Raw genomic sequence first — 144,179 nt, 5'->3', positions numbered from 1 at the left:
CTCGCATTAAGAACCTAACTGCCTAAATCTATTTTTACAGCTAAACCTTTAAACTAAAAAATGTAATATTATAGATCTAGTGCACAGAGAATTTCACAAGGATTCCAAAAGTCCTCATTTACTATTTTAAAATTTTTCTACAAATTACTCCGAAATTTCAAAGTGGAGCATTCAAATCTGTAAAAACCAGAGAAAAAGGGATTGAAATCTTGCATCGGGGTCCCTGCGGAAAACACAAATTAAACACGAACAAATGGATCCTTTTCAGCACTGTTCACTGGAGTCACTAGTTCTTCACATAACCCCCTGGACAACCTTCTATTTGCTCGCACGGTCCTTCTTCTTTCTTCTTCGTCGCACAGCGCAGAGGACCGACGGATCGGCCAGCTCCGGCGCGGTGGTGCTTCGTCGGTGGCTGCATGCGTGATGGCGAAGGCGAGGCGTGGCTGACATGGCAGTGGACTGACCCACGGGTGACCAAGGAAGGGCCGGTCTGGCCAGCGACTGCCTACGGCAGCCCGAGCACTGGAACAGCGGCGTGGCGGTGACGGCGCTGCGGGAAAACGAGAGGGCCGGCGCGGCAAGGGTTATGGCGGCGCGTGCGTGCCGTGCCATGCCTGGGCACCGCATCGGAGGAGGAGAGGGAGCCACGCCTAGAGCAGCAGCGGCAGCATGAGCTTCGCTCAGCGTCAATGGCGGCCATGGCCATGGCGCCCACGACAGTAGAGCGGAGGAGGGTGAGGGCGTGCGCGAGGGGGCGCCAGAGAGAGCTAGAGGGAGCTCGGGCGCTCGGCTTTCACTACAGGAGGGCACCGAGGATGCGATAGGGCAGACCACGCGGCAAGCGGCGCGCTGCAATGGCGGGTGCGCTCTGTGCATGACGGCCACGCCCTGGACACGCGCCGCCCATTAGGGCATTTTACCGAGCACGTGGCGGGCAGCAGTGTAGGCAAGGTGGGGAGCCGATTTGGGCCGTTTGCAGGCCAAATTTGGACATGGGCCCAAAAGCAAAGTTGCATCCCACATAATGCTCTACAATTTCTATTTAAGGTGCACTGCCATAAGGGCTATGGATTAACGATTAACTGTGCTCCAAAGTGATAGTGTCAGCGCATTGATAGCGATGAACAAAAGTCCAAAATTGATGGTCAAAACGAAGTCCAACGAGTGCCATCTTTTTATATGCTCTTCTCCATAATATAACCTTCAACTTTTATTTTTGTACCAACTCAAGTTGCTTAGCAAAATTTGGAGAACGCGGGATGTCAATGTCGATGTCAGTGAATTCCGGACTACAAACACTGTCGGGTTGATTTCAGCTTTTCTATTAGACTTTGCGCCTTGTTTTGATCAATTTTGAAACCGAATCATGACTTGGTCTTTTAACAAAGTTTGTTATAATCAAACTTTTATTCAACTTTCATTTTTGGTCAAACCTTATATCTGGTCTAGAAGTCAACTTTATTTCTCGGTCAACGCAAAGCCCTTTTTGCTATAGAATCTAGGGTTTCCATGATTTTCGGATATTTTCTCCATCTTTGCTCAACATGAACCCTTCATAACTTTTGTTGTAGAGTTCAATTAGAGTTGTTGGAGTAAGGTTGCAAGGTTTGGTTGACGTCATAGGTTTCCATCTACTTGATAAAGTAATTCATGCAAAGATATGACTTATCATTTCATATGACTTTTTTATTCCAAACTTCATGAAACTTTTCCATGGGTCTAGATGGATGCATGGGGATGTAATGTACATGGAATAAGAATGTTTAACATTACTCTTGCATAATCTTAACAAGGGTCCATATGTAAGTAAATGTGCGTGGCCCAAGTTTAAGTTGGAGCTCCATCATGTAGATTTGATCTTGACACCTTCATTACCACTCGACATGTCATGTTTGAGCTCAACTCCAATGCTTAACTGGTGACAAACACCTAGGGTGTTACAGCCCTCCCCCCTTAAAGGAATCTCATCCCGAGATTCGGTGCGAAAGACTTTTAAGGGAAGAGAAACATGTCATCCAGTTTCCAACATCAGTGATAGCATTAGGCTACTTAACTTCAGAGTATCAGAGGGACCAAGTTGCTCACGACACTTTCTAATACTTGCTCTTTGTTGTAAGTTATTATCTGAAGAATTTCCTTCTTTGACGTCCATAAAGCATTGTTACATTGGAAGGAATCCAAGATAGCATTGTCCTTCGTACTTCATCCTCGATGTACGAAGAGTGATACAAGCGTAGACTAAATACTTGTAACATCTACTTCCCTAGTGGATATAGCATAGACCTATGGACTTTGCACTAGATCATAGTCGGTCGATGGATATTCCTTGCAACGGTGCTATATTTGTTCCCAAGGTTTGAAAAGCAGTTCTCTACTAAAGTGGCTTGAGCACAACTTCTCGTAAAGGATGTGATCATAGACGGGGTAAACATCCTTTGAGGGCATGAGAAGCTAGTTACCCAATATCCAAACTGGTTGTAGCAGTGCACTCACTCATATGTCAACTGATGGAAAGCTACATAATGTTCCATGTGTGCAGTGCTCTTTCTCTGATAACAATACTGTATTACCTGAGTCAGTTGAGTGAGCGGTGAATGTGATAGCTGACTCTGTTGACTCAGTGTTTTCAATGACCATTATTTAAGGGAATTCTCGTATCCAAATGGCAACAGTTATCTGAGTTGTATCTGAGGCAACCCCTTGGGTAAAACACATGGAAGACACCTTAGGCATGTCAGCATTGAAGAACCATTGATGCAAAAGGATGTTAGCGAGGCTTGGAGGGTAACACAAGTTGCAAGTAATCACAAAACTAGGGACTAGTTCACTACCAAGCAGGTTAAGTACAATTTGCCTTCGTGGTGCAGTTGCACAGCAAGTTGAGTTTACTTGCATCGTAGCAAAACCAGCTTTCTTAAACTATATTTGACGTTGAGGCTTCTATTCTTAGGCCAATCAATATCTCAAAAACCATAATCCAAAAATCTATGGTTTGACACCTTTCCAATTACTTTCGAATTGCAAGGGCACAATTTGACTTCTAGAACACCTGGACTGCTCACGCATTGCTGATCTAAGAGGGCAAAAGCAAGGCACATAGGGGTGCAATTAATCTTCTCAAGGGTATGGAGGGTTGTCTAACAGAAATACACCTATAAGTTGTAATTTCTTAGCATGAATTACAAACGCAACCGTCTAATGCAAAGGATGATCGCAGTCACAACAAAATTGCAGATTCTATACCCTTATGTTTTCTATTCATATCTCACAAACTACTGCTCCCATATGCACAAATTTTGGTGGGCATGTAGATCCATGGGTCTTCTAACTACTCACCAAAATTCAACTCAACCGGACACCGTTTGACCATCCAAACAATTCATCTACCAAAACTGCTCTGTTCTGAAATGGCAGCAAACCGAGCCGACAAGATATCTCTCAAATCCGATGTTTTACTCAACCAATACTCAAACCAACTTAAGAAATTGAAGGGTCCTAAGCAAGGAATGAGATCACAACGTTTGGGGTCAATCCAACTTCGTTTGAGTCACTAATTGCCGACTTGAAGATAACTAATTTTAGTGCCACAAAATCTGGACAGATTTCGTGTTCTCCCTTTTCTTTGCTTCACACGTTGAGGTGTGTGTTTTACACTCTCTAACCTTTCTCATAGCAGCAGCAGCCTTTCTCTAGCTGAAGATGGAGGCTATAGTCTTCCTGACATGTTTCTTAGGTAACAATTTCCACCGTTGATCTAGACACCAACTTGACGATGCACAAGCATTTGACTTGTGGTTATGCTTTCAGAACACAAAGCATACTCTTCATGGAGGGACTATCCTACAGAGATAAGAGAACATCTCTTATTATCCTTCTGTGCCTCATCCAACAGAATCCGGAACAATCCTTTGATAGCACCATATACATAACGATGCTAACCGAAACTAGGAACATGCTCTCTCTAGCTCTTTACTTAGCTGATATAGCATCCAGCACTATCTGTGTGATTGTCCAAGATAGACTTGACTTGACAACATAGGGCTTGGAGAAGGAAGCAATACTAGCATCGATGACCGGTTTTGTTGTTCGTTTGCTTAACATTGTTTTGTGAGCTCTTGCCTTCATAATTAGCAAAAAGTTATCACCTAGCCGGAGGTTAAGCTTCCTACTAGTAACTAATCAGTTGTCTCTCAACACTAAAAGTTCTAAATCTTCACTCTTGCCAACATAGTTGTGATTGACGCATAACAGATGGCCGCCATCGAAGTTAGTAGGCAAGGGGTCACACTAGAGATGGTTGATCTCGACCGTACGATTATCATGCACATAATAATCAAGACTTAGATAGCCAGGTCATAATCATAATGTGACGTTCGATTCTTCTGACTAACAACTTGTCTAACATTAAGTGTTGTGTGCCTTTCTGATCCAACAATGATGACATAAGTTGTTCACCAGGTGACGGACGTCAATACTGGGACAACCAAGTGGAGTCACTTGTCTACCACCTCTTGTAGTCTGTTAATGTTTATGTCGATGACCAGTTCTTCAAAGGTTATCCTTTCTATGACTTCAAAAGGAAGCTCTACTACTTTCAGTCTGATATAGGGATCTTCGATAAGATATGGAGAGATAACCAAGGAAGAGCTCGTGTGAAAATAACACATCGGTGCAGTTCTGCAATGGATCATGACTAGAAACCTCGATACTAGCGCGCACCCAGTAGCACAACCATGCGTCGGCAGCCCACAAAGAGGCCCTAGGTTCCATCGCGGCACCATAGATTGCTAATCGTGGCACCATTACTGAACATACAACCAAAGTGAAACTTCTAGTGGCACCAATTAGATTGTAAGAACAAGCATTGTGCAAAAGAGGGATAGCAAACAAGGATAGTCACAAGGTTAGGAATCAACAAGGAGGCGATCAGAAGACCAAAACACAGCGCAAAAGAACATAGCCTAATTGCCGAAGGCAACTAAGCAGGAGACTCTTGCTTAATTTCCATAAACGCCTCGTGTCCACCAAAGTGATTACCAGATAAAGATTAACATGAGATTTGGTCTTGTCGAGCAACAACATGAGATCAAGACTGATAAATATCCAAAGACTTGAAAGAGTTGGAGACAAAATACATGAGATTCGAGGGACAGAGCCATTGCACTAACTAGGGATTCAGTTGATAAAGCAATGACATGATCTGTGAGGAAAAGGTTCCAAAGCCAGGATAGATAGTGATTAGCGTTGCACCAGATCATCAGTAAAAGGAAGGAGCAATGAGATCTAATAAGGATTTTTGTAGCAGGGTCCTCCCACACAGGAGCAGGACAACCACGAAACATGCAAGCATTCAAGGGAACTAAGCTTGGGCCTAAGGTCAAGCAAAGGCATAGATAAAGTCTTCGTAGAACAACGTTCAAGGCTAGCAACCACATGTACAGGCTTACGTTCCTAAGAGAGAACTTAATTGGAGACGACAACCCTGAGATTACCAAAACTTGGACGCTGCTCTAGGATAGCGCTCTTCCACACTCATATGCTTACCGAGGACAAAAGGGTGACAACTACGGCACTACCTAGATAACGAGCATCCATGCCTACATCATGGTCTTAAACGAGCATTTCGAAACACTCAATCCAATTAGGTTAAATGGCTATTACGAAGCACAAAGCTCGTACATAACAAGCAGTCACCTACAACAACACCACTACATATATCAGGCAAAACATGGTGGTAAGGCACTGTTATCTTTTATTTCCTTTCTACTGAGTAGGCGGATATCTCTACAAAACAAGTTTTACTTACATTTAGCAATTTAGTTTTCAAAGGGGTGAAGTTTTGCTAATTAATAACTTGTCATCTATTTCCTTTGGAAGCAAACATACAAGACGAGCTAATCACACACTATCTTCAAGCATAGCTATTCAAGCAGCATGGGACATGACATTTTGTCTAGCTTCACACAGGGAAGATAGTAACATCACAAGGATCACAAGTTACTTACTATTAGAACAAGGTGAGGGAAGCATATTTATGCACAAGCACAATCATGATGCATGCTCGTCCTATTCGTCCTCACGAAATTGCCAGCCTAAGGTGGCAATCACGTTCTATGTCGGTGGCATAACACGTACTCTCTCGATATATAGCTAGTCGTCAGCTACATTCAATTTATGCATTCGTGGTTAGCATACCTACAGGCAAATTCATTGCAGCCCATCCCCACAAGAGATAAATAAGCATACAATAAAAGCAGTAAACTAAGATACTCTCCATATATACATCCCCAGATGTATATACTTCGATATCCATAGCTACTCGATAAATATACCCGCAATTAAGTACCTTCATATATACATGTGTGTGACATGTAAATATTCCAGTAACCACAACTAACTCTCCCCTAGACCGACAGTTGGACGGTCATGCTCTCACAACTCACACTTACCTAGGCGTAGAGACAATTGATCCATACATTACCATTCAAGCGAATGGCATCCATACAATAGCACGCCGTATGGACGACGAAAGTAAAAACCCCCATGTTAGTACTTAGATAGCCACCTAATAGTCCTTAACTGGGCATAAAGGAGGATGTCGCTAGCATAGTTTTGCAAATTAGTTTTGACAAATTTGCCTGTAGCTAAAGTTTTAGTTAAAATAGGCTTTTTAAAACCAAAACTTTGTTTTTTAAAACAATGTACATGACAGTATTATGCTTAATCTTGCTCTAATGCCAGCTGTAACAGAACCGTTCAATTTATACAAGATCAAGTACGGCTGTCCCCGCTAACACGTTGACACACACATACCTTCACTCGTATAAACCCGGTAGTCCGCCGAGTGTCCCGAAAGACCTCGGTAAATCAACATCACAACCAAGATCGCGTGATTAAGCAAATACACATCACATACACAGGGTTATAGCGGAAATAATATTACAACTGGGTTCACAATTAAAAGTACCAGTTTGGGTTTCAAAATCGATTAGTGAAAACAACATAGCTTTCAAAAGATTACATTAATATATGTTCCAAATACATTGCTAGCATAAGTGACATCATCCGACAAAAGCATATAGATGAGAAGTAACTATAGAATCACCGAGCCACCGGCGGTTAGCCACCATCTTCACAGGTCGAGAACTTCACCTACAACATGGTGGGATAAACCCTGAGTACGAGAAGGTACTCAGCTAGACTTACCCGTCAAAACCAGAAATAAAGGACACCAAGGGTCATGCAAGGCTTATGAGGTGGGCTAGCTGGACATAGTTGCATAAAAGAGCTTATGAATATAGTAACCAATTTAAACTTCGCATCAAGTTTATCATCATTTACCTGCCCACTAGATTTGCGCCTGTACTAGAGCACTCACTTATTAGGAGCAATCAATATTAACCATAGCAGGTATAATAAGGCTGTCATCATCATATCATCATTTCTGAACCATTATGTTATTTAGTGTATCTACTTTGGAGATAAGCCCATCAAGTTCTCACTAACCGGGAGAGACGGCGACTCGAATAGAATTACAACTCAGCTGAGGGGGTATTCCTAACTCTCACCCTAGCATAATTTGCAAGGGTAGTCGTGGGTCACCTTTGGTATAACTCAGGAACCAAATTCGTGGGTTCGATCAGCGCCAGCGCTCTCAGGGATTACCCTTCTACCAGGACGATCAGGACTTTTAAATCACCTGCCCTTAGACTCATGCCTATGGCTCCCTTCCGAGGCGTACTTTATACTTATCAACTCCCGGCCTGAGGTGAGCTACTCGGCTTCGTGGTCGGTCTTCAGACATGGCCAACTAAGAGAGAGGCATGCGTTCAACATGAATAGGAAAGGCTCCAAGATTCAGTCCTTAAGCGACACAGACGGAGTCACTGCAAACCGGCAAGCCTCCACCCGAGCTTCAATTCAAATTAAGACAGGTTCTTTTCCACGATAGCAAATATAGTCAACCGTGCCATATGTATATTCCTATATCTCGCAGGTGACTAGAAATCACCTGACTTCTACCGTGTTTAAGCAGGGCTAAGCACTACACGAACCTGAGCTACATAGGATTCAGGGTATCAATATCTGGACAAGGATTGGATAACCAATGTAGCAAGTGTTTGCATCCAACACCTAAACTTAATGCAACAATATATATATGTAACAATAATACTTTAACTGCATTTCGGAAATTAGGAGGCTTAATATGCTCCGGGGCTTGCCTGGGATCCAACACAAGTCAGTTTAGTTAGCTTGCACCGTCCTAGTGACATCTCAGGTCCTAGCACTTGCTTAGTCCTTCAATCTTCGGAATAGATCCATCAAACACTGTCTTTGGGTTTGGCTCCAACCTCACATCCTTCACGTGGTTCATCTAGCGCACCTAGATGAGATGCAAGATGCAAGTGTATGAATACATGGAAGTGCAATAGACGATGCATTGCATGCAGTAAGTAAGACAAGCACAAGGTTACATTAACATGCACAAGCACTTCGCATTGCCTACTTTAAATATTGCACAATTTATCATCCCACGATAGCAAAGAAGACGACAACACCAAGCATGACACAAGTTTCCCAAGATCTCAGGTGCTCTAACCCAGTCATCATTCAAGGCATAAGTCACACTTAACAATATACAAGCAAACACTATAATTGGAATCTGCCAATTTCTAAACATGCAAACAGCAGCTACAAGATTTAGCTATAACTAGAGTTACACAAATCCAAATGACTTGAAAGAAAACATTTTGGAAAGCTTATGAAATTATCTACATTTCATATATAACCATCACAGCATGATTCCCAAGTTAAGTAGGTCGAAATTATACCTTTACAGAAACTGGTCCACAATTGATAGAGAGCAATCAATTCTGTAACCCAACTTTAAACAGGCATAACTCACAAACAACAAAACCAAATACCACCAAATTTTAACAGAAGCTAGATATATGAATTATATACAATTTTGTTATTATCACCAAAAGCTCATTCAAATCCTAACTAGATCAAACACTAGCATCTTTCAGATCTGCTCAGAATACAATCAAAACCTGACAAAAGACTTAAAAGTCATGTAACTCCTACACTATCTGGCCTATGACCTTACAATTTGAACACAAGCAAGATCATGAAATTTTCTACAACTTTTGTATTCACTACAACCATAGCAAACATCATTTACACCACGAAAATAATTGCACAAGCAAAACTGCAATTGCAACCCAATAGCAGTGGTACAGAAAACTGATAAGAACTTCAGAGAAGCACAACTGGAGTTCTAGATCTCCAACAAACATGAACCAGAACTTTTTGAAAAGATTAGGAAGTCACCTACAACTTTCTTATTCTCATATTAAGATGATTCTACAGTTAGAAGGGTCAAGTAATCCAATAATTGCATCTCTGTCCAAAACATAGACAGAAACTGACATGCCACTTTAAACAGCTATAAATGGAGTTATACATGTCCAATAAATGTGGTTCTAGACTTTTTAGAAATATTATCAAATTATAAACAACTTGTTTGTAAACACCTAAAGCTAATTCTACTATTAAGAAGGCCCCACAATACCAACAAGGTAACCCTGTCAGAGTTTGGGCAGAAACAGCCGGTGATATTTAAGCAAGTATAACTCAAGATCTACTTAACCAAAAATCATGATATTTAGATTTTTGAAAAGGATAATAAAAGTGCTACAACTCATGTATTATCACAAAGTCATGATTCATAACCTAACTAAGCTAATTAATTTAATCTTCCAGACCTATTCAGAATAGGGGTAAGGTAATACAGGTAATTTGTTATTTTTATAGATCTTAAACTATCAAGCCTAAAATACTGAAATTTTTACCAGACATCACTAATCACATCAGTAACACTCCATAAAAATTTCACATTTATTTGAGTAAAATAACTGCAGTTATAAAAAAGACAAGACATGACTAGCATTAAGAATCTAACTGCTTAAATCTATTTTTACAGCTAAACCTTTAAACTAAAACATGTAATATTATAGATGTAGTGCAGAGAGAATTTCACAAGGATTCCAAAAAGTCCCCATTTACTATTTTACAATTTTTCTACAAATTACTACGAATTTTCAAAGTGGAGCATTCAAATCTGTAAAAACCAGAGAAAAAGGGATTGAAATCTTGCATCGGGGTCCCTGCGGAAAACACAAATTAAACACGAACAAATGGATCCTTTTCAGCACTGTTCACTGGAGTCACTAGTTCTTCACATAACCCCCTGGACAACCTTCTATTTGCTCGCACGGTCCTTCTTTCTTCTTCGTTGCACATCGCAGAGGACCGACGGATCTGCCAGCTCCGGCGCGGTGGTGCTTCATCGGCGGCTGCATGCGTGATGGCGAAGGCGAGGCGTGGCTGACATGGCAGTGGACTGACCCACGGGCGGCCAAGGAAGGGCCAGTCTGGCCAGCGACTGCCTACGGCGGCCCAAGCACTAGAACATCGACGTGGCGGTGACGGCGCTGCGGGAAAACGAGAGGGCCGACGCGGCAAGGGTTACGGCGGCGTGTGCGTGCCGTGCCATGCCTGGGCACCGCAGCGGAGGAGGAGAGGGAGCCACGCCTAGAGCAGCAGCGGTAGCGTGAGCTTCGCTCAGCGTCAATGGCGGCCATGGCCATGGTGCCCACGGCAGCAGAGCGGAGGAGGGTGAGGGCGTGCGCGATGGGGCGCCAGAGAGAGCCAGAGGGAGCTCGGGCGCTCGGCTTTCACTACAAGAGGGCACCGGGGACGCGACAGGGCAGACTACGCAGCAAGCGGCACGCTACAATGGTGGGTGCGCTCTGTCATGGCGGCGACGCCCTGGACACGCGCCGCCCATTGGGGCATTTTACCGAGCTCATGGCGGGCAGCAGTGTAGGCAAGGTGGGGAGCCGATTTGGGCCGTTTGCAGGCCAAATTTGGACATGGGCCCAAAAGTAAAGTTGCAGCCCACATAATGCTCTACAATTTCTATTTAAGGTGCACTACCATAAGGGCTATGGATTAACGATTAACTGTGCTCCAAAGTGATAGTGTCAGCGCATTGATAGCGATGAACAAAAGTCCAAAATTGATGGTCAAAACGAAGTCCAACGAGTGCCATCTTTTTATATGCTCTTCTCCATAATATAACCTTCAACTTTTATTTTTGGACCAACTCAAGTTGCTTAGCAAAATTTGGAGAACGCGGAATGTCAATGTCGATGTCAGTGAATTCCGGACTGCAAACACTGTCGGGTTGATTTCAGCTTTTCTATTAGACTTTGCGCCTTGTTTTGATCCATTTTGAAACCGAATCATGACTTGGTCTTTTAATAAAGTTTGTTATAATCAAACTTTTATTCAACTTTCATTTTTGGTCAAACCTCATATCTGGTCCAGAAGTCAACTTTATTTATCGGTCAACGCAAAGCCCTTTTTGCTATAGAATCTAGGGTTTCCATGATTTTCGGATATTTTTTCCATCTTTGCTCGACACGAACCCTTCATAACTTTTGTTGTAGAGTTCAATTAGAGTTGTTGGAGCAAGGTTTCAAGGTTTGGTTGACGTCATAGGTTTCCATCTACTTGATAAAGTAATTCACGCAAAGATATGACTTATCATTTCATGTGACTTTGATTCCAAACTTCATGAAACTTTTCCATGGGTCTAGATGGATGCATGGGGATGTAATGTACATGGAATAAGCATGTTTAACATTACTCTTGCATAATCTTAACAAGGGTCCATATGTAAGCAAATGTGTGTGGCCCAAGTTTAAGTTGGAGCTCCATCATGTAGATTTGATCTTGACACCTTCATTACCACTCGACATGTCATGTTTGAGCTCAACCCCATTGCTTAACTTGTGACAAACACCTAGGGTGTTACAAGGGTACGTCCGGTCATATCCGTAGTGCGTCCGGTCTCTCTTTAACCACGCTGATGTTGGAACTCGATCGTTGGGAACGGTCGGCAGAGGTTTAAAGCAGGGGACGTGTGGAGCACATCCAGTGACCGGACGCTTGGGGTCTGTGTTTGGTCAGCTTGACCGGTGCATCCGATCACCCCGAGGAAGTTGCAGTGAGGAGCCCAACGGCTCTATTCGTGGGTGCTATATATTTAAGCCCTATGGCTGGCTCAAGCTCACTCTCTTGGCCATTTGCATTGATATAGCAACCTTGTGACCTTAGCCAAAGCCCTCCCACTCATCTCCATCATTGATTCATCATCTTTCTGAGATTGGGAGTGAATCCAAGTGCATTGCTTGAGTGATTGCATCTAGAGGCACTTGGTGCTCATTTTTTGCTACGAGATTCGCTTGTTATTCTTGGTGGTTGCCGCCACCTAGATGGCTTGGTGCAGCGAGGATCGTCGAGCGAAGGAAGGTGCTTGTCTCCTGCTCCGATCGTGGTGATTGTGAGGGGTTCTTGACATTTCCCTGGCGGAGAGCCAAAAGGTACTCTAGTGGATTGCTCATGGCTTGTGTGATCCTCATCTTGTGTTGATTGTACGGCACCCGGCTATGGGTTTGGCATGTGATGCCAATTAGCGCGTGAACCTCCAAGTGAGTGAATCGCCACAACGGGGACTAGCTTGCCGGCAAGTAAGTGAACCTCGAAGGAAAAAATCATTGTCTTGATTGTCTCCTTGGTATTCATTGATTGATCTCTTACCAAGGTGGTATACCTCTCTACCACTCTCTTGTATTATATTATGCCTTTACTTGTGTAGAGGTTGTGGTAATTGAAACTAGTTAGTGTAGCTCTTAGTTGTAGTTCTCTTGCTAGCTTGCTCACCTAGGTGTAAATTAGTGACTTAGCCTTGTTGTGATATACTAGAGATCATAGTTTTTAGAATTGGGTAGGTGGCTTGCAACACAAGTGTAGTGCTAGCGTAAAATTTGCTTCGCCATCTTATTTACTAATCACTTACCTTAGTGTTGTTGTAGAATTTTTAATAGGCTATTCACCTCCCTCTAGCCATTAGGATCTTTCAATTGGTATTGGAGCCATGGTCACCTTGATTTGAGGCTTAACAACCTTCGGTATCAAAATGGCTTAAATCAACAACACCAAGAAGCCGCACCAATTTGATGGCACAAATTATCCTTATTGGAAGTCAAAGATGACCACTCATATCAAGTCAATCAATAGAAGAGTGTGGAAGGTGGTGGAGATCAAAATTGAGATAGCCGATCTAGAGAATCCCACCATGGGTGAAGAAGTGCTTCTCTAAAACAATGACATTGCTCTTAGTGATATTCATGATGCTATTGATGAGAGAACATTTGAACAAATCAAGAACATCGAGATGGCTCATAAAGCTTGGAAGAAGTTAAAAGAATCATTTGAGGGCACCATGGTAATAAAGGGTGCAAAGGCATATATTCTCAAGGAGAAATTTGCTAGCTTTAAGATGAAGGAAGATGAGAGTATGTCGGACATGTTTCATCGGATGGAAGTGCTTGTCAAAGATCTCAAAGCACTTGGTGAGAAGGTGGAAGACAAGGACTTCTCCTATAAGTTCTTGAGATGCTTACCCACAAGATTTGGCATGTTGGTCATCCTGCTAGTGAGGACCGGTTTGGACACAATGACACCAAACAAAATCTTGGGAGATATCATGACCGATGATGCTTATAGAGATGATGATGAGAACAAAGAAAAGAACAAAGAGAAGAAGTATGAGAAGAAGAAGAGTATGGCATTCAAAGCCGATTCATCATACAAAGGCAAGGCCAAGCAAGATACATCAAGTGAAGATGATGGCTCATGGGATGATGATGATGATGATGATGAAAAGATGGCTCCCTTTGTCAAGAGATTTGGCAAGTTCATGGTGAAGAAGGGCTACCGTGCTAGAAGGAAGAAGTCTTCATCCAAGAACAAGGAAGAGTCAAGAAGATGCTTCAAGTGTGGAAGCAAGAATCATCTTGTTGCTCAATGCCCATACAATAGCGACAATGATGATGATGACAAGAAGAGCAAGAAGAAAGACAAGAAGGAGAAGAAGGACAAGATGACCTTCAAGAAGAAGAAGAGTGGTTCATATGTGGTCACTTGGGATAGTGATGCTTTCTCAAGTGATGATGAAGATAGTGATGATGACAAGACCAACAAGAAGAAGGCTCTTACAAGCATTGCTATTAATGAGAAGCCTTCTCTCTTCGACACTCCATCATGCTTCATTGGTAAGGCCATTAAGGTATAATCCGATGATGAGTGTGATGATGAGGAACATGATAAAAATGAAAGTGATGATGATGATCATGAACCCACTAAAGATGAATTAATTGACATGTTAGATGATGCTAAGGAACATTTTGACATTAAGAGAAAGGAATGTAAAGTCTTATGAAAGGAACTAAAAGCTCTTAAGCAAGCATTTGATGAGCTCAATGCATCTCATGAGAGGCTAGAGGAAGCCCATGAAAAGCTTGGCAATGCTCACAAGAAGCTTGAAAAAGCTCATTCCTCTCTACTTAATGAGCATAATGAGAAGGAGCATGTTACAACATGTGACAAAGGCTTACTTGTGATATAATTGATGAATCATTCTATAAGCCTATCATTATTGCTCCCACTAACCCTTCTTGTAGCACATCCACTTCTAGCTCATCTAGTGGTGATGGTTTCACTTGTGATGCCTCACCAATGGTTGAGAATGAGACACTCAAGATGGAGGCAAAAGACCTCAATCACACCTTGGCTAAGGCCTATGGTGGTGAGTACCGTTTGCTTATGTGCTTAGATAGCCAAAGAGCTTATCTCTACAAAGAGGGATTGGGCTACACCCCCAAGAAAGGCAAGGCGGCCTTTGCTCCTTACAAGACTAGTTTTGTGAAGAACAATGGTCGGTTTTGCACTAGTTGCAAGCAAGTTGGTCATGTAGAGCAAAAGTGTATGAAAAAGAGGTCTCAAGCCAATGTATCCTCTATTAAGCTTGATTCCTTCTATGTGCTTACTAAGGATACAAATGGTGTGAAGGCTAAGTTCATTGGTGCACCATGGATGGGCTCAAAGAAGAAAGCCATTTGGGTGCCAAAGAGCTTGGTCACTAACCTTCAAGGACCCAAGCAAGTTTGAGTACCTAAAAATAATTGATCTTTTTTGTAGGTCAATTACAAAGCTGGAGGAAGACATTGGGTTCTTGATAGTGGGTGCACTCAACACATGACCGGTGATGCAAGAATGTTCAACTCAATCAACACCAATAACAATGATGGTTATGATAGTATCACATTCGGTGACAATGGCAAAGGCAAGGTCAAAGAGCTTGGTAAGATTACAATATCCAATGACATGAGCATTTCCAATGTGTTGCTAGTTGAGAACTTAAACTTCAATTTACTATCCGTGGCTCAATTGTGTGATCTTGGATTCAAATGCATATTTAGGTTAGATAATGTAAAGATCATAAGTGTAGATGGCTCTAACTTGATATCCAAAGACTTTAGATATGAGAATCTATACTTGGTTGATTTCAATGCTAGTGAAGCTCAATTGTCAAATGTCAACATGCTTGTTCACTAAGTCTAGTATGGGTTGGTTATGGCATAGAAGGCTTGGTTATGTTGGAATGAAACAATTGAATAGATTGGTTAAGCATGACTTGGTTAGAGGCTTGAAAGATGTTGTGTTTGAGAAGGATAAGTTTTGTAGCTCTTGTCAAGCCGGCAAACAAGTTAGAAATAGAGCACTAGTAAAGCATTTGAGTTATTGCACATGAATTTGTTTGAGCCAACACAATACACTAGCATCGGTGGAAATAAATATGACTTTATGATAGTGGATGACTATACAAGATACACTTGGGCATTCTTTTTAGTGGATAAGAGTGATGTGTTTGCAACATTCAAATCATTTGTCAAGGGCATTCACAATGAGTTTGAAACAACCATTAAGAGAGTTATAAGTGATAATGATAGTGAGTTTAAGAATACTAGAATTGAAGAGTTATATGATGAGTTTAGAATTAGACATCAATTCTTGGCCAAGTACACTCCATAATCAAATGGCCTTGTTGAGAGAAAGAATAGAACACTCATTGATATGGCAAGGTCTATGCTTAGTGAGTACAATATAAGTCAATCTTTTTGGGCTGAAGCTATCAACACAGCTTGCTATTGTAGCAACCGCTTGTATTATCACCCATTGAAAGAGAAGACACCTTATGAGCTCTTAAATGGTAGAAAGCCCAATATTGCATATTTTTGGGTCTTTGGTTGCAAATGCTATATATTAAAGAAAGGCACTAGATTGGGCAAGTTTGACAAGAAATGTGATGAAGGATTCTTACTTGAATACTCCACTACAAGCAAAGCATATAGAGTTTGGAATTTGGCAAATGATACTTTTGAAAAGTTCATGATGTTTAATTTGATGAAACCAAGGGTTCATAAGATGAGAATAAAAACTTGTAAAATGTTAGAGGCATTCAACTTTCAAATGCCATGAAGAACATGGATGTTGGTGAATTGAGGCCTAGGCAAGTGATTGATGAAGAAGATGATCAAGTGCAAGTGCTCTCTAAATAAAATGTGCAAGATGACACTAATCAAGCAAGTTCAAGTGGCTCTCATGACAGTGAACAAGATCAAGTGGCTAGTACATTATCTCAACCCAATGATCAAGCTAGTGCAAGCAATCAAGGTCCTATACTCCAACCAACTCATATTGCAAGGGATCATCTATTAGATACTATCATTGGATATATTTTTAGAGGTGTACAAACTAGATCAAGATTGGCTTTATTTTGTGAGTATTTCTCATTTGTATCATCCATTAAACCAAAGAAGATAGATGAAGCATTGAAGGATGTTGATTGGGTGAATGTTATGCATGAAGAATTGAATAACTTCACAAGAAATCAAGTATGAGAATTAGTTAAGAGACCAAAGAACCATAATGTGATTGGAACCAAATGGGTCTATAGAAACAAGCAAGATCAAGATGGGATAGTAGTAAGGAACAAAGCAAGATTAGTAGCACAAGGTTACACTCAAGTTGAAGGTCTTGACTTTGTAGAAACATATGTCTAGTTGCTAGATTGGAAGCAATTAGAATCTTGCTAGCCTATGCTTATGCCCACAACATCAAGCTCTATCAAATAGATGTCAAGAGTGTATTTCTCAATGCTACATCAATGAAGAAGTATATGTTGAGCAACCTCCTAGTTTTAAAGATGACAAGAAGTCCAACCATGTGTACAATTTGAAAAGGCATTATATGGCTTGAAGCAAGCACCTAGAGCATGGTATGAGAGGTTGAGGGACTTCCTATTCTCTAAAGGGTTCATGATAGGCAAGGTTGACATCACTCTTTTTACCAAGAATATTGGCAAAGACTTGTTTGTGTTGCACATCTACGTTGATGATATTATATTTGGATCAACCAATCAAGATTTTTATGAAGAGTTTGGAAATATGATGGCTAATGAGTTTGAAATGTCCATAATTGGAGAGTTGAGTTACTTCCTTAGTCTTCAAATCAAGCAATTAAAGAATGGTACATTTATGAGTCAAGGCAAGTACATCAAAGATATGCTCAAGAAGTTTGGCATGAACGAAGCAAAGGCCATTAGTACACCAATGGAAACAAATGACAACTTGTATAGTGATGCAAGTGGCAACATGGTGGATTAAAAGTTGTATCGGTCTATGATTGGAAGCCTACTCTACATGACTGCATCAAGGCCAGATGTCATGTTTAGTGTGTGCATGTGTGCAAGATTTCAAGCCTCACCAAGAGAAAGTCATTTGAAGGTTACAAAGAGAATATTGAGGTACTTGAAGCATACATAAAATATTGGTTTGTGGTATCCCAAAGGAGCAAAGTTTAAGCTAGTTGGTTACTCTGACTCAGATTATGCGGGATACAAGATTGAAAGGAGGAGCACCTCAGGCACATGTTAATTATTGAGAAGATCACTCATTTCGTGGTCATCAAAGAAGCAAAATAGTGTTGCATTATCAACCGCTGAAACCGAATACATATTCGTCGGTAGTTGTTGTACACAAATACTTTGAATGAAGGCTACCTTGAATGACTTTAAAATCAAGTTCAAGAAAGTGTCATTATTTTGTGACAATGAGAGTGCAATCAAGCTAACCAACAATCCGGTTCAACATACAAGAACAAAGCACATTGATGTCAGCCACTATTTCGTTAGAGATCACCAACAAAAAGGGGGCATTTGCATTGAGAGTGTGGGCACCAAAAACCAACTTGCCGATATATTCACCAAGACATTGGATGAGAAAAGGTTTTGCAAGCTAAGGAATGAGTTGAACATATTAGATTTCTCAAATTTATGTTGATGCACCCCCACTTATATGACATGCCTCTCCTTCGAGCAATCCAAGGTAAAAGTTGATTGGCATGCATACATCCTTTGCTAAGGACTTGCTTAGTGCATCTAGTCATTCCTCACATGTCTTAGGCTCATTTATAAAAATTAAATGAATTTGATGCTTGTATGGTACCACTATTGCTTCTATGCTTGATTTTATCAAGTGGTAGCATAGGACATGTTTGTAGACTTGTGAACCTAGTGTTTAATCTAGAAAATAAGCTATAAGTGTTTAACTCCACATGGTACAAGATAACCCTTGAAATGAGGTGTGAAGAAGCTTGTCCTTGGATCAAACCAAGTTAAATATCTTTGGCAAGTGTTCTAGATTGGACCAAATATGGGAAAATGATCCTTACCCCATTGATTGACATTGATAATCTTAACCTATCTAAAATTGAACCTTTGTGATCATTGATGACAAAGGGGGAGAAATTGCACAAAGATAGTGAAAAGATGATAAAGGGGGAGAACTTTAACATTGGGGAAGAGATATGAGAAAGTAAGGGGATCAATTAAAATTGAGAAAGTAAGGGGGTCAATTAAAATTTGAGCATACAAGTAGGGGGAGCAAGCTCATAAACTTGATTAATGCATTTGAATGTGCATTTCATATTTTTGCTTGCATGGCACAAGTTTTTTTTTTAAAAATAAATTCCATACTTGTGTGGTGTATGCTAGTTGTAGGTTTGAATGATGAAATAAAAAACTAGCATGCATAGGTTGAGTAACTAGATTTGTGCTTATATTTTGAAAACTAGACCCTTGCTTCTAATGTTGATCTCACGGGGTATTCTAGTTTTTGTGTATGTCTAGTTAGTAATGGTGCTAAGGATGGTATAATGGTGCACTTCGATTGGTATCATGCTTCAAAGGTCCATCTCTTATACCTTAGCACCATTTGGTAGACATTACTCTCCCACAACTCAAATCCATGCATATGTGCAAGTTTCAATCCAAACTCTTAGCACATATGTAGGGGGAGCAAATGCTATCAATGGGGGTTCATGAAGCTTGTCCATATTCTTTTACACATAGTAAATATGCTTGGTCAAGCAACATGGATTCAAATAAATTTCAATTCATATCTTTGTGAAAGGGTTGTCATCAATTACCAAAAAGGCGGAGATTGAAAGCTCTAGTTTAGTTTTGGTGAATTGATGAAACCCTAAGTGCTAACCTAGTTTGTCAAAGTGATCATGAGATAGGTAGCACATTCCAAGTAATAGAGCAAGTGGTGAAGATCATGATGATGGTGTGACCATGGTGATGATCAAGTGCTCGGCTTGGAAAAGAAAGAGAAAAACAAAAAGCTCTAGGCAAATGTAAAACTTGATAGGAACTTTTCGGTTTAGTGATCGAGACACTTAGCGAGTGTGATCATATTTAGGATCGATAGTCGTACTATTAAGAGGGGTGAAACTCGTATCAAAATGTGGTTGTCAAAGTGCCACTAGATTCTCTAGCTCATTGCATATGCATTAGATTCTAGTGAGTGCTAACACCCTTGAAAATGTTTGTGAAAATATGCAAACACACGTGCAGAAGGTGATACACTTGGTGGTTGGCACATTTGATCAAGGGTGGAAAAGTTTGAATTGAGAAGGGGCTGTCTCGAGGTGACCAGACGTGGTTCTAGCAGCGCCTAGACTCAGTAGCCGTGCCCGATCAGTGGCGTGTAGTGAAAGCCGCCCTTGGTCCTTTGACCAAATGCTAAACAGTGAAAGTGACCGGACGCATAGGGCCTACGTCCGGTCAGGCTGTGACATACGCTAACACAAGCATCAGAGCGAGGCAGTGGTGATCGGACCCACCGACACGTCCGGTCATGCGGGACCTGACGCGTTCGGTCGTGATTTTGCCTCTCTAGATGCTTACTGGAAGTGATCGGACTCCAGGCGAGGGTGCGTCCGATGATCTCTATAGTGCGTCCGGTCTCACTTTAACCGCGCTGACGTTGAAACTCGATCATTGGGATCAGTCGGCAGAGGTTTAAAGTGGGGGACGCGTGGAGCACATCCAATGACCGAACGCTTGGGGTTAGCGTCTGGTCAGCTTGACCGGTGCATCCGGTCACCCCAAGGAAGCTAAAGTGAGGAGCCCAATGGCTCTATTCATGGGGGCTATCTATTTAAGCCTCATGGCCGGCTCAAGCTCACTCTCTTGGCCATTTGCATTGACATAGCAACCTTGTGATCTTAGCCAAAGCCCTCTCACTCATCTCAATCATTGATTCATCATCTTTCTAAGATTGGGAGTGAATCCAAGTGCATTGCTTGAGTGATTGCATCTAGGGGTACTTGGTGCTCGTTTTTCGCTGTGGGATTCGCTTGTTACTCTTGGTGGTTGCCGCCACCTAGATGGCTTGGTGCAGCAAGGATCGTCGAGCGAAGGAAGGTGCTTGTCTTTGGCTCCGATCATGGTGATTGTGAGGGGTTCTTGACCTTTCTCTGGCGGAGAGCCAAAAGGTACTCTAGTGGATTGCACGTGGCTTATGTGATCCTCATCTTGTATTGGTTGTATGGCACCTGGTTGCAGGTTTGGTGTGTGATGCCAATTAGCGCGTGAACCTCCAAGTGAGTGAATCGCCACAACGAGGACTACCTTGTTGTCTGGCAAGTGAACCTTGAAGAAAAAATCATTGTGTCTTGATTGTCTCCTTGGTATTCATTAGTATTCATTGATTGATCTCTTGCCACAGCAGTATACCTCTCTACCATTCTCTTGCATTACATTATGCCTTTACTTGTGTAGAGCTTGTGGTAATTGAAACTAGTTAGTGTAGCTCTTAGTTGTTGTTCTCTTGCTAGCTTGCTCACCTAGGTGTAAATTAGTGACTTAGCCTTGTTGTGATATACTAGAGATCATAGTGTTTAGAATTGGGTAGGTGGCTTACAACACAAGTGTAGTGCTAGCGTAAAATTTGCTTTGCCATCTTATTTACTAATCACTTGTCTTAGTGTTGTTGTAGAATTTTTAATAGGCTATTCACCCCCCTCTAGCCATTAGGACCTTTTAACAGGGCATGGCTCGGTGTGAACGCACAGGCCCAGCTGCGTCTAACCTATGATTCATGTCCACTAATGAGCACGCTCAGGCGTCTGGCTCGGCTCCCATGCTTGGAACGTGGCATGTCTGGCTCGCTGGTGACTACGTCGCGTTCTGTTCTCGGCACGCTTGGTTCGGTGGTGACCGTGTCATGTTCTGGGTCAGCTTCCTCCCTGTCACTAACATCCCTACCCCAAAGAGAGGCTGCTTGTCCCCAAGCAGGAGCCCGAGGGAAACGCCGCTCGATCGCCTCCAAATCTTCCCACGAGACTAGGGAACGTGGAAGATTGGACCACTGGATAAGAACTTGGGGAACTACAGCGTTGTTAGACATACGAACGTGATGTTGCAGCACCTTCACTAGTATTTGCAAGCCATCAAGAGCTTAAGGCAATGGCGACACCATGTGGTCCACTAGAACCGCCGTCTTTAGTTGCGACACATGGAAGATGGGGTGAATTGTCGATGTATCCGACAGAAGGAGCTTGTAGGCGACGTTGACAATGCGCGACACCACCTGAAAGGGACCAAAGAACTTGAAAGCAAGTTTCTGGTTAGCATACAACGTAAATGAAGCTTGGACAAAGGGCTGTAGCTTTTGGTACACCCAATCACTGATAGAGAATTGCCTCTCCAAGCGGGACTTGTCAGCTTGAGATTTCATTCGTTTTTGTGCATGGGCAAGGTGTTGCTGGATCGATGTATTGTAACACCCTCGGTGTTATGCCCTAAACAAACTACTAGATCATGTCATGAGCATCATGTTTATGTGATAATACATATGATAGAGTGTGTAGATGAATTTCTTGTAACATAAAATGAATAATAAAAATCTTAAATGAAAATTGATCCAATAGCTCATGTGTCAAGTAGGGTTGAAAACCAATTTTTATTGAGCAAAAATATTATAGAAGAACATGTGTGCGACACCTAAATAAGGTTTGAAGTACAAACTTTGTATATGAGAATGCAACTCTTGCTGTAGAAAAATAACATTGCTGGCTAGTATTTCTAATAGCTTAGAAATAGAACTTGAAATTGAATCCAGCTCAAAACTTAGAAAATTCCTCGTCTAAAGACAGTTCGACAACACCATGTTTGAGAATTAATCCTGTGAAATTGAGTTAAGAGGTGGTGTCATGTTTTAGCTTTGGTTGGTAGCCTAATAGGCCCTCTTTAGCATAGTGAAGGCGGTTTAGTTTCAACTTCAGTAGTTTAGTTTTTATCAACGCTTTAAAATTTGTGCACGAACATAGGGCTGGTTGGCCAGGTGGGCGCGGTCACCATGCTCGAGACCTCGATGTCGCCATGCTCGGTCGCACTCACGTGGCTACATGTGGGCTGGCCGAGGCCGTCCTCGGCCTGGCCGTGGCCTTGCTATGGCCTAGCGCTGTGGGCTGCCGCGTTGCTGCCCCACCTCACCATCGCGTTACTACCACTGTTGCTGCCGCCTTATCAAGCTGTTGGGGTGCAGCCACTGACGCCTTTGGCTGCTGCCGTGCGGTGCTTCTACCGCTGTGGCACCGTGCTGCGCTGCTGTTGCTTGCCTCATCGTCGTGCGCACATGGGCTACCCCTACTGCCTTGCGCCGTCGCCTCGCCTTAATGGCGCTGTAACCGCACATGGCATGCTCCCCAACTACCTCGGCGTGCGCACACGATGCTGGGTTGTGTTGTCTCGTAGTGAGTGTGCAGGTGCTGCCTCAGTTCTAGCCTACCGCTTACCGCCAAGGCTAGGATGGCCAGAGCCTAGACCTACCCTTCTCCCTGCCACCTCTGTCGTCTAAGTCGTGCCCATGAAATCAGCCAGAGAGAGATCACCTCAATCTGATTCAACACATCCGTGGCCTCACCATTAAGCCACCTAGCTGCCCCGACCCCATCATGCCTTGACTTGAGCTCGGCCAAGCCTTCATTTGCCTGTTTCCCCACCGCCGGGCCATTAAGGCTGCGATCGGGCGGTGTGGGTGGCAACTCGCCAATGAAGCTGTGAGAGGCCGGCCCAGCTACACCATTAGCTTTGCCTCGACTCCCTCTTCGCCCTACGCTCGTCAGCCAAACAGCTACCACTACCCCGGCGCCATCGCCGCGACCGTGTCAACCGTGGTGCACCGCCGTATGGCTCGGTCGCACGCAGCTAGCCCTCCTCCGCCACCCTCTACCCCAACTATCACTTCGATCGAGTCCACGATAAGCTTTTGATGCTCACACGTTAGCTAGTTAGGCCTATAGCTACCCTAGTTCACCGAAATAGTCGTGCTGCCATCGTGGATGGTCACGCATCGCTACAGCCCTCACCAGTGAGCCTCGCCACTCCTCACCACCACTCAACATGGTAGTCTAGGTCGAAGATGGCGATCGACCCATTAGATGGGTCCGCACAGGTCCCAGGTGGTCGGCGTAGATGCCCAGTGCCGCTGCTCGCCACGCCGCCATGCACAGGGTTGCCCGGGGGTGCGCGTGGGGAAATTAGGGAAAACTCAGAGGGTTAAATGAATTCGCCAGAGAGAGAGGAAGAAATAGTGTTAGGACTTAGGTGTAATTCAGGAGAAGTCCGAGGGCTCTTTTGTAAAAGTGTCAGCATGCGCGGGCTCTCCCACTGTGGACCGTCTCACGCGTGGGCCGCGCGGTGGAATCCGTTTTTCTTTTTTCTAAGAATTTAGTAATAGCTTTCTATTTTAATTTCTGAGCTGATCTTTGGTAATTAATATAAAATCATGTAGGTGTCTAAAAATTATGAAACAAATTTTGTTAGATTCCTAAAATTATTATCTAGCTGTTCATATAGTTAGTTCATACATATCTATGTTGGAACTAAGTGCTTTTAAATCGTTTGAACGTGTTTAATATTATTAGGGTAATGATTGTAGGAATTTTTATGGTAAATTGGTTATAGCTTTCATCTTGAAATATTTACAGTAGCTTCATTGTATTATTATGTACTTACTGTAATTTTTGCAGCCCTAAGATAGCCTGTTTGTTAGGGTAACTAAATATCCGTTAAACCTTTAATATGAATAAGAGAAGAATATTGACTTATGAAATGAAGCACTTGTTAGGGTGAGCTTGACACTTGATTTGATAGGGCTGATGGTTAGCTTAATATTTTAGTCATTAGAGCTAGCTTGTTAGTATGGCATATGTGTCTCTATTTTAAGAGTTGTTGTTGCCTAAATACTAAGTTGTTGCATCATCGTCATCGCATTAACGAGTCAGCGAAGATCGCGACCACCGGCGATCACGAGTTCGAGGAGATTGTCGAGGAGTATGAGGAGGAGATTCTCATGTAGGAGGAGGTCCCGGAGCCACCACTGACTGACTCGGCTGACATTGCGCCTACCCAAGATAAGCCCCGGTGCATAACCTCTATTTTTCATATCCATCGTGTATATATATGTGTGTTGTGCATTTATGTTGTAGGAAAATTTTGTGGAAACCACATGCATATATATATATATATATATATATATATATATATATATATATATATATATATATATATATATATATATATATATATATATATATATATATATATATATGTGTGTGTGTGTGTGTGTGTGTGTGTATATATATACCCTATGAGTTCTACTAGTGCAGGTTCGAGTAGCTGCTATGCTTAGGCTGTCGGTAGTGTGAGTAACCTACCATTACCCATAATAGGTGATTATTATTACTCGCATAATAAAACAATGATAAAAAATGGAGATCGGGCAGGGATATGGTATGGATATTAGTGGGTGTAACAAGTTGTGTCCCGCGGCCACTAGGTTTAGCTTGGTTACACTATTTTTTCTGTCCGTGTCGATTGAGGACCGTCCGTTGCTGTGCTTATTATCTTGAGCACATACTTGCTTATGGGAGCGGGAAGGCTCGTTACGCTCTTGTCGTGGGTTCTGGCTCTTTTCCAGATCGACTGATTGGAGACGGAGAAAGGTGGAGGTCTAAGCACCATACTGAGACAGGGTCTCAAGTGTGGGGGCTTTGAGTCCAAGTTTGGATGGGGACCTGGACTCCTCGACAGGAGTGGAATGGGTTAGTCTTGTTTGTGCCTGGAGTACAAGCGAGGCGTGTATTTCGGGGTACCTAGCTATGATACATTGGTTCGTGAATCGTCATTTTCGTGAGACGGTACGACTTGGCTATGGTCTAGCACCATAGTAAGAACTAGAAGATAAAATGTGGTAAAATAGTTCTGATTGCTCAACTTTTACTTGAAGGTAGACAGGTGCTTACCTAGAATGGTTAGCTAATAAAGTAATCATGACTGCTAATAAAACTTGACCTTAAGGACACACTATTAGTAATGTTTTTCGCAAACAAAAGAAAACAACAAACCATATTACCTATCATATCTTTGAGAGTCGTGAAAATAATCCCACTAGTCGGGTAAGTCTTGCGAGTACATCGTGTACTCAGAGTTTATTTTACCCTGTTGTAGGTGTAGCTTGAGGAGTTAGCTCTTGTGTGAAGGATTCTTCTGGTGGACACAGATGGATCCGTGTATTGTTTCCGCTAGATGATTATTACATTTTGCTGTTTAATTATCGCACTCTAAACTCTGACATTGTAATAAATAATTTTCAAGACTCTGTGTTGTATGAAATGGACTAAGTATTGTAAGCTCATACTCATTATTGGATCCTGGATGTAAAACGTAGATTGTTTCGAGTTTTTTCTTTGGGTGTGTTCGACGGAACTACCCGTTTTAACTTATTTTTAGGGCGCTTAGTGTCTAGCACCGTAATAAGAACTGGAAGATAAAATGTGGTAAAATAGTTCTGATTGCTCAATTTTTGCTTGAAGGTAGACAGGTGCTTACCTAGAATGGTTAGCTAATAAAGTAATCATGACTGCTAATAAAACTTGACCTTAAGGACGCACTATTAGTAATGTTTTTCGCAAACAAAAGAAAACAACAAACCATATTACCTATCATATCTTTGAGAGTCGTGAAAATATTCCCACTAGTCGGGTAAGTCATGCGAGTACATCGTGTACTCAGAGTTTATTTTACCCTGTTGTAGGTGCAGCTTGAGGAGTTAGCTCTTGTGTGGAGGATTCTTCTGGTGGGCACAGATGAATCCGTGTATTGTTTCCGCTAGATGATTATTACATTTTGCTGTTTAATTATCGTACTCTAAACTCTGACATTGTAATAAATAATTTTCAAGACTCTGTGTTGTATGAAATGGACTAAGTATTGTAAGCTCATACTCATTATTGGATCCTGGATGTAAAACGTGGATTGTTTCGAGTTCTTCCTTTGGGTGTGCTCGACGGAACTGCCCGTTTTAGCTTATTTTTGGGGCGCTTAGTGTCTAGCACCGTAGTAAGAACTGGAAGATAAAATATGATAAAATAGTTCTGATTGCTCAACTTTTGCTTGAAGGTAGACAGGTGCTTACCTAGAATAGTTAGCTAATAAAGTAATCATAACTGCTAATAAAACTTGACCTTAAGGACGCACTATTAGTAATGTTTTTCGCAAACAAAAGAAAACAACAAACCATATTGCCTATCATATCCTTGAGAGTCGTGAAAATATTTTCACTAGTCGGGTAAGTTTTGCGAGTACATCGTGTACTCAGAGTTTATTTTACCCTGTTGTAGGTGCAGCTTGAGGAGTTAGCTCTTGTGTGGAGGATTCTTCTAGTGGGCACAGATGGATCCGTGTATTGTTTCCGCTAGATGATTATTACATTTTGCTGTTTAATTATCGCACTCTAAACTCTGACATTGTAATAAATAATTTTTAAGACTCTGTGTTGTATGAAATGGACTAAGTATTGTAAGTTCATACTCATTATTGGATCCTGGATGTAAAACGTGGATTGTTTCGAGTTCTTCCTTTGGGTGTGCTCGACGGAACTGCCCGTTTTAGCTCATTTTTGGGACGCTTAGTGTCTAGTGTAAAGCGAGCGTTTTCGAAAGTGTGTTATTCCATGCGGTTCTGCCACATGTATTCATCAGTGACTTTTCCTTCATCCATTCATCCAGTGACACGGACTAGACAGCATCAGAGTCGGTCATGGATGATGGCCATACAGGATGAAGAAAGGCGAGTGACCCAATGAAAGAATGCCATGAAGTGTTATACCAGTACTCGGCCAAGTAAATCCAATCGATCCATTTGGACGGAGAAGCACTGATAAAGCAACGCACGCCAGAATGTTTCGAAGCACTAATTCACCCGTTCGGTTTGCCCATCGATCTAGGAATGATAGGCAGAAGACATTTTCAGTGTAACGCCAGCTAAGCGAAAGAGCTCCTGTCGGAACTGACTTGTGAAAGCCCGATCTCGATCAGACACAATAGATGTAGGTAACCATGAAGCTGGTAAACATTGTTGAGGAATGACTTGGCCACCGTCAGTGCAGTGAAGGGGTGTGACAAGGGAATGAAATGGCTGTACTTGGAAAACCGATCAACAATCACCAAAATGCAATTCTTACCACCTGAAGAAGGCAGACCCTCAACAAAGTCCATGGAGATGCTCTACCAAGCCATGGATGGAACAGGAAGTGGCTGGAGGAGTCCTGGGTACTTGGCCCGATCAGGTTTTGCCTGCTGGCATGTTGGGCAGGTATGCACAAACTGGTGCACAGCGGCCTTGAGTCCGGTCCAGGCAATCAGGTGCTTGATGCGCTGGTAAGTGACTGGCACCCCCGAATGTCCCCTATTGGTGAGGCATGAAAAGCTTCAATGATCTTCTGCTGCAGCATTATGTTAGCACCCACCTAGAGGCGGCCTTTGTAACGCAACAGTCCCTGATGAAATGCAAAGTGAGGTTCAGAGTTTGGGGACATGGCCAATTTGGCTAACAACTCCTGACACTTGGCGTCTGAAGAATAACTGGACTTGATCTCATCAAACCATACCGGTACTAGAGCAGATATAGCAGAGAGTTCGATCTCTTGGCCGCAGCAAGAGAGGGCGTCTGCAACCCGATTGTCAGCACCAGGTTTATAGACTATGCGGTACTGGAGACCGGGGAGCTTGGTGAATACCTTTTGTTGCCAGGCGGTGTGTAGCCGTTGATCATACAGGTGTACAAGGCTCTTCTGGTTAGTAAAGATGATGACCTCGCCCAACTGTAAATAGGAGCGCCACTGTTTCAGCATAGCAGCAACTTGAGTTTCGATCTCATCTTTAAGAGCTGGTGGGTACCGATATGGCCGTACGGTGACCGGTCTGGCGCCCTCCACCAAAGGAGTCTCATGGTCACACTGTCTCTTGGGTGGCAATGATGCAGGAGGGGTGATCACCTCAGGAAGTTTAGTTAGTAGGGTACTGATTGCCAGTGGAAGTTCAGTGTTGTGTTGGGTCTCAGTTGTAGACACACTGAAAAGTTGAACCAGTAGTTGAGTGGTTTTTTTAGCATCATCAGGAGCCGATAACCCACGAAGCACCACTGTCTTGCCTCTGTATGGAATTGCCAACCAATGCTGATGCCAATCAACTTTCATAGGACTGAACAATTGCAACCAATCCATGCCAAGAATGATGTCATAATTAGTTAGAGGCAGAACTTTCAAGTCGTGTTGAAACTGATACTGATGGATAGTCCAAACTAGTCCTGGAATGAAGGCTGAACAATGCATGAATTCCCCATCGGCCACTCGAACTGACACAGTGGAGCACTGATCTATCACCAAAGAGAGCCCAGAAACTAACTGTGTGCTGATGAAAGATGATGAGCTGCCCGAGTCCAGCATGATCAGAACTGGGTGTTGCTAAAATTGCTCTGAAATTATAGTGCTTTAACTCCAGATACAACTGTACTATCAGCACACAAACAACAACAGTCTTCTTTGATTTCATGTTCAGTCTCATCTTCCGTTGTTGGACCATCTACAGTAGCATCAGTCGAAAACAACGCATAGAGCTCATCCAGCAAATGGATACCAACCTGGGCTGCACACTTATGGTCACGGCTCCACTTCTCGCCACAGTGATCGCACAGTCCCCCCTTCAGATCCGCCAATTTCTTGTCAATGGCCTTCGAGTACAGACTTGTCCGTATCAGCAACTTGTGGCTGCTCCCCACGCTGATAGCCTCCACATGGATTCCATTGCCTAAATTCACATTTCCTTGAGGACTCCGCTGCTTCTTCCCGCAACAATGCAGAGTATACACAGTATCCAAGGAATCGGGCCGCTGAACAAGAATGACAGCACGTATTTCTAAATGCAGGCCATCTAAGAAGCGAGTGATGTAATGCAAGGCAATGGTGGAGGAATCATAGGCTTTGAGTTGGTCAACTAGCTCAAAGAAACGATCAACATAATCTTGGACAGAAGAGGTTTGGCGGATGCGGTTCATTTTGCGAAGGAGAAACTCATGTTGATCGTGATCGAAATGGGTATGCAAAGCCTGATAGAAATCAGACCACTTCATGGTCTTCGGTTGGTCAGTCACAGACTGGATCCAGCGCTTAGCTGGGCCGAGGAACTGCATGCGTGAGCACTGAATCCAAACAGAAGCATCAACAGAGTACATCTCAAAATAATCCTCGGCGCAAGTAATCCAGAGTTTAAGATGAGCGCCATCAAAGGTTGGAAAGGTCATTTTAGGCAACTTGCCGGTGGGGTTATGGTGGGGTTCAGGTGGACGATTGCGCGACATAACCAAATCATATGCAGTGCCATAAATCTTAGGAGGATTTGCAGAGGGACTGTCCATACCCGTGACCGGGGAATGAGTGTAGGTGGTGACAACCCCAAACTCAATCTCTCGGTGGTGATGTTCGACGCCGTGCCCGTTGGGCCGAGCAGCCTTATAGCCAGCAGATGCAGTTGTGGCGTGCTGCTCCGACTTGACTGGTCTCGATGTGAGCGGCTCGGTGTGAGCGGCGGCGGTCTCGATCACCGACCGGTTCCAGTACTTGTCGAGCTTGCTGATTGAAAGAGTATGTGGATCGACTAAACGAGTTGCATTGATCTTGTGTGTGTACATATATAGTATACAATCAGTGGCCGTGGCCACTCCAGCGCATGCGCGAGCGGGCTTAGCGCAGGAGCGTGGGCGCCGCGATGACCGGGCGCGCATGCAGCGTGCGGAGCACGCTCTGTGGATCTTGACGCGGCGAGTGCGGCACAGGCGTTACAAGGCATGCATGCTAAAGATAGGCGGGCTCTAGCCGTTGTTGAGGCTGGTCCGCTGACCCCCCCCCCCCCCCCCCCCCCCCGCAGTCTCGACGGCCGGCGCTGCAACGGAGAGGCTGTCTCAGAAGTCGTTGAACAATGTCGATGGTAGACCCTTGGTGAAGACATCAGCTAGCTGCCTTGCACTTGGAACGTGTGTTACCCGTAGCTCACCGATGGCGACCTTCTCCCGGACAAAGTGTATATCTAACTCGATATGCTTCGTGCGCCGGTGGTGTACTGGATTCCGCGACATGTACACCAAAGAGATGTTGTCGCAGAACGCCACTGTCGCCGACGGTACCCTGCAAAGAAGTTCGCCGAGGAGATGCCGGATCCATGAACACTCGGAGACGGCGTTAGCGATGGCGCGATACTCCGCCTCGATGCTCGACCTCGATACCATGTTCTATCATTTAGACGACCACGAGATGAGGGAGGACCCAAGGAAGACGCAGAAGCCGGAAGTTAATCGCCGCGTGTCCGGACATCCGGCCCAGTCTACGTCCGAGAACGCGGTGATCGTCGGCGTTGGAGCAGCCCGCAGCTGGACGTCGAGAGTGAGTGTGCCTTTGATGTACCGTAGGATGCGCTTCAGCATGGTCTGGTGCACGTCCCGTGGCGTGTGCATATGGAGGCAAACCTACTGCACGGCGTACGCAATGTCTGGACGCGTGAGCGTCAGATATTGCAGTGCACCGGCAATGCTTTGGTAGGAAGTGGCGTCATCGATGAGCTTGCCGTCGGATGTGGATGGCTTTGGCTTGGTGTCTGCTGGTGTAGCAACAGCATTGCAGTGCTCCATGCCAGCACATTGAAGTATGTCCTCGGCGTACTGGGCTTGAGAGAGGAAGAAGCCATGCTGATGACGTCGCACGCTGATGCCGAGGAAGTGGCGCACCGGCCCCATGTCCTTCATGGCGAAGGCGTCATGGAGTCGCGTGATGATGTGTTGGAGGAGACTCGTGGAGGATGCAGACAGGATCATGTCATCCACGTATAGTAGGAGGTAAGCCATGGCGATGGTACATGAAGAGCGACGTGTCTGCCTTGGACTGAACGAAGCCCAGTGTTGTCACATGACTGACGAAACGCTCGAACCACGCCCGTGGTGCTTGTCGGAGGCCATAGAGGGAGCGCGACAGAAGACACATGTCGTCCGGGCGCTGCGGATCAACAAAGCCAGTGGGTTGTTGGTTGTACACCTGTTCCTGTAGATTGCCGTGAAGAAAGGCATTTGACACATTAAGCTGGTGAGCTGGCCAGTTGTAGGTGGCGATGAGCGTGAGGACGATTCTGATCATGTCCGGCTTGATCATCGGCGAAAATGTCTTGCCGAAGTCGATTCCAGGGCATTGATTGAACCCACGGACAACCCATCGAGCTTTGTAGCACTCGAGGGTGCCGTCAGGATTCAACTTGTGCCTGAAAACCCATTTTTCGGTGATGATCCGGGCGCCAGGTGGACGAGGAACAAGCTTCCAGGTCCTGTTCGCCTGTAATGCATGAAATTCTTGTTTCATTGTAGCATACCAATTGGGATCCTTGATTGCGCTGCGTATGCTCTTGGGCATCGCTGAGATCGTCGATGTAGCCGCCATGGTGTACTTCGGGTTTGGTTTGTGAATGCCAGCCTGAGCTCGAGTGACCATGTGGTGACCAGGAGCTGTCGGTGCTACAGTGGTGATGACGGGCGCTGCAGTCATCGTGGACGGCGTCAAGCTAGGTGGTGTTGTTCGTGTGGACAGTGTAGCAGTGGACGACGTCGAGCTTGGGGACGTAGTCGATGTAGAATGCGCCATGGTGGGTGACGGTGTGCCCTGTACTATGATGGGCGATGTTGTGCCAGGAGTCGTCTGTGCGGTGGTCACCATGGGTGCCTACACATGGCGCACAGTCCGGGCATGCCGTGGGTGCTGAGGTAGATGTGTCGATGAAGGCGGTGGACTCAGCTGCCGTGTCGTGTCATTGTCGTGGTGCGTGATCATCTGGTCGTCCCCGGCTGCTGATGACACAGCAGGTGATGGCGTAGGCGCTTCGTGGAATGGGTAGACAGACTCGTCGAAGATCACGTGGCACGAAGTGATCACCCGTCCGGTGGTGAGCTCGAAGCAGCGATAGCCTTTGTGGTCTGAAGGATACCCAATGAAGACGCACTTTGTGGAACGCGCGGCGAGCTTGTGCGGCGACGTGGCGATCATGTTGGGGAAGCAGAGGTAGCCAAAGACCCGGAGTTCATCGTAGGAGGGCAACACACTGAAGAGCAGGTTGTACGGTGTCATGGTGCCAGTAGCTCGGCATGGAAGCCGATTGATCAGGCGCGTCGCCGTGGCCAACGCCTCGGCCTAGAAGGCAAGTGGTGCTGCACTATGGATTAGTAGAGTTCATATACAATCATTCACAGTGTGTAAAATGCGTTCGGCCTTCCCATTTTGCTGTGAAGTATACGGACATGAGAGACGTAGGTGAATGCCAAGGGAGGAGAAAAGGAGACGCGAGGCCGTGGAGTCATATTCATGACCATTGTCTGTTTGAAATGCAATAATAGGTAAACGGAATTGAGTGTGTACGTATGAAATGAAAGCACGGATAGTGGGAAGAACGTCAGACTTGTTTCTGAGTGGAACTGTCCACAAGTAGTGACTGTAATCATCTAAGAAAATGACATAGTATTTATATCCAGAATGACTCAAAACAGGAGATGTCCAAACGTCGGAATGGATTAATTGAAAAGGGAAAAAGCTTTGTGATGTAGATCCAGCAAAGGGAAGATGAACATGTTTCCCAAGCCGGCATGCAGAACAGGAGTGAGCATCAGACTTATTACAATGAAATGGAAAAGAACTCAAAATCTGATCAGTGATGGGGTGTCCGGGGTGTCCCAGCCGTTGATGCCACAAGGGAGTTGTTGATGATGCGGTGAATGCTTGATGTTGGGGAAGACGGAGGGGATAGAGGTCGCCACCGCTCTCACATCGGAGCATCTCCGCCCTGGAAGGAAGAGCCTTGATAGAAAAACCAGAGGGGTCAAACTCGATTGAAACATTGTTATCACGAGTTAAGCGGCGCACACTGATCAATTTTTTGATGAGATGAGGGGAAACAAGAACATCATTTAAGTGTAGAGGAGAGGTGGCAGTAGGAATGATGGCGTGCGCTTGGTGTTTGACAGGCAACTGCACACCATTACCTACTGTGATGGATGAAGATGATGGTCGAAGAGAGGAGGATGGAAAATTACTAGGGGATGACGACATGTGGGAGGACGCGCCGGTGTCGAAGTACCACTCCGACACGTTCGGTGGGTGGTGTGGGATGCCGGCGTTCGGAAGGGCGGCGTAGAGGGCGCTGGGGTTGAATGCGCTGCCGGGTGGAGCCGCGGTCATGTGTGTTGCCGTCATCGCCTGCTGAGGTAGGAACGGCGGACGGGGGCCTAGAACACCTGCTCCTGGGGCGCGGAAAGGCATGGGCCAGGCTTGCACCTGCCTTGCCAAGGGTTGTAGCCCACAGCCCATGGAACGGACTGTGCGTTGGGGTTGTTGGAGTTCCCGGAGCATGGCGCGCCGCCGTTGCCGCGCCCACGCCCACGCCGCTGGTCCTAACGGTTGTTGGAACGGCCATTGCCGCTGTTGTTGGAGCGGCCGTTGTTGGTTGAGGAGGAGGATCCGTCCTTGTGGACGCTAGACGCCGAGTTGGAGGAGGCGTTGCTGATGTCGCCATGAGTCGCAGCAAGTGCCTGGCTGGACTCCGCGTTGGCATCGTGTTCCGCGCTGAGCTCCTCGAGGATGAGGAAGGAGCGCGCGGTCTGGAAGGTGTGCGGCGGGTACTTCGACGTGATCACCGGCTTGACGTAGCGGTACCGGGGATTGAGGCCGCGGAGAAGATTGAGCACCTGGCTTGGCTCGGAGATAGGATGGCCGATGTCGCGGAGTTGGTCGGCGGTCCGCTTGAGCTTGGTGCAGTAGGCATTGATGGACATGTCCCCTTGCTGCAGGGAACGCGGTTCGGTTTCCAGGTAGACGGCGCGCTGCATCTCGTTGTCCTGGAACAGCCCCTCGACGGCGTGCCACAGCGAGAACGCGTCGTGGCGATCGCGACGGACGATGTCGAACACGCCTTTGGAGACGGTGGCGAGGATCCAGTTGACGACGCAGTGATCCACCCTGCGCCACTCGCCATCGCGGTCATCATCAGGGGTGGTGGAGTAGATGTGGCTCTCGAGCCTGAACTTGCCGAGAGTGGAGTCAAAGAAGTGCCGCCATTGGTCGTAATTTCCCTCGTCCATGACGAGGATGACAGGGACATGATGGCGGATCGAGATCCCTTGGATGGCGGCGGACGAAGCAGGCGTGATGGAGAAGCCCCCATCGGATGATGAGGAGTCGGAGACGCCGAATTGGTTGGAGGCAGGCGCCATCGGAGCAGCGGAAGAAGAAGATGTGGCTGAGGGATTCTAGAGAGAGACCGTGGACTCCGATACCATAAAAGAGTATGTGGATCAACTAGACGAGTTGCATTGATCTTGTGTGTGTACATATATAGTATACAATCAGTGGTCGTGGCCACTCCAGCGCATGCGCGAGCGGGCTTAGCGCAGGAGCGTGGGCGCCGCGGTGACCGGGCACGCATGCGGCGTGCGGAGCACGCTCTGCGGATCTTGACGCGGCGAGTGCGGCACAGGCGTTACAAGGCATGCATGCTAAAGATAGGTGGGCTCTAGCCATTGTTGAGGTTGGTCCACTGACACTGATGCGAAGGCAGAGGTCGTCGACGATGCCTTCGTGCTCTTGGCGCCAGGAGGTGAGGTCGGATGCGGCCTTCTCAATGTTGATGAGGCGTTCGTCCTGACGGAGCTCGGAATCGATGATCCGCTGCTCGACCGCAGCGTCGGCCTTCCTGAAGCGCTTGTCTAGGGCCTTATCGGCTTCAATGAACCAGCGCTCGAGGAGGTCCTTCTGGTCGGAGAGCTGCTTCTGGATGGTGGCTTGGTCGGCGGAGAGCTTCTGGATCTCCGCCAGCAGGAGCTGCGTGTCGAGATTCATGGTGGCGACTGGCGAGGCTTTTGGTTTTGCGGGTATAGTGGCAGGCTGATCGGCGGCTTGGGTGGGAGCGGTCGGGGTGGCGTAGGTGGAGGTGAGAGATCCAGATCGCGATTCGCTCCAATTCGCTCCAGGGCCGGGGAATTACGGGCTCTCAGGCAGTCGCTCAGCAGCCGCTGTTCGTCGCCGAGAGGAATCCAACCGAGGCCGTTTGTGATTCGAAACGGAGGCAAAGAAATTGCGATAACGGTATTGGCTCTGAGTACCAGATTGTTAGCATCAGAGACCGGAAGGGAAGAAGTTGTTAGGAATTGGAGAAGAAAGGGGTCAGAAGCTCAGGAACGCAAGCAGAGGGCGGAGGAAGCATTGGTATTGATTTGTTCTTATAGTTGTACGTTGATGTCCTTCTCCCTCTCGTGTTCCCTCTTTATACAGGGCATGGCCCGGCGTGAACCGCAGGCGCAGCTGCAGCTGCGTCTAACCTACCGTTCACGCCCACTCTGGTCCACTGATGAGCACGCTCGGGCGTCTGGCTCGGCTCCCACGCTTGGAACGCGGCGCGTCTGGCTCGGTGGTGACCGCGTCGCGTTCTGTTCCCGGGGCGCCTGGTTCGGTGGTGACCGCGTCATGTTCCGGGTCAGCTTCCTCCCTGTCGCTGACACGATCTTGCAGACCACTCGTTCCTTTCCCAACTATCGTTAGGCTCTTCCCCGCCGAACACGCCTCCCTCTCCCTCCATGCAGAGCAATGCGTCCTTCCACCCCAACCGCGCTCCCCGCCCTTCTCTCGTCGTCCTTGTCCCCTCTAGACTGGCGTGGAGTGAAGATCCATCCAGACTCCGATTGATTTCTTATTTTGCTGGTAAGCATGCAAGACTGGGGGCTTGCGTCGGATGGATTGTGCATTTCGTTCTGCGCCCTCAATTCCAAATCTTTCATCCTATCTGGAACAGAATTATGCGCTTCGTGGTTAAGTATTAATCGCGTTGCATTTCGTTTGTTTTTATTATTTTATTTCCCCCATATATACAACACCGTTAATCTATTTGGAAATGTCAATCCATTTTTCTGTAATGTTTCAGAAAAAAAAGGAACCAGCCAAGATTGGGAGGTTAAGAGATCTATCTGCGCATGGGTCGGTATCCTATAAGAACGTATTGGTTGTTGTCGATAAATCTGGAAATTTCGTATTGTTATGATCACCGTACAATTTTCTTCAATATCAATGGACAGCGACGTTTCATGTTGATTTGTTCTGAATCCGTTCTTGGTGATGCTGAGGTCCCAACGTTAGCCTGCATGTGCAGTTGCAGGTGATCAAGATCCACTACCTGAAATAGGATGTTGACATGTTACTGTTTAGATGACACCAGATGATAATGTGAGTATCTAAATGCCGTCCCTTTTATTCTATTTTGCCTGAGCATGTCATTAAGCCCTAGTCAATTGGAAATGCTAACATGTACATTTTCCATATGCCCCAAAGGCCCTTATAACTCTCAAAAAAGGCAGTAATCTTATCAAGTACAGTCGGAAGGGAAGACCCAAGATTCGTGAGTTCAGACTTTCTAGTGTAAGTTCTTATGCCAATTTTAACTTCTTAAGTGCCTGTACATAGATAACATTCCTTTGATGATTTCTCATTACAGGATGAAACATCATTAGTATTGGCATTCCCATAGCAAAGTGAAGCACCTTGTACTGTCTTCAGTCTCTAGAATCATTCCTGGACAGAGAACTGTAAGTCAAAGCACAACTTTCCACTGAGTTAGATGGTTACTTTGCTGCTATACAAATAATTTAGTGTCAAACTACAATATTTAGTGTCCAATAATTTATTCAGACATGGGGTCTCAGACATTTCAATTTGACATACATGAATTCATCTTCTTTTCTTGGCAGGCTGTATTTAGGAGGTTTTTACGCCCTGAGAAGGACTACCTATCATTTTCTTTGATATACAAGAACGGCCAACGTTCCCTTGACTTGGTAAAGTATATATGATTTAGACAACTTTCACTAAACTAGTGGCAGAAGTTATGTGTTTAGATCTATCTTTTACTACAATTCGTGGAAGACCTTAATTACATGAGATTCTAGCTGATCTACAGGTTTGCAAGGATCAAGCAGAAGTTGAGGTCTGGTTTTCAACACTTGAGACACTTATTACTTCATGCCGTAAAAGTTATTCAGCTGATGGTCCAAGTGATAGGTTATCAGTCTCAGATGTGAGTTGATGTTCCTAATAGTTTGCCACATTGTTTACTTTACAGTTAAATCAATACTTATATTTTCTATGTGTGAGGTTTGCTTTCAGTATTTGAGATTGGTTCAAATTTCATTAATACATTGGTTTCTATGTGTGAGGTTTGCTTTAGGAAATATGGTATTTTGATCGATGCACACATATGTCATTATATGTTTACAAAGTCATAAGGATAAGCATGTATGTGATCTATGGTACCTTTGACAAACAAAACAAGGGGTGGGGGGTGAGGGGCTATTTGGTTCTTATTTATTCCGCATAGTAGTTAGCCTCTAATAAAGTAGTACTTAGTAGTTTATCCACTTGACCTTTCTTGTATCAGCTGGACTGCCCCAGACTCTACTGTTCCTTACCTTTGATCAAGTGTTGCAGAATTTTCAAGCTAAGCATTTCTTTATGTTTTTCAGGAAGTATCACATTACCAAGATAACAGTTTTCATGATACAACATTAGATATTGCCTCAAGTATTACACGTACTTTTAACTCAGCTGGCTATAGCACAACCAATTCTCTCAACTCAGCAAAAACAGATGTTGTATCTGATCGTGGAAATATGCTAAGAGCAAGTACAGACAGTAGCCGGCTTAGTATTTCCAGTGCTCCTAGTTCTTCAAGTCAAGGTTCTGGACAAGATGACATTGAATCCCTTGGTGATGTTTATGTGTGGGGTGAGGTAGTGGACTGATGTGATCCCCACAGAAGGATCCTCAAACTATTTGTGCTCCAAAGCAGACATTTTAATTCCTAAACCACTTGAATCAGATGTTGTCTTGGACGTACAACAGATAGCGTGTGGTTATAGGCACATTGCACTCACTACTAGGCAAGGAGAAGTAGTTTGCATGGGGTGAAGAACTTGGCGGACGGCTTGGTCATGGGACCGATGCAGATATTAGTCGTCCTAAACTTGTTGAAGCCTTAGCAGTATCAAATGTAGAATATATTGCATGCGGGGAGTTCCATACTGGTGCTGTAACTGCCTCTGGTGATTTGTACACTTGGGGTGATGGATACTACAATGCTGGATTGCTTGGACATGGTGCTTGGAGCTAGCCACTGGCTTCCAAAACGAGTCTCAGGACCTTTAGAAGGGGTTCAGGTATTGTCTGTTTCATGCGGCTCATGGCATTCAGCACTGACCACATCAAGTGGTAAAGTGTTCACTTTTGGTGATGGAACATTTGGTGCTCTTGGACATGGGAATCGTGAAACTATTGCATATCCAAAGGAAGTCGAAACTTTGAGTGGATTTAGAACAATGAAAGTTGCCTGTGGACTCTGGCATTCTGCTGCGATTGTGGAGGGTAGTAATCAGGCAGGTGTGAATGTGATGTCCAGGAAGCTATATACCTGGGGTGCTGGTGACAAGAATCAACTAGGTCATCGGGGATAAAGATGCTAGGCTTGTTCCTGCTTGCGTTCAATCTCTCATTGATTATAATTTCCATCAGGTGGCTTGTGGACATAGTATGACCATTGCCCTCTCTACATCTGGTCATGTTTTCACAATGGGCAGCTCTAGCAATGGCCAGCTTGGGAATCCAAAATCTGACGGTAAACAACCTATCTCCGTACAAGATAGGCTGGCTGGAGAATTGGTTGAAGAGATCTCATGTGGCTCATGCCATGTTGCAGTCTTGACTTCACGAAGCGAAGTATATACATGGGGAATGGGGGCCAATGGGAGGCTGGGACATGGTGGTGTTGAAGATAAGAAAAAGCCAACTCTTGTGGAAGCATTAAAAGATCGTCATGTTAAAAGTATAGCAGTGTGGTTCTAATTTCACGACCTGCATTTGTATACATAAGTGGGTTTCAGGTGCTGATCAGTCCTGTCTGCTCAGGTTGTAGGACAACCATTTGGCTTCACAAGAAAGAGACATAATTGTTACAATTGTGGGCTTGTTCATTGCCATGCGTGTAGTTCAAGAAAAGTTCTGAAAGCTGCTTTGGCACCAACTCCTGGCAAACCACATCGTGTATGCGATTCATGCTTCATGAAACTTAAGGCTGCAGAGACCAGCAGCAACAGTTCACATAGCAAAAGAAATGCCATTGCTCGTCGCTCTGTTGATAGCAAAGACAGGTCAGAGAGGCCAGAAATAAGGCCTTCCAGGCTTGCAACTGGATCAACACCCGAACCGCTCAAGCAAGCTGAGATAAAAGCAGTTAGAAACGAGATAAAACCAGATCCTATGTCCACAATGAGGGCACCCCAAGTTCCTTCCATGTTACCTTTTAACAATCTCGCTTTTGGTGCAACATTTGGTGGTCCAGCTAGTCTGAAGCCTATGGCAATGGCTCCAATGCCAATGGCCATGCCTATGTCACCATCTCCTCTCACAAAGAAGCCAAGTCCATCAGCAGCGACTCCTCTTTGTGGTAAAAGTGACACTGATAACTTGAAGGATGGCTAAACAGGTGCTGAATGAAGATATCTCAAAGTTGCAGTCTCAGGTATGATTTAGAATACCATAGGTTTTTTCTGCCTTTATCGTGTTTATAGTTGATGTTGATAAAATGGTAGTTTTTTTGTCAGGTTAATAAACTTGAAACAAAAATGTGATGCCCAAGAAGAGCAACTGCAGAAAGCGGAAAGGAGAGCTGAAAATTCTGCCTCTATAGCTGCAGAAGAGTCTTCAAGGCGTAATGGTATCTTGGAGTTCATTAGGTTTCTTGACAATGAGGTAAATTATTAAACTAGTTTTGTAAGATTGATATGCAGCTCTTGAGCTTGCTTGTTGAAATTTTAAGTTCCTATCATGCCTGCATACTTTTTTTTTGAGGGAACTGGAGGGGCTTTCGCCCCTACATCATGCTGCATACTTGAGACTCAATAGTATGCTTCCTTTTATTCTGTTCAATTTATAGTACCAAGATTTCTATAATACAATTAAAATACAAATATAGGTGTGCCTCAACATTGTTGCGAATGAAAAAGCATAGTATTAAGAGCACTTATTTTTAAATTTGAATAGAGAATAACCTGAGTTGATATAAGCTTTGTGGCTCATAAAATAGTGTTTCTTTATTTACATGTTTGCTGGATCTGTCTTGGAGTGCTCACGTATCACGCCCATTCATTCTTCAGCTCAAGAGTATTGCAGATAGGGTGCCCAGTGATGCTGCTGACAACTTAAAAACCCTGCAAAATCATTCAGCGAGATTTCTTACAGAACAAGGTATTCGTCCACTGGAAGTCACAGGTATGCATCGTAAGTCTGCAAGCATAGGCAACCTCGTAATGTCTCAGGATGGCAGCACAGGAAATGCAAGTAGCTCGGCTGTTTCCTTGGCGAGCGAATCTCCATGCCATCGTATCATGGAAAACAGCTCGAGAGCTAATGGTGACTTAGGACCAAAGCTTGGTACTCATGGAGAAGTGCAACTGATTGAGCAGTTTGAACCAGGGGTATATGTGACACTCATCCAGCTTAGAGATGGTACTAAAGTGTTCAAGCGTGTCAGATTCAGGTACCTACCCTACCACGAGTCATTTTCCTTTCATTGCATAGAGAAGAAACCAGCGCCAATCACTTAGATAGCACATTTAATTACACAAAGAATTTGGTGGTTTTCATTTTGTGCCGAGACAAATTTGCTTCTAGGAACAACTTTAGCTGATCATTTGCTTTCTCTTTATTGCTTTCCTGATCAGCAAGAGGAGATTTGCGGAGCAGCAGGCCGAGGAATGGTGGAGGGAGAACCAGGAGAGAGTATTCAGGAAATACAACCACCCGGCCAACTAACCAGCCTCATCAGACTCGGCCATTGGACACGTCATCCATTCCATTCCCATCCCCTCATGAAGAACAGTTGGAGGCGAGCCTGTTATTGGGTGATCATCGGCCTGTACTTGAAGAAAGCAAAGTTTTCTTCGTGTTGCTTGGAGCATTGCTCTTGCGGCTGTGCTGTGGCGATGTATTAGAATTAGGTTGTGACGAATGGGGATCTCATTGTTGTTGTGCTTGCAACCTACGGAAATGGCAGTGCGTGGTTCATCACGTGGAGGATACTACCCTCTCCTTTTCACCTCCTGCAGTTTACTGTTTCACAGTTTTGATATTTCATTTTATATTCATTTATTATTATTCATTCATTCAACCGTTCCTGCTTTCCACCGCCGTGACCGTGATGAGGTTCCATTGCTGGCTTGTGTTGTGTGAGAAATGGGAATGCACCGTTCGCTGGGCTGAATTTGGCTGAAAAACACCGTTTCGGCTGAATTGTCGTGAGAGGAAAACACTGTTCGGGCTGAAAAAAGAAGCCGAACAAGCCGGCTTTTGTGACCAGCCGAAGGGCACCGTATTGGTGATATATTGTACTACTACTGCCGTGTCACGGCAACGGCCAACTTAGTGTAGTTGCATTACCAACATAAATTGCTACCTATAGTTACTTAATACATAGGTGCCTACTTGCATACAACGTAAGTTGTGAATATATATATATAAAAAAATGTTTCAAAACATATGTATCATGGTCTAGTTTTATAGATTTCCTTATAAACAATGCTATGGCGCAAATAGATTTAGAAGCAGATACTCTGCTAGAAATATCAAAGATATCAATTTTTTAAAAGGTGATGAAAATCGAACTAATAACAGTACTAACATGCAGAGGCAAATCAAAATTTTCTTTCAATTGACGTGTTAATGATGCGTGGTGGAAGCCCACGTGCATGCCAGGCCGAACCACCAGCCCATTAAAGGGAAGCCACACACGTCGGAGCAGGCCACGGTCCGCCTAGGTCGTTTGCGCAACCAGCCTGTTACATTTTGCGATTCCTGTTGAAGGCCTGCTTCCTCTCCTGCTTCTGGGCCGCTTTCCTTGCCCGCACAACTGGTCATCAAGGCGTCCAAAATTACCCCCACCCTCTCTTCCCCTCCTCGCACTGGTCCGATGGAATCCGACGCCGAGGAGGAGGCGGCGGCGACCCCGGCGGCGGCGGGGGCACCAGGCGCTGGGCGGCTGAAAGGGAGCCCGGAGCTGACTGTGGACGCGGACATGCGGGAGATGGCGAAGACGGCCGCGTGGAGCGTCAGTTCCTGCAAGGCCGGCAACGGCGTCGCGGCACTGCGCGACGACAACCTCGACACCTACTGGCAGTCAGTGGCTACCGCTCATCACCGATTTTTTTTTTGTTTCTTTGTTGAATTAGCTGAAGCTAGAAGGTCAGAGTTGGTGACTCGGGTTCTGCGATTTTGGTCTCAGGTCTGATGGGGCGCAGCCGCACCTGGTGAACATCCAGTTCCAGAAGAAGGTGCAGCTGCAGGTGCCTGCTTCAGTAGCTATGCTATATTCGCTTTGTCTTGTGATTCCGATGGTTTTGAGATTAATTGGTTCTGTGTTGCGCGGCAGCTTGTTGTGCTCTACGTGGATTTCAAGCTCGACGAGAGCTACACGCCGAGCAAGATCTCCATCCGGGCCGGGGATGGCTTCCACAACCTCAAGGTACGCTTGTTCTCCATGAGAGATCGTTTGAAGGATGTTCAGAAGCTTGTCGGCTGTAGTAGATTTAAGCAAGATCTTACATGTTGATTCGTCTGAGTTGAGTAGGACAGAGAGTCGGAGTTTCAAAGCCTGTGAAATAATCATTCTGAGGCTAAACTTGAACAGATTTTATACACTGTAACCAGATTGTTTTTTCTGGTATTTCGTGCCTTCCTAGAAGTTAGATACAGTTAATATGGCCTGGCATTTCCTGAGAGAATTGCTTCTGCATTGCATGTAGTGCTGCACTGAACTAGTCGTTTCAAAATTGAAATGTTGAGCTTACTAACTAACAATTTTGCCATCATTTGAATATTTTCAATAAAATCTCTCATGATTCCAGGAGATTAAAACTGTGGAGCTTGCAAAGCCAGTTGGGTGGGTGCATATATCATTATCCGGGGCTGATCCACGGTAATGCATTGTAACTTGAAGATGAATGCTAGTTCCCAAAATTATGAGTATACTCGCTTTATACATGTGGGAGGAGAAAACAAATGTTTGTGGACAAAACAAATGTGCACAGCCTTGGTTTGTTATTTTGGTTTGAATCTATGTGTTGAATTTGAAAAGACATGGATATCCTGTCAAGTTTGTCGTCAGATACTGACACATTTGAGGCAGACAATACTGCATCTATAATCTCACCAGGAAAGAGTTAAAATATTTTATCTAGTGAATGCTTGAAGAATTTTTCCATCATAATAATTTAGGAAGTGAAACTATTTTAAAAAGTTAGTGGAAGGCGAGGGTATGTTGTTCGCTGATGATGTAGGGTTAGTGGACGAAAGCCAGGTGGGAGTAAATAGGAAACTAGAGTTATGGCGGCAGACCCTTGAGTCTAAAGGTTTTAGATTGAGCAGAACTAAAACCGAATACATGAGATGCGACTTTGACGGAGCTGCACAGGAGGAGGGAGATGTGAGTTTGGAAGGTCAAGTAGTGCCTATGAAGGATACCTTTCGGTATTTAGGATTGATGCTACAGAGGGATGGAGATATTGATGCGGACGTTAGCCATAGAATCAAAGCAGCGTGGATCAAGTGGCGACAAGCTTCTAGCATTCTCTGTGACAAGAGGGTACCACAAAAGCTAAAAGGCAAGTTTTATAGAACGGCGATTAGACCGGCTATATTGTATGGAGCAGAATGTTGGCCTACAAAGATTCGACATATTCAACAACTGAGTGTTGCAGAAATGCGTATGTTGCGATGGATTTGTGGTTACACAAGAATGGACCGGGTTCGGAACGATGATATACGTGATCGCTTAGGGGTAGCATCAATTGAAGAAAAGCTTGTCCAACATCGGTTGAGGTGGTTTGGTCATGTCCAAAGAAGACCTCCAGAGACACCAGTGCATTGTGGAGTCCTGAGTCAAGCTAATAATATGAGGAGAGGTAGAGGAAGACCGAAATTGACATGGCGGGAGGCAATAAAAAGAGATTTGAAAGCTTGGGATATACCTAGAGATCTATGTTTGAATAGGAGTACTTGGAAAGCAGCTATTGAAGTGCTTGAACCGTGACTTGGGGCTCTTGGTGGGTTTCAACTCTAGCCTACCCCAACTTGCTTGGGACTGAAAGACTATGTTGATGTTGATGTTGATGTTGATGTTGAGTGGAAGGCGAGGGTAAGGCTTGCCACTGACACCCTTCCCCAGACCCCGCATAGAGCGGGAGCTCTCTGCACTGGGTACGCCCTTTAAACTATTTTAAAAAGTTAGTGGAAGGGACACTCTGTTTAAACCTTGTACTACTTGATTTTACTTCTGTAATGTTGACAGGTATATTAATGTCTTTTTGGGTAAGTGTATGCAGAGAAACATTCATTCACACATTTATGCTCCAAATTGCGGTTTTATCCAATCATCTGAACGGGAGGGATACTCATGTCCGACAGATCAAGATCTACGGACCAAGACCGTAAGTTAGATGCCTTGCATGTCTATTATTTTTTTGTAATACATGAGTATGTTTGACTAGACCAAGATCTATGGAGCTACAGTAGAGTTAACATAGAATTTGATGCTTGTACCCATCTCATGCCACATGGCCTACATAGAATTTTATGTACAATTAAAATCTTGATTTTATGCCTTTTCTTGTTTCAGGAATCCTGTTCCCGCCCAGCCATTTCATTTCACTTCCAGGGAGTTCATCACATACTCTACTATTAGATGACAGTGGGTGAGCAATGAAAAGAAGGAAACACTGAGGATCGGCAGCTCATGGCTCTGGATGATCGCGCCGTGTTAGTCTCTTTGCCTGCCTGCGTGCTGTCTGTCGGGTCTTGGGCATGTAATGAAGTCGTTAAGTAGCTATAACATACTTTTGAACTTGTTTCGCAGCCTCTGTTGGCTTGCAGTGTTTGCTTGGTTGGTCCCAGTCATTCTGAGCCCTTGGTGTTCAGTGCCTTAGGATAGGGTATGTGGTTTGTGGGCGGTAGTACTGTTAAACCTTTGAACTTTGTAATTTCGTTACGTTGGTAATGAAATTTGGTTCTACCGACAATGGGTACCTAATCAATTAATCATGTGTAGGTGCAGTCCTTGCTGGAGTTATCTGCAGTAGAATGAAGAAAGAAAAGTTTCCAAGTGCAAGCCTGGATCAAAATGCACGCAGGACTCAACACTAGAAGCATCTTTCAATGCGATGCCTCAGTTGTTCAATCGACTGGAGAGCTTCTCTGGGAGAATATGTTCACATTGTCTGTTCGAGTTAACAATTTGTATCCATGTAATGTAACGCTAATGCTCCTCCATGTGCGAGTGAGCTTCTCTGCGGGAACATGTTAACATTTGGTACCTACCTGATTCATTTGATACACATGATTTAAGATGGCTATTTTGTTTAGCAAAATTTATATGATGATCGTTTGGGTCTTGGGATGGTTCTCATTGGCGTGGGCCTTATTCACACGGCAGGACTGTTCCGACACTGTCACACTGTATGAAACCCAACGAATTATCCTGTGGGCTGGGCCGTGCAATGTATAAGCAAAAGAAAGGTCATTTCGTTTTCATTCGCTGAATATATCATTGCAGCCGCCAAGCATTCTACCGCGAGAAGTACGCCAGCCAACTAACCAACCGAGCCGCCTGTCCATCCGCCCAGAATAATTGCATATAAGGGCAACCACAGCGTATTTTCCCTTTACAAGGTGTAAAGGTTGACACGTCAACAAGTACTTTGTTAGCAAAAAAGTTTTCCAACGTGTAATTTTCTTCCACATATTTTGGTGAGAAGAATGAGAGGCGAGAGGATGAGACAGAAGAAAATTTGTTTTCTATTATTTGCACCGGCCACCGGCCACCGGGTGTAAAAATAAACAGGTGCAAGGCACAATGGAGCTCTTCAATTCAATATATTGCACCTTCTTGCTTCCTTCTTTCTCCTCTTTGCACCAGCTTAGAACGCACAATGGAGCTGCCTAAATGGCCAGTAGCCTGTGCTTGTTGCTGCCATTCTTTAATAAATTCCATTTCGGTTGTTACTGCAGGATAGAGCAGGTTTTCACTTCCCCATGTTGCCTTCTCCTTGACACTACTCGCACGATACATCAGATTATCTACCACGGTAGTACAGAACATAAACAAAGTAGAAAGATACACAGGACGCATGTGCGATTTGGATGGGAACGGTAGTATATTCTGAAGTAGACGCGTGCCTGCAACGAAACTATTATCTGAACGCATGCTCCAATTAAGAAATCTTACGAATGCTTCTAGTATTCCACATGACAGGGTAGACTTTATAGGTGAGCAGGCGACCCGAGATTGTGCCAATAGAATATTGCAACCATATATGATGTATGCTCGTCAATAATCACAATGCTGGTGCCCGGTCCTTGACGTCATGCAGAGTTGTTTTCTGAGACCCTAGCAACAAACATGACCCAGTTGTCTCGTAACAAGCATTGGACAACAATGACATTCTAAAGCATGTGTACAACTAGCTACCATGCTGTAAATATTACTAAATCACTAGCTGGTATTTGACATGTTCTGCTAGTTTTTCCAGCAGCATGCCCATATGAAATGACATGTTGCCACGAGGCCACCACAGATGCAGCGTGCCAAACCATATAAGCAAACTAAAGCACATTTCACTGCCGTGCAAAGGCTGATAGGACCAAAACTTGTGAACCTTCCAGAAGGCCAGACGTGCACCAAATGCAGATTTAGGTTTCCATGGGCTGCTCCAATTCAAGATTCTGCAGTAGCCCAAAGATCCCGGTCCCAACCTTTGGGGGCTTACCGAGGCAGACACTCGCTGAGGGGCACACCAGAAAGTCTGCCTCCCCATGTGTGGCTGCCTCCACAATGAACTTGGTTGCTGTCTCGAATGTCATCTTGCCAAACGGCGAGGTGCTGAACTGGCCAATCCCCATCCTGTTCATAGGCCGGTATCCGCCATCCAAGGTCATGAAGTCCGCGATCATGCTCAGGTGCCTCATGTCAACATCGATGCCGTAGGGTTTAAACACGCCGCTCACTTCATCGATGATGGTTTTCCGTGCGGCCTCCACCCCATATGTCTTCAGTATCGCATGGATGTCATTTGACGTGATGTCACGCATGCTGATGTATTCGTTGAGGTTCCAGATCACTTCAAAGTTCACTCCGGCCGTCTCTATACGGGCATGGTCATCCTTTGGCTTGACAATCTTACAACGAACAATGTTATTGCAGGCCTTCACAAAAATAGTCCTAGCTATCTTCTTGGCAATCTGAACAAAGAATTTTTTTGAAAAAAGAAGAATCCATTAAGAGTTTCCCAACTGGAACATTAATAATTATATAATACCCCCTCCATCCCAAATTATAAGCCATTCCAACTTTCTTGGACAGTCAAAGCTTTTCTTGACCAAAATTATAGAGAGAATTACAAAGATTTATGACATCAAATAGGTATACTATGAAAATATAATTAACGAAAAATCTAATGATACTTATTTGGTATCATAAATATTATTATTTTATTATATAAATTTAGTCAAACTTGAGATGTTTTGACTCTCCAAGAAAATTGGAATGACATAATTTGGGATGGAGGGAGTAGTAGGTAATGCAGACTGTTCTAAAAATTGGTCCAATCTATATTTTAAAAACCATTTAGTGCCAAACAAAATGGTCATCTACAAGAATGTGAAGTGCTAAAAGGTTATATGGTGGGAGTTACAGCCAGTAGTCACGCACAATAATAAATACCTAGAAATAAACTGTAAAGCACGCTCCACATAATTCTGTACAGATCAACTAACGGAAGTATTATCAATAGTGTATGACTAATATTTAACAAAGTACCAGCTGCTTGAAGGTGATACTGTAGTGCTACTGAAATTAAGTAGCATAAACTTAATTTAGTATGACAATGACATGAGCATGACAGAGCAACACAAATTAAGGATAGAAAAGAGGAACAGATCATGTGAACAAGGGGTATTATATAGATGGCCAATGCGGTGTCGGACAAGAAAAATCAGCAAAGCTCACACTCCAGCTAATCAAGTGTCCCAGAAGCTGTACTACTGAATGAGATCCTGTTTGAATACAAGTGCAGTGTGCTGGCCCTTGCGAACTTACAGCCTGTTCGGCAGGCAGTAAACGATCATGGATTATTTACTGCTGGCTGGTTTGGTGTGAGAGAAAAATACTGTTCCAGCTTATAATCCACGATCGTATACGAGCAAGCGAACAGGCCGTTACTATACAATAGGTTAGGGTTCTTTTACAGGTGGGAGCAAAACGTGGTATTACTAACAGTGCGAGTATTTTATTTAGCTTTCAATAGTGAAATGGACGCTAGAGTCGGCGCGGCTGCAGCGGTGGCGGCGGCGTGGGGCGAGCGGATGGAGACGGGCGCGTGGGACAGGAGAAGGCGAGCCTCGAGCGGAGCGAGGCGAGTGTGCGGTGCCTAGGCGAGACTACGGATTAGCAAATGGAGGATAAGGCCGGGTTGGGCCAGAAGCCTCTGGAGGCAGTAAAGACGTGGCCACATCTGCTGAGCTGATAAAAAACGGACGGCTGAGGTAGGCTATGAACTGTTGCTGGAACAGTGGAACAGTAAATCCTGGTCTCAAAAACTAAAGATCTTATATGATGTAGTCAACCCGATGAAAGAAATATGTTGAGTTTCAAAGTAACTAGTCCTAGAAAGAAAATTGAAGTTCAAGTTCACTTGTTACCTGAGCTAGTAAAATATGAGGTTCATCATGAAAGGCATAGTGAATCTCAAAATCCAAATCATTGGATTCAACATGGATAGTACGTTTTAGCTTTTTCCTGCGCTTCGTTATTTGATCCTGTTTCTGGTCATTTAATCTTCCCTCATTTTGATTTTTCTCTTCTAGTTTAGCTGTTCCATGATTATCTTTTGATTTTTTCCCCTTTTTAGCAGAATATGACAGGTCATCCACTGAAGTCATCTTAGACTTTGAGATTTCGTGTTCTTTGTCAGCCTCTTGTGACTCATCACCTGACTCAGCTGGATCCTCATCGCTCTCCTCGGATTCGCTACCCATTCCCTCCTCGTTTTCAGTATCATCATCATACTCCATCTCATCTTTCTCTTGCCGTTTCATCTTTTCTGCATCAGTTCCCAAGTCATCATCATTATCATTTTGATCATCATCATCACTTGTACCAGTGTCTCCTCCATCAGCATGTCTACTTTCAGATTCTTCACCACCATCTGATAATGAGCCCTCTGTATCTTTTACCTTAACAGCACGGATCTCATTTATTTTGTGTAGCAGATCTAAATGCTTTTCAATTGCATGTTCCATTGCGTCAACAAAAACTGTTCTCAAGGTCGTCTGACACTCATCTACAGTAAGGCCTGACTCAAGCTGGTCTTCTGGATAGAGTTTCACCTGTAACTTGTATAGGGTTGAAACATGTCCATTATAGTTGTAAAAAGGAACTGTGCACACTTCAATTTTCTCCACTATATCAGCGACACAAACCCTCGTAAGCTTTGCAGCCACCATTTTAGCATCATCCCTACGCATTCACCGAAAGAACAAATGAATGCCCATATCTCACAGATTTGGTGCACGTGGAAGTTATGAATGCGTGAGCTTTGATAGAGTAATAAAAATACAGCAGAAACAAAACTCAGGTTGTTCATTATCCTAAAAGTAATCACAATTAAAACTCACATAGAAATATGTTCAAGCAAAGGACACTTCATAACAGGCGTCCTAATATTAGCTGATGCAGTCATCAGTATTTCTTTCAACCGAGGTATACCAAGAGTTACATTCAAGTCACCCCTTCCAGCAAGATGAAAAGTGTTGAGCCTGCAATGCATAGTAAAACAATATTTGAGTTGTTATATCTAAGTTCTGAAATATAACATAGATAAACAGTAGTACAACACAAGCAAAAAGAAAGGAAAAAAACCTTAGTTAGCACATAAACACAACTGCATCTTTTATCAGATATATATAAGTTCAACCACAGAAGGTCTAGCATAAAATGGAGAAATGAATGTGGGAATCTCAAAAACTATATATAAATGAAGAGAACCTCTTACGTCATCTGCGTAGAAGGTTCTCCTATTGACTGAGCAGCAACCACACCAACAGCCTCACCAGGGTCTACAAGACTAGATAGGAACTTGACTTTCAGTAACTCCTTTAATTCCTCTGCCTCAATGTTGTAACGACAGCGTTGAAATTCCTTTGAACGCTTAAGAAACTCTTCCGCTTTATCATTCAATTTAACTGGCAGTTCATCAATGTATTCATTATATGTGGGCTTCATACTGTGGCCACCGAGCTTGGCAAGGACAGCTTTTCTGTTCTGTAATTTGGATCAAATATAGCACACCATTAGGAAGCCTACCAAACAAGCAATAGGGAGATACTTCAAATTCAAGGTGGTTCTAAACTATAGTTGAGTATTGAATTCCTTACATCAGCAAGTTCTTTGAACTCGTTGAGAAAGCTAGTTTTCAGAACATCAACTGCATCTTCTCCATATTGGAACTGTACAATTGATCCATCGACATCCCGAACTGTGTGATCATAGGAGACTTTCAACGATTCCAAACATTTTATAAGACAACGCTGAAGGTATCCACTACGGGATGTTTTGACTGCTGTGTCAACCAACCTACAAAGAACTCACAATTTTAATATCGTAAATATAAAGAATATACATTGCAGAAACATTCAGAATTTCACATATAATGTTCTAATGACTAATGAGTATCAAACATATCAATTTTAGAATATATGACAATCATTTTCTCTTCAGAAAGATGTAGCAAACCAATTCATATCCAGACAGTTTAGGCTGTGAAGATGCATGAACATTGGATACCCATGTAATTCAAAACTTGAAATGCCTGTTTTCAAACAGTGACCTACTATGCAGCACAGATACGGATACGCGGATACGTCATTTTTCTAAAAACTCCGATATGCCGATACTCCCTCCGTCCCAAAATAGATTACGCTTTTGACTTTTTGATAACATGTTTGATCATTTGTCTTATTCAATTTTTTGTGCAAATAATAAAATAAATAAGTCATTATTAAAGTATCTCTAATGATAAAATAAGTCATAACAAAATAAACAATATTTACAAAATTTTTTTGAATAAGACTAACAGTCAAACAAAATGTCTAAAAGTAAAAAACATCATGTATTTTGGGACAGGGTGTACGATTTATGTTTTTTTTTAAAAATAATAAGACATGTTAAAATTAGTAGAAGCCGACCAGGAATTCAAGATGCATGGACGCTCTGTGTAGCCACATCTACAATTATTTAACTGCTTCTATCTAGACTAATGGCTTCGTACAACAGAAGTACAGACACAGCTCTCCGTCTCCAACACTCAACTGGTCACCCCGCCGACACCACTAAAAAACTCAGCACAGCTCCACCGCTCAGTCTGTATCCTTTGCTTCCCCAGTTCTCACCCCTCCACAGGGGAAGACAGAAATCAAATCAGGCAACAAGAACTGAACAGAGGTTGCTGTTGAAGAAGAAATGAAGCAACGAGTGACTAGATCAGGAGGGGAAGAAAGAAATTAAGAAGGGGAGAACACCGGAAGTCACCACTGAATCACCATTGGGCAGGCTGCGCCATCAGCGCTCGAGAATACTTGCAGGAAGCCGCACGTCAGGCGGCGGCACTCGTGCCGCTGTGCATCCGGGCAGGAGTTGCCGTGCCTCATGCTTGCTGCATCGTCAGCACTCACGCATGTGAGCCGGCAGAGGCCCATCAGGCGGCAGCGCTCATGCAGCCGGGCGTCTGTGGCGGATACGTATCATCATTCGTCAAATCGCGTGGATACGTATCAGACCAAGTATCGTGTTTCTTTTGCATTTATTTTTTCGCCGATACTTCACGGATACATATCTGTCGCGTATCCCAACCTCACGTATCCATGCAGTGTAGGTGACCTATGGTGCCCTATACGACCTCGAGATGCTAGATCTTATGATGTAATTAACCTGTTAAATCTATTTTAATCAGATTAACCTAATGTGAGGATAGTGCAGATGCAAATGTATGGTTATTATGTATCAGAAAGAAGAGTTGAGAAGCAAATTACCCCTCTCTGCCTGCCATACAGTGAAAGTAATACTCTTGAGGGCGCAGACCAGTTAAAAATCGATCACTGATGAAACCACCAGCTCTTGAAGAAATATCCCACGGCGGAAAGCACGGTAAAGTCTTCCCAGAAACCATCCGTGGAACACGCTTTCCTTCTAACTCTTGCTGGCCTAGCAATGATGATATTTGATTCATGTTAACCTACCAAGACATATAAAACGGTACCATATTAGCCTTGGTCTGCTTTCAGGTAAATTAATAATAAACTATTTTAAGTTCTGACTGAAGGAAACAAAAAACCTTACCGGGCCACCTTTGGCTCCAGTTGTAGTCATAAGAGAGAGACAATTTCCAGGAAAGGGCTTTTGTAGACCATCAGGAAATAATTTTTTATTGACTTCGGTTGTTATTGCACTGAGAGCATTTTTCATAAGATTGTCCAAGGTAGCCGTGTCCGATTCACCATTACTTCTTACAGCCTTCTCCACCTCCATATGCAATTTTACCAGATCACCTTAATAACAAATAAACAATCAATATGAAGCTATAGAGTGTATAGGGAAAGGCCAAAAAAAAAGTATTTTATTTTATGCTATAATGTTCCACAAACCTTTAAGATCCTCTCCAGCTCCAGTAAATTTCAGGTGGACTTCTTCGCTACACTTTTCGCTTCCACTAAGAATGTCACTTCTCAGTTTATCCGCCTTTTGCAATAGTAGCAGGTCATCTATCCCACAAGTAAACCCATGCGACTGAAAGAAATTACATCGTTTTACTTCATCAATTATGATATCACAAACCAATAATAAATTTGTACTAGAAAGACTAACAGAATCATCTGTCAAAGGCTCAAAAATGTCCAACACAAAACCGCTTAGGAAAAGGATGACACAAATAGGATATTATACAACATTTTGGTCAGCTTGACTGATATGGAGCTAACAGCAGAAATGCATTCGAACTTAAAAAAAATCGCAAGATCACCCTCTAGAGATTTCAGGAATGCTGGTCACAACTTATAAGGTTGAGATTATTCTCCTACAAGATCCAACAGAGATATGGCATCAAATTTCAATAGATCTGGTAAAAGTAGAATCTGAAGGACTTTCTAATTGCATCTGATGATACTGTGATTAAAATACCTTTCTAGTTACATCTTAAATATCATATTCAGAATGACTCCTAGTAGGTAACTAGGTACCAGTAGATCAAAACGATGTTTTAGAACAGGCCAGGATGGGAGCAGACATACACAGCCTAAGCCTTACTACACATGTGCAGGAGCTGGTGTTACATGATATGTCAAAAAAAATGAGAGATGGAAGGCTAAGCAAAATCAGGGCACTGTGTTACTCAAAACACTAGTACACACTAATTGGTCAACACAAAATTAAGTAATTTGAGGTTAGTGTCAGATAAGTAAATTGTCATATGTACCAGAGTGCACACAGATACTGTATTGCAAAAGCTCAACTTTTATGAGCTGCAATATGACTGCTGTAATGGTTCAACGAGTGTAGTTTAACACAAACTCATCCAGCCTGATAGTGTGTTTGTCCAGTCAAAACTACTCTGAACCACTCATCCAACCCTCTTTTCTTCCCCTTTCTTCATGGCCCCCATGGACCATCTAGAAGTGTATGATGTGATACTAGATATACATGTTTTGCACAAAACACATTAAATGCAACATTGACACGGCAATTTGGATATCTTGGTAGTGTCTGCTACAGGCTAGTCTTGTTATTTAAAAAAGCAAAATAATGATAAATGATCACATCAAATGTCCTGTGGCCATTGGCCAAACATACTAGGCACAAAAGTAATGATAAATGTGCCTTAGTTTCACAAAGACATTCAATAAGCCGGGACGTCTAGAAAGGTATATAGTTTACTGCTAATGAGTTTCCACACTACAAATGTTTTAGTTGGGTTGGACAATTAGGCTACACTCACAATTAAAACTACAGATGTTACTGGTGAATCACCCACGATTAAAAAAAGAGGTAGCGTTATTTGTAAGTTTACCTGCAAGAAAAGTGTAAATAAGCGGCTGAATGTCGAGAGCAGTATCCCAGCTGTATCCGCACCATAGAGTTCATGAACTGTATGAACTATCCCATACTTCCCAAACTGGGCCTTATCTACTATGCCCTTTATGAGCTCATTATCATGAATATATAAGACCAGTTCAGAACGATCATCTTGCTTTTGCTTCTGTTTTAGTTTCTGTATTCTCTTTTGCTTTTCTTTTTCTTTTTTAACTGAAGGATCTTCTTTTTCTTTTTGAGTGGAAGGATCTTTTTCTTTTTGAGCAGAAGGATCTTCTTGTGTTTCTTCTTGAGCAGAAGGATCTTCTTGTTTTTCTTTTTGAGCAGAACGATCTTCTTTTCGAGCCGAAGAATCTTCTTTTTCTTTTTGAGTGGAAGGATCTTCTTTTTCTTTTTGAGCAGGAGGATATTCTTTTCCTTTTTGAGCAGGAGGACCTTCTTTTTCTTTTTGAGCAGAAGGATCTTGTTCTTTTAGATATTCTTTTGGTATTTTTCCCTTCTGCTCCACAGTAAATGGAGGACGACCTTTTGTTAAATGATTCAAGATTGTTGTTATAACCTGTAAACAAAAAAGTTACATAGACGTTCTTAAGCCACTCCCAAGAACAACTCAACATCAACAGGAGAGAATTATTTGTCAGAACTCAGAAACATCTAACCTGTTTTCCTGTCCATAAGGGCTTTGGCTTCCAAATAGCAGGATGGACAAGTTCGAGTGTACCATAATCCTCAATAGCAGACACCTTTTTACCAGGGTGACGAGCGCCACGATTTGAGGATGGCACACAAGACCCAAAGACAAGCTGACTATATTCTTCACGGCTTAGAAATGTGTCTGGTTTTGTCAGTAGTACAGCACCAACAATGTGGTCCTATAAATGAAAATAAAACTAGTTTAACAAAAAATGATAACAGTTGCAACGTCAAGAGACAATATAGTTTTTAAAGAATGTGCTTTGCGAGTGTTTCATTAAGAGGGGTTAGAAACAACCAAGTTTACAAAATGAGCAGAGAAAAAACAACAAGCTATGAACTAGCTAGAAACAAGGCACTACAGGAAAAATATGATTGCAAGGTCTAACAGGAAGAGTTAGTTTACTAATGAGGATAGATGCATTTGACATTAAACCGCGCACACTATACCAGTGCATATGGGTATAGTATGAGCATATTAAACATGTCTTCCATATATCAGTGCACAAAATAATCAAGGTACAACAATTGTCTGTGCATACTATACCTGTATGAGACCTCTGACAGCATCCCCACTCCTAGGACCAATGTATTGCTTGTTTGCATCAACAATATTCATGGCCTCAGCACGGGATATTTCATCTTGTGGAAAGTGCACATTCATCTCATCTCCGTCAAAATCAGCATTGTAGGTGCTAAAAAGAGATAGCAGTCAATTGTTTGCTCGTGTGATGTAGGCAAAGGGACAGCACAGCATGGAATAAAAGATGATATCCAAGTACCTGCAATTGGCATAGTGCATTCGTAACGTCTTTTCTCCAGGTAACACACGAACAAAATGAGCCATCATGCTGGGCTTGTGAAGAGTAGGCTTTGAATCACAACCAAGAAAAATGAGACATTAGAGAAATTCAAGATCCATAAACTGGAACAGCTATATGATGGATTCATGGTTGATGGCGAAAAAGAGTAATAGCCCTATCGCCCACAACAGCCACTGTGCCGTACAGAATCGTAAGCAGTATGGTTAGGGGCAGAATGGTGAGTGATTGCAAAATCAAGCCCTGAATTGTATCAAAAGTGTGCTTTGAAACTTTTGGGGAAGCAGGCAGGAACTTGCCTGAGCTCAGATATGCATTCAAATTGCATTTCATCTGACCTAATTATTTAATGTCATCTCATGCCTATTGCGGAATCACAACAAAGCATTATGAACTGCTTTTAGCAAATTTTGCCCCCGATAACCATCCATCCTTTTCCTTAACAATACTAAGAATGTACGGGTATTTGGATGCCTGAATTGTGTATAAAAAACAAAACAGCAATCGATCACAAACCAAAACCACTTTGCTAAAATGGTGTCTCAATGGGACTGGAGGGAGAAAATCAGATATTACTAATCAAGAATATGGAACTGCGAGAGTATAGACACACCTGCCTATTGACAAGTACAATGTCACCATCTTGAAGATGCCGATATACAACCTTGCTTTCAAATTCACAATTAGGATCTCTCCCTGGCTGACAAATCGATCCTCTGGATGCAGGTAGCATCTTAGCAATGGAACGGCGTTTGGCAGGGACTGCCTGTAACTTATACATGCTATTGTTGTCCCTGTAATGTGTTGCACCTGGATGGATATCAGCACCATTCCTTATAGCTTCTTGGAGTTTTTTGGTATTCCAGGGTGTTACTTTCTGTGGAGAAAAAGATAAAGAATGTCAAAAATTATGGAAAATCCTACAAATCAACAGTTCAAAGATAAAAGGTGCTTGGAAAGAGCAGCGAAAATTTATTCATTCATTAGGAGAAGAATATTTGAACGGAGAAAGGAAATTATTCTGATATAAAGCTGTTTCAGCATTTGTTTTTATTAGCTGTAAAATCTTGAAGAAAAGTCTAGGACTAATAAATCACAACACAAGCTATCAAAACCACAATGAAAGATCAAGTTCACCACGTATATCAGTACAAGTACACCTGCTGATGAAGTTGTTACAGTTGCATCACTCGCATAAAGGAACAGCTAGTCTAAGCACAACAATAGACATGCTGTGTTCAGGGGAGATGCAGGTATTTGGTGATCGAAGTCATGCATATTACGATAGACTACTATGAGTATCTTGGTGTTAACTTCAAGCATCTCCATGAATGGAGTGCCAAGAATTGAAGATGGTCAGGTCAAAGACCCACCGGAGAATGACTGAAGAGGCCCTGTTGATCCAAATGATTTTCAACAGCCAGGTGGAAATGGAATTTATTACCATGTGATGTCTTCTGTATTTTTTACTTTTGTGGTCTGGTTGTTCTGGTTCTGGTTGTAACAGGATGTCTAGTCAGTCTTTCCTTTTCCCAACAGGTACAAAATTCTGAATTAGGTTTGTCCCTTAACTCTGGGGCTGTTTGTATTGTGGGAATGCGACAGGATACAGACAATGCCATATCTCAACCCTCCATCATTCAACTACAATCTTACCAACAACTCATATGTATTCCTTATCTTACCCTTTAATGTTTTGCCCCACAACCACCATCAGCACACTGCTGGGAAAGTGGGAATACAGTAGGACAGTACCGTTTGGCACTATGCTGCACTGCACATCATGATCTGGTCATATACTACTTAAGTAAAGAAGCATCCAGGCCCCTAGTAGGTTGTTTGCTAATGGTACCATTGGAAATATGATGAACACTCCCAGAAACTGAAAGCATTGTTAGAAAACTAGCAAGAAATTCGGGTGCGTGAAAATTGCTCAAGACAAAGGTAGAATGAAGGCTAAGGATGCTTTCACAACATTATACCAATGTTTTCAAGACGTCCGATTAATCGCGACTAATCATCCTGGACGGTTGGAGCTACTCGACCAGGGCCTCCGACTCGGCCAGGCCGTCCAGGAAATTGGACGTCCGATTAGTCGTCGTCCAGTCGCGATTAATCGTCCGTCCAGGCTGTGTGGGCGTCCAGCCAGAGAGTGGGCTGCATCTCAGAGTTGGGCCTTGGGTGGATGAGAATTCTGAGGAGGTGCCTTGGGCTGTTGTGGATGAAGTTATTGGTGCATCTGAGAATCTAAGGAGTCGTAACTTGCATAGGGCTGCTGCTACCCGTGCTGCAGCCAATGTCCAGAAGATTTATACTAGGAACAAGAAGCATCCTAGGAGGATGAAGACACCCGTGGAGATGGAGGAGGCTTTCGTGTAGATGCTGATTTACTTGAGTAGTTCTTATCATTGGCCATTTTGCCTATTTGTGTACTGGACTTGATGTATGCACTATGCAGTATGCACTATGGCAGTGGCAGTGTGCCACTATGTACTATGCAGTTCTGGACTGGTTTAAATTATGTGCTTTACTGTGTTAATTTGCTTTGTTGATCACTTCATTGCCTTTCACCTAATTGCCTTTGTTAATGTGCTTTATTTTTCTATAATTTCAGTTTGGCAGCAGCAGCCAACAAGACAAGAAAGGGCTCTGCAGCAGCCAGGTAAGTGGCCAGCTGACCTATCTATCTAGAGCAGCAGAGCCTAGAACATGTAGTATACTAGTGTGTGTGTGTGTATATGTATACATATATATATATGGTATATATTTTATACTGTATATATAACTATATAATATATATATGGTATATATCAGTCCCCATATGTAGGGGACGACCGGGACGACCAGGGGACTCGTCCAGGGTCGATTAATCGTCCTGGACGACGACTAATCGTCCTGGACGGTCCTCAGGCGTCCAGGCTCGACCAGCCGTCCTGAAAACATTGCATTATACCTGTTCAAAAGTTGGGATCACTGTCCGGAAAGTTATGCGTTTTGCACTAGAGAATGATTTACTAATACTTCCAATTTGTTTGAGTGTCTCAGCCTCAAACTAGCATGCATTTCACTTGAGGGGCTAGAAACCTTACAGACTTTGCATCCATAGAGAAAGATCATGCACTTTGACATTGACTAAACACTTTCCAGCTAATGCCCGACAGCTAACGTGCCACCTGGATGGTATACTCTGAACAATCAGATGTTCAAGATCAGTTGTATCCAGACTCCAGACTGCCAGGTAGCATGTCCAGTCTATCAGGTACCGGTGTTCATCAGGTGCTTAAAAATTCTGAAGGTCCAGACTGGCTGATTACGTGGGTAACGGCTGTCCCAACCAGAAACTATTGGGTAGTTTCCATACTTGTCATGTCATGTAGACACTACAAATATAGAAACTATCCCATTTCTTTTCTATCCTATCCTCTCCGTATCCCCACTTCTCCCTTTCTTGGTTCTTGTGCCAACCTGGTTGCATGAGAATCCAGACGAAAATTTGGACCGCAAGATAAAAAATATTTGTGTTTCTTGTTAGTTGGGATTTTTTTCCTTGTGTATATAATCAAGAGGTATATGCATCGTAGGCCCTTGAAACTTGTCTCGTGGTGCCACTTAGGTCTACAAATCTCTCTAATCGTACTTCTGGCACCCTAATGTTGTTTAAGTATGCCACTTAGGTCCATAACTCATCGGATCAAGGTTTTTGCCGACGTGGCGGGGACGGAGCGCACGTGAGCCGCGCGTGAGCCTGGTTTGGGCGGCCACACGAACCAGGGGCTTGAACAGTGGCACCTCGGGCGGCGGCGTGGCCTTGGTCAGGACCTGCAGCACCTGCGGCATGATGGGCCGATCACCCGGGTTGGGACTGCTGCACGCCAGCGCGAGCAGCAGCAGGCGTCCGGCCTCGTCGTGGTCGAACTCGTCGGCACCGAGGCTCTGGTCCACGGCGCCGAGCAGCGCACCGCGGCCGTGCATCTGCCACACCCAGTCCGACAACAGCGGGCACCGAGGGTCGCCGGCGCGGAGCACAAGCTGCCCCGTGACCACCTCCAGCACGAGCACACCGAACGCTGAACACGTCCGTCTCCCGCGACGCCCTGTGGCCGACGGAGTACTCGGGCGCGATGAAGCCGCACGTGCCGGCGACGTGCAGGTCGGTGAAGGCCTCGCGGTCGTCGTCGAGCACTCGGGCCAGGCCGAAGTCGCCCTGCCGCGCGCGGAAGGACGCGTCCAGCAGCACGTTGCTGGCCTTGCTCGTCGTCCTCCACCAGCTCGAAACTCCTCTAGCCCCTCGCCGATGGACACCACTGGCGCATCCTCTAGCGCCGACGCGCGGGAGACAATGCCACTTCCCCCCTGCTCCAACCGGCAGCCCCGCTCACCGCTTGCCGCGCACTCGCCCACGGCCACCCGGCCTCGCTGCTGTGTGCTCGCCCGCAGACGCCGCCTCACGCTTGCCCGAGGCCACCATCGCCGCGCTCGCCCGAGGTCGTCGCCGCCACGCGCTCGCTCGAGGCCGCCGCCGCCACGCGCTCGCTCGAGGCCGCCGCCGCCGCGCTCGCGTACGTGCGGTCCAACACGGAGACGACCGAGACCGAGTTGTACAGGTTCTGGTACGCGGCGAGGGAGCGCCACCTGAGGCTGCACAAGCTCGGCGTCTAGATCAGGTTCCTCAGCACTGAGCTCTTCGGCGGCCTCTATGATCCGAGCCGGAACATGAGCAGGGTCTGCACCATGCACGCCAACAGCTGCATCGGGCTGTGACGCAAGTTCATGGCACTGCCACGCGAGGAGAAACATTCGGTTTTCTAGACCGTGTCGTAGTCGCGCGCTCACCCGTGGCCACCACCGCAGTTGTGCGCTCGCCCACCGCCGGCGCCGAGGCTGAAGCCGCCGCAACCGCCGCGCGTGCTTGCCTAAGGACGCAACCGACGCGCGCGTGGTGGCGCTGGCCGCGCCGGCCCCTTCATCGTCCGCGCGCAGCGCACGGGAAGCGGGAGAAGAGCTCCCAGCCATGGACGAGCTCGAGCGCGAGGTAGATCTTCAAGCAGGTGAGCTCCAGCCACGGACGGACAAGCTCCAAGCCACCATCTTCGAGCAGGTGAGCTACAGCCACGGATGGATGAGTTCCCAGCCACCACGGACGAACGAACGTACGAGCTCCACGGACAGACAAACGGACGAGCTCCACGGACGGCCGGCTCGAGAACGGCAGGATGCGGGTGCGGCGGCCGGCACGGGAGGAGCCAGTGGCGTAGCGAGAGGGTGAGTGGACTTATCGTGGTCGCTAGCGCAAGCCAGGCTCCACGAAAACAGCCCTCCCTCACGTTCCCAGCAAGCCCCGGTTTGTGTGGCCGCCCAAACCAGGCTCACGCGCGGTTCACGTGCGCTCTGTCCCCGCCACGTCGGTAAAAACCTTGATCCGATGAGTTATGGACCTAAGTGGCATACTTAAACAACATTAGGGTGCCAGAAGTACGATTAGAGAGTTTGTGGACCTAAGTGGCACCACGAGACAAGTTCAAGGGCCTACGATGCATATACCTCTATAATCAATATCACGGATATTAATAGATTAGATTAAGATAGTATGAAGGGGTCAAGGCATGTCATGGTTAAAAAGGGATCGGAGGGGCCAAGGCAAGTCAGAACACAAACATAAACAAAGCTGTTCCAAAATGAATCATACAGGATGATGGACAATGCATAAAGCACATACCTCAGGATATGTCAACCGTGTCGCAAAAACAGGAGGAATGCCAATTTCATTAACAGCCAAGTACGGATCTGGAGATATAACAGATCGGCATGCATAATTAACCCTCTTCCCCATCATCTTCTGTCGAAGAATTCCTTCTTTCTTTTCCAATAGTTGTCGTATACCATGAGCATTCTTCTCGCTTCTTACTGTTATTGTCAACATAAACATTTAGCCATCAACCTTTATAGTGGGGGTAGATAAAATGAGTAAAGAACCCAAGGTAATGAGCAAAGATGAGTAGAGATGAATCAGATGATAGTATAAACCTAAACCTTCCCAAGATCAGCATACTAAACAAACACAAATTTATGTTCAAAAGCAGCTCGCAAATTAATATTTCGAACCAGCACACAAAGACAATTACTAGAGGTGATATTATACTAGACCTAACCATTCCCAAGAACAACTGCATATTAAATGAACAGAAATTTATTTTCAAAGCAGCTCACAAACAAACTAACAGCACACAGAGACAAATGAGTAGAGGCAAAATATTATACCTAACCTAACCCTTCCCAAGAAGGCAAGAACAACTGCATCTTAAATGAATGCAAACTTATTTTCAAGCAGCTATCAAATTGACATTTTAAATCAATAGTGCACCAATAAGCATCAAAATAAGCTCAGGGCTGAGATGGTCCATTGGCAAATAATACCAAGAACCATCCACTACCAACCACAATCGAAAAGAAAAGAGAGAGTTGCATCACTAGTCCCAGAAGTTGCATGGTTGTCTCACCCCTACCCCTCAACTTGTAAATTACTCCATACCAGAATACAGGGCACAACTGCTCTCAACGCAGAAATCAATGAAGCAATTGATTCTTGCTCGCCCGACATCTGCCCAGCACAAAGCTCGACGCGTAACTAAGCCCACACTCCTACTTTTTTTTTCGCACGCGCAAATAACGAATTCCGTATGTGCTCTCCGCCCGGCCCCCACACGCTTGCTGATCAGCTTTCTCCGCATAGAGCCATGCATATTCACCAATGATCACCAATTCAACCACACTGCCATGGCCAGTTGGCCACCATCACAGAAAGCTCTCAAACGGCCTAGCTCCACCTCCGTCTGCAGCTGATGTAGACCGTGATCACAGAGCACTTCTGCACGGCTAACCTCTACATATGCTACCGCAAGCAGACGGTGATGACATGGAGGGCTCGAGCACGACCGAGCTCCACCTGCACCTGCGGCCACATGTGTTGGGCGCTTGCGACCAGCCCAAGCCGCCTCCACCGGTATTTGTCATCGCAATCGCCTGCTACCAATGGGGGAGAATACAAGTGGTGGTGCAGTACTACTTGGAAGAGAAAGAGAGTCTGCAGAGGTAACACTCTAACTGGCAGCCAAGGAGTTGCAGCGCTATGCATGAAATAAGTGCATGCATAGACGTGAACAGGAACAGAGAGGTGCCACCCTGTATTCTGGGACCTGGAAAAAACATTCAGCCATGCCCTCTATTCTGAGATGCAGCGAGTACTTTTTAAGACCACTAATGTTTGAACTTGTTTGCCGTACTAGACCAAATCACCATTAGCTTAACTGATGGATGGTGCGAATGTGGCATCAAACATGGGCTATTATACTGCTACACTATTTTCATTTTCTTCTCCATTGATTAATGTAACTAACATGGTTATGAAGATTATGCCATCAAAGATCCGTCAACAAAATAGTTTGTTTTCATATATATTGTCACTATTTACGGTGAGAGTTGCCAACACTCTAGTAGTGTAGCAGTAAGCTCCCCAGTTGAGGGACACACCAGCCCATCGTGGTGGCAACAAAACAATTCCCCTTGCTGGCAGACCAAAAAAATAGTGGCAGAGTGCCAGCCTGTGGCGCTTGTGGTTCGTTTGGGCCCTTCTACCAGGGGTAGTCGCAGTGGTCGCCAACCTAGAAACTCGTGGTCCTATAGGGTGAAGCCAAGGTTCAGGGGTTTTTCTTGGCCAATGTGGTTGAAATGCGTATGTTGCGTTGGATTTGCAGGTCATATAAGAAGGGATAGAGTTCGGAACGATGATATACGTGATAGATTAGGGGTAGCACCAATTGAAGAAAAAGCTTGTCCAACACCAGTTGAGATGGTTTGGACATCTCCAACGGAGACCTCCAGAGGCACCGGTGCGTAGTGGAATCCTAAGGCAGGATAGTAACGTGAAGAGAGGCAGAGGAAGACCGAAGTTGACTTGGGTAGAGGCAATAAAAGGAGACTTAAAATGATGGAATATACCCAAAGACTTAGCCTTAGATAGGAGTGCTTGGAAAACAACTATTCACGTGCCTGAACCTTGATTGCTTCTGCTGGGTTTCAACTCTAGCCTACCCCCAACTTGTTTGGGACTTAAAGGTTTGTTGTTGTTGTTATAATGTGGTTGAGGCTTCTTAATCACATGATGCCTCGGGGAGGCTGTTCCATAGGGTCGAGCTTTTTATTTTTACAGTGAGACTTGATTGGACTAGTGTTACAGACATGCATGCCACCATGTCCAAAATAATTTTGTCGTGTTGACTCACATCAAACACAGTGTAACATGTATCAGACACGATGGAGCCACGCCAATAGCAAACAAGTTCCTTTGGAAGACAGCGATGACCACCGAATACAGAGGATGGGAATATGGAGAAGGGCCGACGGGCTGCCAGCCTGCCAAGGTTGAAGACAATGAGGATGGCAGGTCTGCAGCCTTATCCTTCACAGTCCATTGGGTTAGCAACATCTGATCCCTAGGCAATCGAAGAGCACCAGGAGGGATGAGAAGGGCAGGGGCGACCAATTTTGGGAGTCCCACAACAACAAAAAAGCCTTTAAGTCCCAAACAAGTTGGAGTAGGCTAGAGTTGAAACCCAGCAGAAGCAATCAAGGTTCAGGCACGTGAATAGCTGTCTTCCCAGCACTCCTATCTAAGGCTAAGTCTTTGGGTATATTCCATCCTTTCAAGTCTCCTTTTATTGCCTCTACCCAAGTCAACTTCGCTCTTCCTCTGCCTCTCGTCACGTTACTATCCTGGCTTAGGATTCCACTACGCACCGGTGCCTCTGGAGGATCTCCATTGGACATGTCCAAACCATCTCAACCGGTGTTGGACAAGCTTTTCTTCAATTGGTGTACCCCTAATCTATCACGTATACCATCGTTCCGAACTCGATCCCTTTATGTATGACCGCAAATCCAACGCAACATATGCATTTCCGCGACACTTATCTGTTGAACATGTCGTCTTTTCATAGGCCAACATTCTGCACCATACAACATAGCAGGTCTAATCACCATCCTATAAAACTTGTCTTTTAGCTTCTGTGGTACCCTTTTGTCACATAGGACACCAGATGCTTGCCGCCACTTCATCCACCCTGCTTTGATTCTATGGACTAACATCTTCATCAATATGCCCAGTCTCTCTGTAGCATTGATCCTAAATATCGAAAGGTATCCTTCCTAGGCACTACTTGACCTTCCAAACTAATATCTTCCTCCTCCCGAGTAGTAGTGCCGAAGTCACATCTCATATACTCAGTTTTAGTTCTACTAAGTCTAAAACCTTTGGACTCCAAAGTCTCCCGTCATAACTCCAGTTTCTGATTCACTCCTGTCCGGCTTTCATCAACTAGCACTACATCGTCCGCGAAAAGCATACACCAAGGGATGTCTCCTTGTATGTCCCTTGTGACCTCGTCCATCACTAAGGCAAACAAATAAGGGCTCAAAGCTGACCCTTGATGTAGTCCTATCCTAATCGGGAAGTCATCCGTGTCTCCATCACTTGTTCGAACTCTAGTCACAACATTGTTGTACATGTCCTTAATGAGCCCGACGTACTTCGTTGGGACTTTATGTTTGTCCAAAGCCCACCACATAACATTCATTGGTATTTTATCATAAGCCTTCACCAAGTCAATAAAAACATGTGTAGATCCTTCTTCTTCTCCCTATACCGCTCCATAACTTGTCTTATTAAGAAAATGACTTCCATGGTTGACCTTCCGGGCATGAAACCAAATTGGTTCATAGAGACCCGCGTTATTGCTCTCAAGCGATGCTCGATAACTCTCCCCCATAGCTTCATAGTATGGCTCATCAACTTAATTCCCCGGTAATTAGTACAATTTTGGGAGTCCCAGATGCAAGGAAATGGCCATCTTACGGTTCCAGCAGATCTGCAATGGGAGCAAGAGACACACCAAGGGGAATGAAAGGCGGCAGCAGCTGCTAGCTGCATGCCTGTGTACAGGGAAACTGGTAAGTTATGTTTTGTTGGGCCAAGTGGTGCAATTTTTTTCCTCAAACATGAAGGAGAGCTGTTTATCATTGTATTAAAGAAGAATGGGATAAGAGCCCTGATATACCACACACACACACACAGGTACCAAACACACACAGGTACAAAAGGCAGCGTAATAGCATCTCTCTATCTTTATCCCTATCCTTTTTAAGCACGTGATGCATTTGCTTATGGATTTGGCACATACAGATTACACTCTGTTTGGATCCATGTTGCTAATAGCGCAACTGAAAATTAGCAAGCCTGGAACCAAACATGCCACTTACTAACAGGTGTGCTAGCTACTAGCAAAAATTAGCAAGGTAGATGTTGCTAGCATGTGCCAATTTTAGCAGGATATAAACAGGGCCTAGTTAAAGATGACAACAATAAATGATTGCACACATTGTGTAATATGGATGTATTCCTTTTCTAGTTAAAAATAGTATAAATAAATATATAATAGACAAATCCAAAGATCCTATTTATAGTTGCGAATGGGACGCCCACACCCAAGTCAGACACCAACATCTGCACTCATGTCCCAGTAAGGCGGTAACACAGGATTGGATCAGGAAGTGAAAGGCACCAGTCCAAATCATTATGAAAAGAATACATCCTTACCAAGGCCTCTGCTACTATCATATAACACATTTACATTCCGTTGTAGATCCATCCATCTTCGAAGAACATCCATATGGTTAGAACATGCATTGTTATGGTGTAGCGCAAGATTGGCTTCTTGCACTTTACTTAGCAGAACACTTTGAGGATGTTCCATAATCTACAACAGCAAAAAACTAAAGCGGTCAGCTTTAGAACATAATTCAGTCGGTTAGATGACTGAGATACTTACTCCAAGACTAGAGCTAGTTGATGGGCGGAATCTATTTGGTGCCACAAGGAGACTATTCAAGAAAAACATTTCATAGCCCCTTCTCTTTTCTGGTTCACTTAACGTATTCTTCTGGAAGTCACAAAGTAACATGCAGAACCTAGCTTCATTTTTCCACAAGTCCTTGAGAATAGATTCAACCTGAAGAAATTGAGTAATAAAATGCTTAGCGATCTGCTTCCAAAGCTTGCATTTCCCTTTTAAACTCAAGAAGCCACAAAACATACCTCTGTAGGCAATAGATGCTTCTTTCCTGATGATGCTACCATCTCTTTAATTGTATCATCAGAAAGGCGTCTAACTTCATTGATTGATCCTTTGGACACCATTCCAGGTGAAGTTGGCTCTTTGTCAAGACCAGAAACCCCCGTTTCCCCTGAGTTGTGAGCATCACCATCTCCCTTGAGTTTAAAACCAGCCATTGCATTTGCTCTTACAGCAGAAGCGCTTGTGTCCTACAAATCAGAAGATGCAATCACATGCAATGAAGAATTAAGATGCAGCAAATGCTTTCCCATCAAGAATTTGAATTGACAATACAAGATGAAGATTAAAGTTAACCGTACCCAACACAAAGTAGATATATTTTTCCTTCTCGAACACGCAACACAAAATAGATATAGCTAATAAAGTCATTTCTCCATGTATATTGTCTAGAAGTTTTAGGGGGGGTTCATGTGAGTACTTGCAACAGTTACGGTGATGGATAAGTCTCTGTGTGGGGCTGCAGCTAGGACTAGCATCTTGGACTAGCATCTAGGACACTAGAATCTTGGACTAGCATCTAGGACAGCATCTTGGACTAGAATCTACGACACTAGCATCTTGGACTAGCATCTAGGATAGCATCTTAGCATCTAGGACTAGCATCTTGACATATGCTTAACATCTTGGCATATGCTTGGCTGGCTAGCAGCCTATAAATATGTATCCCCAACCCCTCATGTTGGCATGGCATTTTGTGTGAGAAATAAACCAGTGAGAGTAAGAATTCTGCTACTACCAAAAGTAAGAATTCAGCGACTAACAACTGGTATCGGAGTCGTACTATCCTGTAGCCTGAGCATCTCCTGCTCATCTCCTTTCCCAGCCGCGCAACAGCCCCAGCTGGGAGCAACAGCAGCTCCGGCCGCTCCTGCTCACTCCTCTCCCTCTGCGCATGAAGCAGCCCTCTCCCCACGCAGCAGCCCCCCAGTAGCGCGTCATGTCCGCAGGGCAGTCTCAGCGCTCGGTCGCCTCGAGCACGCGGCGTCGGCAGGAGGCCGAACTTGCCGCGGCAGAGGAACGCGAGCGAGCGGGGGCAGAGACCGCTGCGGCGGCGGCAAGGGCGTCGAGGCTGGCAGCGGCGGAGCTGGCAGCAGCCAGAGCGGAGGCGGAAGCAGCTGCGGCGGCAGATGCAGCGCGTGCGGCGGCAGCAGAGGTTGAGGCTCTGCGCGGCAGCATCAACAGCTCCGTTTCTGCCGACGACGGCGCCGACGCGGACCTCGAGCTGCTGGGGAGGGAGGCAGCGCGAGCGCGGGCGGCGCAGTGGGCAGCCGCGCACGCCCACGAGCGTGGCGGCAGCCCAGACTGGAGCGGACGCGCCCACGGCGCTCCTGGAGGAGGCGCGCACGTCGGTGGCGCTCCTGGAAGAGGCGCGCACGGCGGTGGCGCTCCTGGAGGAGGCGCGCACAGCAACGGTGGCGGACGGGTCGATGGAGAGCGCAGCCTTCACAGGCAACGTGGCTCTCTCTCCCCGGATCAGTAGCGTGGTTACCACGGGCTCCAGGTTGTTGTCAGGGACGTCAGCCCCGGCGGTGGGTGGCCTACCCTCACTAAGACCAACTACGTCGAGTGGGCTGCGGTGATGAGGGTAAAGCTCCAGGTGCGGCACATGTGGGAGGCAGTCCGGTACGGCGACGTCGACTACGACCAGGATCGACGGGCGCTGGATGCCCTCATCGCTGTTGTCCCGTCCGAGATGCAGTTCTCGCTTACCAACAAGCGGACTACCAAGGAGGCTTGGGACGTCATCGCTGCGGCACGCATCGGCAGCGACTGCACCCGCAAGTCCACACTGCAGACACTTCGCAAGGAGTGGGAGAACCTAGCCTTCAAGCCAGGTGAGGACGTTGATGACTTTGCTCTCCGTCTCAACACTCTGTTGCAGAAGATGGTGCAGTTCGGCGATGACACCTACGGCGAGGAGAGAGCTGTCGAAAAGCTCTTCCGCTGCGTCCCCGAGAAGTACAAGCAGATGGCTCGCTCGATTGAGTCCCTGCTGGATCTCTCCATGATGTCGATCGAGGAGGCGATAGGTCGCCTCAAGGTCGTCGACAGCAATGAGCCACAGTCTCTCTCGGGGCCCATCACCACTGGCGGGAAGCTCCTTCTCACTCGGGAGCAGTGGGCCGCCTGCCAAGGTGACCGGAAGAAAGGGGAGCCTTCTTCCGCGACAGGCGGCCGCAAGCGTGGCAAGCCGCGCAAGGCGCACAGAGACGCCCAGGCCGGGGCGCGAGGACGTGCCGAGGATGATGCCCGCGGAGGCGCCCAGGGCGGCGCCGCCGGCAAGCACAAGCCGGCACGAGACGACACCTGCCGCAACTGCGGCCAGCTTGGCCATTGGGCAAAGGATTGTCAACAGCCACGACGCGGCCAGGCCCACGTCGCATATGCGGAGGAGGAGGAGCCGACTCTGTTCATGGCACATGCAAGCATCGAGCTACCTCCAGCGGAACCGGCCACAGCGGCTCTCCTCCACCTTGACGAGCCAAAAGCACACGCCCTCCTCGGCGACGCCTCCGGCAACGACAAGACTGACGGGTGGTGCCTCGACACCGGCGCCACCCATCACATGACCGGTCGACGGGAGTTCTTCACCGAGCTTGACTCTAGCGTCCGAGGCTCCATCAAGTTTGGGGATGCCTCCGGCATGGAGATCAAGGGCGTCGGTTTCGTCATCTTCACCGCCGTGTCTGGTGAGCAAAGGCTGCTCACCGGAGTCTACTACATCCCCGCGTTGAGGAACTCCATCATTAGCTTAGGACAGCTGGATGAGAACGGTTCGCGCGTGGTGGTTGAGGATGGAGTCATGAGGATTTGCGATCGCCGTCGCCGCCTTCTCGCCAAGGTATCCAGAAGCGCAAATCGACTCTACGTCCTTAACGTGCAGGTGGCACAACCCCTCTGTCTCGCTGCTCGTCGGGATGACGAGGCGTGGCAGTGGCACGAGCGCTTCGGGCACCTTCACTTCGAGGCCCTGAAGCGGCTCAGTGCCACGGAGATGGTGCGAGGCCTGCCGTGCCTCGACCATGTGGAGCAGCTCTGTGACGTCTGCGTGTTGACGAAGCAGAGGCGACTCCCCTTTCCCCAGCGGGCGAGCTTTCGAGCCAAGGAGAGGCTCGAGCTTGTGCACGGGGACTTGTGTGGCCCGGTGACACCGGCCACACCGGGAGGACGACACTACTTCCTGCTGCTCGTCAACGACCTCTCTCGCTACATGTGGGTGATGGTCCTCGGCAGCAAAGGAGAGGCTGCGGACGCCATCAGGCGCTCGCGGGCTGCTGCGGAGGCGGAGTGCGGCCGCAAGCTGCGAGTGCTGCGCACCGACAACGGCGGCTAAATTTGCGTCGTACTGCGCTGATGAGGGGATTCAGCGCCACTACTCCGCGCCGTACAGCCCGCAGCAGAACGGCGTCGTCGAGCAGCGCAACCAGACGGTTGTGGGGATGGCTTGGGCCCTTCTCAAGCAGAGGGGGATGCCGACTGTCTTCTGGGGAGAGGTGGTGGTGTCGGCCGTCTACCTCCTCAACCGCTCGCCTACCAAGGCGCTCGACGACAGGACGCCGTACGAGGCTTGGCATGGGCGCAAGCCGACGGTCTCCCACTTGCGGGTCTTCGGCTGCCTTGCGTTCGCCAAGGAGCTTGGCCACATCAGCAAGCTCGACGACAGGAGCACTCCGGGAGTGTTCACCGGCTACGCGGAGGGCTCAAAGGCCTACCGCATCCTCGATCCGAAGACACAGCGTGTGCGCACGGCGCGCGACGTTGTATTCGACGAAGGGCGAGGATGGGCGTGGGACAAGGCGGTGGACGACGGCTCGGCTCCGACGTACGATGACTTCACTGTCGAGTACGTCCACTTCGAGGGAGCTGGGGGAGTAGGCAGCTCTTCTTCAACGAGCGCGTCTACCCCAGTCCCCGAGCCTCCACCGACCGCGGCGCCTGCTACTCCGACAGCACCACGCTCTCTAGCTAGGACCTCGGCTGCGATGAGTTCTTCGCCGGCTCCACCACAGCCGGCACCACCACGCACTCCAGCACCGCCAGGCACCTCTCCGAGCACGTCTACTCCAACACCAGCTCGTGTCGAGCACAGCCCGGTTGAGCTTGCTACTCCGCTCTCTCACGACGAGGAGCGCATCGACGCGTACCACGACGGCGAGCCGTTGCGGTACCGTGCGATGGAGAACCTTCTCGGCGACCAGCCAGTGCCGGGACTGGTGCCTCACGACCTGGAGGCGCAGTTGCACCTTGCGTGTGACGACGGTGAGCCTCGGTCGTTTGTAGAGGCCGAGAGACACGCGGCATGGCGCGTCGCGATGCAATTAGAGATGGATGCGGTTGAGAAGAACCACACCTGGGAGCTTGCTGACCTTCCTCGTGGTCACCGCGCGATCACCCTTAAGTGGGTGTACAAGCTGAAGAGGGATGAAGCCGGCGCCATCGTCAAGCACAAGGCTCGCTTGGTGGCACGAGGTTTCGTGCAGCAGGAGGGGGTCGACTTCGACGACACCTTTGCTCCCGTGGCACGGATGGAGTCCGTGCGACTCCTCCTTGCGCTAGCTGCCCAGGAGGGCTGGCGTGTTCATCACATGGACGTCAAGTCAGCGTTCCTTAACGGCGACTTGAAGGAGGAGGTCTACGTGCACCAGCCGTCGGGATTTGCGATCCCCGGCAAGGAGGGCAAGGTGCTCCGCCTAGCGCAAGGCCCTCTATGGCTTGCGGCAGGCACCGAGGGCGTGGAATGCCAAGTTGGATTCCACGCTAAAGGGGATGGGCTTCGAGCAAAGCCCGCACGAGGCGGCCATCTACCGACGGGGCAGTGGAGGAAATGCTCTGCTGGTGGGTGTCTACGTCGACGACTTGGTGATCACCGGCACCAAGGATGCGGAGGTGGCGGCATTCAAGGAAGAGATGAAGGCCACCTTCCAGATGAGTGACCTAGGGGCCTCTCTCCTTCTACCTGGGAATCGAGGTGCACCAGGATGACTCCGGGATCACGCTTCGACAGACCGCCTACGCCAAGCGAGTCGTTGAGCTAGCTGGGCTCACCGACTGCAACCCAGCTCTCACTTCCGATGGAGGAGAGGCTGAAGCTGAGCCGCGACAGCACGACGGAGGAGGTGGACGCTACGCAGTACCAGCGTCTTGTGGGGAGCCTTCGCTACCTCGCCCACACACGGCCGGACTTGGCATTCTCCGTCGGCTACGTTAGTCGGTTCATGCAGCGACCGACGACGGAGCACCAGCAGGCTGTGAAGAGGATCATCCGCTACGTTGCGGGGACTCTCGACCACGGCCTCTACTACCCTAGGTGCCCTAGGGGCGGCACACTTCGTCGGGTACAGCGACCACGCCTGACGACATCGACACCAGCAAGAGCACGAGCGGGATCCTCTTCCTCCTCGGCAAGTGCCTCGTTAGCTGGCAGTCGGTCAAGCAGCAGGTGGTGGCCCTGTCCAGCTGCGAGGCCGAGTACATAGCGGCCTCCACCGCTTCGACTCAGGCGCTCTGGCTCGCTCGATTGCTTGGTGATCTCCTCGGCAGAGACTAGAGCGGTGGCGCTCAGGATGGACAGCAAGTCCGCTCTGGCCCTGGCAAAGAACCCCGTTTTTCATGAACGGGGTAAGCACATCCGGGTGAGGTATCACTTCATCCGAGGCTGTTTGGAGGAAGGGAGCATCAAGGCAAGCTACATCAACACCAAGGACCAGCTTGCGGACCTGCTTACCAAGCCTCTTGGGAGGATCAAGTTCCTTGAGCTCTGCTCCAGGACCGGGATGGTTCAACTTTCCCATAAGACGACGCACAAGACTTAGGGGAAGAATGATGGATAAGTCTCTGTGTAGCGCTGCAGCTAGGACTAGCATCTTGGACTAGCATCTAGGACACTAGCATCTTGGACTAGCATCTAGGACAGCATCTTAGCATCTAGAACTAGCATCTTGGCATATGCTTGGCTGGCTAGCAGCCTATAAATATGTATCCCCAACCCCTCAGATTGGCATGACATTTTGTGTGAGAAATAAACCAGAAAATTGCCCCAACTCCTAGTGTCATCCTCTAGATGAGAGTAAAAATTCTGCTACTACCAAAAGTAAGAATTCAGCGACTAACATACGGCATCATGAGAATCCATGATCTGCCACTGAATAACTACACAACACACAATATCACACTAATTGTGTGCTTGACATGTGGGGCTTGGTTCACATGCCAGTGAGGCATTAGTGGTGTATGACAACACATGGAATTACAGGGTGGAATCTTAATGTTTATGAGAAGGGCTTACACAAATACTTACAATGGAAAACTCAACTTTATATTCATGCGTGTCTACGTACTTCAATGTATACTAATGTTCAAATACTCTGAAGTTTTAATTATACAGGTTTTAAAACCAACACTTCCAGTTTCGTATCCTCAGAAGCTGCGATCCTGTCCTGATGATGATACGCAAAAAGATTTTTAAGTTGTGTAATTGCTAACGAACTTTTGAATGGTTCAGTTTTAAGAAGATTGAAACAGTAGTCTAAATTTCGTAAGAGTCAGGTAACTGATCCGTATCTGCCCCAATTTAATCAAAAACATGTGAATTAAGCAAATATCAAACAAAACTAAATAAGTCTAATTTGGAATATGTTCACAAAATTTAGAAGTAACCACTAAGCTCTAACCAAAAACTGCTAAAATCATGTATACCTTGACCAGCCAACCAAATATAGGACTTGAGATTGTTGGGCTCTTCATGTCACATTTTGCACACTTCTTCTGTCTCTTTTTCATTATCTTGGAAAAAATAGACAAAACCTCTTTTAATTGGATCGATGTCCAGGTTTTCTTGTCATTCACAGGAGATGATTTATCGCCTGAAGCGGTCTTGGTAATGCCTTCATCTTCCTCAGAAAGATATGCTTCTTTAACTGAGTCTTCCAAATTTTTAGCACGGACAATATCACCCTTTACTAAAAGTTCAAGTTCATTCACATATCTGTCAACCTAATAAAGTGAAATCACAATAAGATGAAAACCTTAGCCCAAGATGAAAACCTAAGTAGCAAGATGAAAATGGACTCACCTGTTCCTTGTTCAAGCGGAACTTGTGACAATGGAAGCATGTGACATGGAGAAGGTTTTTCAGACTCATAAACAGCAAAGGATTGAACAATGGTTTTGCCAACTCAATATGACCAAAGTGACCAGGGCAACGAACAGAATGCTGACCACAACTCTTGCAGCTGACCATTAAAATTTGGACATAGTCAGAAACTAGAGAAATGTATTTTTTTAACACCCATATGCAAATATCCAAGGGAGCACACCCACAAGGTTCGCTTGAATCAAATAAATTGGAAAAACCTGAACTCCATTATCAAAACATGTAATGATGTCACTTCTATTGTTTGCCAAGATCCATACAACAAATACATCATACACCACAACCATATGCCATAAAGAGTATGTTCTCCCCAGTGCTGGATGCAAAAACATATATACGCGCTCACTCCATTTCATGAATTTGTTCAACCAGTCATCAACTACGAATAAATCAACAAGTCACATAGCCTAAATTAAGAATTAATGAAACTACTCCGTGCACCTGCAAAATGATGTATATCAATTATTAAGCCACTGTATGGCATCAATTTTAAGGTGCCAGTTCGCTTCACCAGCGAGAAGTGCAGAGCACATCTGGCAGTGTTTGGCTTAACCAAATCCAACCATGTCATAATCTTACAAGCAGCAACTTAAGATACAATACAGATGTTACTCATCTTCTAAGATACTGATATATTTTATACATACTGAGGCAAAGCCATATGATTTTCCTTGGGGGTGAAATATAGTAATCGGTATTAGAACATAAGAAATATGATGTCACTTCCTTGTAAACTGATCTCAAGGACTAAGGACCATAACTAAGATGCCAAGTCCAGAAGCAGGATTTCAAAAGTGGGAGAAGGAACTCACGTATCAGTATCATTGATAGGTCCCATTGCAGGGTCCAGTAATCCACCTGGCACAGGAAGGTTTTTGGCATCAAGGCGCTCCGACTTGGTGATCTTTTTAATACTGAACCTCTTAATCTCATCATCACTATAGAAGCTGAAGTGGATTGAATCCACTTCCTCTGATGCCGCCTGCTCAAGAAGTAAATAATGTAACATCAGCCACTTAACAATAGGGAAGTATAATAAGCCGCAAGAGTACAAAAGACCATAGCTTGGCATCCAAAGTCTTCAGAAATGAAACTAGTAGTTTGCAGATAACTTTGCGGGCCTGATGCAGTGGTGAGAGCTGTCTCACTGAGTCACCAGGTCGCAGGTTCGAAGCAGCCTCTCCGTAGATTTTGCGGGGGGGGGAAGCTTGCCTCGGTTTTTCCCTTCCCCAGACCCCACTCATGTGAGAGCCTCCGGCACTGGGTCTGCCCTTTTTTTTAGTTTGCAGATAACTTTAAAAAGAGTTTCAATTATAATGATACAAACAATGAAAATAAATTTTCTTGAAGGAAGTAAAGCACAAAAGGAAGAGCAATGGCATTCTGCAAACAGGAAACTGAAACTTAAAAAACAAAACTGCACAAAACCTTCAATAGCGGCTAAGACCAATATGGTACTAGGTCCTAAGGCTTAGCAGCAAGCTAAGTGCGAACACCTTTAAATATGAAATTCATTGCAAGCTAAGTGCGAACACCTTTAAATATGAAATTCATTGCAAAGTGACAGATCAAAAACTTAAGTGCTAAGAATAGATCTTTTGTTGTTCACTGTAGTTGCTACTGTTTAAGCAAACTGTAATGTAAATGTAAAGAGGGTGACACAAGGTCACTACAAGTCTACACATCATATTCATATCTAGTGAAGAACATATGGGTCTATCTACATAACAGTTGACTGAAATTTGGTTTGTTTATCAATCGCTTTTTTAATCGCCCAATCCAAATCTAATGGTCCAGATCATGTGCCTTCTTTTCCTCTTCTTATCTGCTCACCATTCGACGCGACACTGCTGCCCCACATGCACACGCTCCCCGACTACTGTCGCTCCACCACCTCCCGCCAGGCACCAGCACCTTCCTCCTCCGTGCATGCTTCCTCTCTCCTCACCAACTGCCCAGAGATATTCTTCGTCCAGTGGCCCCAACCTCCCCACCGTCGACCTGCCGCCTCCACGCCCACCAGCCAGCCTCTACAACTTTGGCAGGCGGAGCCTCAAATCTCCCTACCCACCACTCGCTGCCGGAACGGCTTCCCGAGTCTCCCTCTACAGCTGCCAGAACAGGTAAACCGCCAAACCTTAACCCCAAATCCCCAACCCAGTCTCAATTTCTAGTATAAATTTTGGTAACTTATTGATAAAGTAAGATTTCAGTCACCTGGAGTGAAGTAAACTTAAGTACAATGCATCACGTTAAGTTTATCTGTCAATTGTCACGTTACGTATGAATTAACCACTTAGCAGTTAATAGGTGTTTGTACTGCCGAGCCCGTTCATTTGGCAAAGCTTACAAACTACTACTGCTCACTAAACTATGGAGCTAGTGGATCATGAAAGGAGACTTCCTCAGCTGATCAGACCAATTGAGAACACCATACTAGGAGAACAGTCAGGAGGTTATCAAAAACACAAGGTTCACAGCTGGGAGAACCAGACACCAACCTGAATAGGCTGCCCGTCGGCCATTATAGACTCCGCGCGTGCGGCCTCCCTCCTCGCCGGATTCTCGTGGGCACGAGTAGGGCAAACCTCGTCGAGACGGACGCCGGAGCGAATGGCCGAGACGGCAGCGCGGCGAGCCCAGAGCAAGCACGAAGACGATTCAGGCGGCTGCCTGCGACCGGGGAGTCCGAACGTGGGGAAGGGGAGGGGGCGGTGTTGTTCGTGCCGCGGAGCGCCGAGAGAGGCGGCGGCCGGGTAGGGAAGATAGTGGGTCGAGGGTTTAGGGTTCTGGCTTTCATACCGTCAAATGCGTGTGGCTCCGCTGGAGCCTGGAGGACGCCGCCGGATGGGACATGGGAGACAGGGAGAGGAGGATGCGACGGTGCGTGAATGGGCTCCTGGTGGCTGTGAGCCCGTGACTTCCGTGAGTCGCTGGGCTGCTGCTGTTGGGCCTTGTTGGGACGAGGTGGCCAACGACTCGAGGAACACGATTTTTTTTATTTCTTTATTAATTCATTTTTATGAAAAATAAATGTAAGTGAAAATTTTACAAATCTATCTAAAATCTATACTCCCTCGTCCCTAAATAACAGTCGTGCTGATCAACTCCAGTAAGGGTCCAGTGAGGGAGAATCCTGATCAGACGCATCCGGTCAGTGCTGACCGGACGCTGGTCAGGTTCTGGCTACTGACCGGACGTTGAACAGCAAAGTGACCGGACGCTGAGTGCCAGAGTCCGGTCAACATCAGTAAGGTTATAGAGAGCAGTTTTCGTAACCGGACGCTGGTCAGTGTCCGGTCACAACTTAACTGCTCGGTGGCGGGGAAAACTGACCGGAGCGTCCGGTCACCTTGATCGAAGCGTCCAGTCACCCCACAGTGGCATATAACGGTTCGTTTTGAATGAGGGTGTATAAATACTTCCTCTATTCACTTGAGGGATTATTTTTACTTATTCCAATAGATGAGAAACACCCTTGAGAGTGCCAAGAAGAGTAAGGTCCTAGTAAGGTGATTGAGATTTAATAATCCAAGAGAAATGTCTCATTAGTGAAAGCAAGAGTAGCAAAGTGTGCATCCATCCTTTCCATTAGGCTTGTCGTGGTCAAGTGAGAGTTCGTGCTTGTTACTCTTGGTGATCGCCATCACCAAGATGGCTTGGTGATGATTGAGAGTTTGGTGATCATTCGACGGAGCTTGTAGATGATCAAACTCAAGTTGTGAGCGGTTGTGGGTGATTCACCACGACGGAGTGTCAAAGAATCAACATGTAGAGAGCACTTGATCCTTACGCGGATCAAGGGGGAGCTACACCCTTATGTGGGTGCTCCAACGAGGAGTAGTGGGGAGTGGCGACTCTTCGATACCTTAGCAAAATATCACCGTGTTCCTTCTTCTCCCTTTATTTTAAGCATTTACTTTGAGCAATTCAATTTTTGTCTTTATATTCATAGAATTGCTATGCTAGAGTAGGATTGGAACATAGGTTGCTAAACTTTTGTGTGTGAAAGGATCTAACAATGCCTAGAGGGGGGGTGAATAGGTGTATCTAAAATTTACTGCAAATGCTAAGTTCAAATCTGTCAGTCAATGTCGAAAGTCCCAGCGTTTAGATCGAAACTCCCGACGTTGTTAGAAGTTCCGATACAAACGTCAGCAGTTCCGACGCATATGTGAACTACAAAAGCAGTGCCAAATTTAACTTTGCGGATAAATAATCTTACAACATCACTTCCTAGTGGTTTGGTGAAGATGTTGAGTCACTCCCTTGACGCTGTAATGCCTCCAAACCGTAGATCGAGTCCAAACCCTAAAATAAAAGTTTGGAAGAGAAAGAGACAAACAAATACAAGTAATCTCTAGCAATCACAACAACAACAACAAGCACGCGGGGCATAAGGATTTATCCCGAGGTTTGGCAACTCTACAAAGAAGCTCTTACGTCCTCGTTGTTGAGGTGACCACCAAGGTCGGAGTCTCTTCCACCTCTTTGCCTCTCTCAAAGCGACCACAAAGGTCACTTGAGCTTTCCACTAAGAAATTGAAGGGTGATACAAACTTCCCAATGCTTTTCCATAAGATGAAAGCTCTTGGGCAACGCCTAGCCGGCTAGGGGCAAAGCCTCAAGAGTAATAGACACAAAATCAACCGGCTTGACGAAGAAGTCAAGTGCTTAAGCTTGCCAAAGTGATGCTCTCACTTAATCCACTCTTCTTTCACTCAAAACCTTAAGGGAATCAAAGATTAGAGCAAAGAGGGAAGGAGATGGGTGTTTTAGTTGCTTGGGAGCTCTTAAGCACAAAGTGGGTCAGCTGTAAATGAGTCAGTAATGGTTAGAAGTTAAGAAAGTGGTATTTATACTCCAAGTGAAAATCTAACCGTTCAGATCTACGTTGGAAGTTCCGGCGTAGATCTTGGGACTTCCGACGTTAATAGAAAACACTGTACATATAGGGTCAGAAGTCAACGTGTGCAAGTCAAAGTCGGAACTCTTGTCAAACGTCAGGACTTTCGACGATCAGAACTTCCGACGTACGTCGGGACTTCTGACATGCGCTGTTAAATAACCAGCAAGCACCGCTGATGCTAGGACTTCCGGCTTGGGTCGAGACTTCTAACAGTTGGAACTTCCGATGTATGTCGGGACTTCTGACGAGCGCAGACAGCCGGCCAGTAGAACCACCGATGTCGGGACTCCCGGCTTGGGTCATGACTTCCGACTGTCCGAAGTTCTGACTCATGTCGGGACTTCCAACATCCACAGTCACCGCATAGGCTAAGTGACTGGGAGTCAGAACTTCCGGCAAGAGTCATGACTTCTGACTGTTGGGAGTTTCGGCTTATGTCAGGACTTCCGACACTGACAGTCACAGAAAATAATCTACGTGGTCGTGGAGTGCTAGAGTGTCTCTCTTTTGATTTTACTATTATGCTTGAGCACTCTATCTTCCTCAGACCAATTAAATTTGTATCCCTCTTTATAGTGCGGCGGATCCTAAACTCAAAAATAAAATTAAAACCTTTGGAGAGCGTTTTGAGTTCGTCCGCCTTTTCAACTTCAAGAATTGGGGGATACCATTTATCTTTATCAACTCTTTGAATCTTTCATGGGACTAATAGCTGCGACATATCTTATTAAGATCATATTAGTCCCTAATTTGGATATCATCAATACACCAAAACCCACATAGGGGGCAAATATACTTTTAATCTCTCCCTTTTTGTAATTGATGACAACCAACTTAGGCTTTTATAATAATAAAAGAATTTAAAGCTTTTGAACCCTAAGATTTATGAAGAGCTCCCCCTTGATGTATGCATGAATTTGAATATCAATTAGAATCATCTATACATGATTTGCATACCTCAAGAATAAAATGCTTAGCGATCTGCTTCCAAAGCTTGCATTTCCCTTTTAAACTCAAGAAGCCACAAAACATACCTCTGTAGGCAATAGATGCTTCTTTCCTGATGATGCTACCATCTCTTTAATTGTATCATCAGAAAGGCGTCTAACTTCATTGATTGATCCTTTGGACACCATTCCAGGTGAAGTTGGCTCTTTGTCAAGACCAGAAACCCCCGTTTCCCCTGAGTTGTGAGCATCACCATCTCCCTTGAGTTTAAAACCAGCCATTGCATTTGCTCTTACAGCAGAAGCGCTTGTGTCCTACAAATCAGAAGATGCAATCACATGCAATGAAGAATTAAGATGCAGCAAATGCTTTCCCATCAAGAATTTGAATTGACAATACAAGATGAAGATTAAAGTTAACCATACCCAACACAAAATAGATATATTTTTCCTTCTCGAACACGCAACACAAAATAGATATAGCTAATAAAGTCATTTCTCCATGTATATTGTCTAGAAGTTTTAGGGGGGGTTCATGTGAGTACTTGCAACAGTTACGGTGATGGATAAGTATCTGTGTGGGGCTGCAGCTAGGACTAGCATCTTGGACTAACATCTAGGACACTAGCATCTTGGACTAGCATCTAGGACTAGCATCTAGGACAGCATTTTAGCATCTAGGACTAGCATCTTGGCATATGCTTGGCATCTTGGCATATGTTTGGCTGGCTAGCAGCCTATAAATATGTATCCCCAACCCCTCAGGTTGGCATGGCATTTTGTGTGAGAAATAAACCAGAAAATTGTCCCAACTCCTAGTGTCATCCTCTCTAGATGAGAGTAAGAATTCTGCTACTACCAAAAGTAAGAATTCAGCGACTAACAACTGGTATCGGAGCCGTACTATCCTGTAGCCTGAGCATCTCCTGCTCATCTCCTTTCCCAGCCGCGCAATAGCCCCAGCTGGGAGCAGCAGCAGCTCCGGCCGCTCCTGCTCACTCCTCTCCCTCTGCGCAGCTCGTCTGAAGCAGCCCTCTCCCCACGCAGCAGCCCCCCGGTAGCGCGTCATGTCCGCAGGGCAGTCTCAGCGCTCGGTCGCCTCGAGCACGCGGCGTCGGCAGGAGGCCGAACTTGCCGCGGCAGAGACCGCTGCGGCGGCGGCAAGGGCGTCGAGGCTGGCAGCGGCGGAGCTGGCAGCAGCCAGAGCGGAGGCGGAAGCAGCGGCGGCGGCAGATGCAGCGCGTGCGGCGGCAGCAGAGGTCGAGGCTCTGCGCGGCAGCATCAGCAGCTCCGTTTCTGCTGACGACAGCGCCGACGCGGACCTCGAGCTGCTGGGGAGGGAGGCAGCGCGAGCGCGGGCGGCGCAGTGGGCAGCCGCGCACGCCCACGAGCGCGGCGGCAGCCCAGACAGGCGCGGACGCGCCGGCGGCGCTCCTGGAGGAGGCGCGCACGGCGGTGGCGCTCCAGGAAGAGGCGCGCACGGCGGTGGCGCTCCTGGAGGAGACGCGCACAGCAACGGTGGCGGACGGGTCGATGGAGAGCGCAGTCTTCACAGGCAGCGTGGCTCTCTCTCCCCGGATCGGTACCGTGGTTACCACGGGCTCCAGGCTGTTGTCAAGGACGTCGGCCCCGGCAGTGGGTGGCCTACCCTCACTAAGACCAACTACGTCGAGTGGGCTGCGGTGATGAGGGTAAAGCTCCAGGTGCGGCACATGTGGGAGGCAGTCCGGTACGACGACGTCGACTACGACCAGGATCGACGGGCGCTGCATGCCCTCATCGCTTCAGTCCCGTCCGAGATGCAGTTCTCGCTTACCAACAAGCGGACTGCCAAGGAGGCTTGGGACGCCAGCAGCGACCGCGCCCGCAAGTCCACACTGCAGGCACTTCGCAAGGAGTGGGAGAACCTAGCCTTCAAGCCAGGTGAGGACGTTGATGACTTTGCTCTCCGTCTCAACACTCTGTTGCAGAAGATGGTGCAGTTCGGCGATGACACCTACGGCGAGGAGAGAGCTGTCGAAAAGCTCTTCCGCTGCGTCCCCGAGAAGTACAAGCAGATGGCTCGCTCGATCGAGTCCCTGCTGGATCTCTCCACGATGTCGATCGAGGAGGCGATAGGTCGCCTCAAGGTCGTCGACAGCGATGAGCCACAGTCTTTCTCGGGGCCCATCACCACTGGCGGGAAGCTCCTTCTCACTCGGGGGCAGTGGGCTGCCTGCCAAAGTGACCGGAAGAAAGGGGAGCCTTCTTCCGCGACAGGCGGCCACAAGCGTGGCAAGCCACGCAAGGCGCACAGGCCGGGGCGCGAGGACGTGCCGAGGGTGATGCCCGCGGAGGCGCCCAGGGCGGCGCTGCCGGCAAGCACAAGCCGGCACGAGACGACACCTGCCGCAACTGCGGCCAACTTGGCCATTGAGCCAAGGACTGTCGACAGCCACGACGCGGCCAGGCCCACGTCGCACAGGCGGAGGAGCCGGCACCGCCACAGCCGGCACCGCCACGCACTCCAGCACCGACAGGCACCTCTCCGGGCACGTCTACTCCAACACCAGCTCGTGTCGAGCACAGCCCGGTTGAGCTCGCTACTCCGCTCTCTCACGACGAGGAGCGCATCGACGCGTACCACGACGGCGAGCCGTTGCGGTACCGTACGATGGAGAACCATCTCGGCGACCAGCCGGTGCCGAGACTGGTGCCTCACGACCTGGAGGCGCAGTTGCACCTTGCGTGTGACGACGGCGAACCTCAGTCGTTTGCAGAGGCCGAGAGACACGCGGCATGGCGCGCCGCGATACAATTGGAGATGGATGCGGTTGAGAAGAACCGCACCTGGGAGCTTGCTGACCTTCCTCGTGGTCACCGCGCGATCACCCTTAAGTGGGTGTACAAGCTGAAGAGGGATGAAGCCGGCGCCATCGTCAAGCACAAGGCTCGCTTGGTGGCACGAGGTTTCGTGTAGCAGGAGGGGGTCGACTTCGACGACGCCTTTGCTCCCATGGCACGGATGGCGTGCGACTCCTCCTTGCGCTAGCTGCCCAGGAGGGCTGGCGTGTTCATCACATGGACGTCAAGTCAGCGTTCCTTAACGGCGACTTGAAGGAGGAGCTCTACGTGCACCAGCCACCGGGATTTGCGATCTCGACAAGGAGGGCAAGGTGCTCCGCCTGCGCAAGGCCCTCTATGGCTTGCGGCAGGCACCGAGGGCGTGGAATGCCAAGTTGGATTCCACGCTAAAGGGGATGGGCTTCGAGCAAAGCCCGCACGAGGCAGCCATCTACCGACGGGGCAGTGGAGGAAATGCTCTGCTGGTGGGTGTCTACGTCGACGACTTGGTGATCACCGGCACCAAGGATGCGGAGGTGGCGGCATTCAAGGAAGAGATGAAGGCCACCTTCCAGATGAGTGACCTGGGGCCTCTCTCCTTCTACCTGGGACTCGAGGTGCACCAGGATGACTCCGGGATCACGCTTCGACAGACCGCCTACGCCAAGCGAGTCGTTGAGCTAGCTGGGCTCACCGACTGCAACCCAGCTCTCACTCCGGTGGAGGAGAGGCTGAAGCTGAGCCGCGACAGCACGACGGAAGAGGTGGACGCTACGCAGTACCAGCGTCTTGTGGGTAGCCTTCGCTACCTCGCCCACACACGGCCGGACTTGGCATTCTCCGTCGGCTACGTTAGTCGGTTCATGCAGCGACTGACGACGGAGCACCAGCAGGCTGTGAAGAGGATCATCCGCTACGTTGCGGGGACTCTCGACCACGGCCTCTACTACCCTAGGTGCCCTGGGGCGACACACTTCGTCGGGTACAGCGATAGCGACCACGCCCGCGACATCGACACCAGCAAGAGCACGAGCGGGATCCTCTTCCTCCTCGGCAAGTGCCTCGTTAGCTGGCAGTCGGTCAAGCAGCAGGTGGTGGCCATGTCCAGCTGCGAGGCCGAGTACATAGCGGCCTCCACCGCTTCGACTCAGGCGCTCTGGCTCGCTCGACTGCTTGGTGATCTCCTCGGCAGAGACACTGGAGCGGTGGAGCTCAGGATGGACAGCAAGTCCGCTCTGGCCCTGGCAAAGAACCCCGTTTTCCATGAACGGAGTAAGCACATCCGGGTGAGGTACCACTTCATCCGAGGCTGTTTGGAGGAAAGGAGCATCAAGGCGAGCTACATCAACACCAAGGACCAGCTTGCGGACCTGCTTACCAAGCCTCTTAGGAGGATCAAGTTCCTTGAGCTCTGCTCCAGGACCGGGATGGTTCAACTTTCCCACAAGACGACGCACAAGACTTAGGAGGAGAATGATGGATAAGTCTCTGTGTGGGGCTGCAGCTAGGACTAGCATCTAGGACACTAGCATCTTGGACTAGCATCTAGGACACTAGCATCTTGGACTAGCATCTAGGACTAGCATCTAGGACAGCATCTTAGCATCTAGAACTAGCATCTTGGCATATGCTTGGCATCTTAGCATATGCTTGGCTGGCTAGCAGCCTATAAATATGTATCCCCAACCCCTCAGGTTGGCATGGCATTTTGTGTGAGAAATAAACCAGAAAATTACCCCAACTCCTAGTGTCATCCTCTCTAGATGAGAGTAAGAATTCTAGCTACTACCAAAAGTAAGAATTCAGCGACTAACATACGGCATCATGAGAATCCATGATCTGCCACTGAATAACTACACAACACACAATATCACACTAATTGTGTGCTTGACATGTGGGGCTTGGTTCACATGCCAGTGAGGCATTAGTGGTGTATGACAACACATGGAATTACAGGGTGGAATCTTAATGTTTATGAGAAGGGCTTACACAAATACTTACAATGGAAAACTCAACTTTATATTCATGCGTGTCTACATACTTCAATGTATACTAATGTTCAAATACTCTGAAGTTTTAATTATACAGGTTTTAAAACCAACACTTCCAGTTTCGTATCCTCAGAAGCTGTGATCCTGTCCTGATGATGATACGCAAAAAGATTTTTAAGTTGTGTAATTGCTAACGAACTTTTGAATGGTTCAGTTTTAAGAAGATTGAAATAGTAGTCTAAATTTCGTAAGAGTCAGGTAACTGATCCGTATCTGCCCCAATTTAATCAAAAACATGTGAATTAAGCAAATATCAAACAAAACTAAATAAGTCTAATTTGGAATATGTTCACAAAATTTAGAAGTAACCACTAAGCTCTAACCAAAAACTGCTAAAATCATGTATACCTTGACCAGCCAACCAAATATAGGACTTGAGATTGTTGGGCTCTTCATGTCACATTTTGCACACTTCTTCTGTCTCTTTTTCATTATCTTGGAAAAAATAGACAAAACCTCTTTCAATTGGATCGATGTCCAGGTTTTCTTGTCTTTCACAGGTGATGATTTATCGCCTGAAGCGGTCTTGGTAATGCCTTCATCTTCCTCAGAAAGATATGCTTCTTTAACTGAGTCTTCCAAATTTTTAGCACGGACAATATCACCCTTTACTAAAAGTTCAAGTTCATTCACATATCTGTCAACCTAATAAAGTGAAATCACAATAAGATGAAAACCTTAGCCCAAGATGAAAACCTAAGTAGCAAGATGAAAATGGACTCACCTGTTCCTTGTTCAAGCGGAACTTGTGACAATGGAAGCATGTGACATGGAGAAGGTTTTTCAGACTCATAAACAGCAAAGGATTGAACAATGGTTTTGCCAACTCAATATGACCAAAGTGACCAGGGCAACGAACAGAATGCTGACCACAACTCTTGCAGCTGACCATTAAAATTTGGACATAGTCAGAAACTAGAGAAATGTATTTTTTTTAACACCCATACGCAAATATCCAAGGGAGCACACCCACAAGGTTCGCTTGAATCAAATAAATTGGAAAAACCTGAACTCCATTATCAAAACATGTAATGATGTCACTTCTATTGTTTGCCAAGATCCATACAACAAATACATCATACACCACAACCATATTCCATAAAGAGTATGTTCTCCCCAGTGCTGGATGCAAAAACATATATACGCGCTCACTCCAGTTTCATGAATTTGTTCAACCAGTCATCAACTACGAATAAATCAACAAGTCACATAGCCTAAATTAAGAATTAATGAAACTACTCAGTGCACCTGCAAAATGATGTATATCAATTATTAAGCCACTGTATGGCATCAATTTTAAGGTGCCAGTTCGCTTCACCAGCGAGAAGTGCAGAGCACATCTGGCAGTGTTTGGCTTAACCAAATCCAACCATGTCATAATCTTACAAGCAGCAACTTAAGATACGATACAGATGTTACTCATCTTCTAAGATACTGATATATTTTATACATACTGAGGCAAAGCCATATGATTTTCCATGGGGGTGAAATATAGTAATCGGTATTAGAACATAAGAAATATGATGTCACTTCCTTGTAAACTGATCTCAAGGACTAAGGACCATAACTAAGATGCCAAGTCCAGAAGCAGGATTTCAAAAGTGGGAGAAGGAACTCACGTATCAGTATCATTGATAGGTCCCATTGCAGGGTCCAGTAATCCACCTGGCACAGGAAGGTTTTTGGCATCAAGGCGCTCCGACTTGGTGATCTTTTTAATACTGATCCTCTTAATCTCATCATCACTATAGAAGCTGAAGTGGATTGAATCCACTTCCTCTGATGCCGCCTGCTCAAGAAGTAAATAATGTAACATCAGCCACTTAACAATAGGGAAGTATAATAAGCCGCAAGAGTACAAAAGACCATAGCTTGGCATCCAAAGTCTTCAGAAATGAAACTAGTAGTTTGCAGATAACTTTGCGGGCCTGATGCAGTGGTGAGAGCTGTCTCACTGAGTCACCAGGTCGCAGGTTCGAAGCAGCCTCTCCGTAGATTTTGCGGGGGGGGGAAGCTTGCCTCGGTTTTTCCCTTCCCCAGACCCCACTCATGTGAGAGCCTCCGGCACTGGGTCTGCCCTTTTTTTTAGTTTGCAAGATAACTTTAAAAAGAGTTTCAATTATAATGATACAAACAATGAAAATAAATTTTCTTGAAGGAAGTAAAGCACAAAAGGAAGAGCAATGGCATTCTGCAAACAGGAAACTGAAACTTAAAAAACAAAACTGCACAAAACCTTCAATAGCGGCTAAGACCAATATGGTACTAGGTCCTAAGGCTTAGCAGCAAGCTAAGTGCGAACACCTTTAAATATGAAATTCATTGCAAGCTAAGTGCGAACACCTTTAAATATGAAATTCATTGCAAAGTGACAGATCAAAAACTTAAGTGCTAAGAATAGATCTTTTGTTGTTCACTGTAGTTGCTACTGTTTAAGCAAACTGTAATGTAAATGTAAAGAGGGTGACACAAGGTCACTACAAGTCTACACATCATATTCATATCTAGTGAAGAACAGATGGGTCTATCTACATAACAGTTGACTGAAATTTGGTTTGTTTATCAATCGCTTTTTTAATCGCCCAATCCAAATCTAATGGTCCAGATCATGTGCCTTCTTTTCCTCTTCTTATCTGCTCACCATTCGACGCGACACTGCTGCCCCACATGCACATGCTCCCCGACTACTGTCGCTCCACCACCTCCCGCCAGGCACCAGCACCTTCCTCCTCCGTGCATGCTTCCTCTCTCCTCACCAACTGCCCAGAGATATTCTTCGTCCAGTGGCCCCAACCTCCCCACCGTCGACCTGCCACCTCCACGCCCACCAGGCAGCCTCTACAACTTTGGCAGGCGGAGCCTCAAATCTCCCTACCCACCACTCGCTGCCGGAACGGCTTCCCGAAGTCTCCCTCTACAGCTGCCAGAACAGGTAAACCGCCAAACCTTAACCCCAAATCCCCAACCCAGTCTCAATTTCTAGTATAAATTTTGGTAACTTATTGATAAAGTAAGATTTCAGTCACCTGGAGTGAAGTAAACTTAAGTACACTGCATCACGTTAAGTTCATCTGTCAATTGTCACGTTACGTATGAATTAACCACCTAGCAGTTAATAGGTGTTTGTACTGCCTAGCCCGTTCATTTGGCAAAGCTTACAAACTACTACTGCTCACTAAACTATGGAGCTAGTGGATCATGAAAGGAGACTTTCCTCAGCTGATCAGACCAATTGAGAACACCATACTAGGAGAACAGTCAGGAGGTTATCAAAAACACAAGGTTCACAGCTGGGAGAACCAGACACCAACCTGAATAGGCTGCCCGTCGGCCATTATAGACTCCGCGCGTGCGGCCTCCCTCCTCGCCGGATTCTCGTGGGCACGAGTAGGGCAAACCTCGTCGAGACGGACGCCGGAGCGAATGGCCGAGACGGCAGCGCGGCGAGCCCAGAGCAAGCACGAAGACGATTCAGGCGGCTGCCTGCGACCGGGGAGTCCGAACGTGGGGAAGGGGAGGGGGCGGTGTTGTTCGTGCCGCGGAGCGCCGAGAGAGGCGGCGGCCGGGTAGGGAAGATAGTGGGTCGGGGGTTTAGGGTTCTGGCTTTCATACCGTCAAATGCGTGTGGCTCCGCTGGAGCCTGGAGGACGCCGCCGGATGGGACATGGGAGACAGGGAGAGGAGGATGCGACGGTGCGTGAATGGGCTCCTGGTGGCTGTGAGCCCGTGACTTCCGTGAGTCGCTGGGCTGCTGCTGTTGGGCCTTGTTGGGACGAGGTGGCCAACGACTCGAGGAACACGATTTTTTTTATTTCTTTATTAATTCATTTTTATGAAAAATAAATGTAAGTGAAAATTTTACAAATCTATCTAAAATCTATACTCCCTCGTCCCTAAATAACAGTCGTGCAGATGCAATTAAGTTAGGTCATGGTAATGGTAATTGATTGGGCAATCATGGTTATCATGTCCCTACAATGGAAATCGTTTCGGTTTTTAAAGTATGGACGACAAGGTTAAGGATGGACTAATCTAAGTGTCGTTTGGTGTTGAAGAGACACTTAGAGTAGTTTATGACTTTGTTTTTTCTTTGGCCGTACTATTAAGGGGGGTATGGACGGGTAGCTTAACCTAGGTGAGTCTAGTGGGTTAGATGTGGTGCACACTTATCAAATCTAGCACTAGGTAGCTTCTAAGTAGCCCTTAGATCAATTGGAGCAAATTTCATTCGCATATGATTGCGAGTTGGAAGTGAATGGAGGGTCAAATGTTGACCGGACGCTGGTTCCGGTGTGATCGGACGTTGGTGCAGAGTCCGATCAGTTCATTTGATTAAGATAAAGTCGTCTAGATGCGACCGAACGCTGAGTGAAATGTGACCAGACGCTGGGTGCCAGAGTCCGATCAACTCCAGTAAGGGTCCAGTGAGAGAGAATCCTGATCGGACGCATCCGGTCAGTGCTGACCGGACGCTGGTTAGGTTCCGGCTACCGACCGGACGTTGAACAGCAAAGTGACCGGACGCTGGGTGCTAGAGTCCGGTCAATCAGTAAGGTTCCAGAGAGCAGTTTTCATAACCGGACGCTGGTCAGTGTTCGGTCACAACTTAACTGCTCGGTGGCGGGGAGAACTGACCGGAGCGTCCAATAACCTTGATCGAAGCGTCCAGTCACCCCGCAGTGGCACATAACGGTTCGTTTTGAATGAGGGTGTATAAATACTTCCTCTATTCACTTGAAGGATTACTTTTGCTTATTCCAACAGCTGAGAAACATCCTTGAGAGTGCCAAGAAGAGCAAGGTCCTAGTAAGGTGATTGAGATTTAATAATCCAAGAGAAATGCCTCATTAGTGAAAGCAAGAGTAGCAAAGTGTGCATCCACCCTTTCCATTAGGCTTGTCGTGGTCAAGTGAGAGTTCGTGCTTGTTACTCTTGGTGATCGCCATCACCAAGATGGCTTGGTGATGATTGAGAGTTTGGTGATCATTCGACGGAGCTTGTAGATGATCAAACTCAAGTTGTGAGCGGTTGTGGGTGATTCACCACGACGGAGTGTCAAAGAATCAACATGTAGAGAGCACTTGATCCTTACGCGGATCAAGGGGGAGCTACACCCTTATGTGGGTGCTCCAACGAGGAGTAGTGGGGAGTGGCGACTCTTCGATACCTTAGCAAAATATCACCGTGTTCCTTCTTCTCCCTTTATTTTAAGCATTTACTTTGAGCAATTCAATTTTTGTCTTTATATTCATAGAATTGCTATGCTAGAGTAGGATTGGAACATAGGTTGCTAAACTTTTGTGTGTGAAAGGATCTAACAATGCCTAGAGGGGGGGTGAATAGGTGTATCTAAAATTTACTGCAAATGCTAAGTTCAAATCTGTCAGTCAATGTCGAAAGTCCCAGCGTTTAGATCGAAACTCCCGACGTTGTTAGAAGTTCCGATACAAACGTCAGCAGTTCCGACGCATATGTGAACTACAAAAGCAGTGCCAAATTTAACTTTGCGGATAAATAATCTTACAACATCACTTCCTAGTGGTTTGGTGAAGATGTTGAGTCACTCCCTTGACGCTGTAATGCCTCCAAACCGTAGATCGAGTCCAAACCCTAAAATAAAAGTTTGGAAGAGAAAGAGACAAACAAATACAAGTAATCTCTAGCAATCACAACAACAACAACAAGCACGCGGGGCATAAGGATTTATCCCGAGGTTTGGCAACTCTACAAAGAAGCTCTTACGTCCTCGTTGTTGAGGTGACCACCAAGGTCGGAGTCTCTTCCACCTCTTTGCCTCTCTCAAAGCGACCACAAAGGTCACTTGAGCTTTCCACTAAGAAATTGAAGGGTGATACAAACTTCCCAATGCTTTTCCATAAGATGAAAGCTCTTGGGCAACGCCTAGCCGGCTAGGGGCAAAGCCTCAAGAGTAATAGACACAAAATCAACCGGCTTGACGAAGAAGTCAAGTGCTTAAGCTTGCCAAAGTGATGCTCTCACTTAATCCACTCTTCTTTCACTCAAAACCCTAAGGGAATCAAATATTAGAGCAAAGAGGGAAGGAGATGGGTGCTTTAGTTGCTTGGGAGCTCTTAAGCACAAAGTGGGTCAGCTGTAAATGAGTCAGTAACTGGTTAGAAGTTAAGAGAGTGGTATTTATACTCCAAGTGAAAATCTAACCGTTCAGATCTACGTTGGAAGTTCCGGCGCAGATCTTGGGACTTCCGACGTTAATAGAAAACACTGTACACATAGGGTCAGAAGTCCACGTGTGCAAGTCAAAGTCGGAACTCTTGTCAAACGTCAGGACTTTCGATGATCGGAACTTCCGACGTACGTCGGGACTTCTGACAGTGCGTTGTTAAATAACCAGCAAGCACCGCTGATGCTAGGACTTCCGGCTTGGGTCGAGACTTCTAACAGTTGGAACTTCCGATGTATGTCGGGACTTCTGACGAGCGCAGATAGCCGGCCAGCAGAACCACCGATGTCGGGACTCCCGGCTTGGGTCGTGACTTCCGACTGCCCGAAGTTCTGACTCACGTCGGGACTTTCGACATCCACAGTCACTGCATAGGCTAAGTGACTAGGAGTTAGAACTTTCGGCAAGAGTCATGACTTCCGACTATCGGGAGTTTCGGCTTACTGTCAGGGACTTCCGACACTGACAGTCATAGAAAAATAATCTACGTGGTCGTGGAGTGCTAGAGTGTCTCTCTTTTGATTTTACTATTATGCTTGAGCACTCTATCTTCCTCAGACCAATTAAATTTGTATCCCTCTTTATAGTGCGGCGGATCCTAAACTCAAAAATAAAATTAAAACCTTTGGAGAGCGTTTTGAGTTCGTCCGCCTTTTCAACTTCAAGAATTGGGGGATACCATTTATCTTTATCAACTCTTTGAATCTTTCATGGGACTAATAGCTGCGACATATCTTATTAAGATCATATTAGTCCCTAATTTGGATATCATCAATACACCAAAACCCACATAGGGGGCAAATATACTTTTAATCTCTCCCTTTTTGGTAATTGATGACAACCAACTTAGGCTTTTATAATAATAAAGAATTTAAAGCTTTTGAACCCTAAGATTTATGAAGAGCTCCCCCTTGATGTATGCATGAATTTGAATATCAATTAGAATCATCTATACATGATTTGCATACCTCAAGACAAAAGCTCCCCCTAAAATTTGCAATCCGTGAGGTGCAACAAGTGTGTGTGACAAATAGATATCTATGAAAAAAAATTGCAATATGACATGTTATTTCACACAACAAATAAAAAGAATAGGATGGCCAATATTTCAAAGTAGAAATTTGAAGCAACAAATGACCATCAAAATACATGCACCATCATAAGTAGAGACAAGCACAAGTTAATAAGCTAGATAGATAATCATGACTTATCCTACAATCATTCATCACAAACATGTATAGATATTTGTCCATCATAAAGTGGCCACCACACGACAAAGTGCTTACATGCTAAGGGTTTTAAAAAGTCTCCAAACAAAATAACCAACTAACTTATTATAAGATATCAAAGCCTAACACTCCCCCTTTGTCAACAAGTGCTAAAAGGGGTAGGCCGCATGAAAAACTAACTACTCATCTTCGTAGTCATCATCCTCATCAGTGGTCACCGTCGTCACCACCGTTGTCGTCTTCATCATCATCGTCCTCGATGTAATCCTCATCTTCTTCCATCGCCTTGCCCTTGCCATAAGGGCGAGAAGTCGCATCATCTTTGTAGGCCGCACAAGCCTCATCATATAGAGCCAACGGATCATGGGGAGGCACAAACAGGCGGTGGAGGAGAAGAGACAATCCTTGTGTGATGTTCCAACCGATATAGCCTCTCTTGAATATCGTGCTCATGTTGAGCACTAGCACAACACTGTCCAAACATGTTGTCATTAGGAACTTGAACCTATTGGGCTTCTTTCCAGAGGAGGACAAAGAGAGGGGCTCGGCACTAGAAGAGCGAGTAGCAGCAGCGGTAGGTGTTGAAGCACCACGGCGAGAGCGAGAACCCGAAGCACCTTTCCCTTTAGCTTTGGCTGCATTCAGCTTTCTCCCTTAGTTCTCTAGCAGCAATGATGGAGGTCTTGTTGGATATGTTGAGGAGCTTTTGCTGAGTGTAATAGGGAAATCGGATGCCGGATACTTGCTCAATGACATGCATAATGTACAATGCATAAGAAAGATGCTTTACCTGAATCCTCAGTAGCATCATGTATCTTGTTCCAAATGTATCTGCTGATGGAAAATTTCTAAAACTCATCGTCAAATCGCTGAAGCACCTTCTGTGAATCATCATGAAGGTAGGTAGAGTCACCTACCTTTGGATACAAGATCTATCGCAAGATGTTGTTCAGAACATAATAGTAGGGCTTCAGAAACATTGTCTGTCCATCAGCTATGTGTCCATCAAGATACATATGTTGGTACTCCTCCAAAGCGAGATCCTCATACTTCGTCAACTCAGTAGTAGTGCGGTCGCTGTGACTCAAACCAAGAAGGTGAGAGAAAGTAATGAAGTCCACCTTATAATGCTTGCCTTCAGTGGTCCAATGAATAATGTCAACAGCACCGGTAGGGTCTCTCTCATGATGATAAGAAGCATAAAACTAACGGATTAGCTTGTTGTTCCAATGCTTCCTAAACTCTAGCAGGTAGGACAGCCCCATTGAGTGTATATCCTAACCATCTGCTCCAGCTCAGGTTCCTTGTACTTGCCAAGAGAGTATGCATCAATGCACTTCATCTGAAGGACCGGTGGCTCCCTCTTCTTCAAAAACTTCTGATATAGAATGGAATCATAAAAGTCATAATGGAAGGGGTGCCAGAAGCGATACTCAAGTCGTAGATCCTTCTCATCCTCAGCATAAAGGTTCCTGCCCCTCATGGACCTAATGTCCTTAACCTGGTGATGATAGTCCACTGGTAGAGGAGGAGTCCAACCACCAGCTAGATTGGGAGCCATGGCGGGCTCCCGCATGATCGGCGACACAACCGGGAAGGGAACAAGCTGAGAGACGAAGCCTAGTCCAATAGACGGGGTGTGAACAGGTGGAGCAGCAATGGTGCAGCCGACACGCTCAAGAGCTTTCTCTTCTTCATCAATAATCAACACAATCCCAACAAAGGCCGGGGTAGGAGGAGGAGCGACAGCCGATGACCCTTGATCGTCACGGTGATAGGCAGCATGGGAAGCACCAACACCACCATGCTGATATGACACCTTGGTGCAACCAGATGGTCTAGGGACAGTGGCATGGTCCTGGTTCTTCTTGGAACGCTTCTCCTGATGACACGAAGGACTTCCACCATCCATGACTACAAATAACATGAAGTGGAACTTAAGAAATAATATAAGGAGATGCGAATGAACATCGAGAAGTGAAGAAACAGGAATGGAGTGGCACCCTAGGGTCGGGAGTTCTGGCCATAGTTGGTACTTCCGACAGTCGGGAGTTCTAGCCAGGCGTCGGGAGTTCCAATGGTCAGAACCTTTGATGGTCTTCGAGACCTTCGATGGTCAAGGTGACCATCCCATTCATGGGGCTTCAAATCATGACATACATTCATACAAGGGAGATAGAGTAGAAAGGAAGAAGGAATAGATTCAAAATGCAAGGTACATTGGAGTTAGGGTTAGGATGCCATGGTGGTACCTTGAATTGAGAGAGGAAGGAGATGAAGAGGAACTAAATCCATAGGCCACGAAGAAATCGATGAATGCAAACACCTCCACCACACAAATTGAATGTCCACCACGATCCAAGGAAATAAAGGGCACGGGCGGTGGAACGGGGGTGGGGAGGTCGGGACTACCAGTAAGGCCTTCGGCGGCACAATGAGAAGGAATGGGGGCTGGAGCTCCTAGCAGGGCAGAGGTGCGGGCAAGGCGTGATGCGGTGGCGTGAGGAGAGGCGATGATGGCGCATGGAGAGAGATTAAGGGCGACGGGAGGTAGGGGAGGGAGAGAATAACCGTAGGAGAAGGGACTGGGCCGAGTAAATGAGATGGTGAAATGGTGTGGCGCGGTCAATATGGACGACGCGGCGGTCAAAAATCTAGATCTACGTTGGGACTTCCGGCGGTCAGGAGTTCCGACGTGAGTTGGGACTTCCGGTCGTCGGGACTTCCAACGTAGAGAAGCAGAAAAACACCTCAACCTGTACTCACTCTACCATGTAGGGTAAAAATAGGATGGACACTAACATTTTCACAAGTGACTAGATTTCATTCAACCAACACAAAGCAATAGTCACTCATGAAAATTATAAAATAGATTTTGAAAGTGTCACATAATGTTTTCTTAATTCCTTTCTCCTAACTAGATCAAACAAAATGTGTGTGCAAGGGATCAAGCCACATTACGAGAATCAATAATATTTAGTTCACTCCTCAAAGCACAAAATCTTGACTCTTCTAGGGGCTTTGTGAAGATATCGACTAATTGCTTTTCGGTGCTCACATGATGAATGGCGATATCTCCTTTGGCTTTGTGGTCTCTCAAAAAATGATGTCGGATGTCTATGAGCTTTGTTTGAGAGTGGTTTACAAGGTTGTTTGCCAACTTAATGGCACTCTTATTGTCACACAAAAGTGGAATCTTGGTTAACTCACATCCAAAGTCCTTTAGTGTTTGCTTCATCCAAAGTAGTTGGGCACAGCAAGCGCCGACTGCCACATACTCAGCTTCAGTGGTGGACAAAGCAATGAAATTTTACTTCTTAGAGCTCCAAGACACCAAGGATCGACCAATAAATTGGCAAGTCCTGGTAGTACTCTTTTGAGTTACTTTGCAACCGGCATAGTCCGAATCGGAATAGCCAAGTAACTCAAAAGTGGAGCCCTTAGGATACTACAAGCCAAGATTAGGAGTGTGCACTAAATACCGGAAAAATCTCTTAATAGCCATCAAATGACATTCTTTTGGATTAGCTTTAAATCATGCACACATGCACACACCAAGCATAATATCGGGCCTAGATGCACAAAGGTAAAGAAGTGATCCAATCATGGAGCGATATACCTTTTGATCGACGTTCTTTCCTCCTTGATCAAGATCAAGATGTCCATTGGTTGGCATGGGTGTCTTGATGGGCTTGGCCTTATCTAAGTTAAATTTGTTCAACATGTCGTTGATCTACTTGGTTTGACTTATGAACGTGCCATCCTTGAGTTGCTTGATTTGAAATCCAAGGAAAAACTTCAACTCTCCCATCATGGACATCTCGAACCTATTTGTCATAATCCTACTAAATTCCTCACAAAAAGCCACATTAGTACTACCAAATATTATGTTATTGACATATATTTGGCAAACAAAATATCATTATTGACTTTGCGAGTAAACAAAGTAGCATCAGCCTTTCCTATCTCAAAACATTGTTTGAGTAGGAAATCCTTCAAACAATCATACCAAACTCTAGGGGCTTGTTTGAGCCCATAGAGTGCCTTGTCGAGCTTATAGACGTGGTTTGGATACTTGGGGTCCTCAAAGCTCGGTGGTTGCTCTACATACACCAACTCGGATAGGGGGTGTTGAGAAATGCACTTTTCATGTCCATTTGATATAACTTGAAATCATGATGAGCGGCATAGGCAAGTAGAATACGAATTGATTCTAGCCTAGCCACCGGTGCATAGGTCTCCTCAAAATCCAAGCCTTCAATTTAAGTGAATCCTTGAGCCACCAACCTTGCCTTGTTCCTTGTTACCACCCCATGCTCATCTTGCTTATTGCGGAAGACCCACTTGGTTCCAATCATATTTTGCTTGGGCCTTTCCACCAAGGACCAGACTTCATTCCGAGTGAAGTTATTCAACTCCTCTTGCATGGCTATCATCCAATCCGAATCATCAAGTGCCTCTTCCACCCTACGAGGTTCCAAAGGAGAAACAAACGAGTAATATTCACAAAAACTTGCTAAACAAGAATGTGTAGTTACCCCTCGTTGAATGCTCCCTAATATGTTATCAACAGGATGATTCCGTTGAATGGATTGATGCACTCTAGGATGTGGCACTTGAGTTGATCTTTAGATAGGGCCATCATCATCATCATCACGGTCATGATCGATTGGAAGATCACAATCATGAGCTTGTGGAGGGCTGACTTCACTTCTTTCTTCATTGTTGAGTTGAGGGTGAACTTGCTCATTATTGACACCATCTTTATGAGAATGACCTTGTGCTTCATTTGATCTCCCATCTTGATTATTTCTTATTGCGGAAGCTTCACCATGTTCATTTGATGGAACATGATAAATAGTTGGATCAAGATCATCATGTACAACATGGTCTTCATCTTCGTCTTCAACGGGCTTTACTTCACCAACAGTAAGCTTCTTGATTGCTTCATGTGGAGCTTCTTCATTACCTACATTCTCAACATTGACTTGCTCTTTTTGAGAGCCGTCGGTTTCATCAAAAGTCATGTCTATCGCGATTTCAATCAAACCGGTGGTTTTATTGAAAACACGATATCCATGTTTGTTAGTACCATAGCCAAGCATGAAATCTTCATCAACCTTTGGTGCAAACTTAGAGCTTTTGGATTTCTTGTTAAGTATGAAACACATGGATCCAAAGACTCTAAAGTAGTGCACCTTAGGCTTTTTACCGGTTAGAAGTTCGTAGGCGGTCTTTTCTCTTATCTTGTGAAGATATAAGCAGTTGATAGCATGGCATGCCGTGTTAACCGCTTCCGCCCAATGGTTGGTTGGAGTCTTGTATTCATCCAACATTGCTCTTACGGCTTCTATGAGCGTTCAGTTCTTCCTCTCCACAACACCATTTTATTGTGGAGTGTATGGAACCGAAAACTTATGCTTGATTCCTTCTTCATCAAGAAACTCTTCAATGTTGGTGTTCTTGAACTCCGTCCCATTGTCACTTCTAACTCTCTTAATTTTGACATCAAACTCATTTTGGGCTCTTCTTGCAAACATCTTAAAGATACCTTGGACTTCACTCTTTTCATGCAAAAAGAATACCCAAGTGAAATGAGAATAATCATCAACAATTACAAAACCATATTTGTTACCACCAATGCTTATGTAAGCTATGGGTCCAAATATGTCCATGTGAAGCAACTCCAATGGCCCTTTAGTTGTCACAACATTCTTGATGGGATATTTAGCTCCAACTTATTTTCCCCCTTGGCATGCGCTACAAAACCTATCTTTCTCAAAAGAAACATTTATTAGTCCAAGGATGTGTTTGTCCTTTTAAAGTTTGGCCAAGTTCCTCATCCCAACATGGGCAAGTCGGCGATGCCATAACCAACCCATGCTAGATTTTGCCATTAGACAAGTCTCAGGATTTACTCTATTAGATATAAAATCAACTAGATAGAGTTTCCCTTTTAAATGACCCATAAATGCAATAGAGGAATCCTCCCTTCTATAGACTTCTGCACCCTTATCCGTAAAGAGATAATTGTAACCCATCTCACAAAGTTGTGAAATGGACAACAAATTGTATCTCAACGAATTCACAAGTAAAACATTAGAAATAGAATTATCATTTGATATAGCAATTTTACCCAAACCGAGGACTTCTCCTTTTCCATTGTCACCAAACACAATATTTCCACTATGATCATGATTTGGTTGGAATGATGTGAACATGTCCTTCTCTCCGGTCATATGATTAGTGCATCCACTATCCAACACCCAACTTGTTCCACCGAAGGAATATTTCTACAAGGACAAATTAAGCTTTTGTTTTAGGTACCCAAAAAAATTTGGGTCCTAGGGGGTCAGTCATATAAACTTGGGCACCCAAACACTCCTCATAATTTCCTTTCTCTTTTAGGCACCAACATACTTAACCACAATCTTGCCATCCTTGCCCTAATAACACATATAGTCACTAGCATAGCACCGTGGAAATGGTGCTTGTGGCTTGGGGCCATCGGATTGCTTCGTCTTGATTGTCTTGTTACTTGTAGGTTGGATCTTTGGAATATAGACCTTGTTGTTGGCCTTGTATATTAGCTCATCAAGAGCAATGCCCTTGTTGAACTTCACACAAGGCACACCATTGATCATGTTCTTTCCATTGGCCTTTCCATCATACCTATTGTAGCCAATGCCTTCCTTGATTGATGGGTGCCTTGATGACTTGTATATAGTCTTGTTGGATTGCTCTTGACACTTGCACCCATTCTTTAATATCATCTTCAACCTATGAATCTCCTTGTTTTTCTTCTCTAACTCAACAAGGTTAGTTGTATATGCATTCACATCAATTTTATAGCATCTTTTATAACTATCACTAGTAGAGACATTAGAGTCTTCAGTTGCCTTAGGAGAAGTTGAAGTGCTAGCCCAAAGAGTACTATAGTTTAGCTCAACATTTTGATATTTTTCTTCCAAGCTTGTGAGGCTTTCTTGAGCTATATTCTTCTCATTCTTGAGGCTAGCTACTTGATCATTAGCCAAGGAATGTTCCTTAGTCAATTTCCCAATTGAGTTATTGGCTAAAGACAATTCTACGGCTAACTTCTCAACCTTCATCTTTTCCTCGGCGATAGATGCTTCAAGTGCAAGATTTTTCTCTCTCTCTTGAGTGATTATATCTCCTTGCATTTCTAAGCATCTATCCCTCTTCTCTAATTTCTTTATTAGCATTTTTATTTTAGAGAAGGCCTTTTTACCAAATTTCTTTATCATAGTTACTTCAATTTCTTCTATGTTCTCATCAAAACTATCATTCTCATCACTAGAGGAAACGAGTGTAGTATGTACCTTCTCCCCTTTTGCCATGAGACAAGTTGGGGTATAGTAGTCGTTGTCGATGAGGTTGGAGAAGAGCCTCGGTGGTGACAATAGGTTGGAGAATAGTTTTGGTGGTGAAGTTGAGTCGGGGAAGATCATGGTCGGTGAAGAAGAGTGGTGGATGGCGATGTTTGCGACTCCCTTCTTCTTCTTCTCATCATCACTTGAGTCACTATCACTTGACTCCTATTCTTCCCCAAGATAAGCTTCACCTCTCTTCTTGCCTTTGTTCTTCTTGTCTTCATCCTTGTCGTTGTAAGGTCGAGATGACGGACTAGAGGGGGGGTGAATAGTCCTTTCTAAAATTAATCACGTCGGCTAACCGAAACAAGTGTGGAATTAAAACTATTGGTCTAGCCAAGACTACACCCCTCTATTTATGTTCTCTAGCACCTTCCAAAGATACTAATTAAGCAACAAAGGTGCTGGGCTAACTAGAGCTCACCTAACCAATTCTAGAAGCAAGGTCACACAAACCTATGTTACTAGTATTTCAAGCAATGAGGGAGCTCCTACATATGCTAGTAAGCAAAAGCACAAAGGCAACTAAGCTCACTAGCAATGCTCAATAACAAGGCAACCAATGTCAAATTAGAGAGCGTAAATACTTAGCTACACAAACTAAGCAAAGTGACTAACAAGGTTACACAAACTAAATTAGCCATGCAAGGAAGCTACTTCTATGCTACACAAGCAAGAAAGTAATTAGTGAGCTACACAAGCTAACTAATTATAAGAGCAACTACACAAGCACAATGTATATAAAAGTAATCACAAGCTTGTGTAAGGGGATTACAAACCAACGGGAAGAACAAGGTTGACACGGTGATTTTCTCTTGAGGTTCACGTGTTTGCCAACATGCTACGTCCCTATTGTGTCGACCGCTCACTTGGTGGTTCGGCGGCTAATTGGCATCACCCGCCAAGCCCGCACGTCGGGCACCGTAAGAACCTACCCCGAAAGTGAGGGTAGCTCAATGACACGCTCAACTAGAGTTGCTCTTCGTGGCTCCCGTAGGGTGAGCACAATGCCCCTCACAAAACTCTTCTCCGAAGCACCGCACAAGCTTCTTGCGGGCTTCGATGGAGACCACCACCAAGCCATCTAGGAGGTGGCAACCTCCAAGAGTAATAAGCACCACTGGCTTGCAACTCAATCACCTAGTGCCACTCGATCCAATCTCACAATGCAACACACTAGAATCACACTCACTCGCAATCAATTCGCACTCTTGCAAGAAAAAGTGAGTTAGAGGACATCCAAGCACTCCTACACAAGCCACATAGGCGTGAGGGTGCTCAGCAAATAGCCCAAGGCCGGCCACCACTTCTATTTATAGCCCTATGGGCTAAACTAGCCGTTACCCCTTCACTGGGCAAGATTCAGGATGACCGGACGCTAAAACCCAGCGTCCAGTCACTAACAGAGAGGTTCCAGCGATGTTTTTCAGTGACCGAACACGTCCGGTCATCACTGACCGGACTCTCCCAGTGTCCGGTCGCTTCTGGACATGCTAAAAGCACTGACCGGATGCTGGGACCGGACGCTGGAACCCAGCGTCCGGTTGTTTTTCGCGCAGCGTCCGGTCACAGACCTTTCGGTGCTAAAATGGCTATAACTCTTAGCTTCGAACTCTGATTTCGATGATCTTAGACATTTTGGAAAGCTTAACATCCCACATGCATACTTGGTCCAAATCACAATGGATCAAAGTAGTATTCCAATCCAAGGACCATCCTATAGTTCGGAGTACACCAAAAAACCTTTTTCTCTTCTCTAAGTTGATTCACAACAACTCTAACTTCTTCTCCTTTGCAAATGTGCCAACGCCACCAAGTGTACACCACCATGTGTATGTGTGTTAGCTTTTCAGAAACATTTTCCAAAGGATTAGCCACTCAACTTTCCACGCCACTCGATCCTAGCAATGATGCAAAGTTAGATCACTCAAGTGGCACTAGATGACCGATATGCAAACAAGTTTGCCCCTCTTGATAGTACAGCCATCTATCCTAAACCTGGTCATTAACTTCTCTACACACCTGTGACTGGTGAAATGAAATGCCCTAGGTTATACCTTTGCCTTATACATTTCATTCCATCTCCTCCAATATCGATGCAACACATGCACCAACATAATGAACAATGATATGATCCACTTCATATCATCACGTGATCATATTGGTTCATCGATCTTGACTTCACTTTCTCTTCACCGTTGCCATCGTCCATCGGCGCCAAGTCTTGCTCAAGCTTCACCACCACGCGGTCCATCACTCCAAAGCCTTTGACTTGCCCTTCACGCTTGCAACCGGTCCATCAAGCCAAGTCTTGTCTTGATCTTCTCCACCTTGATCACATGACTCAATGTCATGTCTCATGTGCATTTAAGCTCCTTCATCATCACATGTTGTGAGCTTTGCAACATCTCCAAGCCATTTTCACCTTCATGGCATATGTTGCTCACACACATGTACCTGTGGACTAATCACATGTGTATCTCACATAAACACAATTAGTCTACCTAGGTTGTCACTCAATTACCAAAACCAAACAAGGACCTTTCAGTCGTGCTTGTGCTTCTTTTTCTCATTAGGACAATCGGCTATGGAGTGACCGGTTTGACCACATCCATAGCAAAATCTCTTTTTGAACCTTCTCTTTCCATCACCATAGGTCTTATGGTTGCTTTTCTTCTTCATAAACTTTCTAAGATTTTTAATAACAAATGCAACCTCTGCATCGGAATCTTCTTCTCCACTTGAGGAATCATCCTTCACTTTCTTCTTCTTTTCTTGACCTAAACCTTGACCTTCATATTGTTGAGTTGCTTTAAGGGCTGCACTCTTGTTGAATCCCATTGCATTAGGATTTTGATTGTGAGCATTGATTGCATCTTCATCTAGACACTCATGATGCTTGAGTTTTGAAAGAACTTCTTGAGAGGTCATCTCATTATAACCAGGCCTTTCCATGATCATGGATGCTAGCATTTTGTTCTTGGCTCTATAGGTTCTCAACATTTTTCTAGCAACCTTGTTTTCATCCCATTCGGTGCTTCCAAGAGCTCTTATGCGGTTGACCAATGCCATGAGCCTATCAAACATGGATTGTGTTGTTTCATTTTGTAAGAATACAAATCTTTCCAATTCACCATGAAGCAACTCAATGTTTCCTTTTCTCACACTTTTATCTCCTTCAAATGACACTTTCAAAGTATCCCAAATTTGTTTTACACTTTCTATTCCATTCACTTTTCTAAACTCATCCAAAGCTAGGCTTGACACAAGCAATGCTACGGCTTATGCATTTTGATGGAGGTTGTGCACTTCTTTTGGAGTTATCTCTCTATTTTCATTGGTAGGAATTATCACACCAACATCCACAACTTCCCAAAGTCTTGCGGCAATGAGATGCATCTTCATCTTGTAAGACCAATCGGTGTATCTTGTTCCATCAAAGTGAGGTGGCTTGCCAATGTTGACGGGTGGAGTATGTAGTGTTGAACCTTTTATGAGTTGTCCATTGTCAAAGCTCATGTTTGAATATATTCCCTTTCCATGAGCATGCTCACCGGCTCCAATATCACTAGCGACATCTTTGTTTGTTTCATTCTTGTCACTCGTATCATTCTTGCCACTTATTGCATCTTCAACCTACTTGCACAATTCTTCCTTCATCTTGCTCATCTCATCTTGCATCTTTTTCATTTCATCTTGAAAGATCTTGGCTTGAGCACTCATCAACTCTTTAGCTATTTTCTTAGCCATTTCGACGGCAACGACTTACATCTTGTTGGACTCCAACATTGTTTCTTCTCACGCGGTAAAGCGCAAAGAGAAGACCTCACTCTGATACTAATTGAAAGGATCTCATAATGCCTAGAGGGTGGTGAATAGGCGTATCTAAAATTTACTGCAAATGCTAAGTTCAAATCTATCAGTCAATGTTGGAAGTCCCGGTGTTTGGATCAGAACTCCCGACGTTGTTAGAAGTTCCGATGCAAATGTCAGCAGTTCCGACACCTACGTGAACTACAAAAGCAGTGCTAAATTTAACTTTGCGAATAAATAATCTTACAACCTCACTTCCTAGTGGTTTGGTGAAGATGTTGAGTCACTCCCTTAACTCCATAATGCCTCCAAACCGTAGATCGAGTCCAAACCCTAAAATGGAAGTTTAGGAGAGAAAGAGACAAACAAATACAAGTAATCTCTAGCAATCACAACAACAACAAGCATGCGGGACATAAGGATTTATCCCAAGATTCGACAACCCCACAAAGGAGCTCCTATGTCCTCGTTATTGAGATGACCACCAAGGTCGGAGCCTCTTCCACCTCCTTGCCTCTCTCAAAGCGACCACAAAGCTCACTTGAGCTTTCCACTAAGAAATCGAAGGATGATATAAACTTCTCAAGGCTCTTCCACAAGATAAAAGCTCTTGGGCAATGCCTAGTCGGCTAGGGGCAAAGCCCTAAGAGTAATAGACACAAAATCAATTGGCTCGACGAAGAAATCAAGTGCTCAAGCTTGCCAAAGTGATGCTCTCACTTAATCCACTCTCCTTTCACTCAAAACCCTAAGGGAATCAAAGATTAGAGCAAAGGGGGAAGGAGAGGGGTGCTTTAGTTGCTTGGGAGCTCTTAAGCACGAAGTGGGTTAGCTGTAAATGAGTCAGTAATGGTTAGAAGTTAAGAGAGTGGTATTTATACTCCAAGTGAAAATCTAACCATTCAGATCTATGTTGAAAGTTCTGACACAGATCTTGAGACTTCCGACGTTAACAGAAAACACTGTACACATAGGGTCAGAAGTCCGCATGTGTAAGTCAATGTCGGAACTCCCGGCAAACATCGAGACTTTCAACGGTCAGAACTTCCAACGTACGTTGGGACTTCCGACGTGCATAGTTAAATAACCAGCCAGCACCGCTGATGCCGGGACTTCCATCTTGAGTAGGGACTTCCAACAGTCAGAACTTTCGATGTATGTTGAGACTTCCGATGAGCGCAGATAGATGGCCAATAGAACCATCGATGTTGGGACTCCCGGCTTGGGTCAGGACTTCCGACTGTTGGAAGTTCCGACTCACATCGGGACTTCCGACATCCATAGTTACTGCGCAGGCTAAGTGATTGGGAGTCAGAACTTCTGGCAAGAGTCATGACTTCCGACTATCGAGAGTTCTAGCTTACGTCGGGACTTCCGACACCGACAGTCATAGAAAAATAATCTACGTGCTCATGGAGTGCTAGAGTGTCTCTCTTTTGATTTTATTATTATGCTTGAGCACTCTATCTTCCTCGGACCAACTAAATTTGCATCCCTCTTTATAGTGCGGCGGATCCTAAACTCAAAAATAAAATTAAAACTTTTGGAGAGCATTTTGAGTTTGTCCACCTTTTCAACTTCAAGAATTGAGGGATACCATTTCATCTTTATCAACTCTTTGAATCTTTCATGGGACTAATAGCTACGACATATCTCATTAAGATCATATTAGTCCCTAATTTAGATGTCATCAATACACCAAAACCCACATAGGGGGCAAATGCACTTTCAGTGCGGTAGAACAATAGAAACACTTTCTAGGCACAAGGGGTGAAGTGGGCTAACCGTAGGGTTTAATTATTATAAAGAATTTTAGAATTAGCCCAATTCACCCCCTCTTGGGTATCTTGATCCTTTCAATTGGTATTAGAGCCTCGTGCTCACGTATTTAGGCTTAACCGCCTAGAGAAAGATGTCTTATGGGGATGGACCTCCTCCTATCTTTGAGGGGGATGATTTTCCTTATTAGAAAATCCACATAGAGGCGTATTTAGAAGCTTTAGATGTTAGAATATTTAGAGCCACCTCACAAGGATTCCCAAAATCTCAAGATCCCACGCACCTTCAAGGCGATGAAGTGAACTATGAGAAATAGAATGCAAAGGCTCGAAACACCATCTTTAGAGGCCTTTGCAAAGATGTGTTTAACCGGGTGAGGTACCACAAGGATGCCCATACACTATGGTCGGATATTTGTGCGCTCTATGAGGGAACTAAGAGCGAGCATGAGGAACGCTATCATCTCGTAATGAAAAAGCTCAATTCTTTTAAGATGCTTCCTAAAGAGAGTGCTAATAAAATGTACTCATGCTTAAATATTCTTGTAGAGGAAGTCAATGGGCTTAGACTCACTCAAACGCAACCATCTGATGTTGTAAGAAAAATTTTGAGTGTCCTCCCTATTGATAAATTCGGGCATATTATGATCGTGCTTCATCAAGGTGATCTTTCCATCGCTACAACAACTTAAATCTTGAGAAAGATCAATGCTCATGAGATATACATGCACATCACACCACAAGATGGATCATCCTCTACTAAGAAGAAAGACAAAGACTTAGCATTCAAGGCTAGCCAAGAGAAGGGCAAAGCAAGAATTGAGTATGAGAGTTTAAGTGATGATAAAGTTGATGATGCAAGTCTTGCTCGCATGGTGAGAAAAACCGCCAAGATGCTAAAGAAGCTTAACAGGAATGGCGTCAAGTTTGATGGCAAGAAAAAGAAGTTTTTCACTAGCATAAGAAAGAAGCCAATCTCCGAGATGGATTGCTACAATTGTGGAGAACTTGGTCATCTAGCTCATCAATGCACCGAGCCCAAGAAAGACAAGTATAAGAAAAAGTACATGGGCAAAAAAGATGACTCAAGTGATGAAGATAATGATGAGAAGAAGAAAAACAAGCCATACAATAAGAAGGATGGCAAGAAGAAGGACGTCCACAAGAAGAAGAAAAATGGGAAGGCATACATCGTCGGTGATTGGCTCACGGACATTGATTCATCTAGTTGCTCATCCAATGATGATAGTGACAATGAGAAGGTGGCCGCCATTGTGATTGACTCCTCATCATCTTCACCAACACCACCGTCATCATCCTCTACACACCTATGCCTTATGGTCAAGGGTGAACGAAAGGTATAAAATAATGATGATAGTAGTGGCAATGATCATGCTAACAATGATGATAGTGATAGTGATGATGATGAATTTAAATCACCTTCATATGATGATCTTGTTAAATTGCTAAATCAATACACTAAGATCATTAGAAAGACTAGAGCTAAGAATGAAAAGCTTGAAATTAAGAATGACTCTCTTTTAGCTAAATGTGACATAGCAGAAAAGGCTAGCGTTAAGCTTAGAGAAGCAAATGATGCTATGTCATCCAAACTCAAGGAACTCAAATCCTCTAAGAAAGAGCTTAAAGAAAAACATGATAAACTTGAGAGGATACATAATGAGCTCATCACTAGCCACAATATGCTAAAAGAAGAATATACTACTCTCAAGATCAATCATGATAATCTTGTTATCGCTCAAGAATTTTTATCCAATGAGCCACATGATGCTACTAATGATGTTGTTAAGATTGATATAGCTACATCATGTGATGATTTAATTGTTGAGAGCATTGAGCAAGGATCTAGTGGCAAAGGCAAGCAAGTGGTTGAAACCGACAACTATGATGAGTATGTCAAGCTCAAGCATGATAATAAAAAGCTCAAGAAAGATCTTGAAGAACTCAAAACCACCAACACTATAGTGTTAAAAACTCTTGATCATGATGGTGATTTGATTCTTGAGAATGAGAAGCTCAAAGAAGAAAACAAGAGACTCAAGGAAGAGAAAAATGATGATGCACTCAAATAAGAGAACAAGAAGCTTAAATTGGAAAAAGAATATCTCAAGATTGGATTGAGCAAATTCACAAGAGGCAAATATCTTCAAAGTGAACTACTAATGAACACCATCATGAAGATGGATAGAAGTGGCATTGGGTACTTGGCAAACCAAGAGAAGAAGGCTCAAGCTCAACAACAACAACACAAGTCAAAGTCAAAGCCAAAGAGGTGTTTGAGTGTGGACAAGAAGGTCACTTTGCCCATGAGTGTCAAACTCCACCACCACAACTCTTGCCCAAGCATGCTAGACCCTTTGCTTTCAATGCTCATTACATGTTTAGAAAGGACTCTAGTAGAAAGATGAAAGTTATATTCTTAGGACCTCCCAACAAGAATAGGCATAAGAAAATTTGGGTTGCAAAGTCACTTGTTGAAAAAGTCAAGGGCTCTCAACAAGTTTGGGTTCCCAAAGCTTGATCTCTTGTGTGTAGGTGAACTATAAGACCAGTGAAAGTCATTGGGTAATTGATAGTGGTTTCACACAACATATGACCGGTGATCCTTGTATGTTCACCTCACTAGATGAAGTAGATGGACAAGAAAGAATCACATTTTGAGATAATTCAAATGGCAAAGTTAAAGGATTGGGCAAAGTGGCAATATCAAATGATCATTCAATCTCAAATGTACTATATGTTGCTTCATTGAGTTTCAACTTGCTATCCGTTGGACAATTGTGTGATCTTGGCTTTTAATTCCTATTTACCGAGAAGGAAGTGGTTGTATCCAAGAAAGATGATGATCAAGTGATATTCAAGGGATTTGGATACAACAACCTATATCTAGTAGATTTCACCTCCGAAGATGCTAATTTGAAGACATGCCTATTCACCAAAACAACACTTGGGTGGCTATGGCATAGAAGACTTGCTCATATTAGGATGAGCTCACTCAAGAAGCTAATGAAGAATGATTTGGTGAGAGGGTTGAAGGATGTGAAGTTTGAGAAGGACAAGCTTTGTAGTGCATGTCAAGCTAGCAAACAAGTTGCAAACACTCATCCTACAAAAGCTTTCATGTCAACAATAAGAGTGCTAGAGCTCCTTCACATAGACTTATTTAGACCAACAACATACAAAAGTTTGGGAGAAAATCTTTATTGTCTTGTGATTGTTGATGACTATTCAAGATACACATCAGTGTTCTTCATGACAAATCCGAAGTTGCATCATGCTTCAAGAAGTTTGCCAAGAGAGCACAAAATGAGTTTGAGGTGAAGCTCAAGAAGATTAGAAGTGATAATGGGAAAGAATTTAACAACACAAACATTAAAGCTTATTGTGATGAAGTTGGGATCAAACATGAGATCTCCGCAACATAGACTCCTCAACACAATGGTATAGTTGAGAGAAAGAACCAGCCATTAATCACACTAGCAAGAACAATGCTTGATGAGTACAACACACCCGAAGCTCTATGGGCAGAAGCTATCAACACTGCATGTTATGCATCCAACCACCTATTCCTTCAAAAGTTTCTTAGCAAGACACCTTATGAGTTGCTCAATGGGAAAAAGCCGGACATCTCCTTCTTTAGGGTGTTTGGTTGCAAATGCTACATCTACAAGAAGCGGCAACACATAGGAAAGTTTTAAAGACGTTGTGATATTGGTTCTCTTGTTGGTTACTCATCAAAGTTAAAAGCATATAGAGTATTTAATCATGCCACCGGCTTGGTTGAAGAAATATATGATGTGGAATTTGATGAATCTAATGGCTCCCAAGGAGCATATGAGAATCTTGATGATGTAGGTGATGAACCATTGAGGGAGGCTATGAAGAATATTCTAGTTGGAGACATCAAGCCACAAGATGATGAATATGATGTACAAGTGATTAATCTACCTTCTTCATCAAATGTGCCACAAGATGGTGATAAAGATGGGAGAGTAGAAAATGAAGATACGCATGTCTCCCATGAGTAAATGGTGGTACAAGCACAAGATATTGATACTCCACAACCTACCCCTTAAGTGATTGATAAAAGAAACTCACCTCTACTATAAGCTCATCCAAAAGATCTCATCATAGGAAGTCCATCAAAGGGTGTAATGACTCGCTCTCAAAAGCTTGCTTCATTTATTGAACATCACTCTTTTGTCTCTTGCTTTGAGCCTACTAAGGTAGAAGAAGCTCTTTAAGATCCGGATCGGATAAATGCCATGCATGAAGAATTGAACAACTTCACCCGCAATGAAGTTTGTACTCTTAAAGAGCGACCACAAGGTGCAAGAGTCATTGGAACAAAGTGGGTGTTCCATAATAAGCAAGATGATCAAGGCATTGTTGTAAGGAACAAGGCAAGACTAGTTGCAAATGGGTTCTCTCAAGTTGAAGGATTGGATTTTAGAGAGACCTTTGCACCGGTTGCAAGACTTGAAGCCATTTGTATCCTTCTTTCATATGCATCACATCATGAAATGAAATTATATCAAATGGATGTTAAAAATGCATTTTTAAATGACTTTATTAATGAACTAGTCTATGTTAATCAACCTCTTGGGTTCGAAGATCCTAGATATCCTAATCATGTTTATAGGTTGTCCAAGGCGCTATATGGGCTTAAGCAAGCCCTAAGTGCTTGGTATGAGCATCTTCGGGATTTCCTCATTGAGAAGGGCTTCACCATTGGGAAGGTCAACACCACACTATTCACTAAAAAGTTCGATGGATATATCTTCATTTGTCAAGTATATATTGATGATATCATCTTTGGATCATCAAATGAAGATTCTTGCAAAGAGTTTGGTAAATTGATGTCGAAGGAGTTCGAGATGTCAATAATTAGAGAGCTTATATTCTTTCTTGGTTTTCAAGTCAAGCAAATGAGAAAAGGGATTTTCATCTCTCAAGAAAAGTATACCAAGGATCTTCTCAAGAGGTTCAATATGGATGAATGTAAGCCAATCAAGACACCAATGTCATCTAATGGACATCTCGACCTAGACGAGGGAGATAAAATGGTTGATCAAACTCTCTACCGCTCTATGATTGGTAGCTTGTTATATTTAACCACATCTAGGCCCGACATCATGTGTTAGTGTGTGTATGTGTGCTAGATTTCAAGCTAATCATAAGGAAGCTCATTTGATTGCCGTTAAGAGAATTCTTAGGTATCTTAAGCACACACCAAGCATTGACCTTTGGTATCCCAAAAGAGCTAGATTTGAATTAGTTGGCTATTCTGGTTCAAATTATGCTGGTTGTAAAGTTGATAGAAAAAGCACATCCGGAGGGTGTCATTTGCTTGGTAGATCACTTGTGTTTTGGTCCTCTAAAAAGCAAAATAGTGTGGCTTTGTCCACTGCTGAAGCAGAATACATTACCGTGGGTGCTTGTTATGCACAAATACTTTACATGAAGCAAACTTTGCTAGACTATGATGTAGTTCTAGAAAAGGTACCTCTTTTGTATGACAATGAGAGTGTAGTAAAACTTGCTAATAATCTGGTTCAACACTCTTGCACCACGCACATATATATCCACCATCACTTTCTTAGAGATCATGTTGCTAAGAATGATATTTCATTAGAAGGTGTAAGGACCGAGGATCAATTGGCAGATATCTTCACTAAACTGCTAGATGAGGCAACATTTTATAGGTTAAGGAATGAGCTCGATGTGCTTGATTTTAGCAACTTCACTAGAATATGAGCTTGCGTTGTCCCTTGCATTGCATTGCATTGTAATATACAACATGTTTACTTTGTGGTAATGCACTTAGGGCTTGTCTAACATGGTTAAGATAACCGCCGAAAAGCGTATGAAGAAGCTTAACCTTGGATCAAACTTGACAAGCAACTAGAATTACTTTCAAGTATTGCATTGCATGTGCATGAATGTTGTTTTGTCTTTTCTCTTCAATAACCCTTTTATTGCCTATTTTCTTAAAAAGAATTATAGCCTAAGGCAAAATATTTTTGAAATTTTTGAGGGTTTGAGAGAGGTCACTCACATTAGTCCCAATTGGTGTTTATTTGGGTCTTATTGAAGTTGGGACTTGATTGGGAACAGGCGGCATGAAGGACTTTGAAGATTTGCTGAAAAAGAGTGACCGGACGCTACACCGGACTCTGATGTCCAGCGTCTGGTCAGTTCATAGAAGGTGAACCATTGCTACAAAGGAGTGACCGGACGCTAGAACGGTGTTCTCACTACGTCCGGTCAGAAGGTGATCTTGCGTCTGGTCAAGCGAAGATGATGAAGATAGGATCGACCGGACTCTGGTTGCGTCCGGTCAGTTGGGATCGGACGCGTCCGGTCATGACTCGAGAGGTTTTGAACCTCTCTAGAGTCGATCGGACTCTGGGTGACAGCGTCCGGTCGTTGCCACCGGAGCGTCTGGTTAATAGTAAACATACAGGTTCCAAACTCCTTTTCTGTTTCCTTTTCTATTATGACTGCAGCGCCGCAACGTGACCTAACCCGTACTAACCCGCGCCGACATCGCCGAATCCCTAGCTGTGCCACCATAGCTCATCACGCTGCCACGACCTTGCCCCACGCTCGTGCCCGACGTCCACGCCCACGCCTTCACGCCGCCGCGCCGCCACACCCAGCACCACCGTGCCCTACTCGTGTTGTGCCCACGTCACCTCCCGCACAATCGCCCTAGGTCCACCAGCATCGCCACCATTGAGATCCACTACCATGCTCTAGCGCCATCATGCCGCCGTGTCACCAAGCCATCTCACAATCATGCTCCACGTCGTGCCAGCAGCCAGCCCCAGTCAATGCGCCACATTGTCTTGCCGGAACCCTAACCCTAGGCGTTTTTGAAAGCTCTAGTTTGGTTTTGGTGAATTGATGAAACCCTAAGTGCTAACCTAGTTTATCAAGTGATCATGAGATATGTAGCACTACTCTAAGTGATGAAGCAATGGCGAAGATCATGACGATGGTGATGGCATGGTGATGATCAAATGCTTAAACTTGGAAAAGAAGAAAGAGAAAAACAAAAGGCTTAAGGCAAAGGTATAAATAGTAGGAGCCATTTTGTTTTGGTGATCAAGACACTTAGCGAGTGTGATCACATTTAGGTTAGATAGCCATACTATTAAGAGGGGTGAAACTCGTATCGAAATGTGGTTATCAAAGTGCCACTAGATGCTCTAACTCATTGCATATGCATTTAGGATCTAGTAGAGTGCTAACACCCTTGACAATGTTTGTGAAAATATGTTAACACATGTGCACAAGGTGATACACTTGGTGGTTGGCACATTTGAGCAAGGGTGAAGAAGATAGAGTTAAAAAGGAGTTAGTCACGCTGGTTACAGAGTGACCGGACATGTCCGGTATGGTGACCGGACACATCCGGTATTTGGCAACGAACTCAGCGATCGGATATGTCTGGTCGCCACACCGGTCATGTCTGGTGTGAATCAGCAAACATAGTATTCGGCAGAACAGTTGATCGGACGCTGGCGGCGTCCGGTCCGATGTGACTGGATGCGTTCGGTCGAGAGTGGATGTTTACTATACTCGACCAGACACTGAGGCTCAGTATCTGGTCAGTTTCTAACAGACATGTTCAGTCGGCCCTTGGGGCTTACTGGACTCGACTGGACACAGCGGCTCAGCGTCCGGTCATCGGCAGAATGGGCAGCAACGACTATGTTGGTTTGAACTGGACATGTGGTAGTTTGGGAGCTACCGGACATGTCTGGTATTTACGGTCAGAGCATCCGGTGCTGCGTCCGGTGCATTCTGATCGGAGCATCCGGTCGATGCGCAATCAGCCAAATAATTGAGCCAACGGCTCTATTTCATGGGGGCTTCTATTTAAGCCCCATGGCCAGCTCAAGCTCACTCTCTTGCATATTTTCATTGACATAGCAACCTTGTGAGCTTAGCCAAAGCCCTCCCACTCAACTCCATCATTGATCTATCATCTTTGTGAGATTGGGAGAGAATCCAAGTGCATTGCTTGAGTGATTGCATCTAGAGGCACTTGGTATTCGTGTTGCGCTGTGGATTTCACTTGTTACTCTTGGTGGTTGCCACCACCTAGATGGCTTGGTGCAGTGGTGGAGGATTGGCATGAGTTGGTGATTGTTCGTGGCCATCTCCGGTGATTGTGAGGGGATTTGTATCTTCCCCGGTGGAGCATCGAAAGGTAACTCTAGTGGATTACTCATGTCATTGAGTTACCTCACTTGCGGGTAGGTTCTTGCGGTGTCCAATCATGTGGATGAGATTTGTGCAACACCTTTTAGCCGCCGAACCACCAAGTGTTGGTCGACACAACGGGGACTAGCATGTTGGCAAGCACGTGAACCTTAGGAGAAAAATCGGTTGTCACTTGCCATTTGATATTCTCCTGGTGATTGGTTTCATATTCATCTTGTGATTGGTTCATTCCTCTACATGGTGGTATAACCATCCTACTCACTCGTTTATATTCTTGCAAACTAGTTGTAGCAAGCTCTTTAGTGTAATTAGATTTGAGAGGTTGCTTTGCTATTTAAGTTTGCTTAGTGGAGCTCTTTAGAGTAGAAAGATTGAGAGCTCTTAGTGAGTAGTATCATAGCAAGTTGTGTGTCTAGCTATCATTGCAACTAGAATTGTTGGATAGGTGGCTTGCAACCCTTGTAGAGCTAGAGCAAGTTTGCATTTCGCTATTTGTCATACTAATCAAATTGCTCTAGTTCAATTGTAGATTTTTTAAATAGGCTATTCACCCCCCTCTAGCCATATTATGACCTTTCAGTTTTCCTGGTGGTGCCCTCATGTTTTGTTCCTCTACTATTCGGTTCGCCGGTTCGTCAGGTAGCAAGCCCTCGCTTCTAATTTTGTATCTATTGCTTGCTTTTTAGGGTTTTGTATCTCTAGATGAATATTATAATTATTTATATATCCAATCTATTCTATCGTGTAGCGAGTCGGTGTTATTGAGGTTACTTTGGCAGTTGTTAGTTAACTCGGGGCCAAGCTTGCGAGTATGGATCGAGGCCAAGCCTCGGAAGTGACAATTGGCAGTTGTTTCTTATCAGTGGCAGTTGCTCTTTTTAGATCCAGCAATGGCTCATGTCAAGAATGCTGGAGATGATCTAGGTGATGAGGATCCAAGGCCTCTGCCTCGCTTGCCTATTGATGTGAAAGGCAAGGCAACGAAGAAGACCATGTCAAAGAAGCGGGAGTATGCAGATGCTGACACTACGAGAGCAGCCATAGTTGCAGCCACCGTAGAGCGTGTAGAGAGAGGAGGTGCTAGGAGTGGAGTCTAGATTGCAAATTAGCTTTCACCAGAAAAGAGGGCAGCTATTGAGTAGGTTGAGCGTTGTCATGGTAGTCTAGCTAGGACTATCATGCTTGAGGGACGCCGTGTTGCTTTGGAGGAGACTCAGCCTCAGGGGGAGCCACAGCAGCAGACAGAGCAGACACAGGAGGCAGAGCAGACTGAGGAGACAGAGCAGGCATCACAGCCTCAGTTACGCCACTCTGGTCATACTCATACCCAGGTGACACCTAGGGTAGAGACACAATGGAGGGGTTCTCGTCTGCCTCCTAGACCATAGGGTCCACCTCCAGTGACTCATCTAGATTTGAGGGTCGCCACGGCCAAGCAGATGCAACAGCTTAGATTTGTGCAGTTCGAGGAGTGGTTCCCGCCTAGGAGGGATGAGCGTGCTTCTAAGGGATTCTATACATCATTATAGGAGGATTTTTATAATGTATATCTTAACAGTGGGGTTGCTTCCAGATCTCAGAGAGTATGCTCTATTGAGGCCATTATTGCAGCTGCTGGAGAGCAGATCCGCCCTCACCTCTCATACTTGCCAGGGCTGACTGATTTACTTGGACGGATAGGCAGATATGTTCCATCATGGGTCCATGAGTTCTATGCTTCACTCTATATTAACCCAGGCCATAGGTTTATTCACTTTGCATTCAGAGGCTGGGACTACAGGTTGATGAGCTTCAGGGTCAAAGAGATCCTCAGGTTGCAGGATTCACCCATCTACATTTATGAGGTTTGCTATGGACACAGAGAGCCTCCTAGATGCCCTCATGGTGGTCTTGTGCCTCCTATAGATCTGGTTTGCCCTTGCTTCACAGAGCCATTTGGCGAGGGGTCAAGCAGGACACCTAGGAATCTTACTCCTATAGCCAAACTGCTAGATGCTATCATGAGGAGGACCCTGCTTTTGAGGATGGGATATCGCGAGGGATTGACTCGCATTCAGTTGTGGCTACTGAATACCATTATGCAGCAGACAGTCTTTGATGTATGGGATGTCATCCTTTCTAAGATGGAGGATACCCTTGTAGAGGGGTTCAAGGGTCATCGTCAGCTGCCTTATGCTCACTGGATTACATTTCTGATTCACAGGGCAGTTATAGTGAGGCCTCCAGAGATGTTGGCAGAGTATTCTGGTGCTACTATTGAGTTCCCTAATATAACCTGACCTAGATGCTCCGTTATAGCAGGCTGAGTGCACCTAGCCAGCCGTGCCGTCACCCAGAGGTGCCAGAGATGTAGCCCAGCAGGATGAGACTATCAGGGGCATTGCAGCTATAAAGGAGGAGTAGTTAGATGCTTAGCAGGAGGGTATGATAGAGAGCGACCCCATCGATAGTTCAGATGATGACTACCAGGATATCCCTCAGATGCCTCCTCGACGACATGACCATGAGGCCGATAGCTCTAGTTTAGCTCCACCTGCACCACAGACAGACCCCGCTCTACTTGCTATCCTTGAGCGGATGAGGCAGGATCAGGCTCGCTAGGCTCAGGAGACTGCTGCTACATTTGCATAGTTTCAGGCCAGACATGATGAGTTCCAGCGATAGCAGCAGGCTATCCAGCAGTAGCAGCAGGCCATGCAGCAGCAATAGCTTCTAATGTAATAGCAGTTACTTGGATTTATGTAGCATGTAGTTACTGCCATTGGAACTCCACCGCCATAGACTTCACCCCGGCCAGCCTACCACCACTTCTATGACTCTAGCTTTATAGTCCAGTGGGCTTTAGAGTCAAGGACAGCCAGCGACACTGTTTCCTTCACCTACAGAGAAGGTGTCCTAGTGGTTTGCCTCGCCAGTGCTAGCCCCGTAGTTCACACCTCTATAGACAGGTTTCACTCCACCTCAGAGTTCCTCAGTGCTCACCCTAGTTTTCAGGAGCCTTGGTGCGACATTTAGTGAGTTGACAGGGCAGCCTACTCTACTAGATCTATATGTCCCTAGTCCTTCCACAGTTGCTCCTATTACTAGGACTACAGAGATGCTCCCTTCGTCAGTTGCATCATCAGAGCTGCCTACTTCAGTGATACCTGCAGAGTCACAGGCCGCTGAAAGGGTCGAGATGGCAGACTAGAGGGGGGTGAATAGTCTTTTCTAAAATTAATCGCGTCGGCTAACCAAAATAAGTGCGGAATTAAAACGATCGGTCTAGCCAAGACTACACCCCTCTATCTATGTTCTCTAGCACCTTCCAAAGATACTAATCAAGCAACAAAGGTGCCGAGCTAGCTAGAGCTCACGTAACCAATTCTAGGAGCAAGGTCACACAAACCTATGCCACTAGTACTTTAAGCAACAAGGGAGTTCCTACACATGCTAGTAAGCAAAAGCACAAAGCCACCTAATGCTCATTAGCAATGCTCAATAACAAGGCAACCAATGCCAAATTAGAGAGCGCAACTACTTAGCTACACAAACTAAGTAATGTGACTAACAAGGTTACACAAACCAAATTAGCCACGCAAGGAAGCTACTTCTATGCTACACAAGCAAGAAGGTAATTAGCAAGCTACATAAGCTATCTAATTACAAGAGCAACTACACAAGCTTAATATGTATGAAAGTAATTACAAGCTTGTGTAACGAGGATGCAAACCAACAGGAAGAACAAGGTTGATACGATAATTTTTCTCCTGAGGTTCACGTGTTTGCCAACACGCTACGTCCTCGTTGTGTCGACCGCTCACTTGGTGGTTTGGCGGCTAATTGGCATCACCCGCCAAGCCCGCACATCGAGCACCGCAAGAACCTACCCCAAAAGTGATGGTAGCTCAATGACACGCTCAACTAGAGTTGCTCTTCGCGGCTCCCGCGGGGCGAGCACAATACCCCTCACAAAGCTCTTCTCCGGAGCACCGCATAAGCTTCTTACGGGCTTCAATGGAGACCACCACCAAGTTGTCTAAGAGGTGGCAACCTCCAAGAGTAACAAGCACCACTGGCTTGCAACTTGATCACCTAGTGCCACTTGATGCAACCTCACGATGCAATCGCACTAGAATCGCTCTCTCACATAATCAAATGATCACTATCAAGTATATGTGAGATGGAGGGCTCCCAAGCACTACTACACAAGCCACCAAGGCTCTAGTGTGCTCTCCTTATAGCCCAAGGCTGACCATGGCTTCTATTTATAACCACATGAACAAATAGAGCCGTTACCCCTTCACTGGGTGTTTTTCGGGCCGACCGGATGTTGCACCGGACGCACTGACCGTGCATACCAGACATGTCCGGTCGCTATACCAAACGTGTCTAGTAGCTGCCTAACCGCCATGTGTCCAACCATTGCCTCTAATGGCTCTCTGATAAGACGACCAGATGCACAGTCCGAAACGATCGGACGCTCACCCGCTAAGTCCGGTCGAGTCCAGTAAGCCTCTAAGGTCGACCGGACGCGTCTGTTAGAAACTGACTGGACGCTGAGCCTTAGCATTCGGTCGAGTATAGTAAGCACCCACTGACGACCGGACGCGTCCGGTCACACCGGATTGGACACTGCCAGCGTCCGATCAACTGCTCTACCGAACACAGCCTTTTATGCTTCACACCGGACGCGTCCGGTGTGGCGACCGGACGCGTCCGATCGCTGAGTACGCCGCCAAATATCGGACATGTCCGATCACCATATCGGACGTGTCTGGTCACTCTATAACCAGCACGACTCACTTGTTTTCATCACCAACTTCTCCTTTGCAAATGTGCCAACACCACCAAGTGTACACCATCATGTGTATGCGTGTTAGCATTTTTCAAAGGATTAGCCACTCAACTTGCCACGCCACTCAATCCTAGCGACGATGCAAAGTTAGATTACTCGAGTGGCACTAGATGACCGATATGCAAACAAGTTTACCCCTCTTAATAGTATGGCCATCTATCCTAAACCTGGTCATAAACTTCTCTACACACCTATGACCGGTGAAATGAAATGCCCTAGGTTATACCTTTGCCTTGCGCATTCCATTCCATCTCTTCCAATGTTGATGCAACACATGCATCAACATGACCAACAAGGATATGATCCACTTCATATCATCACATAATCATATTGGTTCATTGATCTTGACTTTACTTGCTCTTCACCATTGCCATCGTCCATCGGCTCTAAGTCTTACTCAAGCTTCACCGCCACGCGGTCCATCACTCCAAAGCCTCCGACTTGCCCTTCACGCTTACAACTGGTCCATCAAGCCAAATCTTGTTTTGATCTTCTCCACCTTGATCACATGACTCAATATCATGTCTCATGTGTAATAAGCTCCTTCATCATCACATGTGTGAGCTTTACAACATCTCCAAACCATTTTCACCTTCACAGCATATGTTGCTCACACACATGTACTTGTGGACTAATCATCTGTGTATCTCACATAAACACAATTAGTCTACCTAGGTTGTCACTCAATTACCACAAACCAACAAGGACCTTTCAATCTCCCCCTTTTTAGTAATTGATGATAACTCTACAAAGATATGGAAATTAAGCTCTTTTGGATTCATGTTGCTTGCCCAAGCAATTTTACCATGTGTAAATGATTTTGGACAAGTACCATAAACCCAAAATGGTAGTATTAGCTCCCCCTACATATGTGCTAGAATGTTTGATTTGAAGCTCGCACATATGCATAGATTAAAATTGTGGGAGAGTAATTACTACAAAATGATGCTAAGGTGTATAGAATAAACCTTTAAAGTGTGATACCAATCGGAGTTGCACCTTTAACTTCATCCTTAGCACCATGGTTAGCTAGATGTCACTTGGAAATAAAATCACTAGATACCTCTTGAGATCAACATTAAAAGCAAGGTACTAGCATTACTTGTAAAGCATACCAAGTGTTTAGCTATCATCCTATGCATGCTAGTTATCAAATCATCATTCAAGTTCTACAACTAGCATACACCACACAAGCATGCATATTGAATTTAAAAACTTATGAAATGCAAGCAAGCACATGAATATGCACATATCAAATGCAATCAATCAAAGTTCATGAGCTTGCTCCCCCTACTTGTGTGCTTCTCTTGTCTAAGAATTTTGATCCATCTCTTTTCTTCAATGTTGCTCCCTCTTTGTCCATGTCAATGTCCAACCTTTCATATCTTATCTCTCCCCTTACACAATTTAACTCTCACCCCTATAAAGGCTTTCATATCTTTGTACAATCTCTCTCCCTTTGTCATTAATTTCCATAAAAGGTGTGCTTCTCATTGATGCAAAGGTATGCACTTTGGGGTAGATGGTTGAGGCTTGAGTCTTGTATTTTTTATGGACATCACTTGATTGTTGGAATGACCCCACTTGTAGATACCAATTTGATACCAATTGAAAGTTGTTCCACTTGAATCTTGTGTAGGGCTTCTTGAGATACCACACATAGGATCTTTGATCTTGATATTAATTTGTGGGACACCTCCCCCTATGTGATAGCATGTGTCATCCATTTGATACACTTGAGCTTTTGTGGATGAGGGATGCATTCTTCATTTGATGATCACCTAAAGTTGAGGATCACTTGTGGAACCATCGTCTTGCATGATTGATACCACTTGTTGGATTTTTTAATATAAACCATTTCTTGAACATTTGCTATCTTCATGAATACCACTTATAGGATATCACTTGTGAGTTGATCTAGACATCACTTATGAAATCTTGATAAAATACTTGAGTCTAGATACCATTTAAACAAACAAACTAGATATCCATTTACATTGTTGTCTTGTGCTTGTACTCTTATCACTATCATGAGCTTCTATGATTGACTTGAACTAAATTAATTTGCCTAAGCTTCCAAGTCCAGTTTGAACCAATGACAAGCTTCTTCACACCTCTTGCAAGGGTTATCTTGCCAATGTTGTACTTGTCACTTGTTAGCAATCCAAATTAAGTCAAGTACTTGGGTTCACTAGATCATGAACAAATTCATGTACTAACCACTAGATCAAGTAATCATTCAAACAATAGTGGTAGACTATGAATTTAAGCATTTCATTTGTTATGCATGATCCTATGAAGCATGTACTATATTCACTAACTGCATACTAGTAAGGGATAAAATGATCATGCATATTACAATAATACATTTGCTATGTTAGAGTAGAGGATAGTCACATAGATTCTAATTCATTACTCCAACAGCAATGTGAAGTCCAATTATACACTTGGTGAAGACCAATATGATGAGGACATGGCACCTTCGGATACGAACAATGATTATAAGGTGCGCTCATTCCTACATTTGCATAGTGTCTTTGGTTATAACTCACTTGGTTCCACATGTACATGTCACTATTTGATTGTAGGTTCAAATGTGTTTCATAATGGAAGTTCATCAAAGTTGAACTTTTGGTTCGTCGGCAGCCCGACAGTGCCTCATTGGAAAGGCCATAACTCATCCATCCGGAGTGCGATCGAGGTCAATGAGCACTTGATGAAAAGCTTGTTTGATAAGCTTTCAAATAGATCTAGTCCCATCTCAATATCACGTCGGCAAGGCCTCCAAACCACCAATATATTATGTCGCTATTTCTGGCGGGAGCTACACTGTCGTCATGGGCTTGTTAGACATCCTTGGGACCCAGGCCCAAGTTGGAGCACGCCCCAAGAAAATGGAGAACACCTAAGAGATGGCCTTGGACGTCCTCCTCCTTGGCCACCACCTTAGGAGGCCAACAAGGACGTCCAAGCCAAGCCAGAGGCCCAGTCCAATCCGAGTTCAAGTCTGCATCGGCCGTCAGGACTAGTCTACAATAAAACGGACGCCCAGGACTCATCCGAACTCCGTTTTTGATGATACACATATGGATGGAAAGATAACTTCATAAGGAAACCAATGGAAGTGGTCCCACATCAAAATTCCATTAGAATCAATGAAAATCATCAAAACAAGTTGACATCTAGAATCTGTCACGACGCTGCGTTGTCGTCTTTTGGGCCGTTGGGCCTTGTAATGTGTTGGGACACCTTTAGGATATGAAGAGAGATCCTTGGATGTCTCTTAGGCTATATAAATAGTTTCGCTGTTCTTCGGTTTGTGAGACCCCAACTCGTGAGATTAATCTTTTATCTGGAATTTGGTTGCGTTCTTTCTTGTTCATGCTTATGTTCTTCGTTGCGCAGGCAGGGATTAGCCTTCTTGGTAAGGTCAACCTGGTCTGTGACTTGGTTGATAACCAGAGGAGCTGTGGTGCTAAGATTGCAGGGTTTGATCTTTCGATCTGAAGCCGGATCGGTGTGTCACTCTCCGCCACAACGATAGTTACCATCACTTGACGGAAGATCGGGATCCCCGTCCCCATTAAGTGGTAATCAGAGCTAAGGTATACCGTTAGGTTCACATTTATCCCCTAGTTTGAGTGTTTTCGTTTCGTCCCATAGTCTAGTGTCATACTTTTATTTCCTGTCCTAGAACCTTCCGCGCCATAGCCTTTGCATATTTCAGTTTTAGAGTCCACTTTGTTGAGTTTGTGTCCTAGGTCAAAATCTTGTTGCTGGTTTAGATTGTGTTCTTTTCTAGTTTGTGTTAATCCCTCCACCCACCGCTATTCTGTATCACCATCGGTTTGCATCTTGTGTCCACTAAAACCCTGATTCGAGCAGCTTCCTTAAAATAGTCATAACTTTTGCATCTGAACTCGAAACGGGGAAAAATTTATATCTATGGAGAACGCCAAAAAATTTTAGATCTATTTCATCCCAATAATCTTGGGTTTGAAAAAATTAGATTTGTAAAATTTGATTAGGAAAATTGAGTTTCTGGGCCCACAAGTTTTGGTATGCTTTTTAGAGCAGAGTCCTAATTTTCTATAGGCCATATCTTTTATTCAATTGAGCTCAAATTTTTTGTGGTTTATTCTTGTGTGCTCCTTGCTGAGAAAAAAAATATCAAAAGAGCAAAAGCAAGAAAAAAAAGATTGGACAAAAAAATAAAAGAAAAAAATAGTAAAAGAGAATAGAAGATATCGAAAAGGAGCACATAAGGAACACTCAATAGCTCTATTGTTTGTGGTACCTTTTGCCTTGTTCATATCCGTTGCTACCTTTAATACTTGTTTCCTTTTATCCTTGTTTCCTCTCTTGTTTATCACAACTGGTGATAGAAACACGTATAGGCCAGCAACTAGGACAAGTGCTCTAGACATTTATTCAATATTACTGTCTGTCACTGACTTGTGTGCCACATATATATATTTGTTATTTTTTGTGCCTCCCAAGCTCCACATATACTTCCGATTGGTACAAAAAAAGACCCTTGCAATCTTAGTGTCACACCCTCACAGGTATCACGAACCAGCCACCGGTTGTACCGTCCACTGCTTTGCGTTGGTAAGAACCTTGTAAGAACTTGGTAAGACGTGTGAGAGTGTGATTCCACTGACCAATAAATAGTTGATAGGGCATTTATTTTGATTGCTAACAATGCCAAACAACGAGTTTCTTTTTAAGTGTGAAATGCAGGACATCATGGACCGACTGACTACAAGGATGGATGAAATAATTGCAAAAGCGGTCACTAGAGCGTGCACACAACCTTCCTCCTCCGCTGCTACAACAACGTCATCACCGTCACCTCCCGCATGTACTACAGAGTTTGCACAGTGCGTGCTCAGTTCTCAAATGGAGAAGGCAGAGCAAAACCAGTTCAACAACTTGTTCCAAACATACTTTATTGTGAAGGAATGACGTTGTCGTGTTATGATTGATGGTGAGACTTGCAACAACCTTGCAAGCTTAGAGATGGTTGAGAAGCTTGGTCTGACCACATAGCCACATCCACATCCATATTACATGCAATGGGTAAATTCTTAGGATAAGATAAAGGTAACTGAAATTGTTTGTATTGAGTTTTCAATTGGTCTTTATAAGGATAGTGCAGAATTTGACATAGTACCTATGCAAGCATGTCAATTATTGCTAGGCAAGCCATGGATATCTGAAAATAATGTTTTACACAACACAACTACTAATAAATATTTACTCAGATATAATGGTAGAAAAATTACTTTTATACCTATGACTGCTACTAAAATTTTAAGAGAAGATCTCATGAGAGCAGAGAGACGAAAAATGAGCCTTTTAGAAAAGAATGGGCTATTTCAAATGTTACAATACCATCATCTAAATCTGAATTTTTACAAAATGGAGATAGTGCTTTGCCTCTTGTTGGAACTAATATTTTGCAGCATGTATCCCAAAAAGAGGACAAGGTGACTGAGAAAGAACAGGTAAATGTATCAGGTAAGAGCTCTCTTGATGTGCTGATTTTTTCCACCAAGGATGCTAATAATTCTATACTAAAATCTTCTATTGATTTACCTTTGACACATGGCGAATGTTCTACTGATCTTTGCGATAGAGAAGAGTTGTGTGATAGTGATATGATTATTAATGTGCCGCAACCAGTGAATGAGAATGATTCTTTTGTTTTAGAACCAAATACTTGTGCTAAAAATAAACAATTGCTTCCAATTGCCACTGAACAAGATGAACTAAAATTATTGTCTTCTCTAAATACTTTGGGGTATATTGAGTTTGAGACACTATGTGCTCTGAGTAGTTTGGAGGAGAAATTTAATTGTGCAGGATTGCTATGGTTATCTAGATGTACATGTCACTTTATTGGCAAATATAATTGTAAAGGAGAGTATATGGTGCATCGTGTCTATATTTGTTCAACTCTAAAATCTCCTTTCATTGTGCAAAAATATGATCAACTAGAGGGCACCAATAGCGATAATGTTGTCATGTCGAAATCCCCAAGTTTTGTAATGAGGCAACAGGTTAAATTTCAAGAAGGGGAGTAATGTTGGCTACTACCGACAACTTGTCCACCAGCTAAGCTCAAACCGAGGATGGTTTGTTGTTAAGAAGGGGAGGATGATGAGGACATGGCACCTTCGGATACAAACAATGATTATAAGGTGTGCTCGTTTCTACATTTGCATAGTGACTTTGGTTATAATTCACTTGGTTCCACATGTACATGTCACTATTTGATTGTAGGTTCAAATGTGTTTCATAATGGAAGTTCATCAAAGTTGAACTTTTGGTTCATCGGTAGCCCGACAGTGCCTCATTGGGAAGGCCATAACTCATCCATTCGGAGTGCGATCGAGGTCAATGAGCACTTGATAGAAAGCTTGTTTGATAAGCTTTCAAATAGATCTGGTCCCATATCAATATCATGTCAGCAAGGCCTCTAAATCACCAATATATTCTGTCGCTATTTCTAGCAGGAGCTACACTGTCGTCATGGGCTTGTTAGACATCCTTGGGACCCAGGCCCAAGTTGGAGCACGCCCCAAGAAGATAGAGAACACCTAAGAGATGGCATTGGACATCCTCCTCCTTGGCCACCACCTTAGGAGGCCAGCAAGGACGTCCAAGCCAAGCCAGAGGCCCAGTCCAATCCGAGTTCGAGTCTGCCTCGGCCGTCAGGACCAGTCTGCAATAAAACAGACGCTCAGGACGCATCCGAACTCCGTTTTTGATGATCCACATATGGATGGAAAGATAATTTCATAAGGAAACCAATGGAAGTGATCCCACATCAAAATTCCATCAGAATCAATGGAAATCATCGAAACAAGTTGACATCTAGAATCTATCACGACGCTGCGTCGTCGTCTTTTGGGCCGTTGGGCCTTGTAACGTGTTGGGACACCTTTAGGACGTGAAGAGGGATCCTTGGATGTCTCTTAGGCTATATAATCAGTAGCCACCACCTACTTTAGGTTTTGGGTTTTGCTTAGATTATTCTATCAAGAAACAGTTTCGCCGTTCTTCGGTTTGTGAGACCCCAACTCGTGAGATTAATCTTTCATCTGTAATTTGGTTGTGTTCTTTCTTATTCTTGCTTGTGTTCTTCGTTGTGCAGGCAGGGATTAGCCTTCTTGGCGAGGTCAACCTGGTCTGTGACTTGGTTGATAACCAGAGGAGCTGTGGTGCTAAGATTATAGGGTTCGATCTTTCGATCTGAAGCCGGATCAGTGTGTCACTCTCCGCCACAATGATAGTTACCATCACCTAACGGAAGATCGGGATCCCCGTCCCCATTACAATAGATACCATGTTGAATTCCATTCTTCACCCATATGAAATAAATACCACTTATGATCAAGTGCACTTTCTTGTTGTGGTTGGCTTGCTTCATCTTTTGATCTTTGCTTGTATGAGAGCATCAATTTGAGAATACCACTTGAAATATCATGACTAGCTCTCTTTTGGGTGTTGTTTGCTTTTCTTGATCAACCCTTTTGATTTGCTTCAACTAAGCATCTCAAATGTTCCTTGAATCACCACTTCCATGTTAGCCTTCCAAATACCACACTTGGTTTACCTACACATAGGCGGCAAGCCCCTACACTAGGGAGAAGTGACCTCTCTCCAAGAACCATTGTTGACACTCACTTGAAATAACTTGATTGATTGATCCAAGTGATGGACTTAACTTGGTGAGTAACCTTGATTCCTTCTTTAAGTCATTTTCTTTCTTCTTGTTTAAGTTCTTTTCTTTCTACCAAATGATTTCCAATAGTCACTAGAGCTTAACCTTTAACTTCATCTTGAGTTTGATCTTGATCTTTTAATTTGAGTACCGAATATGTGCAAAGTACACTCCACAATCAAATAGCCTTATACTCTTTGCTTGTCATCATCTCAAAACCAAACTTAGGTACCTCAAACACTTGTAAACATGTTTCCAACTTGAGGACCTTTCAATTAAAGTGACTCTAGATCAATCCAATTTTTGTCACTTTTCTAACAGATTTTGTACCCTTCAAAGAAATAAGGATATCTCTCAAAGTACAAATCCAAATACCACTAAATTTGGTGGAGATGTTATTCTTCCACCACTGCTACATGCTGAAAACTGCTGCACTATAGCTGACAAGAACCACTCCAAAACCAAAGCATTTCTTATCCAATTTTCATGAAATTTCTATAGCATCTTATACCATAAGTCTAGAGCATGCATATCAATTTTCAAGCCAATCCAATAAGTTTTGATTTCTCAAACTTGGCTAAGATCACAGCTAGCTCAGATTCTCAATTATAGGACAGATTTCAACACTTGAGCTATACTTCATCAAATATGAATCAAACTTGATACTAACTTGTTTGAATACTTCCATAAGACACATATCCATTCAAACCACTTACTAAATGTCAACTTATGAACTTATCCAATACAAATCAATCCAAACTTGATTACTAATCAATTATCCATTCAATCATATCATAGCAAGCAACATTCCATATTTATTCAATTCAACCAACTCATATGCACCCGAATGAAATGATCAACAAGAGATATACCTTGGTTAGCTTATGATCATCCAACTAGCAAGCTTCAACTCAAATATTTGCAAGTCATCAAATATATCCAATGAATCACCAACAACTTAAAATTTACACTTGTATGTTGTAGCACATTTAGATTTCACTCAATTTTCACTTGACATTGGGTTTGTATGTGCACTAGGCTTCATAACTTGATTCAACATATGATGAACAATATGAGATCAATTGAATCAAGTCTCTAATGCCAATGGTACCTACAAACAATCACCCACTTTTTGATGGTACCCAAACAAGTTTGGGTCCTCTTAAGTTAGGAGCAACATACTTAGGCATAGCCTTAGTATGAATAGCGGGATATTTTGCAATTGCAACCAATGAGGTACCATTGCCATCCTTCCTAAGCATATTATTATCAATAATTGAAATAGGCTTAGAAATATCACCTAGGGGACATGAATGTGCCATGTGTCCCCTTTCCCGACATGAGTAGCACTTTCTTTTTGCTTGAGCCTTCTCTTATTTGCTCATGTGGTGCTTCTCATTGCCTTGCCTCTCATGGATTGCTTGAGCCTTCTTCTCAAGCTTGGTAGGACACTTAGAGGCAAAGTGTCATATACTTCCACACTTGAAGCACTTGATGTGAGCATGATCTTTCTTCTCATCTTCATTCTTGCTCATCATCTTGGTATCTTAAGTTTGCATTGGATGCCTTGTCTTTCCACCTCTTCTTGTTTTCTTCTTCTTTATCACCAAATCACTACCATCTTCATGGTTGATCTTGATTTGCTCTTGGGGTGTCTTCTTTTGCTCAACTTGTGGCCTTGGTTGAGGCTTCACTTGTTGCTTCACCAATTGCTTGGTTGGGCACATTGAGGTAAGATGACCCCAAGTGTGGCACTTGAAGCACTTGACATGCTTTAGCCTCTCTTCTTCTTTCTTCAACTTGAGCTTTTCTTCATTGGAGCAACCATTTGCAAGATGTCCCACTTCATGGCACTTGAAGCACATGAAATGAGAGAGCTTCTCTTGTTCTTGCTTCTTCATCTCTCTTTCATATCTTCTCTTGCCCTATCTTTTGCCCTTGATCTTGCTCTTGTTGAAGCTAATGCCACTTATGTCATTGCGGCTTTCTTGATGATTGACTTTGCTAGTCTTGAAGCCGACTCCACTCTTGTTACCAAAGTTTCTTTGAGTCTTCAACATATGCTCAAAGGTGACTTTTGAGTTGTAGCACCTCTCTAACTTATTGCTCAAATTCTTCACTTCATTTTTGAGCTCATTGTTCTCCTTCAAAAGGTTAGTCTCACAAGATATAGAAGTAGAACAAGCATCTATATGTGAAGAGCATGGCATATCTAATAAATCATCACAAGAGGTGGATACATGCTTCTTGCCTACATCACAAGGGTTAGCAACATTTTGCAATTCATCATTTGATCCATGTGATGAGCTCTCATTATTTTTAAGTTTCTTTGTAAACACTTTAATGAGAGAAGCATATTGTTCTAATAATTCATCATGAGATGCAAGTAGTGTCTCATGATTCAATTTTAGCTTATCAAGTGAAGATTTATAAGCATCAAGTAATTTCTTATGTTCTTCACAAGAGTTCTTTAGAAATGAGTTTTCATTTTCTAATTTCATTGTTTTAGCTTTCTCATTTTCTAAAGACATGGTCATGCTATCAAGTCTACTAACAAGCTCATCATATGAATCAACATGATCAACCACATCATCATTTGATACCTTGGTGTCACCTTGTGACATGAGACAATATGGTGTAGTGGATGGGCTTGTAGTAGCATCATCATGGCTTGAGCATGAACCATCATCACCATCAAGTGTGCATGGGCTAGCATCATCACTTGCAACACTTGTGGCACCATCATCAACCTTATCAAGTGAACTTGTAGTAGATCGATCATCATCATCATCACTTGACAACGAGGTGGAGCAATCTTCCACAATCACCAAATTGTGGTTATGCTCAACACACTCATGCACCTACTTTTTGGGCTCATCCTCCTTCTTGAATTTTCCATCATCCTATGTGGAGGAATCACCGAAGGTTTCCTTGATGGACTCCCATATCTTACGAGCGATCCCCTTGTAGTTTACTTGCTTCATCAAATCAAAATGTAAAGCATCCAATAGAAAACAACAAGCATGTGCATAAAATTCATAGAGGACTCTTTGAGCTTTGGTTAGAGTTCTATGATCCAAGATATAGGTGAGACCACTAGTGACAACCCACCAAAATTTAGGTCCCTTTGCACGAAAATGATCAAGCATGTGATTTTTCCAAAGTGCAAAGTTTGTGCCATAAAAAATATGTGCCTCACAAACATCTAGCCCATTAGACGCCATCCTCTCGGGTCGGTGAAGACCACAAATGAGAGACCGGGCTCTGATACTACTTGAAAGGGTCGAGATGGCGGACTAGAGGAGGGGTGAATAGTCTTTTGTAAAATTAATCGCGTCAGCTAACCGAAACAAGTGTGAAATTAAAACAATCGGTCTAGCCAAGACTACACCCCTCTATCTATGTTCTCTAGCATCTTCCAAAGATACTAATCAAGCAACAAAGGTGCCAGGCTAGCTAGAGCTCATGTAACCAATCCTAGGAGCAAGGTCACACAAACCTATGCCACTAGTACTTTAAGCAACAAGAGAGCTCCTATACATGCTAGTAAGCAAAAGCACAAAGCCACCTAATGCTCACTAGCAATGCTCAATAACAAGGCAAAAAATACCAAATTAGAGAGCACAAATACTTAGCTACACAAACTAAGTAATGTGACTAACAAGGTTACACAAACCAAATTAGCCATGCAAGAGAGCTACTTCTATGCTACACAAGCAAGAAGGTAATTAGCAAGCTATACAAGCTATCTAATTACAAGAGCAACTACACACGCTTAATATGTATGAAAGTAATTACAAGCTTATGTAACGAGGATGCAAACCAACAGGAAGAACAAGGTTGACACGATGATTTTTCTCCCGAGGTTCATGTGTTTGCCAACATGCTACGTCCCCATTGTGTCGACCGCTCACTTGATGGTTCGGTGGCTAATTGGCATCACCCGCCAAGCCCGCACATCGGGCACCGCAAGAACCTACCCCAAAAGTGAGGGTAGCTCAATGACACGCTCAACTAGAGTTGCTCTTCACGGCTCCCACGGGGCGAGCACAATACCCCTCACAAAGCTCTTCTCTGGAGCACCACATAAGCTTCTTGCGAGCTTCAACAGAGACCACCACCAAGCCGTCTAGGAGGTGGCAACCTCCAAGAGTAACAAGCACCATCGGCTTACAACTCGATCACCTAGTGCCACTTGATGCAACCTCATGATGCAATCACACTAGAATCGCTCTCTCACACAATTAAATGATCACTATCAAGTATATGTGAGATGGAGGGCTCCCAAGCACTACTACACTAGCCACCAAGGCTCTAGTGTGCTCTCCTTACGGCCCAAGGCCGACCATGGCTTCTATTTATAACCCCACGAACAAATAGAGTCGTTACCCCTTCACTGGGCGTTTTTCGGGCCGACCGGACGTAGCACCGGACGCTACACCGGACGCACCGACCGTGCATATCGGACATGTCCGATCGCTATACCAGACGTGTCCGGTAGCTGCCTGACCGCCATGTGTCCAACCGTTGCCTCCAACGGCTCTCTGACAAGACGACCAGACGCATAGTCCGAAATGACCGGGCGCTTACCCGCTAAGTCCGGTCGAGTCTAGTAAACCTCCGGACGTGTCTATTAGAAACTGACCGGACGCTGAGCCTCAATGTTCGGTCGAGTACAGTAAGCACCCACTGACGACCAGACGCGTCTAGTCACATCGGACCGAATGCTTCCAGCGTCCGATCGACTGCTCTACCGAACATAGCCTTTTCTGCTTCACACCGGACACGTCCGGTGTGGCGACCGGACGCGTCCGATCACTGAGTATGCCGCCAAATACTAGACGTGTCTGGTCACCATATCGGACGCGTCCGGTCACTCTATAACCAGCGCGACTCACTCGTTTTCATCACCAACTTCTTCTCCTTTGCAAATGTGCCAACACCACCAAGTGTACACCATCATGTGTATGTGTGTTAGCATTTTCACAATCATTTTTCAAAGGATTAGCCACTCAACTTGCCACGCCACTCAATCCTAGCGACGATGCAAAGTTAGATCACTCGAGTGGCACTAGATGACCGATATGCAAACAAGTTTACCCCTCTTGATAGTATGGCCATCTATCCTAAACCCGGTCATAAACTTCTCTACACACCTATGACCAGTGAAATAAAATGCCCTAGGTTATACCTTTGCCTTACGCATTCCATTCCATCTCCTCCAATGTTGATGCGACACATGCACCAACATGATCAACAATGATATGATCCACTTCATATCATCACATGATCATATTGGTTCATCGATCTTGACTTTACTTGCTCTTCCCCATTGCCATTGTCCATCGGCGCCAAGTCTTGCTCAAGCTTCACCGCCACGTGGTCCATCGCTCCAAAGCCTCTGACTTGCCCTTCATGCTTGCAACCGGTCCATCAAGCCAAGTCTTGTCTTGATCTTCTCCACCTTGATCACATGACTCAATGTCATGTCTCATGTGCAATAAGCTCCTTCATCATCACATGTGTGAGCTTTGCAACATCTCCAAACCATTTTCACCTTCACGGCATATGTTGCTCACACACATGTACTTATGGACTAATCACCTGTGTATCTCACATAAATACAATTAGTCCACCTAGGTTGTCACTCAATTACTAAAACCAAACAAGGACCTTTTAGCCGCACCAGTCCCCGCTCTGACCCGGACCGCTTCAGCGTCGCTTCCAACCATAGAGGGTCAGACTGCATAGAGCTCAGGATCAGATGATGATAGCACATAGTTCTACATGGTTCATCGCACCTCAGCACCCGACTCGTCCGCTGCAGCCCCGCCGATCGACCCTTAGGTTTTGGTGTTTGACGCCAAAGGGGGAGAGGGATCGAGTATGTTAGACTTAGGGGAGCGACATATCTAGGGAGAGCTTATCTATTATATTTGGCTTTTTATGTGTGATACATTTTTATGCATTTATGTTTACTATTATGCATTGAACTACATAAGTGTGATCGTAATCGTGATATTAATGTGATCGTGATATTTATGTGATATGTGACATGGGTGCTCTCTACTTGAATTATTTATATGACATGCCACTTGGTTATGCTCATTTGTTTTGCTTCCGTGTTTTACTCCGATGCAAATGAGCTTTATTATTTGTACTCATGCTTATTTTATATCTATTGAGTACATCATGTTGGCTTGGGTCTGTGACAGAACCGCCCAATTTATATAAGATCAAGTACGGTTGTCCCCGCTAACACGTTGACACACCCATACTTTCACTCATATAAACCCGGTAGTCCGCCGAGTGTCCCGAAAGACCTCGGTAAATCAACATCACAACCAAGATCGCGTGATTAAGCAAATACACATCACATACATCGAGTTGCAGCGGAAATAATATTATAAAGGGGTTAACAAATAATAGTACAAGTTTGGGGTTTTAAAACTGCTTAGTGGAAACAACGTAGCTTTCAAATGATTACATTAATATAAGTTCCAAATATATTGCTAGCATAGTGACATCATCCGACAAAAGCATATAGAGGAGAAGTAAGTATAGAATCACCGAGCCCACCGGTGGTTAGCCACCATCATCAACAGGTCGAGAACATCACCTGCAACAAGGTGGGATAAACCCTGAGTACTTGCATGTACTCAGCCAGACTTACCCGTCGAAAACCAAAATAAATGACACCAAGGATCATGCAAGGCTTTCTTTAGTGGGCTAGCTGACTTATTTGCGAAAAGCATAAGCTATCATGAAGAAACCAATTTAAGTACTTTGCATCATCTTTATTATGACCTATCCATCTAGGTAAGCACCTGTACTATAGCAATCACTTGATTAACCAATAGCATCCAGTTACCAATTTAAATTTAGCATATCCCATACCATCCAGATAACCATCATTGTTCCATAATAATTACTACGATGAAGTAACTCGAGTCAAGTGCTCACTATCCAGGAGCGATGGCGATTCGAATCGATTCCTAACCAGCTGGTGATTTATTCCTTACACAAACCTCACTCACCCGCTAAAGTGAGATATTGATCACCGAGTCAACTTTCCAGGAATCTCGAGTTTGCCAGGAACCACATGTACCCGGGGGCCGACCGACTGCACTTTGGTCTTATCATCTCGCCCCTGTGTCCTACCACACCTGCTCCGGCACAGTGCGTTGCGGGCAATCTACTCGGCCCGAAAAATCTCCCAGCTTCGCGGTCGGAAGGTACTTTATCCGGCCAGCTAAATGTAAGGCATGCGTTCAACATGACTCGAGGCCCAACAACGGTCGGTCCTTAATCGACACAGACGGGGATAGATCCACACCCAAGACCTCCATGTCTTGTTGCTTCTCTATCGACATCCCGTCCGGTCTCCATTTACATTACCCCATGGTTACTTCCAGGATATCATTCTTTCCATAGCTAAATTCTTCCAGTAACCACCTATAATGTAGGTGACCGGATATCACCGATCGCTACCGGTCTAAGCAAGGCTAAGCAGTTATTCGATCCTGACCTAACAGGGTAAAAAGGTAATAAGGTAGGCAAGGATAGTAATAAATGCATCAACGGTTTCAACCAACTCCTACAACTTAATGCAACAATATATAACTCATATATAGAAAGAATTGCTTTTATAAATTAGGAGGCTTATAATGCTCCGGGGCTTGCCTGGGATCCGACACAAGTCAGTTCAGTTAGCTTGCACCATCCTGGTGACATCTCAGATCCTAGCACTTGCTTAGTCCTTCCATCTTTGGGATAGATCCATCAAACACCGTCTTCGGGTTTGGCTCCAACATCACGTCCTTCACATGGTTCATCTAGCGTACCTAAATGAGATGCAAGATGCATGTGTATGAATGTGATGAATGGTAACACAAGATGCATCACATAAGCATTCAAGACAACACAAGATTATGTAAGACATAGACACCAGTAGCTATTTAACTATCATCACACAACTAAGTATAGAGAGCAAGCACATCAAGCATGACACAAGTTTAATAAGGTCACAAGTATCATAACTTGATTATCAACAAAGCCACACTTAGCAATATACAAGCAAACAACTATAATTGGAATCTGTCAATTTCTGGACATACAAACAGCAGCTGTAAGATTTAGCTATAACTGGAGTTACACAAATCCAAATGACTTGAAAGAAGACATTCTAGAAAGCTTATGAAATTTTCTACAATTCATCTTTAATCATCTTAGCATGATTCTCAAGTTAACTAAGTCAAATATATCCATTTACAGAAACTGATCCACAATTGACAGAAAACAGCAATTTCTGAAACCCAACTTTAAACAGCTATAACTCTTAAACTACTTGGCCAAATGACACCAAATTTTAATAAAAGCTAGATACATGAATTATCTACAACTTTTGTATAAACAAGTTTCACAACAAAGCACATTATCATGAAGAACTTTGCTAAGTTCCCAAATCTGTCTATAAACCACATCGGCAAGAAAATAATTATTAACTTATGTTGCAAATACATAATTAGGCAAAACCAACTTTACCAACATGTCACACATGACTAAAGAACACCAGAAAACCTAGTGTCCATGACCAAATAAATTCTTTTAATGCATTTCTTAATTTATTTTGGATAACAAGGTGACTTAATGAACATATACCAAAAGTGCACAATAACTTCTACAAAAATTACAGTGGCTCACATATCCTCTTAATAGTCTACTGTATAAATTTCACTCCATTTGGATAGGTATAGCAACCTCTACGAAAAAGACAAGTTGCTAAAGCAAGAATTCATGTGAGAGCAAGATAAACCTATAACTCACTCATACTTCATCCAATACTCATGAAATTTTTACCACACATCAACTATCACATGAGTAGCATGCCACAAAAATTTTACTTCATTTGGAGCCCTAGATCTATAGTTATGAAAAATAACAAATTCAACTAGCATTAAAACCTTACTGCACAAATCTATTTTTACCGCAAAATATTTAAACTAAAACATGCCATATTATAGATCCACTGCATAGACAATTTCACAAGGATTCCAAAAAGTCCTCATTTACTATTTTACGAATTTTCTACGATTTACTATGAATTTCCAAAGTTCCTGCAAAATAATTACAAACCAGTCCTCACGCACTATTCACATGAGTCTATGACAATGCAGTTAGGCCCCTTCACTTTGTCGAATTGTCGCGCGAAGTCCCTGACGCGAATTTTGAACAGAGAGGTCGTCGGAGCTCGCGGAATCCGGCCGGAGAAGGCACGTCGTCGGCGGCTGAGGGGCGGGTGAGCACTAGGGGTCCCGCGCGCGCCCGCTGGTGGTCTCGGATGGCCGAGAGGTGGCCCGAGGTGGACCGGCCACGTGAGCAGGCGGCTGTGACCGCGGCCATCCTCGGCAGGCGAGCGCCGGCGGCGGCGGGCCAAGGAGAAGGGCAGCGCGAGCACCGGTGGGACCACACGCATCCATGGGACTGCTCGGTGGCGGCGCTGGAGGGGCTGCAGGAGAGGGAGCAGCGACGGCAAGGAAGTTCGGCGACGGCGGCCATGGCAGCATCGCTCTGGTGCAGCCAGAGCGTGAGCGAGAGAGCGAGAAGGGACGGGCGAGGGATGGGGCAGCCCTGGCGCTCTGTTATGGAGGAGAAGGGCGTTCAGCAGCGCGTGGCACGAGGTAGGACGCGCGTCGGCCATGGCAGGACGTGCTCTGGTGCATGGCGTCCACGCAGACAAACTATCGAGCACGTGGCGCGCGCGATGGAGCCCTACTTGGAGTTCGTTTTTCGGCATATTCGGTGCAGATTCGGACCTTGGCGCCTATAGAAAAATTGTTGTCCTCAGAATGCTCTTCGACTTTGATTAAGGGTGCTCGGCCATTAGGCTGTTGGATTAGCATATAATTAGTACTAAACTTGATAGTGTCAGTGATTTGACAGCGACAAGCAAACATCCAAAATTGATGGTCGAAATGAAATGCAACTGGTGCCATCTTCTTATATGTTCTTCCCCATCATGTAAGCTCCAACTTTTACATTTGGATCAACTGAAGTTGCTTAGCAAAATTTGGAGAACGCGGAATGCCAACGTTGTTGCTTAGCGAAACTGACTTAGAATAATTCTAAGTGTTGAAATCAGCAGCAGGTTCCAACTTCGAGCCTCTGTTTGACTTATTTCCAAGTTGATCCAGCTCTTGGTCCAAAAACAAAGTTTGTTCTACATGATATGGACTACAACTTTCATTTTTGGTCAAACCTCATATCTGGTCCAGAAGTCGACTTTATTTCTCGGTCAACGCAAAGTCCTTTCTGCTACAAAATATAGGGTTTCCATTATTTTCGGACATTTTCACCACCTTCGCTCAACACGAACCCTTCATAACTTTTGTTGTAGAGTTCAATTAGAGTTGTTTGAGCAAGGTTACAAGGTTTGGTTGATTTCATATGTTTCCATTCACTTGATAAAGCAATTCATGCAAAGATATGACTTATCATTTTATGTGACTTTTTGATTCCAAACTTCATGAAACTTTTCCACGGGTCTAGATGGATGCATGTGGATGTAATGTACATGGAAGAAGCATGTTTAGAATTACTCTTGCATAATCTTAACAAGGGTCCATATGTAAGCAAGGGTGCAATATCCGAGTTTAGGTTGGGGCTTATTTCCATAGGTTTGATCTTGACATCTCCATCGTCTCTTAATCTGTCATGTTTAAGCTTAAACCCATTGCTTAACTGGTGACAAACACCTGAGGTGTTACAGCCCTCCCCCCTTAAAGGAATCGCGTCCCGAGATTCGATGCGAAAGACTTTTAAGGGAAGAGAAACATGTCACCAGTCTTCAATATCAGCGATAGCTTTAGGCTACATAGCTTCAAGCATAAGAGAGGCTAATTTGGTCAAGACACTTTCTGATATTTGTCCTTTGTAGTAAGTTTTGTCTGAAGAATTTCCTTCGTTGACCTTCATGAAGTATTGTTACTTTGGGAGGAATCCAAGATAGTAATGTCCTACGTACTTCATCCTCGATGTACGAAGAGCGATACAAACGTAGACTAAATACTTGCAGCATCTACTTCCCAAGTGGATATAGCACAGACCTTATGGACTTTGCACTAGACCGTACTCGGTTGATGGATATTCCTTGCAACGGTGCTATATTTGCTCCCAAGGTTTGAAAAGCAGTTCTCTATTAAAGTGGCTTGAGCACAACTTCTCGTAAAGGATGTGATCATAAATGGGTAAACGTCCTTTGAGGGTATGAGAAGCTAGTTAACCAATATCCAAACTAGTTGTAGCGGTGCAATCACTCAAATGTCAACTGATGGAAAGCTACATAATGTTCCTTGTGCGCAGTGCTCTTTCTTTGATAACAATATTGTACGGTCTGAGTCTGATGAGTGAGTGGTAAACATAATAGCTGACTCTATCGACTCAACATTCTCGATGATCATTCCGTAGGGAGCCTTCGTATCCAAGTTGCAACAGTGATCTGGGTTGAATCTGATGCAACCTCTTGGGTAAAAACACATATAAGGTACCAAGGGCATGTCAGCATTGGAGAACCATTGACGTAGAAGGATGTTAGCGAGGCTTGGAGGACAACACAAGTTGCAAGTAATTCACAAAACTAGGGACTAGTTCACTACCAAGCAGGTTGAGTACCATTTGCCTTCGTGGTGTGGTTGCACGGCAAGTTGGGTTGACTTGCATCGTAGCAAAACCAGTTTTCTTGAACTATATTTGACCTCGAGGCTTCCATTCTTAGGCCAATCAATATCTCAAAATCAAAATCTGAAAATCTGCGGTCTGACACCTTTCCAATTGCTTTCGAATTGCAAGGGCACAAATTTGGACTTCTAGAACACTTTGACTGCTTACGCATTGCTGATCTAAGAGGGCAAAGGCAAGGCACATAGGGGTGCAATTAGTCTTCTCAAGGGTATGGAGGGTTGTCTAATCAACAATATACCTACAAATTGTAATTCCTTGGCATGAATTACAAACACAACCGTCTAATGCAAATGATGATCGCAGTCATATCGAAATTGCAGATTCTATACCCTTTTGTTTTCCATTCATATCTCACAAACTACTGCTCCAATATACACAAAATTTGGTGGGCTTGTAGATCCATGGGTCTTCTAACTACTCATCAAAATTCAACTCAAATGGGCACCGTTTGACCATCCAAACAATTCATCTACCAAAACTGCTGTGTTTGAAAATGGCAGCAAACCAAGCCGACAAGATATCTCTCTAATCCGATGTTTTACTCAACCAATACTCAAACTAACTTAAGACATTGAAGGGTCCTAAGCAATGAATGAGATCACCAAGTTTGGGGTCAATCCAACTTCGTTTGAGTCACTAACCGCCGGCTTGAAGATAACCGGTTTAGTGCCACAAAATTTGGACAGATTTCGTGTCCTCCCTTTTCTTCGCTCCACACGTTGAGGTGTGTGTTTGGCACTCTCTAACCTTTCTCATAGCAGCAGCAGTCTTTCTCTAGCTGAGGATGGAGGCTAGAGTTTTCCTTACATGCTTCTCTAGTAATACTTCAACCATCGTTTTAGGCACCAACTTGACTATGCACAAGCATTGGACTTGTGGGTTGTTTTCGCAGGGCACAAAACATTATTCCACATGTCGGGCATTTCTACATTGACAAGGAACCATTCCTATATATCCTTTGGCACTTCATCCAATAGAGTCTGGACACATGTGTTAGTGGCACCTTGGGGCACAAAGATGCTGACTAAAAACTAGGGACGTGCTTTTGCTAGCTCCTACCTAGCCGATACAACGTCTTGTACTATATACGTGATTGCCAAAGATAGAATTAACTGGATAGCACATTTGGAGAAGAAGTAGCACTTGCATTGCGGGGCCAGGTTTGCTGTTTCCTTGATCAACATTGTTCTGTGAAATCTGGCCTTCATAGTTACCAAATAGTCGTTACCTAACCAAAGACTAACTTTCCTACTGGTAACAAATCAGTTGTTTCTCAACACTAAAAGTTCTAAATCTGCACTCTTGCCAACAATAGTTGTGTTTGATGCATAACTGATGGTCGCCATCGAAGTCAGCAGGCAAGGGGTCACACTAGCGATGGTTGATCTCGACTGTGCGATCCGCATGCACATAATATCTCGGTCCATTCATCATCTGACTGAGAACTTGCTTAACCTTAAGTGTGGTGCACCTTTCTGATCCAATGAAAATGACATAAGTTGCTCACTAGATGATCGACGTCATTATAGGGACAGTCACGTCGAGTAGAGTCACTTGTCTACCACCTCTTGCAGTCTATTTATGTTCCTGTTAGTGACCTGTTCTTCAAAGGTTAACCGTTGGACTACTCCAGAAGGAAGTCCTATTGCATCTAGTTCTGCATATAGATCTCTTGACATGATAAGGAGAGATAACCAAGGAAGAGCTCAAGTGAGAATAACATATTGGTGTAGTTCTGCAATGGATCATGACTAGAAACCTCGATACCAGCGCGTGCCGAGCAGCACAGCCTTGTGTGTGCACCCACAGGAGGCTCTCGGTTTCGTCGCGGCACCATAGATCGCTAATCGTGGCACCATTACTGAACATACAACCCACAAGAAATCTCACATGGCATAAATTGGGTTGCATAGGAGCAAGCACTATGTGAAGGAGGGATAGCAAACAAAGGTAGTCACAAGGTTAGGAGTCAACAAGCAGGGGATCCGAAAATCAAAACACAACGCAAGAGAGCATAGCTTAATTTCCAAGGACAACTAAGCAGGGGACTTCTTGCCGAATTTCCATATACGTCTTGTGTCCACCAAGTGATTACCAAAACTTGGACGTGGTTCTAGGATAACGCTCTTCAACACTCGTACGCTTACCGAGGACAAAAGGGTGACAACTACGGCACTACCTAAATAACAAGCATACATACCCACCACTTGGCTAAACTAGAGGACATTATAGGTTTAAGCATGTAACCACAATTATTTCTAGCAAGGCTAAGCACACACTTTTCTCAAGCACTTCCTATTCAAGCAACATGGAACAAGGCATTCTTGTTTAACTTCACACAGAGAAGATAGTAACATCACATTGATCACAAGTTACTTAGTATTAGAACAAGGTGAGGAAAAGCATATTTATGCACAAGCACAATCATGATGCATGCTCGTCCTATTCGTCATCACAAAATTGCCAGCCTAAGGCGTCAATCACGTTTTATGTCGGTGGCATAACACGTACTCTCTCGGTATATAGCTAGTCGTCAGCTACATTCAATCTACGCATTCGTGGTTAGCGTACCTGCAGGCAAATTCATTGCAGCCCATCCCCACAAGAGATAAATAAGCGCATAATAAAAATAGTAAACCAAGATACTCTCCATATATACATCCCCAGATGTATATACTTTGATATCCATAGCTACCCGATACATATACCCGCAATTAAGTACCTTCATATATACATGTGTGTAACATGTAAATATTCCAGTAACCACAGCTAACTCTCCCCTAGACCGATAGTTGGACGGTCATACTCTCACAACTCACACTTACCTGGGCGTAGAGGCAATTGATCCATACATTACCATTCAAACGAATGGCATCCATACAATAGCACGTCGTATGGACGACGAAAGTAAAAATTGCAATAAAGTACATCCCTTAAAGTTAGTACTTAGATAGCCACCTAATAGTCCTTAACTGGGCATAAAGGAAGATGTCGCTAGCATAGTTTTGCAATTAAGTTTTGACAAATTTGCCTGTAGCTAAAGTTTTAGTTAAAATAGACCTTTTAAAACCAAAACTTAGCTTTTAAAACTATGTACCTGACAGTATTATGCTTAATCTCGCTCTGATACCAGCTGTGACAGAACCGCCCAATTTATATAAGATCAAGTACGGTTGTCCCCGCTAACACGTTGACACACCCATACTTTCACTCATATAAACCCGGTAGTCCGCCGAGTGTCCCGAAAGACCTCGGTAAATCAACATCACAACCAAGATCGCGTGATTAAGCAAATACACATCACATACATCGAGTTGCAGCGGAAATAATATTATAAAGGGGTTAACAAATAATAGTACAAGTTTGGGGTTTTAAAACTGCTTAGTGGAAACAACGTAGCTTTCAAATGATTATATTAATATAAGTTCCAAATATATTGCTAGCATAGTGACATCATCCGACAAAAGCATATAGAGGAGAAGTAAGTATAGAATCACCGAGCCCACCGGTGGTTAGCCACCATCATCAACAGGTCGAGAACATCACCTGCAACAAGGTGGGATAAACCCTGAGTACTTGCATGTACTCAGCCAGACTTACCCGTCGAAAACCAAAATAAATGACACCAAGGATCATGCAAGGCTTTCTTTAGTGGGCTAGCTGACTTATTTGCGAAAAGCATAAGCTATCATGAAGAAACCAATTTAAGTACTTTGCATCATCTTTATTATGACCTATCCATCTAGGTAAGCACCTGTACTATAGCAATCACTTGATTAACCAATAGCATCCAGTTACCAATTTAAATTTAGCATATCCCATACCATCCAGATAACCATCATTGTTCCATAATAATTACTACGATGAAGTAACTCGAGTCAAGTGCTCACTATCCAGGAGCGATGGCGATTCGAATCGATTCCTAACCAGCTGGTGATTTATTCCTTACACAAACCTCACTCACCCGCTAAAGTGAGATATTGATCACCGAGTCAACTTTCCAGGAATCTCGAGTTTGCCAGGAACCACATGTACCCGGGGGCCGACCGACTGCACTTTGGTCTTATCATCTCGCCCCTGTGTCCTACCACACCTGCTCCGGCACAGTGCGTTGCGGGCAATCTACTCGGCCCGAAAAATCTCCCAGCTTCGCGGTCGGAAGGTACTTTATCCGGCCAGCTAAATGTAAGGCATGCGTTCAACATGACTCGAGGCCCAACAACGGTCGGTCCTTAATCGACACAGACGGGGATAGATCCACACCCAAGACCTCCATGTCTTGTTGCTTCTCTATCGACATCCCGTCCGGTCTCCATTTACATTACCCCATGGTTACTTCCAGGATATCATTCTTTCCATAGCTAAATTCTTCCAGTAACCACCTATAATGTAGGTGACCGGATATCACCGATCGCTACCGGTCTAAGCAAGGCTAAGCAGTTATTCGATCCTGACCTAACAGGGTAAAAAGGTAATAAGGTAGGCAAGGATAGTAATAAATGCATCAACGGTTTCAACCAACTCCTACAACTTAATGCAACAATATATAACTCATATATAGAAAGAATTGCTTTTATAAATTAGGAGGCTTATAATGCTCCGGGGCTTGCCTGGGATCCGACACAAGTCAGTTCAGTTAGCTTGCACCATCCTGGTGACATCTCAGATCCTAGCACTTGCTTAGTCCTTCCATCTTTGGGATAGATCCATCAAACACCGTCTTCGGGTTTGGCTCCAACATCACGTCCTTCACATGGTTCATCTAGCGTACCTAAATGAGATGCAAGATGCATGTGTATGAATGTGATGAATGGTAACACAAGATGCATCACATAAGCATTCAAGACAACACAAGATTATGTAAGACATAGACACCAGTAGCTATTTAACTATCATCACACAACTAAGTATAGAGAGCAAGCACATCAAGCATGACACAAGTTTAATAAGGTCACAAGTATCATAACTTGATTATCAACAAAGCCACACTTAGCAATATACAAGCAAACAACTATAATTGGAATCTGTCAATTTCTGGACATACAAACAGCAGCTGTAAGATTTAGCTATAACTGGAGTTACACAAATCCAAATGACTTGAAAGAAGACATTCTAGAAAGCTTATGAAATTTTCTACAATTCATCTTTAATCATCTTAGCATGATTCTCAAGTTAACTAAGTCAAATATATCCATTTACAGAAACTGATCCACAATTGACAGAAAACAGCAATTTCTGAAACCCAACTTTAAACAGCTATAACTCTTAAACTACTTGGCCAAATGACACCAAATTTTAATAAAAGCTAGATACATGAATTATCTACAACTTTTGTATAAACAAGTTTCACAACAAAGCACATTATCATGAAGAACTTTGCTAAGTTCCCAAATCTGTCTATAAACCACATCGGCAAGAAAATAATTATTAACTTATGTTGCAAATACATAATTAGGCAAAACCAACTTTACCAACATGTCACACATGACTAAAGAACACCAGAAAACCTAGTGTCCATGACCAAATAAATTCTTTTAATGCATTTCTTAATTTATTTTGGATAACAAGGTGACTTAATGAACATATACCAAAAGTGCACAATAACTTCTACAAAAATTACAGTGGCTCACATATCCTCTTAATAGTC

General features: G+C 44.6%; 4 protein-coding genes and 1 pseudogene across 8 annotated transcripts; 2 read left to right on the top strand and 3 right to left on the bottom strand.

Annotated features, from left to right (window-relative positions):
- Positions 1–34,141: 34,141 nt before the first annotated feature.
- Positions 34,142–34,960, bottom strand: LOC136511215 (uncharacterized). The gene has a single exon (XM_066505376.1). It carries the CDS (start codon positions 34,958–34,960, stop codon positions 34,142–34,144), a length of 819 nt encoding a protein of 272 aa, XP_066361473.1.
- Positions 34,961–36,286: 1,326 nt separating this feature from the next.
- Positions 36,287–41,941, top strand: LOC136512156 (PH, RCC1 and FYVE domains-containing protein 1-like; annotated as a pseudogene).
- Positions 41,942–42,702: 761 nt separating this feature from the next.
- LOC136512157 (anaphase-promoting complex subunit 10-like) lies at positions 42,703–45,872 on the top strand. Its single transcript, XM_066506140.1, has 6 exons — positions 42,703–42,956; positions 43,063–43,123; positions 43,210–43,302; positions 43,685–43,755; positions 45,161–45,265; positions 45,454–45,872. The coding sequence occupies exons 1-6, from the start codon at positions 42,751–42,753 to the stop codon at positions 45,521–45,523; spliced, it is 606 nt and encodes a 201-aa protein (XP_066362237.1). The 5' UTR covers positions 42,703–42,750; the 3' UTR covers positions 45,524–45,872.
- A 1,246-nt stretch (positions 45,873–47,118) lies between these two features.
- On the bottom strand, positions 47,119–77,642 carry LOC136513376 (DNA-directed RNA polymerase I subunit 1). 5 transcript variants are annotated; one of them, XM_066507382.1, is made up of 22 exons: positions 77,324–77,642; positions 75,971–76,115; positions 75,635–75,804; positions 74,742–74,901; positions 74,366–74,662; positions 67,630–67,857; positions 67,364–67,543; positions 67,132–67,291; positions 62,200–62,387; positions 57,097–57,360; positions 56,445–56,533; positions 56,210–56,357; positions 55,629–55,841; positions 54,947–55,528; positions 53,529–53,670; positions 53,224–53,432; positions 52,917–53,119; positions 51,264–51,462; positions 50,882–51,150; positions 50,505–50,645; positions 49,530–50,346; positions 47,119–48,071 (listed from the first exon to the last, which is right to left on the bottom strand). In XM_066507382.1, the coding sequence occupies exons 2-22, from the start codon at positions 76,064–76,066 to the stop codon at positions 47,523–47,525; spliced, it is 5,304 nt and encodes a 1,767-aa protein (XP_066363479.1). In that variant the 5' UTR covers positions 76,067–76,115; positions 77,324–77,642; the 3' UTR covers positions 47,119–47,522. The 5 variants fall into 5 exon arrangements, with proteins under 5 accessions (XP_066363479.1, XP_066363478.1, XP_066363480.1 ...); XM_066507381.1 differs by having other exon boundaries at positions 75,971–76,093; XM_066507383.1 differs by having other exon boundaries at positions 75,971–76,088.
- Positions 77,643–78,897: 1,255 nt separating this feature from the next.
- Positions 78,898–89,181, bottom strand: LOC136511214 (DNA-directed RNA polymerase I subunit 1-like). Its single transcript, XM_066505375.1, has 6 exons — positions 88,864–89,181; positions 87,172–87,341; positions 86,277–86,436; positions 85,901–86,197; positions 80,766–80,993; positions 78,898–78,903 (listed from the first exon to the last, which is right to left on the bottom strand). The coding sequence occupies exons 1-6, from the start codon at positions 88,885–88,887 to the stop codon at positions 78,898–78,900; spliced, it is 885 nt and encodes a 294-aa protein (XP_066361472.1). The 5' UTR covers positions 88,888–89,181.
- Between the last annotated feature and the right edge of the window lie 54,998 nt (positions 89,182–144,179).

The sequence above is a fragment of the Miscanthus floridulus genome, chromosome 16, assembly GCF_019320115.1.
Source record: "Miscanthus floridulus cultivar M001 chromosome 16, ASM1932011v1, whole genome shotgun sequence".
In the NCBI taxonomy this organism is placed as follows: Eukaryota; Viridiplantae; Streptophyta; class Magnoliopsida; order Poales; family Poaceae; genus Miscanthus; species Miscanthus floridulus.
This window is presented reverse-complemented; position numbering and strand designations above follow the sequence as displayed.

Coding starts and splice junctions, on each gene's coding strand:
- LOC136511215 (XM_066505376.1), bottom strand. CDS start 34,960: ATGGCGCCTGCCTCCAACCAATTCGGCGTCTCCGACTCCTCATCATCC.
- LOC136512157 (XM_066506140.1), top strand. CDS start 42,751: ATGGAATCCGACGCCGAGGAGGAGGCGGCGGCGACCCCGGCGGCGGCG. Junction 43,124..43,209: donor AGAAGAAGGTGCAGCTGCAG/GTGCCTGCTTCA, acceptor GTTGCGCGGCAG/CTTGTTGTGCTCTACGTGGA. Junction 43,756..45,160: donor TTATCCGGGGCTGATCCACG/GTAATGCATTGT, acceptor AAGTGTATGCAG/AGAAACATTCATTCACACAT.
- LOC136513376 (XM_066507381.1), bottom strand. CDS start 77,347: ATGGCCGACGGGCAGCCTATTCAG. Junction 55,842..56,209: donor CTGTCAGAGGTCTCATACAG/GTATAGTATGCA, acceptor TTTCATTTATAG/GACCACATTGTTGGTGCTGT. Junction 50,646..50,881: donor GAACCTTCTACGCAGATGAC/GTAAGAGGTTCT, acceptor TATGCATTGCAG/GCTCAACACTTTTCATCTTG.
- LOC136511214 (XM_066505375.1), bottom strand. CDS start 88,887: ATGGCCGACGGGCAGCCTATTCAG. Junction 87,342..88,863: donor CCGACGGGCAGCCTATTCAG/GTTGGTGTCTGG, acceptor CTTCTTGAGCAG/GCGGCATCAGAGGAAGTGGA. Junction 86,198..86,276: donor TCCGCTTGAACAAGGAACAG/GTGAGTCCATTT, acceptor TCACTTTATTAG/GTTGACAGATATGTGAATGA.